General features: G+C 46.7%; 6 protein-coding genes, 1 long non-coding RNA gene and 1 other non-coding gene across 18 annotated transcripts in view; 6 read left to right on the forward strand and 2 right to left on the reverse strand.

Annotated features, from left to right (window-relative positions):
• The first annotated feature begins 9,227 nt into the window (after positions 1-9,227).
• Ftsj1 (FtsJ RNA 2'-O-methyltransferase 1) lies at positions 9,228-19,840 on the forward strand. Of its 3 annotated transcripts, none has more exons than XM_052743860.1 (13): positions 9,228-9,630; positions 10,827-10,982; positions 11,107-11,176; positions 11,265-11,355; positions 12,897-12,975; positions 14,598-14,650; positions 14,745-14,798; positions 14,888-14,990; positions 15,097-15,180; positions 15,743-15,846; positions 15,932-16,129; positions 16,304-16,345; positions 19,142-19,840. In XM_052743860.1, exons 2-12 carry the CDS (start codon positions 10,862-10,864, stop codon positions 16,334-16,336), a joined length of 990 nt encoding a protein of 329 aa, XP_052599820.1. In that variant the 5' UTR covers positions 9,228-9,630; positions 10,827-10,861; the 3' UTR covers positions 16,337-16,345; positions 19,142-19,840. The 3 variants fall into 3 exon arrangements, with proteins under 3 accessions (XP_052599820.1, XP_052599761.1, XP_052599896.1); XM_052743801.1 differs by having other exon boundaries at positions 9,231-9,509; XM_052743936.1 differs by having other exon boundaries at positions 9,235-9,509; positions 15,749-15,846.
• Positions 19,841-44,967: 25,127 nt separating this feature from the next.
• On the forward strand, positions 44,968-57,451 carry Porcn (porcupine O-acyltransferase). 5 transcript variants are annotated; one of them, XM_052744014.1, is made up of 15 exons: positions 44,971-45,124; positions 45,762-45,930; positions 47,181-47,373; positions 47,763-47,806; positions 48,056-48,237; positions 48,317-48,447; positions 48,563-48,580; positions 49,938-49,952; positions 50,043-50,168; positions 50,327-50,427; positions 51,772-51,848; positions 51,959-52,022; positions 52,119-52,204; positions 53,216-53,326; positions 57,025-57,451. In XM_052744014.1, exons 2-15 carry the CDS (start codon positions 45,795-45,797, stop codon positions 57,124-57,126), a joined length of 1,386 nt encoding a protein of 461 aa, XP_052599974.1. In that variant the 5' UTR covers positions 44,971-45,124; positions 45,762-45,794; the 3' UTR covers positions 57,127-57,451. The 5 variants fall into 5 exon arrangements, 4 of the variants coding, with proteins under 4 accessions (XP_052600120.1, XP_052600039.1, XP_052599974.1 ...); XR_008219746.1 differs by lacking the exon at positions 57,025-57,451 and having other exon boundaries at positions 44,968-45,124; positions 52,119-53,088; positions 53,216-53,327; XM_052744160.1 differs by lacking the exon at positions 53,216-53,326 and having other exon boundaries at positions 44,968-45,124.
• Positions 57,452-58,395: 944 nt separating this feature from the next.
• Ebp (EBP cholestenol delta-isomerase) lies at positions 58,396-65,849 on the forward strand. Of its 2 annotated transcripts, none has more exons than XM_052744402.1 (5): positions 58,396-58,514; positions 60,953-61,312; positions 63,778-63,814; positions 63,936-64,066; positions 65,057-65,849. In XM_052744402.1, exons 2-5 carry the CDS (start codon positions 61,012-61,014, stop codon positions 65,278-65,280), a joined length of 693 nt encoding a protein of 230 aa, XP_052600362.1. In that variant the 5' UTR covers positions 58,396-58,514; positions 60,953-61,011; the 3' UTR covers positions 65,281-65,849. The 2 variants fall into 2 exon arrangements, with proteins under 2 accessions (XP_052600362.1, XP_052600443.1); XM_052744483.1 differs by having other exon boundaries at positions 58,407-58,514; positions 60,990-61,312.
• Positions 65,850-76,255: 10,406 nt separating this feature from the next.
• Tbc1d25 (TBC1 domain family member 25) lies at positions 76,256-102,091 on the forward strand. The gene is given in 7 exon segments (XM_052744605.1): positions 76,256-76,612; positions 78,034-78,143; positions 79,665-79,819; positions 99,075-99,202; positions 100,068-100,256; positions 100,506-101,021; positions 101,023-102,091. Coding segments are annotated over 7 exon segments (2,067 nt in total). The 5' UTR covers positions 76,256-76,489; the 3' UTR covers positions 101,869-102,091.
• Trnaa-agc (transfer RNA alanine (anticodon AGC)) lies at positions 85,720-85,792 on the reverse strand. The gene has a single exon. It is a non-coding gene; the product is annotated as a tRNA-Ala (tRNA).
• Positions 102,092-103,396: 1,305 nt separating the features above from the next.
• LOC128114772 (uncharacterized) lies at positions 103,397-112,808 on the reverse strand. Its single transcript, XR_008219906.1, has 2 exons — positions 112,703-112,808; positions 103,397-107,836 (listed from the first exon to the last, which is right to left on the reverse strand). It is a non-coding gene; the product is annotated as an uncharacterized LOC128114772 (long non-coding RNA).
• On the forward strand, positions 112,720-116,112 carry Rbm3 (RNA binding motif protein 3). 4 transcript variants are annotated; one of them, XM_052744721.1, is made up of 7 exons: positions 112,720-112,842; positions 113,419-113,536; positions 113,734-113,840; positions 114,479-114,584; positions 114,681-114,774; positions 115,098-115,183; positions 115,524-116,112. In XM_052744721.1, exons 2-6 carry the CDS (start codon positions 113,434-113,436, stop codon positions 115,156-115,158), a joined length of 471 nt encoding a protein of 156 aa, XP_052600681.1. In that variant the 5' UTR covers positions 112,720-112,842; positions 113,419-113,433; the 3' UTR covers positions 115,159-115,183; positions 115,524-116,112. The 4 variants fall into 4 exon arrangements, with proteins under 4 accessions (XP_052600681.1, XP_052600755.1, XP_052600822.1 ...); XM_052744795.1 differs by having other exon boundaries at positions 115,098-115,179; XM_052744862.1 differs by having other exon boundaries at positions 115,101-115,183.
• Positions 116,113-130,971: 14,859 nt separating this feature from the next.
• The window catches only part of Wdr13 (WD repeat domain 13), a 9,868-nt gene continuing 3,248 nt past the window's right edge, over positions 130,972-137,591 (forward strand). The window contains exons 1-7 of the mRNA XM_052745113.1: positions 130,972-131,292; positions 131,969-132,209; positions 133,413-133,522; positions 133,642-133,772; positions 134,337-134,644; positions 135,576-135,756; positions 135,850-135,991. Coding sequence (XP_052601073.1) covers positions 131,252-131,292; positions 131,969-132,209; positions 133,413-133,522; positions 133,642-133,772; positions 134,337-134,644; positions 135,576-135,756; positions 135,850-135,991 — 1,154 coding nt within the window. The 5' untranslated portion in view covers positions 130,972-131,251. The remainder of the gene's footprint in view (positions 131,293-131,968; positions 132,210-133,412; positions 133,523-133,641; positions 133,773-134,336; positions 134,645-135,575; positions 135,757-135,849; positions 135,992-137,591) is intronic.

Raw genomic sequence — 137,591 nt, forward strand, 5'->3', positions numbered from 1 at the left:
TGGCTGGTTGGTTTGGTGTTTCTGCTGTTTTGTTTTGCTTGGGGGAAAGGGAAGAAGTGCTGATTTTAATTGAGTTTCACGTCTTTGAACCCTAGGTGGAGACAAGGGGGGAGTACCCCATTTGGACCCATGCCAAGGAAAACGAAAGGGTGTGTGTGTGTGTGTGTGTGTGTGTGTGTGTGTGTGTGTGTGTGTGTTGGGGTGCACTGAATGGATAGACTGAATGATTGAAGGAGTGGAGCCACATCCAGAGACAGGGACAGGCAGAAAGAGGGAACAGACTCAGACAGCAGAGGAGAAGACAAAAAGAGAGAGTCTCAGACCTAAAGGAAGACAAGAGACACAGCACCAGGACAGAAAGGTCATGGATCAGAAAGACAGCTAGGGTAGGCACAGGGGACGAGAGAGTGGCAAACAATGGGAAGGACAGTAATGGAAGAAAATACCATAGAGGCAAACTCAGGCAGGCCGGTGGAAATGGGTTCATGCTGCAACCAGGTGGAATGCCAAAGGCAATCAGAGCCAGTCACAGGACATATGTACAGCTAAATGCGTCCCGAACAGGTGTGGCTCAGACACATCACCCCAAAGAGACAAAGGGACAGAGGTAATAGTGGATGGGTAAGCCTTAGGACAGAAGCACAGTTAGATACAGCCAGGTCACTAAAGGCCGATCTAAGGCATCCTAGCCTGAAAAGGACCCTAGACACTTGGTCCCCCAGACGGAGGTATGGAGAGCATTTGTAATTGAGTGAAGAGTATGGACAGTATCAGCAGATTGGGTGTGTCTCAGAGTCTTGGAGCCCAGCCTAGGCATTGGGTGGGGCCTGTCCATACCCTAATTGAAGAGTCTCACACAGTCTATCTCACTGTCATAGATGGAGGTCTATCTGTTCTCGTACATCCAAAGATGTGACAGGCATGTCTGTCCCAGGCAAGGCATGAGTTCCTTACAGGGAGTCAGGCATGGAATCCTAGCTTAACTAGACTAGGCTGCTTGAAGCCCAGGTGGATGAGAAGCCTCTATGTGGAACCTGGTCTGCCTGCCTACCCCCTACAGGGAGCATAGAATTCCCGGAAAGGCCAGAAGCTGGCTGCGCCTTCAAAGGTAGCCTAGATGCCCCCACCCCCACCTACTTCCCCACAATAGAAAAGACTCTTGCACACTCAGGGATCACAGCTACACATCAGGCTCCTTCCTAGCTCCATCCAGGGACTCAGGGATGCACACAAAGACTCAAAATCACCCACAAATTCAGGCTGAGAGACAGGAACACGCTATGGACTCATGGAGTACCTAGGCTTAACGGGACAGCCAGAAACCCACAGCCGTGCTGAATAATATCGGTTCTACAAGTGTCCCCCACAGAATCAGAGCCTCACACAGCACATAAACTGGCAGCAGATTGATTTAGAGACAAAGTTGCCCATGCACTCACAGGCACACCAAAAGAACCAACCGATTGATCCCACGCAGACTCACAGCTGCTCAGCGTGCAAAGATGGGCACACAGATGAGTGCACAGAGCACAGTGCATTCCTACATCTTTTCTACACTTGAGGTCAGATGGTGCCAGAGGCCAGTTTCCTCATCCCAGCCTCAAAACGCTACCTCTGTGTCCGAGGGCTCTCGAGTGTGCCCTTGTGGCCACATGTAGCCACACACAGCTCTGATCAGAGAGAAGCAGGCAGTCACAAGCAAACAAGATGGTACAGAGAAACCCAGGGCTATGCACACCCACCTATCTGCATTGAAGCACATGGCCACACATAGCCCAAGCACAAACACAAGGATTCAGAAATCAAACATCCAGAGAAACCGTACAAAGGCATATAAATAAGAGCTGCAGGAATGCAGAACGTATGCTTATGATGTTGCAAAGGGGAAATCAGAAAATATACCTAAATGTGCAAGAGGAAGAAATAAGTATAAATGCAATAGCTCCAAGAAACACCCATACTATACACACGTGTAGCCACTCACCAAAGAAAGGCATAACCACAGCCACAGCAGACACATGGAGAAAATACACGTGAGAAATGCACCCACAAGTCTTACAAAGACCACACATAAACACCTAAGCCACACACACCTCCATACAGATGAACGGCACAAGCAGACGGTACTGCACATTGGTTGCCAGAAAAGAAACACGTTCAATTGGGGAGGTGGTGTAGAAGGAAGACACAACCAGGCCACTAAACAGGAAGGCACATATGCAGCTTGTATCCTTGTGGTCATGGCTGAAAACATGACCAGACACATAAGATACACCCATGATATTCACCCACACACACACCTTACACATCACACATGGTTCATTGAGGGGGGGGGGGCGCACTCCAGAAGCTGTCTCCTTCCCTTTTATTCAGGCCTACTCAGATTTCTCTCTCCTCTGATACCCTCCCCCACCTAGACTCATTACACATCTGTACTTCAGGCTGGCCAGGGAAAAAGACACCTGTCAGCAGAAGCCTTGGCCCATGTGACTAAGTGGGGGAGAGGCAAGTATTTACACTTCAAGAAAAACCTAAAGTCTCTTGTCGAAAGAATTAATGTACTCTGGGAAAAAAAAAATAGACACCCTCACCCACCCATGCACCTATCCATTTCTCAGCCACAGCCTACTGCTGATCACTCAGCTCCCTTGCCAGAACCTTCTTCAGTATTGCCCACCACAGAGCTACCAGGCACACAGCAGAGTCAAAAAATTCCAAACATCAAGTGCAATATTTTATTATTATTATTATTATTATTACTATTATTATTATTTATCTATCAAAGGAGCCGGGATGGGACAATGAACCGTCAGCTAGCCTGTCAGCTCCATTTTTAGCCTCTCGAAGTTTCAAAGCACTGTACACATCAGATGTGCAACATATATTGGCAGCAAGCATAGCGAAGGGCGAGTGGGATCTGGCTGTGTAGGACAATCTGTTATAGGAGGAACAGATGTTCTTAAATATGCCTGCAGCCTTGAGGTTGTGCCAGAGAGTAGAACACTTTGTTAGTTCGTCAGAGTGGGACTCCTACTCAAGGTCGTTGAAGGATTGGCTGCTTCAGTAAAGCAGGGCTTTGTGTGACTCTTGGCATTCCTATTTCGACAACTAAAAGTCATTTTGGTAAGCAGGGTATGGCGACCCATGCCTGGTCACCGTGGAGGCTGAGACAAGAAGATCTTGAGTCACGGACATCTTGTGCTATATGATGAGACTGTCTCAAAAATAAATTAGAGTGAGAGAAAGATTATCAGTTCTTCAAGAAGAGCCCCGATTTTCATTAAAAATAGCTAAGAATCCAGGGGCAGGACAACAGAGCAGAGCAACTCTTTAGAAAAGCTTTCTCTGCTCAGCCACTCCTTAGCTCTGTGGTCATGAGAAATTCCTGAATTTTGTCTTGCCTCAGCTTCCTCAAGAGCAAGATAATGACTAATTTAGGAAGTTGTAGGGGAGATAAATTTCTAAAGTAAAACTTATAACAATGCTTAGTCCATCTTACTTGCTTGACTATATATTTTTGAAATGAATGGATGGTCTGTAAAGCAACCCACACACACACACACACACACTCTTCTGCATTTAGGGTTTTAATCTGTCCTTTCATGCAGGCACCCCACTGGGGAACTCTTTTCAGTCCTTTCCTGTCCCTCAAAGTTGTCCATGCACCCCCTGCTTGCCCACCCCACCCCTGCCCTCAGCACAGTGATTGAAGCTGGTCTAGGCCCAGGCTTCCTCTTCCCCCTCATACTCTTCAAATGCCCTCTCTGGGAAAGAGTTGGTCTGGCAGCTGCGCCCCTCCTTGACCTCTTCAGGAGGTGGTGGGGAGGACCCCTTTACACTCAGTGGGGTGCTGGGTGGGAGCCGCTGGCTCCGGGAAGAGCCTGGGTGGAACTGGCTTGCCTGGCAGGGATGAGGATATTCTAAAGAGACACTTGTGTCCCTTCCCTGGGCTATTAGGCGATTGAAACAATGCCCCCCAAGAAATTGGAATTTCCCCAGGAATCTCATGCTGGGTAAAGAAAAAGGCTGAAATCTGGGGCCAGCCAGGGGGAAACGTTGTCTCGAGGAAAGAGGTTTTCTAACTTGTCAAGCTACCTTGCTGGAGAGCCTGGAGCAGAAACCCGACGGTCTGACGCAGCCGCAGAAGCACACCTTGATTGGGACTGCAGAGCTACCCGTAGCTCTGACCTATGTCAGGTCACCTAAGCTAGACTGGGTGGAAGATTGCCACTGATCTCTTTGTTCTTCTTTCCAAAGTGCCCATGTTGACCAAATCTCCTTTTCCTGCTTTTCACTGTCAATTTGTCTCCTTCGTTGACTTATGGAGCCAGGTGGCCCAGTCTGTCTTGCTAGGTGACACTAGTAACCCCAGTAGCGTGAGGAATTCAGAGCCAGGCTACTGCCCCCAAAACCCTGAGCCCTGCTGGAGGAAGCACGTTTCTTTGCTAAAAATTAAACATCCTCTTTGTGACCCACAAGAAAACAGGACATAGGAAGGCATCCAACAGGATGAACATGGCCCCCGATGCCTGGCACCCCCTCCTCGCTCGTGGAGCAGTGGCCTGCTGGAACCCTTCCTTCCTCACACTTGTTTACTGTAGCATGGGAGCCAGCTTCCCATCACACCACCAGACTCTCTTGAGCTCCACTGAGGACACTGTGGCTTTACCTTTTCATTTAATGTAACATTTGTTTCTTTCGTGGTGATAGGGCTCCGCTGAGAACCTCGGTCCTAGACCCTCACACACACGGGCAAGGGCTCGACCACTGAGCTGCATCTCCAGCTGTCCCTCCGTCCTTGCCTCTCAGGTACCTTGCGTGGTTGTTGCTACACAACAGGGCCCCATCACAGCCCTATCCAGGGAACTCAAAAAAAAAATCTCCTTCAGGAATCTGTCTCTTCATAGGACCTCTCAAGAATCAGAGTCTGGGACGCAAAAACCACTAGCCACACAAGTGAGATGACCCAAGATCGATCTCCAAAACTCATGTCAAAAGCTGCATGCAGTGCTGTTCATCTGGTATCCCCACATAGTGCAACAGGAGAATAGCCCAGAAGTTAGCACGCCAGCTTCCTGGGCTACAGAGAACGGCAGCAAGAGGACCTACCTCGACAACGTGAAAGGCAGGAACAAATTCCCGAAAGATGTCCTCTGACCTCCAGACAAGCACCATAGAAATGTGTGCATGTACACACACACACACACACACACACACACTTTTTTTTCTGAGACAGGACTTTTCTTTGTAGCCTTGCCTGGCCTGGAAAGCACTCTGTAGACCAGGCTGGCCTCAAACCTCAAATTCACAGAGATCCTCTTGCCTCTGCCTCCTGAGTGCAGAGATTAAAGGTGTGCACCACCAAGCCCTGCCTTAAAAAAAAATATTAATCCAGAAAGCCAGGCTGGGGATGCAGCTCAAAGGTAGGCTGTTTACCTTATTTGCATAAGACCCCACCTGGGTGGGGGAACGAAAACAGAACATACTGAGAAGAAAATGAAGGAATAAAGCCACAAGAGGATAGTTTCAATAAACAGCTGTGAGCAGGCCCTGTTTTAGGCAGTGGGAGGCAGCAGAGAACATCACTAAAGGAACCTCCCTCCACCTGATGAACCTCGCATTCAAAGGCACAAAGAGTCCATCTTTCAGTTCTCTGAATACTCTCCAAACTCCTTCCCACTCCGCTTTCTGCATCTGTTGCTCCCTCTTCCTGCAATGCACTTCCTCCAGATATTCCCAGAGTGTGCCCTTCTGCGGGTCTTAGCTCGGGAGTCACCTTCTCAGAGAAGCCTTACCCAGCAGCTGACTGTTTATCTAAAATAATGACGCTGCTCTGTACCACGGTACAAACTACAGTCCAAGCTCCTCTTAAGGCTGAGGCAGAAAAATGGACTGAACCCACCAGGTGCAGGGCACCAGCTCAAGATCTCATCTAGAAAGGAAGAAAAGGCGCAGGGTGGTGGTGGCACACTCCTTTAATCCCAGCACTTGGGAGGCAGAGCCAGGCAGATCTCTGTGAGTTTGAGGCCAGCCTGGGCTACCGAGTGAGTTCCAGGACAGGCGCCAAAACTACACAAAGAAACCCTGTCTCGAAAAAGAAAGGAAGGAAAGGCAATGTAATCCTTTCTTCACTGCCTGTTCTTTTCATCCTCCTGAATCACCCACCACCTGACAAAGCATCATACATTTGCTGGGTATCAAATGTTACACTTGTTATCTCAACACTTGGGAGACTAAGGCGGGAGGACAGAGCCTCAAGGACAGCCTGGGCTGTATAGCAAGACCCTATCTCAAAAATAAAATAAAACAGTTTGTATCTATTTGTTTAGTAGCATATCTGTATTTAATGCAGTTACTTTACTAAATGTACAGAAACAGTACCATACAAATAGTATTATCAAATACATTGTGTATGTGTAGAATAATACCTAGGTTTTATACACAATACAAAATATATAAAATATTTACTATTATATATTTTTATTTACATGTGACCTATTTTTACTGTTTAACACTATGTAATTTAAAATTACACATCACTGTACTTTTTTTTTTTTTTTTTTGGTTTTTCGAGACAGGGTTTCTTTGTGTAGCTTTGCTCCTGTCCTGGAACTTGCTTGGTAGCCCAGGCTGGCCTCAAACTCACAGAGATCTGCCTGGCTCTGCCTCCCAAGTGCTGGGATTAAGGCGTGCACCACCACCACCCGGCTTCATCACTGTATTTTTATACACTCTTATACATGTATGTTAAATTACGTATGTTTAGACACTTCCCATAATATGTATCCTTTCCTTGCCTCAGTCTCCTCTTTGTAAGTTAAGGATAATTAGGTCCTGTGTTGTAAGAATTAAATTGAATGGGGGGGGGGAATTTAGTAGCATATCTGTATTCAGGAGGCTGAAGAGATGGCTCAGCTATTAAGAACACTTTTTGGTCTTCCAGAGGACCCTGGTTTGATTCTCTGCACCCACAAAGCAGCTCACAGTCATCAGAAACTCCAGTCCCAGGGGATCCAATGCCCTCTTCTGACCTCAGAAGTAACCAAGCATGCAAGTGATTCACATACATCCATGCAGGCAAAACATGCACACACATAAAATAAATCTAAAAATAACATTTTAAGAATTCAGCAGTACACTGGAAACAACTTTATAGGTTTTCACAAGTGAGCTAGTTCAATTTTCAGGGATTTTGTAAACTGATTGCTAAATAGCTATTGTTAAAAAGAAAACAATGGGGCTGGACAGATAGCTCCATGGTTAAGAACATTTGTTGCTCTTGCAGAAGAGCGGGTTCAGTTCCCTGCACCCACATGATGGCTCACAATCATCCATAACTCTACTTCCAGGATCTGACACCTGACTTCCTTGGGCAGCAGGCATGAGTGTTTTCTTCACATACATGCAGACAAAACACTTATACACACAAAATGAAAATAAATTAATCTTTAAAAAACCAAAATACTGATTAACCTCAGCATTCAGGGGGCAGAGGCAGGTGGATCTCTGTGAATTTGAGGCCAGCCTGGTCTACGTAGTGAGTTCCAGGACAGCCAGGACTACATAATGAGACCTTGTCTTAAGGAAATAAAATAGGAAATACTGAACAGTGTGTGAGGGGTGGGGGAGCAGCTCAAACTTCCGCATTTGGAAGATGGGGAGTGGTTCAGGAGTCGGAGGCCAGCTTGACCTACACTGAAACCAAGGCGAGAGACAGAAAGAGACAGGGAGAGACAGAAAAGAAAATATAATACTGCGAACTTAACAATGAAGTGGATTGGATTTTTAAAGGTAATAGAGCCAGGCGGTGGTGGCGCACGCCTTTAATCCCAACACTCGGGAGGTAGAACCAGGCGGATCTCTGTGAGTTCGAGGCCAGCCTGGGCTACAGAGTGAGTTCCAGGAAAGGCTCCAAAGCTACACAGAGAAACCCTGTCTCGAAAAACCAAAATAATAATAATAATAATAATAATAATAATAATAATAATAATAATAAATAAAGGTAATAGATATTTAAAACTTATCACTTCTTAATTATCTTACTGTATTTCGTTCATTTTCTATGCTTTTGAAGCCATTTCTCCCATTATACGGTCCAGTTAATACATAATGTGTTCAGACTACACATGGGTGACTTAAAATCTGACCAGATGATGGATAATACATAAACCATGGAAACTAACAACTGCTACAAACAGACCCAACTCCCTACCCTGCCAAAAGCCCGTTAACCATTTACCAGCACATCACTGACAGCACTTAGTGCCTAATACACGGAAAATGCTGTTTATCTTTTGCACTAGGTCATGACATATGAGCAAACACACACTAATATATGCACATACACATATGCTTTACACTTTTTTTTTTTTTTTTTGGTTTTTCGAGACAGGGTTTCTCTGTGTAGCTTTGCACCTTTCCTGGAACTCGCTTTGGAGACCAGGCTGGCCTCGAACTCATAGAGATCCACCTGCTTCTGCCTCCCGAGTGCTGGGATTAAAGGTGTGTGCCACCACCGCCTGACATGCTTTAAACTTTTATTCATACTTACTTATTAATTGATTTCTCTATTTGGGGAGGGGGCACGTGTCACAGTGTGCATGTAGGGGTGGGAGTGCGGTGAATCGAACTCAGGTGGTCAGATTTGGCAGCAAGAGCCTTTACCCAGTGTGCTGTGTCACACATTCATAGATAGGCTTTTTAGTAGTGCGTGGGGGTTAAAATGTTCCCCAAAAAACTGGAAAGTATATAATTAGGAAAGGATGTACATACATCTTTCTAACTCTCCAATTAACACTGTGAATCTTTTTTTTTTTAAGAAAAAAATTTTTTTTTCAAACACCGTGAATCTTCATCGGTGATTATCTCCATTTTTCAGATGGGGAACCTAAAGTTCTCAGATGGCAAAATTGAAAGCACTGCAATCAACCAGTACAAGTAGGATTCAAAATTGCACGCGGTAGCTTCTCCTTTAGCGTACTTTCGCAACAAGCTTTCCTGCGCCGCCTAGTGACGCGCCACCACCTTGCGTAATTTCCCTTCCCGCCAGACTTAAAGAGAATAGGCGTGGTCATGTCGCTGAATTCTGGGAAATGTAGTACATAGGCTCGATGACCACCAGGATATAAAAAGAGGCGGCTAAGTAAGTTATCTTGGCCTCGTTTATCTTGCTTTTTTGTGCGAGTGCGTGGAGCGGGGTGGGGGGTTCCCAGCCAAGGTCTCTCTATATAGGCCAGATAAACCGAGAACTCGCAATCTTGCTGCCTCGCCTTCCTGAGGGCGGCAATACGACCTTGGCCTTGAAACAAAGAACAAAGAGCGGGTTCAGTTGCCTTGCAACATTATTGGCTAATCAATGTCAGTTGCATTCTGGGAATAGAAGTTCCTATGGCCCGGATATGTCGACAAATGATGACGAGACTAACGTCATACGTTCTGCTCTGGTCTGGACCTCCGTGGAGCTTAACTGTTTCACAATGCAAAGTTTGCCACGTTGCGACAACCTCTAGGTATGTGCAACAGGCCTTCGGGTCAACTCCGAACACCAACTGAAGTCCTACCTTTTCTCACCGGTTTGCACAATCTTCTTGAAGCTGGTGATCCAGCCTCCCACCCTATCCAAGAGCTAAAGTAGGTCCTGGGGCACCGAGGACAAACTAGGACCAAGACTGTAGGCATGCTTACCCTGTTGGGATGGAGGGGGTTCATTCTCGATGTTGCAACTGCATAGTTCAGTCAAGCCCTGGGAAGTTTACCTAGAGCAGGAAACTAGAATGCTGGGTGAACTCAAGGGGGTGCAACATGTAGCTACACAACTGATCTACTAACCACTGGACCACCTTGAGGGATATCTGGTGATCCTGATAGGGTGATGATCAATGAGGTCATGAAGATTGACTTGGGGCTGTTAATAGAAGTTGAGTCTTTAAGGTATTAGACGTGCAGTGCTGTGTCCACCAGAAAATTAATGAAGGCTGATGATATTTTAGTTGAGTTGTTCATGGAGGCCGATAGAGTGCACTCACTGGTTAACTAATGAAGGAATCCCTAATGAGAGTGTGACTCCTGAGAGTTCTGGATAGTCAGCAGTCTACATAATAATAACTGATGGTGAGGTTATGGAGAGAATAACAGAGATGGGTAGGCAGAGTAATAAAGGGCCTCGTGGGGGGAGTAAAGAAAGAAAAAACAGAAGCTGTGTGAGCATGCAGGGTAATGTGTGTATTGATGAAAAGGATACTGAGGGCCACTAACTAGTGTGATCTTTGAGAGGTTGGTTGGAGAGCTGAGTTAATGGAGCTAATAAATGCGAATGATAGAGACCTAACAGGTCATGATTCTGTAGGCATTACTGGAGATTAAGGTGGTGGTAATTAATGGCTGGAGGCCTGATCTTTTAAGGGATTGATGGACTGCAGAGTGGAGAGAGAGATTAGGCTGTGGGAGGTGGAATAAGGTTGTGTCAAGGTATTAGGTGTGAAAAGCATGGGATTAATGGGGGGAAGTAGGGTTCTGTGAATCTAGAGCTACTGGAAATATCTAGATGCTCGGGTGTTAATAGAGATGAAATGAGCAGAGAAAATAGTTGAGAGAAAGAGAGAGAGGTTACTTGTGTAGCGTGTCAGTAGGAGGTGGGCAGGGTCAGTAGTAGGTCATTAACTGTGGAGTCTGTGGTACCCACAGTGATGGGAGCCTGTCAGGGCTTCAGTCTCCGTGTGTTGAATGAACTGTCAGGTGGGTCACATGAACTCAATTAAGTGGACTTTGTTTTCTCTGCCCTGTGCAGGTAGGCGTTATCCTATTACCTACCCTGTTTACTCCTACAGGACAGCGTCAGCTCACTGCCTACCAGCAGAGTGAGATGGGACGGACGTCAAAGGATAAACGGGATGTCTACTACCGCCTGGCCAAGGAGAATGGCTGGCGGGCCCGGAGTGCCTTCAAGCTACTTCAACTGGATGAGGAATTCCAACTCTTCCAAGGTGCCTAACTTGGTGGCCAAGTGACCTGGGAGTGAAGAGAAGGCCGCTTTTCTGCAGAGCTCACTTTCTCAGGTGAGAAAGGTCTATGCAGCTGACAAAATATGTCTTCACTGTGTATGCGCAGGTGTGAAACGAGCAGTTGACCTGTGTGCAGCCCCAGGCAGCTGGAGCCAGGTGCTGAGCCAGAAGGTTAGGTGAGTGGAGGTCTGGGAGGGTAAAGCGGTGGGAAGCAGGAGGGGCTGGGGGTAAAGAGTGTGCTGACATGGACCGTGCTGTCCACAGGGGCCAGAGTTCCGGTCAGGTGGTGGCTGTGGACTTGCAGGCTATGGCTCCGCTCGCAGGCGTGATACAGATACAGGGGGACATCACTCAGGTGAGCACATGACAGAGTATCGGGGTTATCCTGGGAGAAGGCTCTACTTGGGGGCTATGGAAACTGGAAGAGAAGCAAGGCAATGCAAACAGTGGAAGTAATATGTAATCCTCGGATGTAGAAGGCTGAGGCTGAGGGGTAATAAATACAAAGCTAGCCTGAGTTCTATAATGAGACTGTAGCTCAGAATGAAAAAGAGAGAGGACTGCAAGGTGGCTTCAGTAGGTAAGGATGCTTGCCGACAAACCAGATGACCAAGTTCAATCCTGAAAGTTGTCCTCTGACCTCCGTGTGCACACAGTTGCACATGGATCTAAACTTTACACACACAATAAATGAATAAATAAATGCAGTTTTTAAAATATTTTAGGGGCTGAAGAGATGGATGGTTCAGCAGTCAAGAGCACTGGTTGCTCTTGCAAAGGACCCAGGTTCAATTCCCAGCACCCACACAATGGCTCACAACTGTCTGTAACTCCAGTCCCAGAGATTGTCATGCCATCTTCTGGCCTGCCCGGCACCAGACATACATGTGGGGCACAAACATACATACAGGCAAAACACCTATATACATTTTTAAAAAAGAAAAAGGAGCCAGGAGGTGGTGGTGCACACCTTTAATCCCAGCACTCGGGAGGCAGAGACAGGTGGATCTCTGTAAGTTCGAGGCCAGCCTGGTCTACAGAGTGAGTTCCAGGAAAGGCGCAAAGCTACACAGAGAAACCCTGTCTCGAAAAACCAAAAAAAAGAAAAAGAAAAAAAGAAAAGAAAAAGGAAGGGAGAGGAAAATAAAAATATTTTTAATGAGTTGATTAGTTTTTTTTATTATTTGTCGTGTGTATATATGTGGGTGCTTGTGTGCTATGGTGTGCATATAGAGGTCAGAGGACAGCTTGGAGGAGTCAGTTCTGCCCTTCCGTTATGTGAGTTCTAGGGATGGAACTCTGGGTCACCACACCTGGCAGCAAGGACCTTTACCTGCTAAGCCATTTCACCAGTCCCTTAAAATTATTTTAAATAAAAAAGAAAGAGGAGCCAGGCAGTGGTGGCACACGCCTTTAATCCCAGCACTCAGGAGGCAGAGCCAGGCAGATCTCTGTGAGTTCGAGGCCAGTCTGGTCTACAGAGCCAGATCCAGGAAAGGCGCAAAACTACACAGAGAAACCCTGTCTCGAAAAACAAAAACAAAAACAAAAAAAAGAAGAAAGAAGAAAGGAAAGGAAAAGAAAGAGGAGGGAGATTGGAGATGTAGCTTAGCACTAGAACACTTGTATAACATGAGCAAAGCATACTGGGTTCTATCCCTGTATGAGAGACAAACTGAGAAAGACAGATTAACAGCAGACAGCTAGTAGATCGTATTGCAGAGACACCAAAAGATGGTGAGGATGGGTCACTAGAGATGGAACCTGGTCTTGGGCAGGCAAAGCCTAAGAACATGGCCATCTCAGAGTCTTTGAGGCTAGGGCTGTGGGCAGGTGGGATTTGAGGGTGAGGGCAGCAGAGGGGCACCAAGGCCACTCATCCCCCTTTCTCTATAGCTTTCCACTGCCAAGGAGATCATCAAGCACTTTGAGGGCTGCCCTGCCGACCTAGTAGTGTGCGACGGGGCTCCTGATGGTAAACGGGGTGTGGGGTGACCTCTGTCTCCTGGCTTGGTTTTTTTCTCCCTCTCCCCCTCTGCTTTCACCATTTCCTCCTTTCTGTCAGTGTCTCCCTACCTCTGCTCCCTGCTCTCATTCTCCAGCTTTCTTCTCACTGCCTTTCAAGTTTTTTTTTTTTTTTAACTATTTCATGGTGATGGAAATGGAGGGACTCTCATGTATGCTAGACAAGTGTTCTGCCCGCCTCGAAGGCATACCTCCTGCCCTCCAGCTTTGTGCTTTTTGTCCACCCTTCTGCCTTTTCGTAGGACTGCCTGTCCCATCCTGTGTTCTTTGTTTTCAGCCAGCTGTCTATTCAAATCATTTTCTAAGCACGTGTTGTGTTGGGAAAGTGCACATAAATAAATTCCACTGACCTCTGGCCTTGTGAAGTCAATGTTTTGGTGGGAATACATAGAAAAGAGCCAGTTGAGCTGGGGCCTCAGTGCCTCTAATTCCAGCTCTTAGGAGACTGAGGCAGGAAGATCACTAGAGTTCAAGGTCAGCCTGGACTAGAGAGGCCCTGTCTCAAAAACTAAAAGTAGGGGGGTGGGGGGCTGGCTTAGTGGTTAAGAATTCGAGCTGCTCTTCCAGGGACCCCATCCATGCCTAGTGCCTCACAACTTCCTGTAACTTCAGCTCCAGGGGGTCTGACACCCTCTCCTGGCCTCCATGGGCACACACATGTGACAGACACAAACACAGACACACATCCACATCCACATAAATTTTAAAAAGTTAAGTTTTAGAAATATATGAAACTAATAGCAATTTATAATTTTTAATATCCAGATAATTAGATAAACTAAAAATGGTCATAGGTACTGTAGGGAAGTCACTGAAACAGGCCAAGGAAGTAAAAACTACCTGTTGGGATTTTAAATAAAGTAGACAAGAAAGGCTCCATTGACAGCCAGGAGAGTTGATAGGGCACGTGCTGATGGGCCGTCAGTTACGGTCTTGCTCTTCATACTGAGAACCTGGAGCAAACCCTGAGGGTTGTGGACCAAGAAAGCCTGCCTGGCTGGGATGATGATTGTACGTACCCCTCAGGCCACTTAAGCAGTGTGAGGGGCAGAGGTGAAAGCAGGGACACCAGGAGGCGCTGGACACTGCAGTACTGCGAAGGAGTGAAGGATTCCAGTGACGGGCGAGGAGAGTCACATTTGGAAAATAGAGCTGGCTGGATTTGCTAACGTCTGGCATGTGAGAGTGATGGGGGCCAGAGCTGGTCACAGGGACTAAGGTTTTTGACACGAACAACTGGAAGGATCAGAGGAGCTGGTAGAGGAGGAAGAGTAGTAGAAAATTGGCTTTGGACTTGTTGAGCCTGTGAGGCCAATCTAAATAAAGCTCAAAGGAGCCATCTGGGCTGGAGGTCGAAATGCTAGTACTGCTTGTGGGACAAGTAGTTTCCAGAATTGGAATGACTTCCCAGGTGCCAGGGGTCAGAGTTCAAATCCAGTTGGAAGGCAGTACTCTGTTTTCAGAACCTTCGCAATAAGAAGGCCTGAAAGAAATGTCTGTAGTTTTCTAATCTCTGGTACAAGAAGATATATCAAATCAGAAGGTCCCCGAACGCTGTTCCTCTCTCTACAGTCACTGGCCTCCATGATGTCGATGAGTACATGCAGGCCCAGCTTCTGCTAGCTGTGAGTAAACCTGGTGGCCGCCCCTGCTCCCCTTTAGCCCTCTCTTGGCTGCCTCTGCCTCAGCCTCCACTGTACCCCTCTGTCCTTCCCACAGGCTCTCAACATTGCTACGCATGTCTTGAAGCTAGGGGGCTGCTTTGTAGCCAAGGTGAGCCTTGGGGGACCTGGGGAGTGTTGAGAAAGGTTCCTGAGAGGGGAGCACCTTTACCTCTCCATCTTGCCTCCCATACCCGACAGATATTCCGAGGCCGGGATGTAACTCTTCTCTACAGCCAGCTTCGTGTCTTCTTCTCCAGTGTGCTGTGTGCCAAGCCCAAGAGCAGCCGGAACTCCAGCATTGGTCAGTGGCCTGCAGGCCTGCCTCATAGGCAAGGGGGTGACTGGCATGTGTTCACGGAAGGTTGAGGTGACAGAGAGTCACCTCTCACTTCAGATTCTCCCCACAGAGGCCTTTGCTGTTTGTCGGGGTTATGACCCTCCTGAGGGCTTCATTCCAGACCTGACCAGACCCCTGCTGGACCACTCGTACGGTGAGAGCCAGAGCTGGTGGCCCCATGCCTGAGGAAACTGCACTACCCACATGCACCTAATATCTCTTGAGGGCCCTCAGCCTCCCACCCTGATGGCAGTTCTACCCGCTTAGGGATATTTTGTACTAAAGGGAGCTTCAGTTCAGATAGTCCTCCAGTGGTAGCTCTTGGTCCTGGTGGAAATTCTGTTGCAGCAAACTCCTAAGCATTCACCCAGGGAAGATCCTACCTGTCTATCTTAGGAAAACTCTCAGTCACTGCCCTCAGGTGGAAACCTCGCCTGTGTTAAACATGTTCCCTGTCCAGATCCGTAGCCTTGCCCCTGATGGGCAAAGGCAGATCCCATTTGAGTGAGACAAGGTCCTGATAGGATGTGCTGGTAAAATGCTGGGTGGGCATAGTACAGTGAAAAGCCAGACCAAGGGCTCAGACAAGCCCCTATGAAGGTGATCTACACTAGAGGGCTAGTTGATGATGGACCAGTGGGGGGGGGCGCTGAATGCTCCTGTAGCCTGTGTCATAACTGGCCTTGCCCTGAGTCTTCACTCTGCCTCTTCTTAAGACTTAGATTTCAACCAGCTGGATGGTCCCACCCGTATTATTGTGCCCTTTGTGACCTGTGGGGACCTCAGCGCCTACGATTCGGATCGCAGTTACCCTCTGGATGTGAGTGTCCAATCATCAGGACATGGGTCAGGGAGACTGTCTCGGATTCTCATCTCATCATCTCCCTGCCTCTTGTGTCCCACAGCTAGAAGATGGCTCCGAGTACAAATATACTCCGCCCACACAGCCCCCCATCTCACCCCCATACCAGGAGGCCTGCAAGTTGAAGAAGAATGGACAGCTGGCCAAGGAGGTCCTCCCCCAAGACTGCTCCATCAACAGAATAGACAAGTTGCCCCAGCCTCTGACTGTTCCTCATTGTCTTACTCTGCTAGCCCCCAAGGTATGGATATTCACTTCTGAGCCTGCCATGACCCCTTCCCAATATGCATGTTTCTGTCCTGCCTCACATGGTTCTTTCCTGCCTTGCAACAACTGTAAGAATCAGTAGGTCAGCCCACTGGCAAATGGGAAAATGTAACCAAATAACTGAGTCCCTTTTCTTTTTCTTCGGCAGGTGGAAGACAATGAAATGAATTGTTCATCTTAACACGTTAAGGTAAATTTGCCTTTTTTTTTTCCCTGAAGTTCAAATAAAGGGCACCTTTAAGAAAAAGCTGGCCGAGCGGTGGTGGCGCACGCCTTTAATCCCAGCACTCGGGAGGCAGAGCCAGGCGGATCTTTGTGAGTTCGAGGCCAGCCTGGACTACCAAGTGAGTTCCAGGAAAGGCGCAAAGCTACACAGAGAAACCCTGTCTTGAAAAACCAAAAAAAAAAAAAAAAAAAAGAAAAAGCTGAATGGGGACTGCAAGCTGGCTCAGTAGTTAAGAGTAAGAGTAGGCACTGCTCTTGCAGAAGATCTGAGTTTCATTCCCAGCACCCATGTCTGGCAGCTCACAACTGCCTGTGACTCCACCTCCATGGCACTGGACATATCTCGCCTCCCTGGGCACCTACATTCACAAGCACATACCCAGGACACACATACACAATTAAAAATAATAAAAATATTTGGGCATGGTGGCACTCACCTTTAGTCCCAGCACTTTGAGGGGTGGACAGGAAGTAGGCAGGTCTCTACAAGTTTGAGGCTAGCCTGGTCTGAACAGTTCGAGGCCAGCCAAGGATACATAATGAGACCTTATCTTTAAAAATCCTTCAGTGGGTTGGAGATGGAGCAAAGGTTCAATCTCAAAAAAACAGGCAGGCCAGGCAGTGGTGGCGCACGCCTTTAGTCCCAGCACTTGGGAGGCAGAGCCAGGCGAATCTCTGTGAGTTCGAGGCCAGCCTGGTCTATAGAGAAAACCTGTCTCAAAAAAAATAAAAGGCCTAGGAGTGCAAGACAAGGATCAGAATGTCCTCAGATACATAGCAGGTTTGAAACCAGCTTGAGCTACATGAAAACCTGTCTCAAAAGATGGAAGACCTCAGTAAATTTTTACTTTAAAGAAAATTTTGTTTTCCCGAGACAGGGTTTCTCTGTGTAGTTTTGGAGCTGGTTCTGGAACTCACTCTGTAGCCCAGGCTGGCCTTGAACTCACAGAGATCTGCCTGGCTCTGCCTCCTGAGTGCTGGGATTAAAGGCGTGCGCCACCACCGCCACCTGGCTTGTTTGTTTGTTTGTTTTCTCTAATTTTTTTAAATTGAAACACAGGGATTAGAGAGATTACTCAGTGGTTAGGAGCACTTGTTGTCCATTCAGAGGACCAGGGTTTAGTACCCAGCACCCATATGGCAGCTAACAACCATCTGTAACTCCAGTTCCAGGGGATCTGATAGCCTCCATGTTTCTTCTGGCCTCCATATTTACCAAACATGCACGTAAGCCATTTACATACATGCAGGCAGGCAAAACAGTCATACACATAAAATGAAAATAAATCTCCTTTAAAAAAAAAATTGAGCCGGGCGGTGGTGGCGCACGCCTTTAATCCCAGCACTCGGGAGGCAGAGCCAGGCGGATCTCTGAGTTTGAGGCCAGTCTGGGCTACCAAGTGAGTTCCAGGAAAGGCGCAAAGCTACACAGAGAAACCCTGTCTCGAAAAACCAAAAAAAATAAATAAATAAAATAAAAAAAATTGAGACAGGCCAGGCATGGTGACATAGGCCTTTAATCCCAGCACACGAAAGGGAGTCCAATCTAGGCTACATAGTGAGACCCTGTCTTAATAAAAACACAAAAACACAAAACACCAAACCAGGCAGTGGTGGTGCACACATTTAATCTCAGCACTCGGGAGGCAGAGGCAGATGTATCTCTGTGAGTTTGATGTCAGCCTGGGCTACAGAGCGAGTTCCAGGACAGCCAGGGCTACACAGAGAAACCCTGTCTCAAACAAAACAAAACAACAATAACAAAAATGGAAACAGTGCTGGGGTACGGGTCAGTGATAGGGATTGCCTGGCATATATGAGACCCTGGGTTGCTGGCTTTAAAGATGTGCACTACCATACTCGGCCCCAATTACATGTCTAAGAAATTAGTACTAGGGCTGGAGATGGCTCAGAGGTTAAGAGCACTGGCTCCTCTTCCAGAGGTCCTGAGTTCATTAACCCAGCAACCACATGGTAGCTCACAACCTTCTGTAATGAGATCTGGTGCCCTCTTCTGGCCAGCAGGGATACATGCTGTATACATAATAAATAAATAACTCTTTAAAAAAAAAAAAAAAGAGCCGGGCGGTGGTGGCGCACGCCTTTAACCCCAGCACTCGGGAAGCAGAGTCAGGTGGATATCTGTGAGTTCGAGGCCAGCCTGGACTACCAAAAGAGTTCCAGGAAAGGCGCAAAGCTACACAGAGAAACCCTGTCTCAAAAAAAGGAAAAAAAAAAAAAAGAAAAGAAAAAGAAAACTAGTTCTAGGGCTGGTGAGATGGCTAAGCCTGAGAAGCAGAGTTAAACCCTCGTAACCCACAGGATAGAAGGAAAGAATTGACTCTCACACATTGTTACCTCCATGGTGTGCTTCCACACACATATACACACAATAGTAAATGCAAATTTTTATTTTTATTTTTATTTTTTTATTTTTTTTATTTTTTTTTTTGGCTTTTGAGACAAGGTTTCTCTGTAGCTTTGGAGCCTGTCCTGGAACTCGCTCTGTAGACCAGGCTGTCCTGGAACTCACAGAGATCCGCCTGCCTCTGCCTCCCGAGTGCTGGGATTAAAGGGGTGTGCCACCACCATGTCCAGTCCCCCCAAAAAATATTTTTTAGAGAAATTAGTTCTCGACCGTTTGTAGCAGCCCTGTTAACTCATAGACTGTTCACAGTGGGCAGCTTCATAGCAGTCGGAATGAAATAGCACTTTGTAGTTAATCCTGACAGACTTTTTTATGCATTGTCCTTTATGTTAGGATTTGCAGTAAAACTCAAAGTAATACAACTCAGAAGCTGCTGCCTGTCAGAAAAACCAGAAGCTGGCTTGAGGAGTTTGCTAGAGTGGGGACCTGCAACAACTCCATGACGACAAAGAACCCGAGGAAGTCTGCGGAGCTGCAGTAGGAATTTCTGGAGACTGAGCACACGCCTCTTCTTTCAGCCTCTCCTGGGGTGTCCTGAATAGGTTCAGGATTTCCTCCCCCCGAAAAGCGGGGGTTCTTACCATGGATAACCATCAGGGACCTCCACCAACTTGATGGAGGAAAATGTTACACCTTCTTCACTCTAACTGAAGTTCAGCTTTATTTATTCCCAGTCAGTGAACATTGGCAACCAATCAACAGTAAAAGCCCTACCTATGCAAGTCCCTTACTTTTTATGATACAGTTCATAGGCATCTGAAATACTGCTCGTATTTCTCGCTGCTTTGGATAATAGCAGATTTTATAAATCAGTCCTATAATTAAACATCCCATCTATTACTGCATCCCAATTTTTCCTGATTGGTTGGTCAGGTATTTTTAAGACAGTATCTTCCTATATAGCCTAGACTGCCCTCAAACTCAAGATCCTCCTGCATCTGTCCCCTGAGTGCTGAGATTACAGGCCTGTGCCACCAAACCTGGCTGCTGTATCCCAGTTTTATTTCAATTAAATAGACGGTGATAACTGTATTTCAGTGTAATTGGCTTTCATCATTATTCATATGCATTTGTAGACATATGCAGATGTGCTTTTGAACACTTCTTGTGATGGGCTGAGGATGTAGCTCAGTGATAGAGTGTGGGCCTCGTATGCACGAGGCCCTGGATTCTGTCTCCACTACCACACACACAAAAAGAAATTCTGGCCGGGCGGCGGTGGTGGCGCACGCCTTTAATCCCAGCACTCGGGAGGCAGAGCCAGGCGGATCTCTGTGAGTTCGAGGCCAGCCTGGGCTACCAAGTGAGTCCCAGGAAAGGCGCAAAGCTGCACAGAGAAACCCTGTCTCGAAAAACCAAAAAAAAAAAAAAAAAAAAAAGAAATTCTGTTAGCTGGGTGACATGCTACCACCACCTGTAGTCCTACCTACTCAGGTCCCCAAAATACGAACATTCAAGCCCAGAAGTTCAAGGTCAACCTGGGCAAGATAGCTAGGCCACATTTCAAAAAGATACCTATAATCCCAGAATGTGGAAGACTGAGGGGGTTGTGAGTTCGAGGCCAGCTTGGGATGCATAGTGAGACCCTGGTTCAAAAAAACAAAGACAAAAAAATCTATGAAAGAGTCCAGAGGTATAAGCAAGTTTCCAAAGGATTTCTCAAACAATTTTTGTTGTTTTGTTTTTTGAAAAACGGTCTCATGCAGACGGTAGTGGTGCATGCCTTTAATTCCAGCCCTTGGGAGGCAGAAGCAGGCGGATCTCTGAGTTCGAGGCCAGCCTGGTCTACAGAGCGAGTTCCAGGACAGCCAAGGCTACACAGAGAAACCCTGTAGCCAAGGCTGACCTCAAACTTGCTGTATACCCAAGGATGACCTTGAAATACTGATCCTCCTGACTACCTCCTAAGTACTGGCCTTAAAGGCATGTTTCACCATGCCTAATTTTACTGGAACAAGTTTCAGGTTGAGAGTCTTTCCTTTGCCCTTAGCTAACATGTACAAGTCCTTGAATTGTATCCCACAAGAGGGTATGGGAGGGAGACCTGTTTTCTAAAGAAGTGTCCGAAAGTCTTCCTTGACTGCGGTCCTGAATTTCTACAGCCCAACAGGCAGGAGCTGACGTGAGCTCCCTAAGCTGTGTGGTACCATCTTCAGTGGTTCAGTCCTGTGTCTTTCCAAGCCCACGGCCATTGGTGCAGCTGCACTTTAGTCTGACCGCAGGAATAGCCGCCACACCTCTCTGTGTGATTCCAGGAATGCCTGCACCCCACTCTGTCTAGAGGTGTTCACTCCACAGTGATTTAATCCACGATGAGTCTTCTCATTCAAATCACTGTGACCACAGGAATGTCCACAACCCAAGCTCTCAGACTCCAGGAATGCATGGCAGGAGTGTCCACACAAAAGGCGGTGGATCGCAGGTGCTTCCACACCCATTACAGCGTAAACTCAGCAGCGCCCAGAAAAGAGAGCTAGCTGAGAGACATCACCAGTGAGTACCCCTGTGCCAGGCTGTGAATCTTAGGAGGGCCATGGCTGGAGCAAGTCATCCAGACAAAGGGGAAAGCCTGTGCTTGGCCCATTTCCTGAGCAGCAGGAAAAGAAGAGGAACAGAGCTGGAATAGGGTCAGCCAGAGGATCAGTAAGTAGTGGAACATGACATCAGAGAGGGCCCATAGGAGCAAGAAACACCTGAATAGAGTCAAATAGCACCAAAAATAGCCCAAGAATGGAGGCTGGAGAGCTGGCTCAGATGTTAAGAGCATTCATTGCTGACCTGGGTTCAGTTTCCAACACCCACAAGGTGGCCGAAAACCATCCATAACTCCAGTTTCAGAGGATTTGATGTTCTCTTCTGATCGCCACAGGTACCAGGCACTGCATATGGTATACAGAAAGAAAAACCACACAGATGTGTAAAATAAAATAAATCTTTAAAGAAAAGAGTTGGCGTCAGGCGGTGGTGGCGCACACCTTTAATCCCAGGACTCGGGGAGGCAGAGCCAGGTGGATTTTTGTGAGTTCGAGGCCAGCCTGGTTTACAGAGCGAGATCCAGGACAGGCTCCAAAGCTACACAGAGAAACCCTGTCTCAAAAAAAACCAAGCAAACAAAAAAAAGAAGAGTTGACAAATGGGATTATGTAAAGTTAAAAGGCTTCTGCATCAGCAGAATGAACAGATGTTCTGCATTGAGTAGAAGACGATTTTTGCCCGCTATACTTCAGATAAAGAGTTAATATCTAAAATATATAAAGAACTGCAAAAATTAAGTACCAGAAAACCTTGCCAATCAATAAATAGGCCAAATGATCCAAACAGGTAATTCTCAAAAAAATGAAAAGGAAATACAAATGGCTGATTTTTTTGTTGTTGTTTTTTGAGGCAGGGTTGCTCTGTGTAGCCTCGTTGTCCTGGAACTCACTTTGTAGACCAAACTAGCCTTGAACTCATAGAGATCCCCCTGCCTCTGCCTCCCGAGTGCTGGGACTAAAGGCTGGTTTGCTGCCATTAACTGGCCTCAGATGGCCAACAATTTGGTTTTTTTGGTTTCTTTTTTATTTATTTTTATTTTACATGCATTGGTGTTTTGCTTGCATGTATGTCTGTGTGAGGATTCTGGATCCCCTGGAACTGGAGTTACAGACAGTTGTGAGCTGCCATGTGGGTGCTGAGAATTGAACTTTTGGAAGTCTTTTGGGAGAGCGGTCAGTGCTCTTAACCACTGAGTCATCTCTCCAGCCCCTTGTTTTTGTTTTTTAAGACAGGGTTTCTCTGTGTAACAGCCCTGGCTGTCCTGAAAAATCTCTGTAGACCAGGTTGGCCTTGATACTGCCAAGTGCTGAGAATAAAGGTGTGTACCACCACACCCAGCTGCCATAAATACTTTTTAAAGTATTCAACATCCTTAGTCATCAGAGAAATGCAAATTAAACTCCTTTGAGGGCTGACAGGATGGATCTATAGGTAATGGCTGCCAACACTAACTAACACCCCGAGTGCAATACCCAGGGCCCACCTGGAAGAGAGAGAGAACCAACTCCTGCAATCCGTCTTCTAACCTATACACGCACTGCATTGTAGCATAAGCACCCCCACACACATACAAAAAATAAATAAATGTAAACTCTGAAGGACTAGGAACGTGGCTCCTTTGGGCAGGTTTCCCTAGCATGCACAAAGCCCTGGGTTCAACTCCTCAGGTCTGCTTAAACCAGCCATTGTGGCACACGGCTGTAACCCCAGCACGGAGTGGGTAGCAGTTCAAGATCATCTTTTTTTGTGTTTTTTTTTTTTTCAAGACAGGGTTTCTCTGTATAGCTTTGTGCCTTTTCCTGGAACTGGCTTTGGAGACCAGGCTGGCCTCGAACTCACAGAGATCCGCCTGGCTCTGCCTCCCGAGTACTGGGATTAAAGGCGTGTGCCACCGCCGACCGGCTCAAGAACATCTTTAGCTACAATGTGAGTTAGAGGCCAGCCCAGGCTACATGGGACCTTGTCTCAAAAAATCCAGATAAACTACTTTGAGATTCCATCTCACCCCAGCCAAAATCTCACCATCAAGAAAACAAATGCTAATGAGGAAGTGTGGAAAGAAGAACCTTTATTATTGCTAGGAGTGTAAACTGAAGTAGTCGCTATGGAAATCAGCAGAGGCTTCTCAAACACCTAAAAATAGAACTGCTGTATGATCTAGCACTCCTGAGCTTATTCCCAAGGGACTTTACAATCCTACTACAGAGATACCACAGATACCCCCTTTACTGTTCCAGGATAGTATATTGCATTGGATTGCCGATTTTGTTTGTTTTGTTTTTCGAGACAGGGCCTCACTATGAAGCCCTGGCTGTCCTGGAACTCACTTGGTAGCCCAGGCTGGCCTTGAACTCACAGAGATCCGCCTGCCTCTGCCTCCTGAGTGCTGGGATTAAAGGTGTGCGCCGCCGCCGCCGCCGCCGCCGCCGCCGCCGCCGCCGCCGCCGCCGCCGCCGCCGCCGCCACCACCACCCAACATACATCCTATTTGTTGCTGCTATATTCACAATGTCGAGGAAATGAAATCAGCCTAGAAGCTCAACACGTGGATAAGGAAAATTTGGTATATTTACACATTAGAATTTTATTCAGCTGTAAAGAGGAATGAAATTTGCAAGAAATATGGCACTGGAAAACATTAAGCCAGCCTATCTCAGACAAATACCACACGTTGACATTTATATATGAATCCTAGCTTTCATCGTTAAGTGTGTGTTTCTATGTTAGAGTAAATGCGGACAAAGGCCATAAAAGTGGAAAGGTGTCCATAAGACAGGGGATAAAAAGCTTTAAAGGCAGAGGGGGGGTGATAGAACACAGGAGATAGAAAAGTAGAAAGGGGGACTACTTGGGGTAAAAGGGTACAGTGAAAAGGAGGGGCAACAAGATGCAAGAGGGGCTGGAACTCTGGTAATCAACCCAAACTAAACATGTATGAAAATACCACAAGCAAACCTGTTACTTTGTAAGCTAATTTTCAAAGGTGGTGGGGTGGCCAAAGAGAGGACTTGGACTTTTTCTCTGACACAGAGCCACTCAGGGCAGGGCTATGTGCACAGGGTGGGCATGGATCGTTTAGGTCGGAACAGGATTCCTCTGGCTGCTGTGGTAGTGGTTACCCAACTTTTTTTTTTTTTTTTTTTTGGATGAAAACTCAGAACTGGTCTAGTTGCAGTAGCACACATCTGTGGTTCTAGCCAGTCAGGAGGCCACAGCGGAATGATGACATCAGTACATGTTACATAGTGAGAGCCTGTCTGAAAAAAATAAGCACAAAATCATGAACACAAAAACACCAAGAGGTCTGGGGATGTTGCTCAGTTGATAGAATGTTGTCGAACATGCATGAAGCCTAGATTCAATCTCCAGCATGGCATGAACTCAGCATAGTGGCACACACCTCTGGAATCTCAGCACTTGGAAGTGCAAGCAGAAGTCTATGGGCAGCCTGGACTGTAAGTGACACTATCTTTAATGTATATGACATTCACTGTATATAAATTCCTTAAAATTAGAACATTTTTTATTTACATAAAATAAAGAATCCTTGGATGGGGCTGGAGAGATGGCTCAGAGGTTAAGAGCACTGGCTGCTCTTCCAGAGGTCCTGAGTTCAATTCCCAGCACCAACATGGTGGCTCACAACCATCTGTAATGAAATCTGGAACCCTCTTCTGTGTACATAATAAATCTTTAAAAAAAAGAATCCTTGGATGTTTCAGAGGTTGTTTAGTAATTAAAAGCACTTGCTGATGCTCTTCCAGAGGACCTGAGTTCAGTTCCCAGCACTTACCTTGAGCTGCTCAAACCTTCCTGTAACTCCAGTTCCAGGAAATCAAACCCTTTTTTTTTTTTTTTTTTTTTTTGGTTTTTCGAGACAGGGTTTCTCTGTGTAGCTTTGCGCCTTTCCTGGAACTCACTTGGTAGTCCAGGCTGGCCTCGAACTCACGGAGATCCGCCTGGCTCTGCCTCCCGAGTGCTGGGATTAAAGGCGTGCGCCACCACCGCCCGGCTTTTTTTTTTTTTTTTTTAAATGAATTTTTAGCCAGGTGGTGGTGACACACACCTTTAATCCCAGCACTCGGGAGGCAGAGGCAGGCGGATCTCTGTGAGTTCGAGGCCAGCCTGGTCTACATTGCGAGATCCAGGACAGGCGCCAAAGCTACACAGAGAAACCCTGTCTCAAAAAAAAAAAATTTTTTTTAAACGTATATGCCTGTGTGCCCATCACATATATACAAGTGCACTCAAGAGACAAGAATTGGGAGGACATCTGGTATCCGGAACTAGAACTAGAGAACTGTAGTTATAGATGGTCTCGAGCTGCCTTATGTGGATACTGGAATCCAAACCCAGGTCCTCTGCAAGAGCAGTAAGTACTTTTTGTTGTTGTTGTTTTTCGAGACAGGGTTTCTCTGTGTAGTTTGGTGCCTGTCCTGGATCTCGCTCTGTAGCCCAGGCTGGCCCAGGCTGTCCTTCAACTCAGAGATCCACCTGGGAGTGCTGGGATTAAAGACGTGCGCCACCACCGCCCAGCAGCATAACTATTTCTAGGCTAGCCAGAGTTACACAGTGATACCCTTTCTCAGCATAAAATTGATCTTTAAGAAAAGAATTCCTGAGTGATGAGTCATTTGGAGTCATTAGGAGTCGTTTCTTGCTATGTTCATTTAACACAATAATAGTAGTAGGTTTTTCCCTGCGGCCCGTGAGCTATCTATCACAGGTTCCTAGCCAATTTAGTAGCCATTATGAGGCCCATCTCCTGGACTGGGCCTTAAATCCAATAAAAAAAGGTGGCTAATTAGTCCCCCAAAATTCATGTCATCACTGCACCATTGGGCATATCTTATTATAGCATATAGTATAGCTCACAGAGTTTGTAACCAGGTGATACTGATGGTTTCTTTTCTCTACTAGTAGGTGCGTGTAGCATCTTCTGGCACTGTGAACTCTAGCCAGTAGGGGTGATGCTTCCAGTCGAGTACCAGCTCCATTTCTCCATGTTCTATACCATAAGTGGTATCTTCAGCAATCAGGCCTTACATCTACTTGTGGAGGGTAACAAATAGCATTGACAATAACCTAGAGTGTTTCAAGTAAGATCCCTTTGGCCAATGACCCATGAGGTAGCCCATTCCTGGCACTGGAGGTTTTACTTGGTGTTATAAGATATCTGGTTGGAGCCGGGTGGTGGTGGCGCACACCTTTAATCCCAGCACTCGGGAGGCAGAGCCAGGAGGATCTCTGTGAGTTCGAGGCCAGCCTGGACTACCAAGTGAGTTCCAGGAAAGGCGCAAAGCTACACAGAGAAACCCTGTCTCGAAAAACCAAAAAAAAAAAAAAAGATATCTGGTTGGGCCAGGCAGTGGTGGTGCACGCTTTTAATCCCAGCACTCGGGAGGCAGAGCCAGGCGGATCTCTGTGAGTTCGAGACCAGCCTGGGCTACCAAGTGAGTCCCAGGAAAGGCACAAAGTTACACAGAGAAACCCTGTCTCGAAAAAACAAAACAAAAAAAACAAAAAAACAAAAAAAAGATATCTGGTTGGGATAGTGTTTCCCCGTTATATGGTGACTCCATTTAGATTCCTTTGGTATATGTATATATTTTAGGAAGCTTCTACAGACACCTTACCTGAAACCAACCAACCCTGTGACTGCCTTCATTTTGGACTTTAATCTTCTAGAACTATGAAGAAAAGAAATGCATACTGTCTTAATCAATCTTGTATTGCTGTGAAGAGAAACCATGACCATGGAAATTCTTTTTTTATCTATTTAGTTTTTATTATTTATTTATGTATATGAGTGTTTTATCTGCACATACAACTTTATGCCAGAAGAGGGCACCAGATCCCACTAGAGATGGTTGTGAGCCATCATTTGGTTGCTGGGAGTTGAACTCAGGACCTCTGGTAGAGCAAGGCAGTGCTCTTAGCTACTGAGCCATCTCTCCAGCCCGGAAATTCTTATAAAAGAAAGCATTTAATTAGTTCTTGTTTACAGTTTCAGAGCTTTAGTTCATTATCATCATGTTGGGGAGCATGGTGGGCCATAGGCAGACATGGTGCTGGAGAAGTAGCTGAGAGTTCTACATCCGGATCTACAGGCAGCAGGGGAAAAAAGTGGCAATGGGCCTGGCTTGGGCTTTTGAAATCTCAAAGTCTACCTCCAGTGACATACTTCCTCTGACAAGGCCACACCTCCTCATTCTTCTCAAATAAAGCCAGAAGCATGTGGCTGAAGTGGCCAAGTTCTTCTGCTTGCTGGGGCTGGAAACTGGTCCCCTTGTTCAAATACATTTTCACCAGTTTTCTGTTTTCAATGGTTTCCTTCACTGCTTAAACTTTTTTTTTTTTTTTTTTTTTTTTTTTTGGTTTTTCGAGATAGAGTTTCTCTGTGTGGCTTTGCGTCTTTCCTGGATCTCACTCTGTAACCCAGGCTGGCCTGGAACTCACAGAGATCTGCCTGCTTCTGCCTCCTGAGTGTTGGAATTAAAGGCATGCACCACCACCACCCGACTTGCTTAAACTTTTTAATTCCTTCCTACAAGTTGGATGGGGTCTTTTCCTGGGGTCACCAATCCTATTATTCTATTTAGCACCAGGCCTTTCTTTAAACTTTTTATCTCGTACTGGGCTTAGCTCCATTCCACTTCCTGGTGCTCCTTTTCTCCTCCATCTGTACATTTTGTATTTTTCCTTGCTCAGCTTGCTCTTTTTTGTTATAGATTTGCATAAGCATAGGCACTAATAACCAAGCAACATAGTCAATCCTATGCTGTCTTGGAATCTCCTCTGCTAAATCTATTAATCCATAACTCTTCAATTTAGCCCCAGGCAGATTTTATGAACAAGAGCAGAAAGCAGTCATGTTCTTTGTCAAAATATCAAAAGAACAGTCTCAAGATCACTTACTAATATCCTTCTCTGAAACCTCTTGGACTAGGCCATCACAGTTCAAATCACCCTCAGCACCACTGTCTTCCATGCTCCTACTAGAATGGCCCATTAAGCCCCACCCAAAGCATTCAACTGCTTTCCTTAATCATAGCCCCCAAGTCCACATTTCTCCAAACGAAAGTATGGTCAGGCCTATCACAGCAATAAATACCCTGCTCCCTGGGACCAACTTCTTCCTTAGTCAGTGTTCTGTTGCTGTGAACAGACACCGTGACCATGGCAACTCTTATAAAAGAAAGCATTCAAGTGGGGCTTGCTTACACTTCAGAGGTTTAGTCCATCGACATCATGGCACAGAGCATGTAGGCAGACATCATGGTACTGGAGATCCCATCCAACAGAAAGAGATCTACTTCCAGATCCCAGGCAGCAGAAAGAGATCTACTTCCAGATCCCAGGCAGCAGAAAGAGATGAGAGTAGCACAGGCCCTGGCTTGGGGTTTTGAAACCTCAAAGCCCACCCCCAGTGCCGCTCTGTATGGGCCACGCACTCAAACACGTGAGTCTCCGGGGCCATTCCTCCTCACACCACCACAGCTGCTAAGCACACTGCCTGCTAGCCGCCTGTGCTGCCTGAGAGTTCACGTCTGTATGTGTCCATGTTCTGGCCAAGTGCTTAGAGCTGGGTGCGAATTCATGAGTCCATTGACCAAGGCTGGGGTATCCAGCATATGTGTGGACATCCCTTTGGGTGCCTATGTATGTGCAAGTGTGAGTGAACAGGTGCACACACAAGCTTGGCCCTGGATGTCCAGGCATATGTATCTCTGGGAATTTGCATAAAGGCATGGGCACGACAGAGAGACACAGAGACAGAGACAGAGAGTGTCTCTGCAGGGATTTCCATTGTCCTAAGACTGAGTGCATGTGTACTCCAAGTGCCCATAAATACGTATGTGTACACAAATGAATTTGCCCATAGGCCTGTGGTCAGGTGTTTGTACACATATACCTCATGTGAATGCATGCATATATGGAAGTGATCAGGTATGTATATGAACCTAGCCCTTAGTATCTGTACACATTTATCTCTGGATACCCATACATGCGTGTGTGTGTGTGTGTGTGTGTGTGTGTGTGTGTGTGTGTGTGTGTGTGTGTGTGTTTGTGTGTGTGTGTGTGCAAACTAGGTATACATAGGTATACCCACAGACGAGGCCTATATATCTACATATGTAACTCTAGGGACTCATGTTTGTATGTGTGTATGTGTCAGGTGTACTAGGTCTGGACATGAACATCATACACATGCCCGTAGGCTCTCTACATGTGTCCAGCTGTACCTATGGGCTCTTGGCTCTTGGTGTCTACAGAAATGTACCCCTGGAAACCAAGACCACATGGGAAGACAGTTGTGAAATTTTACTTCCGACTGTACTTAGCTGAGGATTGTCAGGGAAACCAAGGAATGCCCCTCCCCTGAGAATCTAGGTTTTGACAGAGCCACAGGAGTAAAATTGGAAAGCATTTTGTTTGTCTCCAACCTTATCATTTGGAATGAGGATAGAGCCTGAGAAACACGTTCTTCCTTCAGCCACTTCCCCTGGTGTTAAGCAATTCTGAGAGCTCTGTGGTAACCCTGAGACAAATGTCCTTAGGTGAGACAGCTTGTATGAGGCGGAGGTGCCCGGAAGCCAGCCTTTCGGAGTATGGAGAAGACAATGGTGCAGGATGCATACGAGAAACTTCCTGGAGGGGAGAATGAAAGGATGCTGCAGCAAATGGGTCACAGCAATAGGGAGAAGCTGGGCACGCAGAGCTGGGGTCTGGAGACCAACGCGAAGTCGGACGGTACTCAGACAGCTCAGATCTGGGGAAAGCAGTTTGTCCAGGAGACTGTGCCAGGCTGGCTTATCACTTGTGGTAACCCAACTGCCCAAGCCTAGAAGGGGCCCAGAGACAAGGAGGCTTTGAGGGGGTGGGTGGAAGGCAGCCCCCTTTTTCTTAAAGAACTATCAGGATTCCACAAGCCCCGGTGCCTACTGTATGTTGCCTGCTTGTTCTGACCCTCGGTGTTCTAAATTGCCAAATGGTCAGCCTGTCTGCTCCCAAGCTTTCAAGCGTTTAGCCTGAAAGAATGGTCCATGGGCAGTACACAGGCCAAGTGGCTGCTCCCCAAACCCAGCCTCACTCCTGCTCTCCTGCCATTCCATGACCTATCCCCAAGGACATGGCTTGGAAGTAGACTGGGGTAGTCATAGCCTCCCCTGTCCCCACCAGCCCATAATGGGAGAAGCCAAGCCTGATGGGACTGTTACCCGGGGTTAAAAGAGGAACATCCATTGCTAGTCCTGCACCACACTGACCCACTTGGCCACAGTAGGGAAGACACAGGCCTCCTCCTAGCCCTGGCTGCTGCCCTGAAGTTTCCCAAACTGGCTCAGAGAGAGAACAGGTTCAGAGAGAGCAAAGGGATCTCCCCATCTAATCTTGACATCTCATCCCTCCCCCACCCCACCCCCACATCTGCTTACCGAAAGCCCTCAGGTGCAGTGTTAAGACTCCCAGGGCTTCGACCTCAACCCTAAGGAAACAGCTTGCCTCCAGAGCCTTGAAAGGATGGATAATACTGAGTATGGAGTGTCAGGAAGCAGTGGATCATGATACACAGCTATGCAAGATGTGCCCTAACAAAAGACGCCTGGCCAGGGAAGAAAGGCAGGCATACAGGAGCTCCTCTAGCATCCCTGCGTCCCCGCTTTGCTTTGTGGCCATAAGAAGAATGGGTATTCTACTAAGTTTCCAAGGCACTACACGAACAAGTGAGGCCCTTCTGCATCCAGGTCTTTAGAAGCTTTTTTTTTTTTTTTTTTTTTTTTTTTTTTTTTACATTTATCTATCTATTTATTTGTTTGTTTGCTTGTTTTAGGGAAGGGGCACCTGGAGATCAAAGGACCACTTGCAGGAGTCAGGTCCCTCCGTGTACTACGTAAGTTCAAAGGATCACACTCAGGTCAAAAGGCTTAGCAGCAAGCACCTTTACCCGCTGAGTCATCTCCAAGTCCAGCATCCAGATCTTTGAAGACAGATGAAGTCTGGAGATAAGGCAGAAGTGGACATAGCCTAAGGGACGGGCAGGCTTCAGCCTGGAGGTAGCTCTGAAATGGAAAAACTGCACAGCCATTGTCTAGTACAGTATTAAAAACTGGAAAAAGCTTTTCAATGGACAAAAATCTTTCCCGGGGGGGCCTTTTAAAAATAATATTTTGAGCCGGGCGGTGGTGGCGCACACCTTTAGTCCCAGCACTCAGGAAGTAGAGCCAGGAGGATCTCTGTGAGTTCGAGGCCAGCCTGGTCTACAGAGCGAGATCCAGGAGAGGCACCAAAACTACACAGAGAAACCCTATCTCGAAAGACAATAATAATAATAATAATAATAATAATAATAATAATAATATTTTATTGAGAATTTCCTATAATGTGTTTTGAGCCTATTCCTTTACCCAGCTTCTCCCAGATCCACCCCTACCTCCCACCCACCCAATTTTGTGTTCTCTCTCTTGTTTTAACCTGTTAAGCCCAATTTATGTTGCCCAAATACTCTTGAGCGTGTAGGTCAACCCCGGTGCCTTTTCAAGGGACTCCTCTGTAGGATCTAGCTGACCCTTAACACTTATCAAATTCTTTTTGAGATTGGGTGTCACTCTATGGTCTGGGCTGGCCGTGTCTTGCCCCATCTTCCCACATGTGCAAGACCACTGTGGACTTAAAGCTGGTTCTTTTTCACCCCCAAGACTAGCAAGTGTTTTACCCCCAAATCCCCAGCCAAGGCTTATCTGATTCTACAGGTGGATTGTGCCTTTATCTTTGATACAGAGTTAGAGGTCCACCCTGCCGTGCTAATGGGAGCCACTTATAAAAATGCAAATCCACAAAAGTAGAGATGCACAGGATAGGTACCTATAGGGTGGCCAGGACATCACCTCTAGGACCTTGATTTCCACATTTCTATAGTAGGCTCTTTGGAGCTGTGAGCTGCTGAGGACCTTTGTAGCCATCTTTTCAGAGAAGAACAGTGGGTCTCAAAGGACCAAGATTCTAACAGCTAGAGGCTGAGGCTCCCTTAGCCCAGGCCCTACTCTTGAAAACCAAGTCCACCAGACAAATAGGTAAGACATTCATTCATTAAAACATCCCCAGCAGGAAAGTGGCCCAGCAAATTGAGCAACAGAAACTATTCCTGAGTCTTGCCTGCCAATCTTGTGGGAGACTGAGAATGGACTCGGTGGCTAAGGAATCTTAGTCATAACCCCTGTCTATGGCATTAACATGCCCTGACGTTAGAGGCTCAATCTGGGAAATGGAGCGGCACCCTTACCTGGCCTGACTGGGCAGGAAGGCAGATGTAGTCTTTGGGAATGTGTGGGTGGCAAGTGGCAGGAACCCAAGGCAAAGCAGCTTAAGGCAAAGGGGAATTACAAGATAATGGGAGAGGCCTGAGCCAAGTGAGCTCTAAACGTGAGCAGCTAGGCCAAAAACTCGACCTGCTCCAGCAAAGGGGATCTGCTTTGTCTGTGACTCCTTGGCCCTCAGCAGGCTCTCCCCAAGGGTGACCTCAGCAACTTACACGCAGGCAGTGAGGAGCCTCAGGCCATGGGCAAGCTTGACTCCTTTTGTTCCAGCTTTAGGCCAAGTGGCCTGGCTTGGATCAGTCATCTATTTCCAAGTTTCGTCTTCAGCCCTTTGTGTTGATGGGAAATGGGGATAGGAAGAAAGGGGCCCATGGTGTTTAATGGGAGGGAGCAACGCTGATTTGAGTTGGCAAACGGAATGTATGCCTGCCGCAATATGCCACCAGTGAATCCTTCAGGAACCCCACGAGCATTCCTGGGGCCTCTCTACTACACCAGTCAGAAGTCCTCAGTCTTATGCCACAAGTTGCCTTGTCTCTCTTTGCCACCAGAAATTCTATCAGCCATGACAGATGACAATAAATCTGTATTAGAATGGCAAGGATTCTGAAAATCAGAAACCACATTTGTGGTAGAGACTGTCTACAAAAAGAAGGAAGTTGGTCTTCTAGCAGAATGTAGGGCAATGCAAAAAGGATGGGGACAGGGGATCTCTTGGGGAACTTCCAATTACTCAGAAGACCTAGCTGGAGTCTCCAAGGCAGCAGAAGAGAAAAAAGCAGCCTCCTTACTAGTTCATGTCTCCATGCAGAACAGATGGCCCTCCCTTCCTCTGAGGAATCCATCTGTCCCTCTGTGAGCCTGGCAGCTTGATCCTGCTCTGAAGCTCTTGTGCTGTGTAGGTTTCTATTGCTATGGCAAACATCATGAGCAAAAGCAACCTGAGGAGAAAAGGGTTTGTTTCAGCTTACAGTTTACATCACTGAGAGGAAGGAAGCCAGGGCAGGGACTCCAGGCACTGAGCTGAAGCAGAGGCCAAGGAAGAACAATGCTTACTGGCTTGCTCAGTTCGCATTTTTCTAAAACCCAGGACCACCTGCCCAGATATGGCACCACCCACAGTGGGTTGGGCTCTCCACCTCGATCATCAACCGAGAATATGCCCCCACAGCCAGGTATAGTGGTATAGTGCTGCACATCTTTAATCCCAGCACTCAGGAGGCAGGGCAGGCAAACCTGTGAGTTCGAGCCAGCCTGGTCTTTAGAGTGAGTTCCAGGACAGCCAGGGCTACACGGATAAACCCTGTCTCAAAAGAACAAAAACGAAGGGAGGGAAGGAAGGAAGGAAGGAAGGAAGGAAGGAAGGAAGGAAGGAAGGAAGGAAGGAAGGAAGAAAAGGAAAAATGAGTCAGGTGTGGTGGCACATACCTTTAATCCCAGCACTAGGGCGGCAGAGGCCAGCCTGGTCTACAAAGTGAGTTCCAGGACAGCCAGGTCTACACAGAGAAACCCTGTCTCAGAAGGAGGAGGAGTGGAGGAGGAGGAGGAGGAGGAGCAGGAGGAACGAGGTGGGGGGGGGGGGGGAGAACAGGAGGAGCAGGAAATGTCCCACAAACTTGCATACAGGCTATCTGATGGAGGCATTTTCTTAATTGCAATTCCCTCTTCCCAGATAACCCTGTCTGTGTTGACAAGAAAAAAACCTAAACAACATTTAGAGCACTTCTTCCAGCTGGGGCTCTAAGGACTTCCTTGAGGGAAGCAGTTTCAGAATTCCCCTGAATGCAGCTAGCTTAGTTTTATAGGGTGGGTGTGGTGGCGCATGTCTTTAATCCTAGCACTCTGGAGGTCCAGGCAGGCGGATCACAGTGAGTTCAAGGCAAGCCACGGTTACATAGTGAAACCCCATCTTTAGGTGTGTGTGGGGAGGGGGGTGGACAGGACTGAGTGGTTTAGATTTCATTCTTGTCTTGTCCACCCCCACCCCGTACCCACATCAGGCATCTCACAACCACCTTAACTAACTCCAACACCAAAAAGATCTGACACCTCTGACCTCCGTGTGCACCAGCGCTCAATATGTACACACACACACACACACACACACACACACACACACACACACACACAATTCTCAAAAATTTTAGAAACTAAACAACAGCAAAAACAACCTAGAACCAGCAACATGTCTCAGCGAGTAAGAGCACTGGCCAGTAACAAGCTGAGTTTGATCCCCAGAACTCACAAGCTGGGAGAAAACTGACTCCTGCAAGTTGTCCTCCGACCTCCCCATGTGTGCTGTGGCACACTTGTGCTCACACACAAATCAAGTGTGGTGGTAAATGTCTGATCCCAGCCCTTGGGTGGTTGGTGTACAAACTGACTGCTCCAAGGTAAGGCTGAGGGAAAAGGTTTTATTATAGATATGAAGAAGATACAGCCAGAGGTATCTGGAAGAGTTCCGAGTAGGGAGAGAAAGTAGCAGACTGAACATGGCCAGCGGACTAGAACACGTCATGAGGGGTGGGGGGGAGAGCAAGATAGGAAGACAAAGAGCTTGTGAGCAAAGGAGACCAAGAAAGAAGGGAGAGAGAGAGAGAGAGAGAGAGAGAGAGAGAGAGAGAGAGAGAGAGAGAGAGAGAGAGAGAGAGAGAGAAATAACAGCGCTATAAAAAGAATGGGAAGCTGGGGCGCGGGCAGCTTCCGAGCTAGGAACTTGTGAAACTGAGGGAGCCTGGAGGCTAGCACGCCCTTTGGTATGCTAATAGGCACTACAGGTAGTCCTTTGTCCCTTCTACCAGTGATAAAGGAAACAGCTCCTTTGGTAGAAGGGAGAGGAGTTTCATTTGAACCTGACAATTGGAAGCCGAGAAGCAGAAAGATCGCCAGTTTAAGTTCATTCATTACCTGCTACACAGTACGTTGGAGGCCAACCTAGATTCCATGAAACTTTGTTTCCAATAACACCAAAAATCACCATCTTAGACCTGGGTCAGGGGCACCGGGCACTGTTGGCTCCACAGAAAGTGAGAACTGGAATGGCCATATCTTCTAGAAATTACCCTGACAGGAGACAAGGCTCATTACAGAGGTCCCACTGGCTCAGACACAGGGCAGCAGCATGCAGATGGAGTGAAATAGAAAGCCAAAAGGCAATGGGATGATGACAGGGAGAAAAGAGGCCTCTACCCCAAAGCCACCGAGTCCTGCTGCAGTTCATCCCCACGGGTGCTCACCAGGCAGAAAGAGGCCAGATGGAGGGAGTCCCGTAGTCAACACTGGCCTGGGAAAAAAGCCCAGTGGAGGCACTGGGACTCAAGCTGAGACAGAGATAGGGTACTGCTTGAGGAGATGGTCAGGCCGAAGGAGAAGAAAGCCTATACGGAATAGAAGGGGATCTGTCCATGGTGAGGATGTTCAGAAACGGGAAGTGAGGAAAGCCTTCTCTATCTCAGAGGTATGATGGAGCTGGGTCGCGGCAGAAAAGGTGTGAGCTCCCGGTGAGAAGGGAAGAGAGGGCCTTCCACGGCCAAAGACTGGGAGGGGTCAGAAGGAAATCAAGGCAAGGGAATGAGGTCTGTTCCGCGCCTGGTGACACTTAACGACAGAACAGATAGGTGCCGAAGATAAGGATCCTTTGATCTAAGACTTCACTGCCTGCCTGGCTCGGCTTGAGGCTTCCCTGTGTCCTTATCTCTCAGTTCCACTTAGGGGTCTCACTGTCATACTGAACAGAGAAACTGGCCAGGCTGGGGATGAAGCCAGGGAGGTCTGTGACCCATTCTTGGCCAGGATAGACTTGGGGACAGGACCCATGTCTGTTGGACATACCTCCCCCCTGGGTGAGTATCTGTAGTTTCTAGACCCCACACAGCTACTACTTCACAGTGGGACCTGAATAAGTCATTTAAGAGCTGGTGATGCACACCTGCAATCCCACCCCTCAGAATGCTTAGGTAGGAACAATATGAGTTCAAGAACAACCTGGTATACAATGTGAGCTACCTAGACCTCAGTTTTTCCACCCGATTCATAGCATTCTTCCTTTAAAAATGTTTATTACATTATTTAGTTATCTCCCCCAACACGCGTGCACCTCTGTGCGTGTGGGTGTGTTTGTGTACTGCTAGGAATGGAATTGGAATCCAGGGCCTAACACACACCAAGCAAGTGCTTGACCACTTAGATACATACCCAGCTCTAGCGGGGGTGGGGGGGTGGGGGGGGGTTACTTTCTTGGTTTGCTTGTTTGGTAAGTTTGTTTCTTTCTTTTTTAAATAACATTTATTTTTACTTTATTTGAATTGGTGTTTTGCCTACATATATGTCTGTGTGAAGGTGTCAGATCTTAGAGTTACAGACAGTTGTCAGCTGCCTTGTGTGTTGTTCAAATCTTAGATGATCTTTTAATAAAAAACCCAGATCCAGATATCAGGGTGAAAGCTGAAAGATCACAGAAGCAGAACAGCCAGCCACTAGTTCTTACCTCTAGGAAATCCTCAGCCTAAAGAGAGTGAGTTCTTGTCTCCTCATGCCTTACATACCTTTCTCTGTCCAGACATCACTTCCTGAGAGTAAAGGCATGTGTGCTTCCCAGTACTAGGATTAAAGGTGTGTGCCAGCACTGCCTGGCTCTGTTTCCAGTGTGGCCTTGAACTCACAGAAATCCAGATGCATCTCTGCCTCCAGAGTGATAGGATTAAGGGTGTGTGCCACCACTGCCTGACCTCTGTGTCTAATCTAGTGGTTGGCTCTATCCTCTGATCCTCAGGCAAGTTTATTAGGGTACACAATATATCACCACACTTGTATGTTTTGGGAATTGAACCTGGGTCCTCTGGAAGAGCAGCCAGTGCTCTTAACCACTGAATCATCTCTCTAGCCCCCCCGTAGGTTGGTTTCTTAAGTGCTGGGATTACAGATGTTTGCCACCACACCTGACTAATTCTTGAGATAAGGTCTTCCTGTGTTTCCCAGGCTCTGGTTCTGGTTCTGAGCTCAAGAGATACCCCTTATCTGAACATGGTGATACATGACTGTCATCTCAGCACTTGGGAGGCTGAGGCAGGTTGATCACTGTTGAGTTTGATATCAGCCTATATTACAAGACCGTGTGTGTGTGTGTGTGTGTGTGTGTGTGTGTGTGTGAGAGAGAGAGAGAGAGAGAGAGAGAGAGAGAGAGAGAGAGAGAGAGAGAGAGAGAGAGAGACTGACTCCTGAGTACCTGGCACCATGACTAGTCCAGGTGAGCACGTTTAAAGATTTGCTCTGGCTGGATGCCTCATAAGTCATGTCAAGGAGATGGAGTACAGCGGAGGTTAAAGCTGTAATCGGTAGTAAGAACGCTTATTAGCCAGGGTCGGGGGACTGAGCATATAGCTTAGTGGTAGAGCATTTGTCAAGCATACACAAGGCCCCGTGTTCCATCCCCAGCACTGCAGGAGAAATGAAACAAAGCTCATAAGCAGGATTAGGGGGTATTCAGTCATTTATTCTATTTGGACAACATTCATTTATCTGAACTGCAGTTGGCTTTAGAGATTAAGCATTTGTTTCTCTGCAGGATCCCAGATTTCCCAAGGCTTCCCTTGGACTACGGACAAATTGTGACAAAAAACAAGATCTGTCTGTAATCTTGTCTGAGAGCAGATGGGCAAGTGGTAATCCAGCTAGATCCTCAGTTCCTAAGCAGGCTTCCAGTCACGCATGTCTATCTACAGATGGCCACTTGGATTGTTCACCATATCAGAACTTAAGGTGCTGCCTCTGTGGGTGGCTGGTGTGGGAGGGTGTAGCCACCAGCCAAGTCTTCAACAAGGTGATAATCACTCTGTAAAAACAAGCCTTTGTGAAATTAAATCTCTCAATCTTAAAACCAACATGGACTATTAGATGGCAACAAGAAAGACTGGTTTCAAGCTGGTGAGATGGTTCAGCAGGTAAATGCACTTACCATGCAATGCCTGGCGACCTGACTTTAATCCCTGAAATGCACATAAAGACGGAAGGAGAGAACTGACTCCACAAAGTTATCCTGACCTCCACACATGTGTCATGGCATCCGTGCCTACCCATCATGCATACACATACAAAATTAAATAATAATAATAATATTAATAATAATAATAAACTTGTTTCTGTTGGACATGGTGGCAAACACCTGTACCATCAACTTAATCAGGCAGAGGCAGAAAGATCTCAACCTTAATGCCTGGCTGGACTCCATAGAAAGACATTGTGTCAAGAAACCAGGGCTAGGGATGTGGCTCGAGGTTAGAGTGCTTGCCAGGCATTTTCAAGGCTCTGGGTTTAATTTGCAACAATAACAACAACAACAACAACAAAAGCCAAGTGCAAAATGCATGCAGTAGTATGCACCTGTGCTCATCTACTTGGAAGACTGAAGCAGGAGAACTGAAGGGTTCAGAGCCAGCTTAAATAGCATAGATGCTTTCTCCCAGAAACACAAATAAATAAATCAATGAACAAACAAACAAATGTGATTTGCTGGGGGTGGTGGCAAAAGCCGATAATCCCAGCACTAGAGAGGCACAGACAAGTGGATCATGGTGACTTTGAGGTTAGCCTGATCTACAGAGCTAACAGAGCAAGTTTCACGCCAGCCAGGGCTACATAGTGAGACTACATCAAAAAATTTTTAAAAAGAAAGAAAAAAAAAACCACAACCAACTGGATAAGCAAATAAAGAGAGAGAGGATAGGATTCCATGGCACACATCTGTATTCTCAATACTGAGGAGGCAGAGGCAGGAGGATCACTACACTTTCCAGGCCAGTCAGGGCTACACAGCAAGGCACTATCTTTAAAAAAAATTAAACAGAAAGAAAATGATGTGTGTAGGAGCTAGGTCCAGTAATCCTAGTACTTGAAGGGGGAGACAGGAGTCTCAGGAGAGCAAAGTCATCTTTGGATACATAGAAACTTTGAGGCCAGCCTCAACTATATGAGACATTGTCTCAAAAAACCCAAGGAGCGCCAGGAGGTGGTGGCGCATGCCTTTAATCCCAGCACTCAGGAGGCAGAGGCAGGTGGATCTCTGTGAGTTCAAGGCCAGCCTGGTCTACAGAGTGAGATCCAGGACAGCTAGGGCTAGACAGAGAAACCCTGTCTCAAGGGAGCAGGAGGAAGAGACAGATAATACTTGGTTTTTGGTCTAATTTTGCCATTTGAAACCATCTGAATGTCTCACATACTTTACAAGTAAACAAAATAACCAGAGTTGAAGGATGAAGGGAAGTTGTTATTAGTGAGAATATAAAATGGTGCAACAGCTGTGGAAAACATTATGGAGCTTCCTGAAAAACTGAAACTAGAACTGCTGTATGATCCAGCAATCCCGCTACCACACATTTCCAATGGTACTCGTAAAGTATTTTCAAAGTCATCTTCAGAGCAACAGTTTTCACGATGTCCATAAAGTAGAAACAACCCAAATGCCCTTTGATGAATGGATGGGTAAAGCAGACGTGGTGGAGGTCTATGACGGCATGCAGTCCAGCTTTGAAAAGGAAAGATGACTCTAGAGACATTACAGTAAGTGAAATAAACCAGTCCCCAAAGTACAAATATCTCGATTCCATGAGGTGCTTAGAAGAGTCAAAATCTTCGACAGAAAGTACAATGTAGGGGAGTGGAGGTGGCTGCAGAGACGGCTCAGTCCCTTGAGCAGTTGCTCTTGCAGAGGACCTGGGTTCAGTTCCCAGCCCCCAAATGATGGCTAATAACCAGCTGTAACTCCAGTTCCAGAGGATCTGATACCCTTCTCTGGCCCCTGAGGTTTTTTTTTTTGTTGTTTTGTTTTGTTTTGTTTTGGGTTTTGTTGTTGTTTTTCCAGATAGGGTTTCTCTGTGTAGCCCTGGCCAACCTGGAACTAGCTCTCTAGACCATGCTGGCCTTGAACTCAGAGATCTGAGTACTCATATTAAAGGCAGCAGCCACCACCACCACCACCACCCGGCTTTTTTTTTTTCTTTTCAAAACAGTGTTTCTCTGTGTAGCCCTGGCCATCCTGGAACTCACTCTGTAGACCAGATTGGCCTCAAACTCAGAGATCTGCCTGCCTCTGTCCCCAGAGTGCTGTGATTAAAGGCATGGGGCCACTACACCCTGGAACTTTTTTTCTTTTCTTTTTTTTTTTGTTTTTTTTGTTTGTTTGTTTGTTTTTTGAGACAGGGTTTCTCTGTGTAGTTTTGGTGCCTGTCCTAGATCTCGCTTGCTCTGTAGACCAGGCTGTCCTTGAACTCACAGAAATCCACCTGGCTCTGCCTCCCAAGTGCTGGAATTAAAGGCATGTGCCACCACCGCCCGGCAACTTTTTTCTTTGAATCTAAAACAAACAAACAAACAAAAAATACTAAGCTGCACAATAGCAGCATATGTTTGTGGCCACAGATACTTGGGAAGCCAAGGAAGAAAGATAGCCTGAGCCTGGGAATTTGGGGCCAACCTAGCAAGATCTTATCTCTAAGAAGAAAAAATTACTAGTTTTGACCTGTCAATTAAAATAAGATTTATGAGTGCTATACAGAAAGACCGTAAAAATCCCAGCTATTCCATGTAAAAGAAAGCCAGTGTTAGTCAGGCAGTGGTGGTACATGTCTTTAATCCCAGCACTTGAGAGGCAGAGGCAGGCAGATCTGTGAACTCTGGCCTGGTCTACAAAGCGACTTTCAGGCCAGACAGGACTACATCGAGAAACCCTGTCTGGGGGGGTGGGGGAGAAAGAAACAAAGCAAGCAAGCCATCATTTGTTCACCATCAGATTAGTAATCACCTCAGGCAAAAATCACCAATAGATACTAAATTCGAGTGTCTATTCTGGGATTGAGAAACAATTACACAATCTCCCGTATCTCTGATGGTTGGATAACTCCAACGCAAGATAAGGAAACCCTGTCTAACAACAACAACAACAAAAACCCTCTCCCAGTAAAGGTACTAGGGGACATGGAAAAGCACGTACGCCGTAGAGAAATCTGGACACCTTAATCAACTGACCAAACCAAACACCAAGAACTTTGAGACTAACCAGTATCTTGTGTCTCCTGATAACTGAGCACATAATATCACCTTCGTGGAAGTCTTGCCCAAAGACATAATCCAAATCTAATCACATCAGATAAATCTACCACAAAGGGCTTTCTTCCCACGGACTGGCCGGCATTCTTCATGAACATCCAAGCAAACAGAAACGAAACAAATAGGAAAAGCCATCAAGATCATGGATTGTGAAAGTTAAGAAAAGACTGAAGCATGTCTCCTTTAAAAATGAGCCCAAAGCCAGGATAAAACTCATAGTACGACACAGATCACAACCTAGGCTTTCCTTTTTCTTATTCAAGCACTCGAGTGGTGCAGGAAAGATGACCGTAAATTCAAGTTCATCTTCAGCTCCATACTGCGTCCAGGCTGGGATCCATGAGACCCAGTTTTTAAAAAAAGATGGGGGGGGGGCAGCCGGGCATGGTGGCGCACTCCTTTAATCCCAGCACTCAGGAGGCAAGCCTCGGAGGCAGGCAGATCTCTGTGAGTTCGAGGCCAGCCTGGTCTACAGAGTGAGTTCCAGGATAGCCAGTGCTACACAGAGAAACCCTGTCTTGAGAAAAAACGACAAAAAGGAGGCAAGGCTGCTGGCAAAATGACTCAGAGGATAAAGGCACTAGTTGCCAAGCCTGATGATCTGAGTTCAATCCCTAGGACCCACATGGTGGAAGGCGAGAACCGACCAACTCCTGCAAGTTGAGTGGCTTCTGACCTCCATACATTTGGCGTGGCATGTGTGCACCCACCTTCCCCTAAACAAAAGGTAATGCAATTTCTAATAAATGAAATGAAAAGGGAGGTTGGAGAGATATGCCAGTAGTTAAGAGTGGCCGCTCTTCCAGAGGACCTGGATTCAGTTTCCAGCACCCAGACAGCAGCTCACAGTTGACTATAACTCTAGCCGCAGAGGATCCAAAGCACTCTTCTGACCTGGCCTACGTGGGCATCAGGCACACATGTGATACACCTGCATGGAGGTAAAACACCCATACACATAAAAAAGTAAATGAATAAAATAAAATAAAATGGAGATGGTCGCAATGGGGCACGTCTTTAATCCCAGGCAGAGGCAGGCAGACCTCTGGGAATTCAAGGCCACCCTGTTCTACACAGCCAGAACAGCAGGGTTACATAGTGAGACCCTGCCTCAAAACAAATAAATACCTGAATAAAAGGGGCCAGGTGTGGTAGCACTCACCCTTAGCTCCAGAATTCAGGAGGCAGGGACAGATGAATCCCTGTGAATTCAATGCTAGCCTGGTCTACAGAAGTGAGTTCCAAACTAGCCAGGGCTCGTGAGACTCCTCACCCCCACTCCCCAAAAAGGCATCCAGTCCATCTAGTACATCATCTAGCGAATCTAGTTCAAATGTACAGACTTGCCAGTACAGGCTGCTATGCTCCATCCCTAGCACTGAAGGAAGAAAACACCACATGTTCTAGATGTGAAATAGTTCACTGGTGTACTGTTTTTTCGTTTCTCCAAAAAGCAAAGAGATCAAGTTGTCTATATATATCTTCTGCTATGAATGACCTGTTTGTATTCACTGTCCATTGTCTGGTATGTACTCTCCTTTTCTTATTGATTTGTACATGTTCGTTATATGGCCCAAAATAAAGATATTAGTTCTTTCTTTTTTGGTACCGGCTCTCACTATGTAGCCCTGAAAATCCTGGAACTCAGTGTGTAGACCAGGCTGACCTGAAACTCAACATGTGAATCAGGCTGGCCTCATACTCACAGAGATCCACCTGCCTCTGCCTTCCTAGTGCTGAGATGGCATGTGCCCCCACACCAGTTGTATTCAACTAGTTTTAGATATATTTTATGTATGAATACACACCACGAGAGTACCTGGGAGTTACAGACAGTTTGAGTCACCCGAATGGGTGCTGGGAATCCACCCTAGGTCCTCTGGAAGAGCAACAAATACTCCTAACCACTGAGACATCCAGCCCTGTATTATACCTTCGAGGAAATGACTTAATATTTGTGCATCTGGTTGGTGTAAGTATTCATTTATATGTACAGATACACATACCCACAGTGTTAAATACTTTGCACTTGTAAACATGACTATTAATTTATTCCATTTAAATTACTGTTAAAAAGCTCAGCGGCTGAGCATTTACCTAGAGAAAGCACAGGGCCCTAGGTTGCATCCTCAGACTGCAGGGACAGAGACAGGCAAAGAGTTTCTCCAAGCCAAGAACTGCTAATCCCGCCCTTTTGTTTAACAGAAAGGGACACCGCCCAGAGTGAATGGGCACAACTTCCTTAACTCCATACAGCCAGGCATTAATCTTATTAGAACCTGTTTTCCTTAGGTCCTGGGGTCAGGATGAGGTCAAGATTGACCTGGGCATGCTTCTCTGTTCACATTCACATTTGGAGCTAAGCCCCTTAATGCCCTATAAGTGCGCCTTAGGAAAAAAATGGGCTCTTCTTGGGGAGTTTGAGGTTTCATTAGCCGAGGAATAGAATTGAATGCCCACAACTGCAGCGTAGTTTCCGTAGAGAACCGTGCTGCACAAGCCCTTTGTGCTGGTACAGAGAGCAATACAGATCTTTGTCAAGGTCAATTTTTTAAACGTTCGTTCTTAGCCTTCGTCTAGTTTAAGTGAACACTTAATATCAGCCGAGGTCACCTTCTTTGCAGGGTCTAGACTGGTGGGGAATTAAGCAGGCTAATCGGTTAATGATAAACCAAATGCCCACAGCTAGCCCTTAGGGGGTCGATAAGGCATCTAGTGAGTGCTCCGAGGTGACACAGTCATTACCTACAAAAGCTCCTGGCTGGTCCCTGAGGCTAAGGAAGACTGGGAATTCTTTCAGATCCCTTAAGAGAGAGGAAAAAAGGAACCTCGGCCTAATTTTTCAACTGTAACTAGGGTCACACTAGTATTTAGACTAGAGGAACTGCAGGGGTGAGCTTTTTGGCCGAGAAAGGGCTAGCCTCTTCCCTTGCCTTATCTTTTCCATCTTGGTTCTCAAGGATTACAGAATAGTCATTAGGAAGCGTTTTCTTGGAAATTGAGAAATTCTTGCGTCTGGAACGTCTTGAACGTTCCAGAGCTGAAATGGCCATTGGCCTGAAAAGGGCACCCGCGAACCCTCCGTGCGCCGACGTGCTCCAGCGCCCCGCGCCCCTCAACCCTGGGGCTCCTCCTCGCGATGCTCTGGCTCACTCCTCCCGGTCCCCGCCCCGCTCCCGCTCTCCGATTGGAGGAACTCAGCCGCTGGCCCGCCCCGGGATTTAAAGGGCCCGCTCCGCTGCGCCGCCCTGGGAGCCACTGCTGGTCCCGGCCTTGCGGCCTGCGGGGGAGGCTGCCCGGAGGAGGTGGCGACGGTGGCAGCATTGCGCGTCCCCGGCCCCCAGGACCACGGCTTCCTTTCTGCCAGGTAGGTCTCCAGTAGTGTGCGCGCGCGGCTCCCATGTTCCCATCCTTAAGCTGGCCTCCGGGGCGCGGATCTGTACCTCCTGTCCTGGGACCTCGTCCGCATCACCTATAGGACTACCCCCTGCTATGTCCCCTGCAACACTTGCACTTTCCTGCAGTCCCTCGACCAGGTCAGGGCTTTGTTGGCGGCTTTTCGCTGAGTGGGGTGAGATGAAGCTCACGGAGGATACATCCATACAAGGAGAGATGCACACGGCCCCTAAGTGTCACAGACTCCCCCCTTTCTGCTCTCCACACTGAGTGACTACCTTGGAAACCAAGGAGCCCACGTCTTCTGACCCATTTGATATATAGGTCTAGAATTCATACCATTCTATCATCAATGGACCGGACTGTTCACAGCGTTCAAGATACACAGGTCCTTCATCCCCTGCGGGTCACAGTGCATCCCCAACACCCACTGATAGCACAGTTGGGGGCTCAGCCTGATGTACCTGATTCACACCCTCCCCCAAGCCTTCCAATATCACGCTGGGGGTTTGGCAGCCCCAAGCTGAAGTCCTGAGTGCTCAACTCCAAACCTGGATTGTGAGCAGCCCCACGGACATCTTACTCCTTCTGTGTCCTCCCTTTGGCAGATCCATCTGTCCATCCATTTGTGTGGGTCCACAATGGCCACCTTCAGCCGCCAGGAATTTTTCCAGCAGCTACTGCAGGGCTGTCTCCTGCCTACTGTCCAACAGGGCCTTGACCAGATCTGGCTGCTCCTTACCATCTGCTTCGCCTGCCGCCTCCTTTGGAGGCTGGGTAAGTGCCTGCCACGCTGTTCCACCACATCAGATTTTATCTTATCTGCCACATTCATGGATACTAAGCTATATCTTACCCTGCCACATCCTAACATGGCACATTCTGCCATGCCAAACCAGACCCCCACAGGTCCGGCCCCACCACATCCCATTACGCTAAGTGCCATTCCACCACAACACATCCTTTATGTACAGCCACCTCAAGCCACACTGTGCCAAGCCACATCCTGTGAAACCAAAACATGACCTTCAGCATTCCTCACGCTGGGATTGTGGGAGCCTCAACTGTCTATATTCTAAGGTTATCAATCAGATGTTGGAATGCTGATGTTACAAGTATCAGATCCCAAAGTATCATAGTTACAAGGTTTGAAGAGCTTGCCAAGTTGAAATTTTCACATGCTGGGCTTCCAAAATGTTGACACTATGAATTTCTATAATCAGGACATGATGAAATTTCTGGGTTCTTACATGCTATAGTTTCCACAATCATAGCAAGTCAATATCCAAATGAGAAAGTTCCAAATCCCCGGGATTCCTCTAGGGTACAGAGATTTCTGAAAACCACAGGTTCTCCTCATTGTTTTTCCTTTTCATCTTAAGTGGCTGTTTTCCTTTTTTTCCAGTTTTATTATTTGGGTACATATCAAAGCTACTGACAAGTTGAAAGAATAGTAACACACACACACACACACACACACACACACACACACACACACACATCAATCAGCAGGTTCTCCAGAGTTCATATTTTGCTACAACAGCTTGCTCTATCTTCCTACCTGTCCACCCAGCTGTCATCTTCCTGAATCATTTCAGTGACCTGATGGTAGCATGACATTTCACCCCAAGTCCTTCAGTATATGGTCCCTGAGAACAAAAACACACCCCGGCCCCCCGGCCCCTCCCCCCCCCCCCCCCCCCCCCCCCCCCCCGCCCCAGCTGTAGCTTCAACCATCATCCCCGCCCCTGCAAAATTTCAATCTGGATGCAATACTGTCCAACATAAATTGAGTTTCTCTTTCAGGGTCTCTGAAATGTCCTTAGTAGATGTTCCTTTTTAAATCCAGACCTTGCCTTACTTGCTAGCTCTCCAGTACTTGCTAGCTCTCCAGTACCATTCTAGGTCTTTGCCCAGGCTGGGTCCTATTGCCCGAGTCCTCCTTCCTTTCCTGCCAGCCCACCAACCTCTGGCGTCTTGTTTTCCCCCCCCCCCCGTCTCTGTTTCTCTCTCCCTCTCACCCTAAGGGTTACCGTCTTACCTGAAGCATGCAAGCACCGTGGCAGGTGGCTTCTTCAGCCTCTACCACTTCTTCCAGCTGCACATGGTTTGGGTCGTGCTGCTGAGTCTCCTGTGCTACCTCGTGCTGTTCCTCTGCCGACACTCCTGCCACCGAGGCGTCTTCCTCTCCATCACCATCCTCATCTACCTGCTCATGGGGTATGGGTGTGCATCCGCATCCTCACCCTCACCCGGAAGGCAGGCGGGTCCCCCAAGGTCTTGATGAAGTGGTCTAAGATAGGATGGCATGGGATTCTAAGGAGAAAGAGAGGCGGCAGGGAGCATCAATCTACAGAGAGATACCAAAGGGAGAGAGTGACGAGTGGTCCTGAAGAAGGAGAGCTGAACACTTGTCCTTTCATGCGGCTGTACAGGACGGGTTGATCAGGGGCTTCCCCTGGAGGAGGGAGGCCTGGGGATTTTTTTCCTTAGTGTGTGATATGGGTCAGGAAGGCAGAACCCCTTCATTCAATACCTTGATGCCCCCTCTGTAGTGTCCAAAGCCCGAGGAGGCATAGGGCCAAGACCATCACCTTTTTTTCCCTCAGTGAGATGCACATGGTGGACACCGTGACATGGCACAAGATGCGAGGTGGGTAGCTCTGCTCCCCTTCCCCTCCTCGTCTCCTCAGAGTCCCCGCCCTGATTCTTTCCTCCCTGACTTTCCCCTTCATAAAGCACATGCAGCGCAGGTCTCCCTCCCCCCTGGCATCTGTGTCTCTGTATCTCTTTCTACGTCTCATTGTGTCTCCCTTTCCTGTCAACTCACACCTGGTACACCTTATCTTTCATTGTGACATGCTTTCTTGTCCATACACTTGACCATGGGCCCCATACATAGGGGCCCAGATGATCGTGGCCATGAAGGCGGTGTCTCTGGGCTTCGACCTGGACCGGGGCGAGGTGGGTGCAGTGCCCTCACCTGTGGAGTTCATGGGCTACCTCTACTTTGTGGGCACCATCGTCTTTGGGCCCTGGATATCCTTCCACAGCTACCTACAGGCTGTCCAAGGCCGCCCACTGGTGAGCTCCTGGGTGACCAGGTGGGCAGGGACTGTGGGAGCCGTCATGGGGCAGTGTTCATGGATCCTTGATCCCACAGAGCCGCCGATGGCTGAAGAAGGTGGCCCGGAGCCTGGCGCTGGCCCTGCTGTGCCTTGTACTGTCCACTTGTGTGGGCCCCTACCTCTTCCCTTACTTCATCCCCCTCGACGGTGATCGACTCCTTCGCAAGTGAGCACAGCCTTCAAGGCCCCTGTGTAGCAGTGAGGAGGTTGGGGAGGAGCCTGGGGTCTTCCCAATTCTGAGCCTGTCTCTTAATGCTTCTGTCTGTCTTCTGTTACTACAGCAAGAAACGCAAAGCCAGGTAAATGAGGGCAGATGCTGAGGGCAAGTGGGATGACCAGGGCTGGGCCAGAGCCTTGGACCATTTGGTGCCAGACATCTGAATCTGACTGACCATCTACCCCATTACTGCACAGAGACCAAGTGTCTGTCTGTGGATGTCTGTGTGACCAAGATTGGCTCAGTGACTCCGTGTATGGCTGACACTCCAACACTCCTGTGTCTGGATGTCCTTCTGTTGTACCAATAGAAACAAGTTATGTGACTGTAATGGAAAGTGGCAAGTGTGTATTATCTGTATTAGTCACAGACTCTGAACTGTCTGTGACTCCAGATAACAGAGTTGACTTGTTTGCCTGTGGCCACTGACTCCATGAGTGTGGAACTGAGAATCCTGACTGGCCGGCCGGCTGTGCATTGTCAGTGGTGGGCTTGTGTGGCTGTCACTGGCTAGGGGAAACCTGGGTCGGTGATTCTGGCTTATCTGTAACTCTGGTCTGCCTGTCCCGTATGCAGCGTGCATGCTTGCCATTGACCCTACCAGCTTGTCTGCCCTCTCAGACTGCTTGGTGCCATCTGCCTAAAGGATTATGACAAGCTGTGAGCCTGTTTCGCCAGGACGCTATCTGGCTGCTTGCTAGCCTTTTGATTGTGTGACTCGCTACCCTTACTCAGTGGCTCCTGGTTATGTCTGATCCTGAATGAGACTCCAAAGAGTGGCCGGGCGTGGTGGCGCACACCTTTAGTCCCAGCACTCGGGAGGCAGAGGCTGGCGGATCTCTGTGAGTTCGAGGCCAGCCTGGGCTACACAGCAAGATCCAGGACAGGCTCCAAAACTACACGGAGAAACCCTGTCTTGAAGAAAAAAAAAAAAAAAGAGAGAGAGAGAGAGAGTGAGAAAGTCTCAAAAAAGTGAAGTCACTTGACCAGTGTCCCTGAGTTTAACAGCCGAACACAAAGCCCAGGCCTAACTGAAGTACCTATGTGTTTTGAAATGCAGGACACTATTCTGCGTTTGACATTGTCTGTGAAATTGACAGTGTATGTGTGCATAGCGGGCGTTGAACTGTCTCTGTGTCTCACTAAGGTTTTATTTTATTGTCTTATAAGGTGACTAAATCTGGTTAGAGAGCGGAGAGGCTGAGAACATTTTTGCCTGGCTGTGTGGCCATTTTAGTGTTCAGGGCCATGTCATGCATTCATTTGAGCCACGTGAAATCAATCAATCACCTGACCATGTATGTGTGTGACCATCAGAGTCTGCCTCTTTTGCTACCATGTTTCTGTCTTATCTATGAAGAACTCAGGCCAACTTCCAGGGCCTCTCTGACTCTCTTTTCTCTCTTCTCTGCTGCATTCCTGACCCCTGGGGGCCCTAGGGGCACCATGGTAAGGTGAGTCCACAAAGCCGGGAAGCTGAAACATCGAGGGGGGGGTGTCGTGTCGGGACCTGGATGTAATCCCTCTCTTCCTGGCCCTCACAGGTGGCTACGAGCCTACGAGAGTGCTGTCTCCTTCCACTTCAGCAACTATTTTGTGGGCTTTCTGTCTGAGGCCACAGCCACATTGGCCGGGGCTGGCTTCACGGAGGAGAAGGACCACCTGGAATGGTGGGGAGGGCTTTGGGGCCCCTTCTCCCACAGGGTGCTGCCTGGCGGAAGTGTAGGGTGGTGGGAGGTGCTCCTGGGAAGGGACCAGTCAAGACAAAAGCATAGCAACCAGATAGCTTGACATACCAACTGTAATAGAACGTCTGTTTTGCCCACAGGGACCTGACAGTCTCTAGACCATTGAATGTGGAGCTGCCCCGGTCCATGGTGGAAGTTGTCACAAGCTGGAACCTGCCCATGTCTTATTGGTTAAATAACTGTGAGTCACCAAGTCACCACTCCAGGAAAGTTGGTAGCCCAGACCCTTTCATACATTTGTACAGCAAACATTTACTGAGCAACTACTGTGTGATGGGCACTGAAGATACAGCAGGGGCTGTTAGTGTACCCCAGTTTGTAGACGGCTTTGCCTAGCATTCATGAAGCCCAAGGTTTTGATCTCCAGCACCACATAAAAACTGGGTGTGTGGTACCTGCCTGTAATCCCAGGAGGCTGGAGGATTGGAAGTTCAAGGTCATCCTCAGCTACATAGAGCTGTTTTAGGTCAACCTTGGGTACATGAGATCCTGTCTCAAAAACAAGGTATATTAGGAACAACACACACACACAAAGACACTTGCTAATCTGGTAAAGCTGGCAGTTTGGAGGGTGGATAATTAGGAAAAAATATGCAGTAAGTCAAGTAGTGTTAAATGCCTGAGTAAATAGTAATAATGATGTTGAAACAGGAAGGAATAGGGAGTGGTCTGGAAATTTTAAGTAATTTATCCAGGGCAGGTTTCACTGACACTTTAGCAAAGATCTAAGGAAAGTGAAGGAGCAAGGACTGCAGATATGTGGGGGAGGAGGAATGTGACAGATGGAGGGAACAGCAGGTGCAAAGGCCCTGGGGTGGGAGTTGCCTGGTGTGTATGAGAAACAGCAAGAAAGTTGCTGGAGGAATGGAAATATGACTCCACGGCAGGACATGTGCAAGCCTCTGAGCTGCATCCCCAGAACTGGAAGAACAAAGGTCATTGGGCAGTCTCAGAGTGAGCAAGGTGGGGTAGTGGTAGGACATGCGATCAGAGAGATCTTCAAGAGGCTCCTGGACCGTTGAGAAGCCTTTGGCTTTTTCTCTGAGAGACAGTCTCTCTGGGCAGGGCTGGGATCAGAGGAGAGTCATTTGGGTTGTAGCTGGATCCCTTGGGCTAGATGAAGGAAAGTGGGGGGAAGGAGGATGATAGCAGTGAGGGGCCACTGTAGCCGCTCAGATCAGCAACAGTGGTGGCAACAGAGCACATGGGGAGAGGTGGGATTCTGGCATATTCTGAAGAAAGAACTGATGGGATTTGCTAAGAGTGTGGGTGTGTTGGGAAGGTAGAATTTTCCCCTAAGGCCCTGCAGGGATGGAGGGTTGGCACTGACTAGCCTTGGAAGCCTGGCTGACGCAGGATGGAAAGAAGACTGGCAGTTACTTTTCAGACTTGTGACAGTTGAGGACATCAGAAAGACTTTATCCCGGGGGCCCCAACAGATTATGGTTATCATCGTACCTGTCACTCCCTGGTAGGGCTGGTGGAAGTTCCTGGCAATCTGGACCTGTATCTCTCTTACCTGCAGATGTTTTCAAGAATGCTCTCCGCCTGGGGACCTTCTCAGCCGTGCTGGTCACCTATGCTGCCAGTGCCCTCCTGCATGTGAGCAAGACAGACCTGGATTGAGGGAAGCTGCGGGGGTGGGGGTGGGGTGGGGGGTGGTAATCAGAGCCTCCTTTTCACTCTCACTGTCCCCTTCCACGGGTCTCCAGGGCTTCAGTTTCCATCTGGCTGCTGTACTGCTGTCCCTGGCATTTATCACATATGTGGAACACGGTGAGTGCAGAGCCCCGTACAGGACAGGCGGACGGTCCATGGGAGGCTAATGTTCCCGAAGGCTAACCTCGCTGCCTACCATTCCACCTTGTCCAGTCCTCCGAAAGCGCCTGGCTCAAATCCTCAGTGCCTGCATCTTGTCGAAGCGATGCCTGCCAGACTGTTCACATCGGCATCGCTTGGTGAGAGTTCATCATGGGTAACCTTGTCCTCAACACTGCCCTTCCAAAATGTCACTTCTGTCTCCATCTTGTATCTGTCTCCGGGTGCCCAGCCTCCTCTTCTGGTGCCTGAGCCATCCCTAAAACCTCGCCTCTATTCACTGGCATCTGTTTCTCTAACAGGCATTTATTGAGCACCTGCTGTATACACACCTGGCATTCGTTCCCCCACTGAACATTTATTGAGCACCTGCTGGTTCTAGGTGCTGGAGACAAAGTGGTGAACAAAGCAGGCCAAAGTCCTGGCCCCGTGGGACAAAGATTTTAAGTGGGGAGACAGTAAAGTCAGTTAAGGCTAATACTAGTTTGTCAGGTTGTGAGTAGCGCTTAGCACAAGGGAAAGGGGATGGGAATTATGGCGGTGGTGGTTTCCCTTTTTATCGGGAAGATCAGGAAAGCCTCCATGGGTGAGGCAACTTGTGAGTTCTTTAAGTAAAGGAGGTAAGGGAGGGGAGCATCTCAGGAAAAGGGGATACTCAGTGTAAAGTCCCATGCCAACATGGGAATCTTGGAGCAACCGTGAGGAGGCCAGTGTGGCTTGAGCAGAGAGTGCTGGGGAGAGGGAAAGACGGGCCCTCTAGGTCAGGGCGGCATTTGTTTCGGTTTTGTTGTTGTTTTCATTCTGTTTGCCATAAGAAATGCAGACAACCTCATATTTGTCTCCCACCCGGCAACGATGCTCATCACCATAACCCCTGGCTCAAAGCCCCATCATTCTTGCTCCTCTGCCTGAACGCTCGCATCTCCCCCAACCTGGACGCCCTCGTGGTTACCAACACTCTCGTCCTTGGATACCTCTGAGCTCCCATAAGAGGCTCCTTGAACCATCTCTTTCCTATCTCGGGGTACCCTGGGCATCCTCATTCCCGGGACCCATAGTGCCTCGTGTCCCCCCTGGGCTTCCCTGCACAGGTGGTGGTGGGGGACAGTGGGCAGGTCCAGCTGCCAAATATATTCATCTGTCCCCCACAGGGCCTGGGGGTACGAGCCTTAAACTTGCTCTTTGGGGCCCTGGCTATCTTCCACCTGGCCTACCTGGGCTCCCTGTTTGATGTCGATGTGGACGACACCACAGAGGAGCAGGTGAGGCGGGGCCCTGGGCCGGGAGGTGGGCCAGGGATGGTAGTTGGGACAACACTGAAGACCAAGGCCAAGTGTTTTAGCTTGTACAAATGCCTTGCTCCATCTTTCCCATTGTCCCTCAAATTTAGTCACACTGCTGCCTCTTTTCTTTGAGTAAACTGCAATATTTACTTATTTACCCTCTAAAATTCATTCTTTTGAGATAGAATACAAAATCCAGGCTTTTCTCTTTTTTTTTTTTTTTTTTAACTGTTAGGAACTGAACCCAGGTCCTCCCTCATGTTATATACACCTCCTAGCCCCAAGTTTTATTTTTGTTTGTAGCTTTGTTTGCAACATGGTTTTGTGTATTTTAGGCTGGCCTCAAACTCACTGTTTACCTCCTAAGGGCTGGGATTACAGGCATGCACCACCACACCCTGTTTTATGGGCTGCTAGAGATCAAACTAAGGGCTTGATGCAAGACGTGTAAGCACTCTACTATGTTACACAACCCAGCCCCAGGGGTGTGCATGCTTCTGTGTGTGTGTGTGTGTGTGTGTGTGTGTGTGTGTGTGTGTGTGTGTGTGTGTGTGTGTGTGTGTTGTGTGCGTTGTGTGTATGTGAGAGATAGAGACAGAGGGGGAGCAGTTGGTGGAGAGAGAGACTCATGTAGCCCAGGAGAGACAGAGACAGAGACACTCATGTAGCCCAGGCTAGCCTCAAGTTCATTATTAGCCAAAGACAACTTTGAACTTCGAATCATCCTGCACCACCTCCTGTGTGCTAGATTATACATATGTACGCACCTTCAGGCCCAGTTTATGCTGGGGATGGAGTCCAGGGCTTCCTGCATGCTATCAATTGAGCTACAGCCCTAGCACTGGATTCTGCTTTAAAACTCATATTCCTTGGAATGATGATGCACACCTACAGGTGCCAGCTACTTGGGACGCTGAGGCAGGAATATCATGTGAGTCCAGGAATGTTGCCACCTGGACAACATAATTGAGACCCTACTTTAAAAAAATTCACCTTAAAATGTCTATACTTTTTTTTGGAGCCAGGGTCTCTACATAGCTCTGGCTGTCCTGGAACTCCCTATATAGATCAGGCTGGCATTGAACTCACAGAGATCCACCTGCCTCTGCCTCCTGAGTGCTGGAATTAAAGGTATGTGCCACCACACCCAGCTCTATGCTGTTTTTATTTGTGTCAAGTATACAAATTCCAGGTATATTCATTTTACAATTGAGAACAATTTGAAATTTAATTCATATGGTTTTTGAAGAATCTAAATTTTGCTTTTCCTTTAGTTAAGTTTTACCTTTTCTCACTTTTTTTCTTTCTTTTGAGATAGGATGTCTCTGTTCCCAAGACTAGTTTCAAACTCCACATCCTGTCTTAGCCTCTCTAGTAGTTAGATTTTTAAATTCTTTTGTTGTTGTTTTCAAAACAGGGTTTCTCTGTGTAACCCTGGCTGTCCTAGAACTTGCTCTGTAGACCAAGCTAGCCTTGAACTATTTTTTAAATTACTTTTTTAATATTTATTTAATTATGTATTTTATGTGTATGGGTATTTTGTCTGCATGTATCTATACCAGAAGAAAGCATCAGATCCCATGGGACTGCAGTTACAGAAGACTGAGCTACCATTTGAGTGCTGGAAGAGCAGCCAGTGTTCCTAACTGCCGAGCCATCTCTCCAGCCCATATTTTTAAGTTCTTAACTGAAAATAAATTTTCATGTTTTTTTCCTAATTAAAAACATTTTAAAATTTTCATTCAAATTGAGTGTAGAAAATCTTGGGTTTGCAGCCTGGTATGGTGGTGCACACCTTTAGTTCCAGCACTCAGGAGGCAGACACTGTGAGTTCAAGGCCAGCCTGGTCTCGATCTCATAGTGAGTTCCAGGCCAGCCAGGGTTACACAGAGAAACCTTGTCTTAAAAAAAAAAGCCAGGCAGTGGTGGTACACGCCTTGAATCCCAGCACTCAGGAGGCAGAGCCAGGCAGATCTCTGTGCGTTCGAGGCTAGCCTGGTCTACAGAGCGAGATCCAGGACAGGAACCAAAACTACACGGAGAAACCTTGTCTCAAAAAACCAAAGGGGGGAAAAAACCAATCTGGGTCTATTTGGTTCTGTTTTGTTTTGTTGTTTCATTCCTGGATTCTGTATTCGTCCAGGCTGGCTTGAAACTTGTTTCTCAAATCTCAGCCTTCCTAAGTGCCAAGATTACATGTGTCACTAGGCAGTGGTGGCACATGCCTTTAATCCCAACACTTGGGAGGTAGAGGCTGGGGGATCTCTGAGTTTGAGGCCAGCCTGGTTGATCTACAGAGTGAGTTCCAGGAGGACAGCCAGGGCTACACAGAGAAACTCTGTCTCGAAAAGAAATAGATTACATATATCAGCCATCATGCCCACTTTGGTTTCTTTTTAGATAAAAAAGATCCTCCTGTCTCCAGTCTCCCAAATACATGAGATTACAAGGCATGCACCACCATGCCAGGCTTTCTTTAAGGTTTCTTAAAACATTTTAGGGACATGTGTGGTGATACATGCTTTTAGTCCCAGCACTCAGGAAGCAGAGGCAGGTGAATTTCTATGAGTCTGAGGCCAGCCTGGTCTACAGAGTGAGTTCAAGGCCAGCCAGGGCTATGTAGAGAGACCCCCCTCCCCATCTCAAAAAAATAAAACCCAACTAAACAAAAAATACTTTAGGGCCAGGACTGTAGAGCCCTCAGTTGGTAGAGCCCTTGTGTACAATGCTTGGAATGTGATCCTTGGCACTCAAAAACAAACAAAAAAGTAAGCATTGTGGATATTCACTGCAAAATGCACAAGCAATCATTTCAATTCATTTTTTAACTATCTTGCTCAATGCATATCAAACATACACACAATTTATTTTAAGTTCTTTCCTCCAGGTTTTTCCCCCAGAGACAGGGCTTCTCAGTATAACAGTCCTGGCTGTCCTGGAACTCACTCTGTAGACCAGGCTGACCTTGAATTCAGAGATCAGCTTGCCTCTGCTTCCTGAGTGCTGGGATCAAAGGCGTGTGCACCGCCCCTGACTTCCCCTAGATTTTAAGTACACAGTGTCTTCATTCTTTTTTTTTCCATTGCAAGAGTTTGACATGGTTTATTTTGTCCCTTATTGGTACACACTCAGGTTTCCAATGGTTTCATATTGCAAACGACTTAGATGACAAGTATAACCCACCACATCCAGCACATTATCTTGTTTTTAAAATGACTTTTTTTTGTTGTTTTTCGAGACAGGGTTTCTCTGTGTAGCTTTGCGTCTTTCCTGGGACTCACTTGGTAGCCCAGGCTGGCCTCGAACTCACAGAGATCCGCCTGGCTCTGCCTCCCGAGTGCTGGGATTAAAGGCGTGCGCCACCACCGCCCGGCTAAAATGACTTTTTGTTGCCGCAGGAAATCAAAACCCAGGGCCTCCTGCATGTAAACACACACCTTCCCATCAAGCTATACACTCAGCCCCTTAAAATGACTTTTAAATAATAATAATAATAATAATAATAATAATAATAATAATAATAATACTCTATCTGGTTAACCTTCATAAGTACTTCGACCCTTCTGGTCACTTAGGGATACAAGGAAGTACCAAACATCCCTGGGCAAAGGATGGGTTTCTCTGAGAGAATCTGTCCTCCTTGAATTTCAGAACCATGACCTCTTTCTCTCCTACAGGGCTACGGCATGGCATATACTGTCCACAAGTGGTCAGAGCTCAGCTGGGCCAGTCACTGGGTCACTTTTGGATGCTGGATCTTCTACCGTCTCATAGGCTGAGGCATATGACCCTCATAATCCCCTTCAAGACCCCTCCTTAGGGTACCATTCCTGACGGGTGATGAGGGAAGACCCTTTCTCAAGTCCTTGACCCCTCTCCATTCTTGAGCCCCAACACCCCTACACACAACACACATCAAACACAGCCTTTCCATGCCTGTCAATCCCCACCCCACCACCAGGCGGGAAGGGGGTGGTCCTCGTTGGGGCCTAGGAGTGGTGGATACTTGGGGAAACAGAGAGGAGCAGATCTAGGGCCTCCCCGCCTGCCTTCTCCCTTTTTATATGCAGTTTGTTATTGTCAAATAAAAGTAGAAATACACAATAGACTCGTTCTTCACTGACCAGAGGGAAAGAGGAGGAAGCACAGAAGGTACACTACTGATAAGGATTTGGAAACTGAAAGTTAGGAAGTGGGAGCAGATTGGCAACTGTTTGCGGTGAATTGTTCATGATCAGCTAATGAGCCCAGGATGGCAGGGTCCTGGTCCTGTTTATGTGGATCAGGAACAGATGAAGGGGGGGGGGGGTAATAAGTGATAGAGAATTGAGGGGTCCCTATTCTGATTGGTTGCTCGGATTAGGACAGAGAGGGGGGAGGGCAAGACATATGAAAGGTTGATGCCTATTGGTCCTTAGAACTAAGGGTTGTAGGTTATAATTAAACTGAGTCTGAGATGGGTCTGTTTTCTGACTGAATACTGGCGAGGTGTGGTTGCTCACTGGTTTAGCGTCATACTTCTGTTTGGCTCTTAAGAACTGGCACGTTTGAGAGTCTCCACACCAAATTGGCCAGCAGGAGTGAGGGTTCTGAATAGTTTCGGTTTGAACTAGGGACTGGTGAGGATGGCCACTGCTGTTAGGGAGTTCTGAGCTCAGGCGGGCGCTACGTTTGTGCGGTATGCGACCTACCTGTCATATTTTCTTTGCATTCGGACCGAGGATGGGCCTGGGAACTGATTGGTTGCCTAGAAAAGTAAGAGACAGAGGGCTACGCAACGCCGATTCATTAGCATATGTTGAGGATTTACCATTTCATTATCCTCACCTCCTGCGATTGATAAGGGGGCGGGGAAATTGAAGCCCAGAATAGCGTAGATTTCCTACTGGCAGAAAACGCCCACCGACCTTGGAGGGTCCGGGTCTCCACCCAACTCCTGACTCAGTCTCAGCCAACAGGGAAGATAGTACCGCGCGAGGACAAGGCCTGAGACATACGGAGGATTCCTATTGGCAGAAACCACCTTCTCCACTTCACTATTGGTCCGCTCCATTAGGCGGGGAAGCCGCGAGGGCTGAGCGGAACTGGGGCTGTTTGGGAGCCCTCAGGTCTGCTTGGAAAGTCGCGAGCCTGTGCTAAGAAGTAGCCCTGCGATCGCGCCGCCTAGGTGAGTGCCCTCCGCCAGCCAGCTTACCCCAGTCCCCACACATGCCCAGGCCCTCCCAGCCACCTGCATGCGAGCCCTGTCCTATCCCGCGCCTGCGCGGGCCCTGGGCCCTAAAGCGGTTGTCCAGACGACTGAAGACTCGCCCTCTCGTTAGGCAGCTGCAGTGGAAGGTTCTGGTTGTGATTGGTGATCTCTGGGCTCGGTTTCCCTTTCTCCTAGTTAGCGCCGCCCGGGAGACAGTGCCTTTGCTACTCCTTCAGGCTTGTTGGCGGCATGGTATATTAATTTCCTGAAGTTGGCTTTTGGAACTTGGTGCTTGGAGCTGTAGCTCTGATGGGTCACCTCTGTAGCCCCCCAACTGCATTTCCTGGACCCCGATGGTAGGAGTAGCTTCCAATTGAATGATCCCATCCACTGTCTCCCGCAGTGGACCCAGGCTGTCTATGTTCCAGTGTCTTTACACCAAACTGAGCCCCAAGTGCTGGGACCTGGCTTGGTGACAGTGACTCTCCCACCAGACTGTGACCAATGCAGGCCGTGGCCAGGACTGATCCCTGTGTGTCCTTCACTAGCTTGTGACCCCTGAGGGCTGAGATCAAGGCTTTTGGTTCTTGTCACCTCCACCAGACTGTGACCAATGAGGACTGGGAACAGGACTTGTACGTGTGTGTCCTTTACCACATTGTGACCCCCTGAGGGCTGAGTCTGTCACTAGTAACAGGAAATACAACTCTATGTAGCTGGCAGTGCATCCTGATGTTTCCCACGTGGAGCCTAGGGGCCTCTGTGTAGGTTCATTGGAGGCCTGGAAACCTGCCGTGTAAGAAAATGTTAGAATATATCACAGTGAAGCAAAATTAGCGAGTTTATTAAAGCGGAAAACTGCACTTGAAGAGTGTGTTAGGAGAGGAATGCACCTAGGTGCCCAGCAGAAGCTATATATCTAATTTGGGGCTCTCGGGAAGCTACTTAATCTCTAAGTTTGTTTATTTGTTTAAATACAGGATCTTGCTATGCAGTTCTGGCTACCCTGGGACTTTCTATGTAGACCAGGCTAGCCAGGAACTGGGGGCAATCCTTCAGTGTCAGCCTCCAGAATGTTGAGATTTCAGGCATGTGCTAACACATTGTTGTACGTAACTTTGAATATTAGGGAAAGTATGTGCTTGTGAACTTACTTTTTTTTTTTTAAGATTTATTTATTATGTATACAGTATTCTGTTTGAGTGTATCCCTGCAGGCCAGAAGAGGGCGCCAGATCTCATTACAGATGGTTGTGAGCCACCATGTGGTTGCTGGGAATTGAACTCAGGACCTCTGGACAGTGCTCTTAACCTCTGAGCCATCTCTCCAGCCCGTGAACTTACTTTTTTAATCCACTGTCTTTGAAGACCAGATTTCAGTATAGTATACAGACTTGCAGGTGAAGAAGGTACAGGAAATTGATCAAAGAAATGCTCAAACACATTTGACAAGGACATTGGACTTAAGTCCATTAGCCTGTTTTGACAGTTTTGGTTTTGCTGTTTCCCAGAAACAGGATATAGTTCTTTTACAGGTGGACTGGTTAAGTATGTCAAAATCCCTGGCATCATTACCAAGACAGTGAGGAGGACCTTTGCCCTGCTCAGGCCCACTTTATTTCCTAACTAGCTCTTCGGTCTCACCAGTCTCAAGCCAGGCCCATTTCTTATTGCTATGCCTCCCAGAGGCATGGGACAAGTCTTTATTATTTATGCAGATTCATGTTTTAGTTATATTCTTTTTGTCATTTTTTTGTTTTTGTTTTTCGAGACAGGGTTTCTCTGTGTAGTTTTGGTGCCTGTCCTGGATCTCACTCTATGGACCAGGCTGGCCTCGAACTCACAGAGATTAAAGGCGTGCGCCACCACCGCCCGACCGTTATATTCTTTCTTTTAAGATTAATTTTATTTTATATGTATGAGTATTTTGCCTGCATGCATGTATGCACCCACAGAAGACAGAAGAAGGTGTTGGATCCCCTGGAACTGGAGTTACAGATGGTTGTGAGCCACCATGTGGGTGCTGGGAATTGAACCCAGGTCCCCTATAAGAACAGCAAATGCTCTAAACTCCTGAGCCATCTCTCCAGTCCCAGTTATATTCTTCAAATGGTTCAAAATTAGGGTTTTTTCTTTTTCTTTTTTTTTCCCTCTCCTTCCCCACCCACAGGGTATCGCTGTGTAGCCCTGACTGACCTGGAATTCACTATGTAGGCCAGGCTAGCTTCAAACTCACAGAGATCCACCTGCCTTCAAGCGCTGGGACTAAATGCCTGTGACACCAGGTCCAGCGTGTTTGGTCTGCTTTTAATCCAGTCTTACAGTAATTCTGTCAAATAATAGATCCAGTTCTTTTACATTTCTTGTTGCAAAGTATTTGGATTTGGTTTGATTATGTGCTTTCTGTTTGTCCAGGTTTTTCTGTTCCTTTTTTCTCCCTGTTTATCTCCAGGCAGAGAGCAGCCCATAGAAACATGACCACCAATATGGGCCCCTTACACCCATACTGGCCCAGGCACCTGAGGCTGGACAACTTCGTGCCTAATGACCTCCCGACCTGGTATATCCTGGTTGGCCTGTTCTCCGTCTCTGGAGTCCTAATTGTGAGCACATGGCTGTTGTCCCATCGAGTGTCCGTTGTCCCCCTCGGGACTTGGCGTCGACTGGCCCTGTGCTGGTTTGCTGTGTGTGCGTTCATTCACCTTGTGATTGAGGGCTGGTTCTCTTTCTACCATGACATCCTTCTTGAAGACCAAGCCATCTTATCCCAGCTCTGTGAGTCCTGACTTCCTGTACTGTGGGAGGGAATTTTCCGAGTGGAGATGGGCTTTGATAGTTACCACCCCGCCCCAATGCGTGCTTGCTTGCTGTCTTTCTTTTTTTTCTCCCTTCCTTCCTTCTTTCCTTCCTTCCTTCCTTCCTTCCTTCCTTCCTTCCTTCCTTCCTTCCTTTTTAAATTCTGTTAACTTCTTTTTAAAGCCTAAGCAGTTGTTATCTGTGCTGGGATTCTTTTTTTAATTTTTAAGATTTATTAATTTTGGGCTGGAGAGATGGCTCAGTGGTTAAGAGCACTGACTGTTCTTCCAGAGGACCTGAGTTCAATTCCCAGCACCCACATCAGGCATTTCACAAATGCCTGTAACTAGCTTCAGGGGATCTGACACCTCTCTGGCTTCCAAGCACCTGTACACATGTGATACACACATGCACAAGTACACACACACCCCTAAATAAAAATAAATTAAAAAAATAAAATAATTTTTATTTTATGTGTATGAGTGTTCTGCCTACGTGTGTGTATGTGTGTTTCTGTGTGTGTGTGTGTGTGTGTGTGTGTGTGTATGTGTGTGTGTGTTTCTGTGTGTGTGTGTGTGTGCTGTGTACATGCCCATGGAGGCAGGGAAAAGGCACTAGATCCCCTGAAACTGGAAATGGGGATGGCTGGGATTCTTTTAAATCCTTTTTTCTATTAATAATTTTAAATTTAATTTAATGTGCATGGGTGTTTTACCTACCAGTATGTCTGTATACTACATGTATGCAGTACCTGCAAAGGTCAAAAGAGGGAATTGGGACCCCCCAGGACTTGAGTTAAAGAGGATTGTGAGCCACCATGTGAGCGCCCTGTCTTCTAGAAGAGCAGTCAGAGCTCTTAGTGCTGAACCATCTCTCCAGCCCAAAGTTCACATGACATTCAGAGGCTTTTCATTTTGAGTCTTATGTAGACCTGGCTGGCTTGGAACTTGCTATGTAGATCAGGCTGGCCTTGAACTCACATAGATCAGCTACTTCTGCTTCCCAAGTGCTTGCATTAAAGGGTATGATACCATGCCCCACCCAGTTGGGGACACTTGTAAGCCTCCATGGAGACACTGAACCCAGGTCCTCTGCAAGAGCAGCAAGTGCTTCACTTTCTACTGAGTCATCTCTCCACCCCCTCAACTTACTTGTTTGGTTTGTTTATTTATTTATTTATTTATTTATTTATTTATTTATTATTTAATTTTTATGTTCATTGGTATTTTCCCTTCATGCATGTCTGTGTGAGAGTGTCAGGTCCCCTAGAACTGGAGTTACAGACAGCTGTGAGTTGTCTTGTGGGTGCAGGGATTTGAACCTGGGTCCTCTGGAAGAGCAGTCAGTGCTCTTAACCGCTGAGCCTTCTCTCCAGCCCCTACTTGTTTGTTTTGTGACAGATCTCACTGAATAGCTTTGGCTGGCTTGGAATTCTCTATGTAGACCAGGCTGGTCTTGAACCCACAGAAATTCTCCTGTCTCTGCCTCCCAAGTGCTGAGATTAAAGGTCTTTGCCACCAAACCCAGCCTGTTAACTTTTTGATTGCACATATATTCACGAGTCAATATCAAACCATTTAAAGAAATATACAGTGAAAATCTACCTTCTGTCTACCATGTTTCTCCAAAACTCCAATAATTATTTCAGGAGCAAGGGGTAGCTCTATTGTAGAGCGTGTGTGTAGCATGGACAAGACCCTGAGTTCCATCCCTAACACCAAAAAAGTTATATTTCTTTTCAGAGTTTATTTGTGTATAAGCTATACACATAAGCCTCAGTTTACTTGACTGTGAAAGGGGATAATAGTAAATACCACACTTATATAAGGCACTTAGAACTGTGGCAAGCAGTAAGTGCTCTCTAGTGATTCATGTTTATTCTTTTTTGGGGGGCATGTGTTGAGATAGGGTTTCTCTGTGTAGCAGCTCTAGTTGTCTTGGAACTCACTCTGTAGACCAGGCTGGCCTCGAACTCACAGAGATCTGCCTGCTTCTGCTTCCGTAGTGTTGGGATTAAAGGTGTGCGCCACCACCGCCTGGCAGCCATCTTCTGTTTTTTCCAGACGATATCTCATGCAGTCTGTGCTGGCGTCTAAATATTTGTAGTTAAAGGATGAACTTGAATTTCTCTTCCTCCTGCCTCTGTCTCTCAAGTGCTGAGATTACAAGCATGCGCCATCACCCCTGACTCTCACACTATCATCTATGCCTCCTTTTATACCATATGTCTTGAGTGCCATGCACTAATAGCACCATTATTGTGTATCAGTCTTTACACATGGTCTTTAAACACACAAACCTTAGAATCGAAACTGCTACCTCCATTGTACAGTTGAATAAACTGAGGCATAGGGATATTGTAAAGTTTGTTGTCATACAGTGATTATCACTAATATGAGTTCCTTTTCCTGACTTGATTCTTCATGTATCTTTGTTTCCCTCAGGGAAAGAGTATTCCAAGGGAGACAGCCGATATATCCTGTAAGTATTTTGCCTCTGTCAGTGGAAATCTGTATTGGTTTGGGGCCGTGGTGAGTTGGGGCACTAACAAGTTGTTCTGTGGGCAGAGCACAATGATGCCAGTGTCCATCTTCTCTTGCAGTAATGATGGCTTCATCGTCTCTATGGAGGCTATCACAGCTTTTCTCTGGGGACCACTCAGCCTGTGGGTAGTGATTGCCTTTCTCCGCCAGCAACCCTTCCGATTTGTCCTACAGCTTGTGGTCTCTGTGGGTAAGGAGAAAACCTATACCGGCACTACAAGGGTTAATGGGGGAATCTGTAGATACAGGCACATCCCTGTGGGTGAGATCTCATAAGTATCCATTCAGGGGTGAGACATTCTGAATTATAAACTCCTTGGTATTCTGAAACATCCAAATCTCTTTCTGAGCCTGCCTCTCCAGCAGGAATGTACATTTCTCTTCTTTCTCCATCAGTCTCCTATGAAGGTTACTTGATATAGTCCATGTTGCCCAAAGTCCCTGGGTCCTCCAGGATCAGAACCTAAAGTGTTAGCTTTTTTTTTTTCATTTGCATATATGAGCTCTCTTTAGTCCTGAAATCCCAAGTTGTCATGAATTCTAGGATTTATTTATTTATTTATTATTTATTTTTTGTTTTTTTTTTTTGAGACAGGGTTTCTCTGTGTAGTTTTGGTGTCTGTCCTGGATCTCGCGCTGTAGACCGGGCTGGCCTCGAACTCAGATCCACCTGGCTCTGCCTCCCGGGTGCTGGAATTAAAGGCGTGAGCCACCACTGCCTGGCAAATTCTAGGATTTTAAACTGCCTTCAATTCTAGATCTTTGAGGTCTCCTGAGTTGAATTCTCTATGCTCCTACTGAGTGTGGAGGTACATGCTTGTAATTCTAGCATTCAGAAGGCTGAGGCAAGAGGATTGTGAGTTTGAGGTCAACCTAGGCTACATACCAAGACTTCCTCTCTCTCTCTCTCTCTCTCTCTCTCTCTCTCTCTCTCTCTCTCTCTCTCTCTCTCACACACACACACACACACACACACACACACACACACACACACACAGGGAGGAAGGGCAGGGTGAAGGGAAGAAAGGAAAAAAAATTCCCCGAACTCTGATTTCTGCAATTTGTACTTTTGTTATCTCAGATTTCCAGCTTAGGTTTCAGAATTTGGGTTGAGCTGGGAGAGAGTCTGACTTAGCTTCATTATCCTCACAAGGGTTTTTTCTTCTCTTGCCTCCCACAGGCCAGATATACGGGGATGTGCTGTACTTCCTGACAGAGCAGCGGGATGGATTCCAGCATGGGGAGCTAGGCCACCCCCTTTATTTCTGGTTTTACTTTGTTACCATGAATGGCATATGGCTGGTGGTACCTGGAGTCCTTGTGCTTGATTCCATAAAGCATCTCACTCATGCCCAGAGCATGTTGGACAGCAAGGCCATGAAAAGTAAGAGCAAGCATAACTAAAGAGCAGTAGAGTGGGCCGGAACAGCGCTGACGAGGTGCTCTGCCCGCCTCCCAGAAGACTCGAGGCCTCCTCGCAGGTTGAAGGGTCACAACTGCCTGATGTGTCCCACTCAGGCTGATGAGTGGGCACAAAAAGGGCCATAGTCAGGAAAGGTAGGGAATGGGTGGAGCTACTGCATCGGGGGAAAGATGTGAGAGAGGGTTGGGGGGTGGGGTCCATGATGGTGGCAATTTTCAAAACTGGGAAATAAAATACCTTTAATTATAATACTGAGAGATATTTAATTCCTAATCCTAGTAATGTCATGTTACTAACCCCGCAGACCTCTCCCATCACTTGATCATCCCATGTCTGGCCTTATAAACCCTTAACGCTTACTCCAAAGACTCCCATGATTCACCCTATAGAACCTAGAACCCACTACACAGACCTGCCTTCAAGATCACCCTGTCACTTATCCCATAAATCCTGCCAGTAACCCCGTAGTTCTCTTATGTTAGCTTGGGCTGCCATAACAAAATGATATGGATTGAGCAGTAAACAGCAGAATGGAATTCTCGGTACTGGAGCTGGTCAAAGTGTCGGAAGGTTTGGCTTGTTTTTGTTTTTGTTTTTTTTTTTTTTCTTTTTAGTTTTTTGTGTCACTTTTGCTTTTTTTTTTTTTTTAAAGATTTATTTATTTATTATGTATACAGCATATGTGACTGCAGGCCAGAAGAGGGCACCAGATCTCATTACAGGTGGTTGTGAGCCACCATGTGGTTGCTGGGAATTGAACTCAGGACCTCTGGAAGAGCAGTCAGTGCTCTTAACCTCTGAGCCATCTCTCCAGCCCCTTGTTTTTGTTTTTGTTTTTGTTTTCTGAAGCCTCTTTCCTAGCACTGAATTCTGTGTTCTCACATTTCCCCGTGTGCTCAGCTTCTGCTGTATGTACTCTTAGGACACCATTCAGATTGGATTAGGTCCCATTGTACCAGTCTCATAGCCTCATGTTTAACTTCATCACATCTTTTTTTTTTTTTTTTTGGTTTTGGTTTTGGTTTGGTTTGGTTTTTTCGAGACAGGGTTTCTCTGTGTAGTTTTGTTGCCTGTCCTGGATCTCACTCTGTAGACCAGGCTGGCTTCAAACTTACAGAGATCCGCCTGGCTCTGCCTCCCTAGTGCTGGGATTAAAGGCGTGCGCCACCACCACTCATCACATCTTTTAAAGACTCTGTCTCCAAACTGGCCACCTTCTAAGGTTCTTAGAGTAACGATTTGAGTATATGAACTTGAAGAGGACACAGTTCAGTCCATAACATTCCCTCCCTCTGGGCTCCCTAAATCACATCCTTCTTGCATGCAGACTTTCTTTATTCCCATCCCTCATTCTCAAATCCTTCACTCATTCTGGAATTAACTTTTCCTGGAGTGAAGTTAGAGTGCTGGAGATCAAAGAGAATCCAGGGTCTTAAATGCAGCTCTATCCCTGAGACACTCATCACTCATGAATTAACTTTGTTTTGGTTGGATGGTTGGTTTTTTGTTTGTTCGTTTGTTTGTTTGTTTTTTGAGACAGGGTTTCTCTGTGTAACAGCCCTGGCTGGTCTGGAACTCATACTATACCAGGCTGGCCTCGAACTCAGGGAGATCTGCTTGTCTCTGACTCCCAAGTGCTGGGATTAAAGGTGTGCACTGCTGCCACCACCTGGTGAACTTTGTGGGTTTTTTTTTTTTTATTTTTTGGTTTTTGTTTTGTTTTTTTGAGTCATGGTCGCCTTCTATAACCTAAGCTAGCCTGGAACTCCCTATGTAGTTCAGGCAGGCAGCCTTTCAAATGCTAGCTAGTATTGTGGGTTTGTGCCACCAAGTCGAGCTTCTTTGATTGATTGATTGATTGATTGAGTGATTGAGTGATTGATTTGGTGACAAGGAATTACTGTGTATTCTAGGCTAGTCTTACCATGAAGCCCAGGCTGAAGTTGAACTAGTGATCCTCCTGGCCCCTCTGGCTCAACCTCTCCAGTGGTAAGAGTACAGGCATGTGCTATCATGCCCAGCTCCTTGCATGGATTTTTTTTTTTAATTCACATTTATCTTATTGAGTTTGGCTGTTTTCTGTGCACCGTCTGTGTAGCACCTGTGGAGGCCAGAAGGAGCATCAGCTCTCCTGGGACTGGAGTTAGAGATGTTTGTGAGCCACCATATAGAAGAGTAGCCAGTGCTCTTGACCCCTGAGCCAACTCTCCCCTGGCATGGATTTTTAATCCTAAGTCTCAACTAAATCGAAGGATAAGACTTGAGGTATGACTTATCCTTAGGCAAGAACTCCTTACTTTGCTGTGAACCTGTAAAATCAGTTTTCTGTTTACAAAATGCAGTGGCAAAGTTGGGAAGAGGTGCACGCCTTTAATCCTAGCACTTGAGAGGCAGAGGCCAACCTGGTCTACATAGAGAATTCCAAAACAGCCAGAGCTACATAGTGAGACCCTGCCTTGAAAAAAAAAAATGCAGTGCCAGGGACAGATAGATCCCATTCCACAATGGAGAACTTGAAAAGAGAAATGGGATCACAGAATCCAAGTAAGTGAAAATCCCATTTCAGTGTTAAATCCCCTTGGCTTGATGCTATCTCTTCAGGTAGGGGTCCTGCCTCTGAACCTGCTGGGGCCAAAGTGTTACTCTTGACCCTGGGTGGCAGCTTGTCCCACTGAAACCAAGGAATGGCCTGCCTTTCATAACTAAGAGGCAGACAGTTCTACTACTCCAATCACTCTGCTTTCACAACCTGAAAACCCTATTGTCCTGTGCTATAGAACTCGAGTGGGATGACGTGCCTTTATTTTGCCCTGTCCTTGTCCCCCTCAGTCTCAGCTGGCAGTGTCTGCTGGTGTTACCATCCCTCTACTCCTGGATTCCGATAAGATGGCTGGTCAGATCAGTGAAGCATAGCCAGCAGTGATTTTTATAGAGTGTCTAGCCATCGCTCCATGCCCATGATGTTTCCTCTGTAACACTTGGCTTGGTTTTTGCAATATGAGATAGGCTGAAAATGTTCTAAGTCTCCTTGTTCCTTTCTTCCAAATACTTCTTTTTTGTTTGTGTTTCTCTGCATAGTCCTGGCTGTCCTGGAACTTACTCTGTAGATCAGGCTGGCCTTGAACTCAGAGATTTCTTTGTGCTGCCTCCTAAGTGCTGGGACTAAAGGCATGTTCCACCACTGCCTAGCTCAAGCACTTATTTTTTTTGGGGGGGGGGTTGTTTTTGTTTTTGTTTTTCGAGACAGGGTTTCTCTGTGTAGTTTTGGAGCCTGTCCTGGATCTCGCTCTGTAGCCCAGGCTGGCCTCGAACTCACAGAGATCCGCCTGGCTCTGCCTCCCGAGTGCTGGGATTAAAGGCGTGTGCCACTACCTCCGGGCCCACTTGTTTTTCAATTGCTCTGTTCCTGATCATGTTTTTCTGTTAAGCAGCAAGGAGAAATCAGGTTACAACACCTGTTCACTTTTCTTTCTTTCTTTTTTTTTCTTCTTTCTTTTTGTTTGCTTGTTTTCTTTTGTTTTTCAGATAAGTTCTCATGCTGTAGTCCAGGCTGGCCTGGAACTAATTATGTAGCCAGAATTGCTTAAAGCTCATGGCAATCCTCCTGCTTCCACCTCTTGAATGGTGGGATTACAGATATGAGCCACCCGTCACCCAGTAATCTTCAGTGCATTTCTTAGAAATCTCAACTGAAAATCCAAGTTTACTGCTCCTGAGTTCTACCTTTAGTAGAATAAACTCAGTCCAGTTTCCATTTCCATGTGAGATCTCAACAGAAGCATCTAGAATGTCCATATTTTTTGTAATAGTGAAAGGATAGGAAAAAGATATATTAAATGTGGTCACTTGGAGAAGAGAAGGAAATAAAAGGACCTGGGGATCCCAATTCTGTCTTTGGGGTGTTCTAGGTTTAAATGGAGGGGAAATGGTGCAGGGATCAGGAGTTATGCAGAACTAGGCAGTCCTGGGTGAGGGATAGTCCGGTTTGTCGTTATCTCCCTCCCAGTTCTGTATGGTGGTCTAGAGAAGTCAGTTGTTGACAATTTAGGGAAGCCACCTGGTTTTGTGAGCTGATTAGTGCTGCTCCAGGGTATGGCCTGCTCCAGGGTACGGCCTTGCCATCATGGATAACTGCCCCCCCCACCCCACCCCCGTGGGTATAGTCTGCTCAGCAGACTTGCCTATTGCTCAGGGGGTAGTTTAAGTCCCACATTATATGGATGTTTTTTGATCCATCCCTGTTGAGTACAGGCTGTGCCTTGCTCTACAGCACTTCATGCTTTGTGAAACACTAGCTTTTCAGGCTGTCTTGCTTTGGGAGACTCCATTTCAGAAGCAGCATTTAATAGCATTTTGAGTGTAATCCCAGAAGCAGGATGACTCTGCACCTTGGTGGACACATAAATAATACCATCTGTCCAGTGCCACCTACAGGACACAGACTGATGTTACTTATTTCTGAAAGAAAGCCCCTCTAAATTTACCCAAGTAAACCGGACCATATGAGCACATTAGTATACTTAAAATTGTATCAGGAAAACCAGGACCAAACAATTATCAAACACTCCAGATCAAAGAAGGGATGTGGCACCCTCACCTGGACCACATAAGGAGGAAGACATTGAGATGCTGATGCCCTCCACCCCCCCCCACCCCCCCACCCCCCACCACCACCACCCCCCCCCCCCCCCCCCCCCCCCCCCCCCGCCAACCTGTCAGCTGACCCCCTAGGGTGCGTGTCAAGGGACTGACAGGCAGAGAAATCGCGACTGTCCCAGGAGTTTCAGCTTGACTCGGGCACCACTGTTGATGTGACCTGCTCTAGTTGCCATCACTTACTTGTCCGCCTGTCTGCCCACCTGGAATCTGTTCTGTACTTTGCTTGTATGGACGTCACAGTCTTTCATCCTGTCAGGACAGGACAACTCAACCCTGAGGCCCAACTGAATTCTGATTCTGTGGCTTGACTCTACAGTAGGTCGGTCCTCCAGCAGACCGCCATTAGGGTGGGTTACCTAGTGCCTGAAGAAACTTGCCTTGCATTTCTGTCAGCCTCTTGAATGTCCATATTTTTACTGTCTTTTTTCTTTTTAGATTAGTTTAATTTTATTATTTTATGTGTATGGGCATTTTGCTTGCATGAATGTCTGTGCACCAATATTCGTGTAGGGCCCACTGAGGACAGAAGAGGGCATTGGATGCCCTGGAACTAGAGTTAGAGACAGTTGTGAGCTGTTGTGTGGGTGCTGGGAATTGAACCTGGATCGCCTGAAAGAGCAGCCAGTGCTCTTAACCGCTGAGCCATCTCTCCACCCCCAACCAATAGTCTCTTAAGGCAGTTAGTTATCTTAGTCTGCCTGGGCTGCTATAACAAAATACTCTGTAAACTGGGTGTCTTATAAACAACAGAAACTTCTTTAGCACAGTTCTAGAAGCTAGTCCTAACAGACTGATCATCTAGTGAGGGCCACTTTTCACTTTTCCACTGTGTCCTTACATAGTTGAAGGTTTAGAACTCTGTTCCCCCCTCCCCCTCCCCCTCCCCCTCCCCCTCCCCCTCCCCCTCCCCCAGACAGGGTTTCTCTTTTTAAAAGTTCTGGCTGGCCTCAAACTATCTCTGTAGACCAGGCTGGCCTCGAACTCACAGAGATCCACCTGCCTCTGCCTCCCGAGTGCTGGGATTAAAGGCGTGCGCCACCACCGCCCAGTTGCTCTGGTCTCTTATTTGGCCCCTAAATCCTATATCCACCTCCTAATATTGTCAGACTGAAGATTAGGTTTCAATATAGTAATGGGGTGACACAATGTTGAGATTATAAAAATCAAGGCTTTTTAAAGCTTGTACCTTAAAACTCTTCCTCCACCCATTACCCAGTTACAAAACTACCTCATCTTTAGATGTTACTTACAGTAGCATCCATCCTACTCAATGTCAAGTGTGTATTAACAATATGCCATAGATCAAGAGACTGTGGGGAGGACCTGAGCTTGTTTCCCAGCACCCACTTGGGGCAGCTCACAGTTGCCTGTAACTCCAGCTCCAGGGAGGTCTCATGTCGCTGCACTCATGTACACACATAATTAAAAATAAATAAGTATTTTTAAAAAAAGAAAAAAAAGAGACTGTGGGATGGGGGTGTAGACAGTTGTTCATATAACTGAGACTGACCTTGAACTCCTGATCTCTTGCCTCTATTTCTTAAGTACTGGGGTCACAAGTGTTGTGTCTGGCTTCCATATGGTTAAGACAACAGGAATTTCCTGAGTCTGGTGGGGTAAGTTGATAGGCCAAGGCAAGAGAATCTCAAGTTCAAGACTAGTCTTGGTAACTTGGTGAGACCCTGTCTGAAAAAGTCAAAAGAGAGCCAGGCATGTCCTACCACTCAGGAGGCAGAGGCAAGCAGATCTTTGGGTTTTGAGACCAGCCTGATCTACATGGTGAGTTCCAGAACAGCCACGGCTTTATGGAAGGACCCTGTCTCCCCAAACCAAAACAAAACAAAACAAAAACAAACAAACAAAAAAAAAACCAAGAGGGCTGGGAACACAAATCCATGGTAGATTACAAATCCACGGTAGATTAGATTACTTAGCTAGCTTGTGCAAGGTCCTCTGTTTTTTCCGCAGTACAACAAGCAAACAAAAGCCCTATCTTCTCAGCTCTGGAGGCTGAAAGTTCACGGTTATTTTGTCCGATTGTTGTGAGGCTGCTCTCCTCGGCTTGCAGGTGACTATGACTCACTGTAACTTCATAGGGTCTCGCCTCTTTGTAAACCATGACCATGTCCTAATTGCTTCTTATCAGGACACCAGCCAGGTTTTCTTTAGAGCTCAACCTACCGGCCTCATTTTAACTTAATCATCTCTTTAAAGGCCCTACCTTCAAATATAGCCACAATATAAGTTATAAGAATGAGAACTTCAACATGATTTTTTTTTGGGCCTGCGTTACCCTGATTACTCATCCTATATATCCCCCAGTACTACTACATAGAGCCAAAGAAACACCCAATACTCACTGTAAAAATCCCCACCACAGGGCCGGGCGGTGGTGGCGCACGCCTTTAATCCCAGCACTCGGGAGGCAGAGCCAGGCGGAACTCTGTGAGTTCGAGGCCAGCCTGGACTACCAAGTGAGTTCCAGGAAAGGCGCAAAGCTACACAGAGAAACCCTGTCTCGAAAAACCAAAAAAAAAAAAAAAAAATCCCCACCACAAAGTGTAAAGATCCCCAATCTCTAGCTCTACAGACATCACTCACTCATAGACCTCATCACATCCCCATGGGCCCCATCACTAACTACATAATTCATATCACTCCACAGACTCCCCACCATTCACCTCACAGACCTTTCCCTGAATCATTGAGCTCCCTGGCCCCTAATAACTCATTCCACAGACTCACTCATCATGAACCCGACAAGACTCTCATTCCATAGGGCTTTCCATTCACCCCACAGATACCTTATCATAATTCACTCAGCCGCACCATTATTCCCCAAGCCCTAATCTCTCACAACATAATACCCCACCACTCACCTCACAGGCCAGCACAACAGTGTCTGCAGATCCCTGTTACTCTAACAGCCCATGTCACCTGACAGCACCTCATCAGTCACCTACAGATCCCTGATCACTCACTCTAAAAACCAACTACAGCCCCCTACAGACTCATTCATTATTTGCCCCCTAGGCTCCATCATTAACCCTGTCCCTTACCTCTTAATGCCTTACCATTATTCACTGCAAAGACTCTCCACCAATGCACTTGCCCATCACTGCCCCACAAGTCCTCATCACTTGGCTTTCGGTCTCTTGATCACATCTTACACACGCACGCCTCTTGTGTTCTTGACCCCACAGACGCTTGTTATGCCCTGTCTGCGTAAAGCCGGACTTCAGGCTTTCACTGTACAGTTGGGGAAACGTCTTTCTGAGTAAGTGCATTTCAAGAGGAAGCAGGTATGGCAGCAACAAGAACCCCACCAGCAGTCAAGAAATGTCTGGCCAGGCAAACGTTAAGCCCAAAGTCCTGCACAATCTCACTTCAGTTCTTCCAGTTCATATGCTGCTGCTACTCAGTCCCTTGCACTATTTAAAGACATGCTGACTTGGCTCTGCTGCCCACCCTAGGCACAGCCTCAATTTCTGACCACTGTACTACCTACTCTTTGTGGTACTTTGCCTTCTGACCTTGAACTTGTTTCTCCACAGCCTTTAATACTAACACTCACTTCTCACTGGTGAGTGATACGTAAATTACTATTAGTAACATCTACCTCATTGAGTTTTGAATACAGGTCAAATGAATTGATATATGAAGTCTGTCTAGCATACGTACTTTGTAGTTGTTGACTAGAAGGATGAATAAACAAATGAAAGGGAAGATTCTCCCCACAACAGTAACAAGGGCCTCCTGTTTTATCTCCTTGTTTCCAGTATCTTTCTGACTAAGCCCTCTGCACACTGGAGACATCTTACCCTGTCAGAAGGGTGCCCCAATACTGGCCTTCAGTGCTAATGGGTTGGTCATTCCACTCTAACATAACTGACATGAGAGGCAGACTGTCAAATTCTTTCCCAGCAGAAAAATCCAGTAGTCATCTGGGCATGGTGGCGCACGCCTTTAATCCCAGCACTCGGGAGGCAGAGGCAGGCGAATCTCTGTGAGTTCAAGGCCAGCCTGGTCTACAGAGGGAGTTCCAGGACTGCCAGGGCTACACAGAGAAACCTTGTCTTAAAAAACCAGAGAGTCCCAGCACTCGGGAGGCAGAGGCAGGCAGATCTCTGTGAGTTCGAGGCCAACCTGGTCTACAGAGCGAGATCCAGGAAAGGCGCAAAGCTACACAGAGAAACCCTGTCTCGAAAAACCAAAAAAAAAAAAAAAAAAAAAAAAAAACCAGAGAGAGAGAAAAGGAGAGAGAGGGGGAGAGAGAGAGAAGAAAAATCCAGTAGTACATGTAGAGCAGGAGAGACATACTAATAACCCTAGCTGGCTTCCGAAGAAAAGTCCCTGTTATTTATAGCGTCTGAAAAGTGGGTTATATTTTGAATGTATAATACCAAGGCAACACATTATTTTAAAGTATACCAAATTGAAATTGCAAACTTGTCTAGAGAAGTTAACCGAGAATATAAATCAGAATCAGTGATACAGTGATGGCTAGCATGCGCAAAGCCCTAAGTCTGATTTCTAGCAACCCATGAAGCCAGGCATGGTAACACAACCTGTAATCCTAACATGCAGGATCAGAAGCTCAAGGTTTTCTCCAGCTACAGGGCAAGTTCAAGGCCAGCCTGGGCTACATGAGACTAGCTCAAAAAAAGAAAAATTAAGGCCCCATGAGACGACTCCATGGGTAAAAGTGCTTGCTGCCAGGCCTAATGACCTGAGTTTGATCCACATTATCGACACGGTGGAAGGAGAGAACTGGCTCCTGAAAGTTGGTCTCTGACTATCTCATGCATGCTGTGGCACATGCACACACACAATAATACAATTGTTTAACTTTTCTACTGCACACAGGGCTACACACCTTTAATCTCAGCACTCAGGAGGTAAGAGACAGGTATCCAGGCCAGTTTGGTCTACATGGAGAGTCTCAGGATAGCCAGGGCTACACAGTGAGAACCTATCTCATTTTTTTTCTCAAAAGAGCCTAAAATGCCAGGAGGTGATGGCACATGCCTTTAATCCCAACACTCGGGAGTCAGGGACTGGTGGATCTCTGAGTTCCAGGCCAGCCTGGTCTAGTGAGTTCCAGGACTGCCAGGACTACTCAGATAAACCCTGTCTCGAAAAACCAAGGAAGAAAAGTGCCTAAGATGTGTTTAACCATCTAACCCATATTTAATAGATACATATTTTATTGTGATTGCAGTGCTGTGAGTCTCCTGTATGCTAGACATATGCTCTACCAATGAGGGTAAACCCCAGACAGACAGAGTTTATAACAGGGCTAATCTCAACAAGTTGTAAGGATTAAATCAAATAAAGACAATGTAGGACCAGCAATTTCAGGATGAAGTCTGAAGGATCAGGACAGCCTGGGCTACATTAAAATGTCTCAAAAATGAAATAAAACCTAGAAAAAAACTTTTGGAGAAAAGTAGGACCTCCAGAAAGCATAATATGTTTACTTTTGGTAAATTACTTAATGAAGTATAGAAAGAGTTCAGAGTGTGTAAAACTCTTTATGTACAATTCCTTGAGTTTTTGTTTTGTTTTCAAGACAGTATTTCTGTGTGTAGTCCTGGCTGGCCTTGACCTCAGATTTGCCTGCCTCTGCCTCCCGTGTGCTTGTATTAAAGGCATGCCAGTTCCTTGAATTTAAGTGTAAATTATTTATTAAGAGATTCTGGGCCAGGTGGTGGTGGTGCATGCCTTTAATCCCAGCACTCAGGAGGCAGAAGCAGGCGGATTTCTGTGAGTTCAAGACCAGCCTGGTCTACAGAACTAGTTCCAGGACAGCTAGGGCTACACAGAGAAACCCTATATCGAAAAACAAACCCCCTCCCCCCCAAAAAAAAGAGAAAGAGAGAGATTTTGGAAGGTGGGCACGGGGAAGGCGGTTCACATCTGTAAGCCCTTGGAAATCTGAGGTTAAAACAAAACACCCTGAAGTTCGAATTAACCAGGTAAAATTAGTGAGATTCTGTAAAAACAAACAGAAAAACTAAATACAAAAATCTTTGAAGAATTTTTTTTTTTGCCCCTTCAGGGGATTCATTTGAAGGGAAGTATTTGAAACCGATGACATCATCTGTCACCCGAGGCACGTGGCAATTCCGACCGGGTCCTAGAACGTTGATGTCACCACGCTGTGGCTTCCTCCCCGCCCTCTTCTCTTTCTTGAACCCGTCGTCAGTTTAACACGCCGGTTCATGAATCCGGAAGTAGACTGCCAAAACAACCGTGCCACGGGACCAGGACAGGCGGGACCTAAGCGGGCACTCGCACATAGGCAATAAAAAGCAAAATCCACGTCTCTGGGGGGCGGGGTTCCTGGCACGAGCACTCTAGGCGCATGCTCAGAGGCGACCTCCAGGCCAGGTGGGAGGGGCAGGGTCGCAGGGTACCCTGTGCGCCTGCGCAAGGTGGGGCCGCGGGCGCCCGCACTGTGTAGAGTGTTCGTTAGGGTAGGGGGCAACTGTCCGCTGTCACCAGGACAGCGAGGACAGTAGCGGCGGGATGGCAACAACCTCCCCGGCCTCGGACATGGCAGGCTCTGCAGCGCCCCCACCCGTTGGGGGTGCCCAGGCGGCAGCGGCGGCTGAGGAGGAGGAGCGAGAGGTGGTACGGGTCCGAGTCAAGGTGAGGCTGGCGGCTGGTCGGCCAGCCTGCCCAGGCACCCAATGGACGAAAAGATGGTGGCTGTCATAGGATAGAGGGCAGGACCTGAAATTTGGGGCGTTACTTGGAGACGGGGCCGAGGTTTGAGAGCAGAATGATGGGAGAATGAAGACATGGGTCCTGGGGACATATCCTTGGGTGTATAACGAAATAGAGGGGAAGGGGGCTGATGGAGTGGAGGGATGGAGCCTGCGGGTAGAGAGGTAGGTTGTAGGGTTAGAGGAGGGGCCTCTGGAGTCCAGAGGAATGAGGGAGGTGCTGTTGCTGTCAGAAGGGGGAGTCCTAAAGTCAGTCAACATTTGGGAGAGTGAATGTCCCCACCCCTGAGCCCACGTGCTTGTGGGAGGGGGGACAAAAACAGTGATATGATATGTTTTGGACACCAGGGAGTATCATGAGAAAATAATAGGAAAGGTTAGGATCTTTACCCAAAGTCGTATGGGAAAATCCCCCAATGAGGATTGAAGTCACAGAGACCGGAATAAAGAGTCAGCTATGTGCATTTAAAGTGGGAGAAGAGTGTTCTAGGTAGAAGGAACAGCAAGAGTAAAGGCTGGGAGGTGGAGAGGAACTTGGTATGTTCCTGTAGGTTCCCATAATGTTGGAGAAGGAAGACTGAGGATAAAAGTGGTAGGACAATCGGAGAGAGAAGGACAGGTGGACAGCCTGTGATGCATAGTCTGAGGAAGGAACTTGTTGCAATAATTCGAGCAAGCTCAGACTGGAGTGGTGGCATTGACAGTGATGAAAAGGTCAACGGATCACTTCAGTGTAATAGCACTCTAAGGCAAAGATTTAGTGAGTGAGCCAGATGAAGTGGGAAGGATGTTCAGACCAAGGGTGATCAGCAGACACAAACGTTTGGAGGAAGGATGTAGTCAAGGTAACTCCCAACAGTTTGGTACTACTAGAACATAAAGCTCAAAAGAAATCTGAGTGGAGAGAGGGCTAGCTTGGGACCCTCGGTTGGCTGTTGAGAAGATTTAAGCATTGGAGTGTTCCAGGTAGATTTGCTTGATTGATTGCAGTATGGGGGGCCGATTTTATTGTCAGACTGGACGTGGTGATTCTGGCAACCATATTTAAGGGAATCTAGAAAGATTGGACATCTGGACTATTGCAGTAGCCTTCATTCCTGCTTGTCTGTTTTGCAGAGCAGACATACGGACTCTGTAAAGTTCTAAGGACATCTATTCTTTCTTTGCCCAGAAGCTGCCTGTGCCTTCCCCTCACAGAGAACAAAAGCCAAGAGCATCCCATCTAAATCTTGGTCCCTGCCACCTCTTTGACCCTGCTTTCTACTGCTCTGTACCTCACCCACTCTTCCGAATGGGAATGGTGATGTGGCCCCTCATGGCCTACCCCTTGTCTTCTTTCTCCAGAAATGTGAGAGCTTCTTGTCACCTGAGTTCCGCTCTTTTGCTGTGGATCCTCAGATCACCTCACTGGACGTGTTGCAGCACATCCTCATCCGAGCCTTTGACTTGAATGGGTGAGTGGGAGGATGAGGCAGGCCATTCATCTCAACAGCATCTGCCTGGCATTTGTGCTTTGGTTTTGTTGTTCATTTGTTTTTCTTCAAATAATTCCACAGTGAATATATGTATCTTGCTTGGAGTATTTGGGAAATGTCATAAGATAAACTAGCAGAAGTACTTGGGGCTACAGGGTGTATGTTTTTCAAACTTTCAACAAATGTTTCCACAATGGCTCTCCAGACAAGTTTTACCAATACAGCCTCAGCAGCAGCAGCATAGCAAATGTTTTGCTGGATGTGGTGGTCCACACCCTTAGTCCTAGCACTCTAGAGGCAAAGACAGGCAGATCTCTGACAGTTCAAGGCCAGCCTACTCTACATGGTGAGTTCCAAGACAACTAGGGATACACAAACCTTCTTTCAAAAAAACTGAGTACTCTGGAGACTGAGACAGGAGGTGCAAGGCCACCCTAGGCTACATAATGAAACTGTCTCAAAAAGAAGAAAGAAAATAATAAAATCGTTAGGTCCTCACAAACAGTGCTTTCTATAAGACAGTGCAGAATGTGTCAATGTGATAGCTGAGACTTGATACCTCTTGGGGGCAGATGTTAGGGTTGTCTTGTGGTGGTAGGTTATTCTGGAGGAATAGATGACTCTGGTAACATTTTTTTAAAATTTAGTTCATGTATATATTTTATGGGCATTGGTGTAAAGGTGTCAGATCCCCTGGAACTGGAGTTACAGACAGCTGTGAGCTGCCATGTGGGTGCTGGGAATTGAACCTGGGTCCTCTGGGAAGAGCAGCCAATGCTCTTAACCACTATGACATCTCTCCAGCCTTGTGGTAACAAATTTAAATAGTATGAAATTAATCGGGATGTGGTAGCCCATACCTCTAATTCCAGCACTCAGGAGGCAGAGTCAGGCAGATCTCTGTGAGTTTGAGGCCAGCCTGATCTACAAATCAAGTTCCAGGACAGGCAGGGCTGTTATACAGAGAAACCCTGTTTAGAAAAAAACAAAAACAAAAACAAGACAAAAGTATGAAGTTGATGGATATTTAGGAAGATCCTTGGTTTACAGTGATCATCACACAAAATACTTCTTTCTTTCTATAGTTGCACAAGTGAAGAATAAATTCTTAGTTGCTATTGTACATTTGTGCATTAACATTCTGTTGTGAAAAATAGCAAACATACAGACTGCTCTTTTTTTTAATGTAGTAAGAAGGCTGCTTTCTTCCCACTTCTGTCCCTCAACTACACTGTTACCATCCCCAGAGGGACCAACATTTTACCAGTTTTCAGTGTGCCCTCCAGATATCAGCAGGTGTGTATCTGTTTCTGTGTTTGTGTAACTAAGTGGATATTCATGACCTAACCTCAGGCTACCCATAATCCTTAGCATAGTCCCCAGCAAATAGAAGGAAGTTGTTTTCAGTACCTTTCACATTACCTTCCTTGTTTTGTAAACTGTTCCTGAAGCGGCTGGGGAACTGGGGATCCCAAGAGCTCCCTCATATCCTTTGTCCAGGAAGAAGAACTTTGGCATCAGCTACCTGGCGCGAGACCGGCTAGGACAGGAAGTTTTCCTCTCCCTCCTTTCTGATTGGGACCTCAGCACGGCTTTCGCCACTGCCTCCAAACCTTACCTGCAGTTGCGTGTAGACATTCGGCCCTCAGAGGACAGTGAGTACCCAGTGCCTGAGGGCTACTGCTTTGAGATCCAGTTTCCCCATAGATAATAATGCAGCCCCTTACAGGACACTCCTGGTAAGCCACAGGGACTCGGTTTTTTTAAAACTTGTATCTGAAGATCTGGGTTCAATCATCAGTAATGCCCCCAAAAGTTTTTTTTATCATAATGGTAGTTATATATTTTAAACTCAAGTTCAAGGCTAGCCTTAGCTACAGAAGCAACCCTGTTTCAAAGCAAAACTACAAAATAATTCAAGTTTGGGGTTTTGAATTTTCAGATTAGGAATATTTAACCTATATTATCACATCGGCAATTAATTTGAAAACATAGCAGTATAGTAATGTTTTCAGGGCTGTTGAAGGAAAATATCCGTGCTCTTGGGGAACCCCATTTAAGTATGAAGGGGTGAAATTCATGGTGTTTCCAAATAATTTTATGAGAACATGTTCGCATGCAGAAGGAGTAAGATAAAGCAAATATGACAGAAAAGGGTTCTGGATGATGGCTGCAGACACAGGGTGTTCAGTCTTTTACAATGCTGGACCTGAAAGCCAGGCCTTGCTCACTCACATGAGGCAAACTCTGTGTCCTGGAGCTACACATCAGCTCCAGTGCATTCTGGTAGTGTTTTGGTGGTGGTAGTGGGTTTTTTTGTCTGTTTTTGGTTTTGTTTTTTTACATGTAGGATGCTTTGCCTGCATGTGTGTCTGTGCACTACATGCATGATTGGTACCCGAGGAGGACGCAAGAGGGCATAGGGTACCCTGAACTGAAGTTACTGGTGGTTGTGAGTCACCTTCCGCGTGCTGGGAATCAAACCCTGGTGCTCTCTCCAGCGCCACCCAGTGAATTCTGTTTTTCACGTTATGAGTTTGAATGTGGCTTTGGTTTTGGCATTTTTTTGAAGCAGTTGTGGAACATAGCCCTGGTTGGCATCAAACTTACAGTGATCCTCCTGTCTATGTTTCCTAAGTGCTGCAATAGACAGGAGCCACCTATATTGTTGGTTTGGTTTGTTTTGTTACTACGAATCGGCTGCAAGGCCATATGTTTGCTAGGCAAGTGTTATACCACTGAACTGCACTTTACCCCTTTTTATTTTAAGATAGGTCTCACTAAGTTTCCTAGGCTGACCTAAAACGTAATAGTTTTTTCCCCTCAGCCTTATGAATAACTGGGAATACAAGTGCGTGCTACCACACCCAGCAGCACTCCACACTCAGCAAGTTTTTTTTTTTGGCGGGGGGCGAGTTTCAAGACAGGGTTTCTCTGTGTAGCTTTGGAGCCTGTCCTGGAACTCACTCTGTAGCCCAGGCTAGCCTCGAACTCCCAGAGATCCACCTGCCTCTGCCTCCCGAGTGCTGGGATTAAAGGCGTGCTTTGGTCTGTGTGTCTCTGTGTGTGTATGCATGTGCACACTTGCACATGTATGCCGTGATACATATATGGAGGTTAGAGAACAACTTGTAGTCAGTCAGTTCTCCCCTGTCATGTGAATCCTGGGGATCACACTCAGGTCATCAGGCTTAGCAGCAAGTATCTTTACCCACTGCACCATCTTGCCAACTCGGCAAGTTTTTTGTTTTATTTTGTAATAAAATATTATGGAGTCATATAGTTCTCAGCCTTAGAGAGCTCTTTGGATGACTGAGGCATTTTATTGACATCATGGTCATCATAAATAGCTAAATGAAATACCTGGGCCATTTAATGAATATAGTTAATTGTCAAGATAATCTACAGAGCTGAGATGATGCACACCTTTAATCCCAGCACTCCTGAGGCAGAGACAGGCAGATCTCTGTGAGTTCGAAGCCAGCCTGGTCTCTTACAGAAGAGGGATTATTATTTTTCCAGAAAATAGATGAAGAAACAGGCCTAGAGAAGTCTAAGATTTGTCCATGTTACATAGATCACAGTAGAAGAGCAAAATTTGAACTCAGGCAGTTTGATGATGTGGCTCCAGGGTCTTTTCAGAACAGTTTGCCTCTGTGATGTTTTAGGCTTGTTTAGACTGGCAGGGGTCAGGCCTGATGGCTCATGCCTTTAATCCCAGCACTCGGGAGGCAGAGGCAGGCAGATCTTTGTGAGTTTGAGGCCAGCCTGATCTACAGAGTGAGTTCCAGGACAGCTGCCAAAACTGCACAGAGAAACCCTATCTCGAAAAACCAAAAAAAAAAAAAAATGCTTGACAGCCTTAAAAAGAGAAGGAGGGAGAGAAGAATAAAGAGAGAAAAGCAGAGGAAATCGAGGAAGAGGAAGAAAGAATTGAGAGAAAAGTCAGACAGTAGGGTAGAGAAAAAGGCAGTCCTTTAAGTCATTTCCCAGGCCTCAGTTCCCTCACCTCTAAAGTGGAAACAGTAGTAGTATTTCAACAAATAAAGTCTTCCTGATGAAGTAAGCACAAGGAAAAGCCAACTGCGTAAGAACTGAGAAGGTGCCAATAGAGCATAGAGTCATTGTCCCTCTCTCTTTGACAGAAGCAGTTTGAAAGGCTTCTTTTTCTGTGTCTATGTGTTCATGTGTGGGAATGCGGGGCGCATTGAGTTTCTCCATTACCATCCACCTTCTTTTTGAAACGGATTTCTCACCGAATACGGAGATCACCAGTGGGCTAGATTGGCTGGTCAGCAAGCCCATGGATCCTCCTGCCCTACTCCCCAGGAGCTGGGATTATAGGCACACACCACTGTGCCTCTCATTTTATGTGGGCTCTAGGGATTACCAGGGATCTGTACTCAGGGCCTCATGATTATGTGGCAGTCACTTTACCAACTGAGTCATCTCCCTAACCCAAGAGTTATCTTTAGCCGGGCAGTGGTGGCGCACGCCTTTAATCCCAGCACTCAGGAGGCAGAGGCAGGTGGATCTCTGTGAGTTCGAGGCCAGCCTGGTCTACAAAGTGAATTCCAGGACAGCCAGGGATGTTACACAGAGAAACTCTGTTAATCCCACTGATTAAGAATAAGCCCACTGTCACAGTTTAAAACCAAATTTGAAGCAAGCTTTAATTAAATACTGGCCGGGTGGATGGGCTCTGGCCAGGTCAGTACCCAGGTTCCTGGGAAAATGGCCCAGCATCACAGTTTGCAGTGGCTTAAGAAGGAAACCCTTAACTTATTGCATTTCCTATCAGGTCCAATCACGGGCAAGTGTACATCCTGATGTATTTGCTGCCTGTGAACCTCCCGCCCACATGTGATCAAGCACAGCCAGTGCAGATAAGTCAAACAGACTTGTTTAGGGGAGTGAAAAACATGTGCCTTGTTATCTCCCATAAACAACAGCCTCCAGCATTTCAGGAGCTGTCTGTCCTTGGGCAAGGGGCTTGCAGATCAGAGGCATTTTTGTTTCATGGATCTCTTAGGCATAGTGATTAAAACTTAAAATGTAACTTTGGCTCTCACAACCCTGTCTCAAAAAGCCAAACAAAAAATTATTTTTTCAAGCTGGATGGTGGTGGCGCACGCCTTTAATCCCAGCACTTGAGTGGTAGAGGCAGGTGGATCTCCTGGTTCTAAGCCAGCCTGGTCTACAGAGCAAGTTCCAGGACAATAAGGACTACACAGAGAAACTGTCTCGGAGGGAAAAAAAAGTTTTCCATGGGCTAGAGAGATGGCTCAGCAGTTAAGCGTACTGGCTATCCTTCCACAGAACCTGGGTTCAGTTCTCAGGACTCACATGGCAGTTCAGAAGGCTGTAACTCCAGTCCCAGGGGATCCTGACATTATCTTCTGGTCTCCAAGGGTACTGCATGCATGTGGTGCACAGACATACATGCAGATAAGCCACTCATAAAATAATTTTTAAAAAATTAACTCTTGCCAGGCGGTGGTGGCGCGCACCTTTAGTCCCAGCACTCAGGAGGCAGAGCCAGGCGGATCTCTGTGAGTTCAAGGCCAGCCTGGTCTACAGAGTGAGTTCCAGGACAGGCACCAAAGCTACACAGAGAAACCCTGTCTTGAAAAACCAAAAATAAATAAATAAATAAATAAATAAATAAATAAATAAATAAATAACTCTTGGGCTGGAGAGACAGTGAAGGGGTTAATAGTTCTTGCTACTCTTGCAGATTCCCAGCACCCATATGGAGGCTAACTATAACTCCAGTTTCAGGGAATCATATCCCCTCTTCTGCATGCAAGCAAAGCATCCATCCACATAAAAAAATAGTAAAATAAGTGTTCGGGAATGAACTCTCCAGCTATTGCTGAATCACTTCTTTTCTTCCCTCATTGTTTCCAATATTAGTTGCCAGGTTCCTGTGTGTGCAGGGTCTGTTTCTGGATTCTTGAGTTTCCTACTCTGATCTCTTTATTTACAAACATTTCTAAAAGGACTAGCAAGCAAAGTTTATTGGGAAAGAAGCAGCTCCCTGAAGCCACGAGAGGAATAAAAAAATGAGTTGCCTTAAATTTGCATTATGTTTTGTTTGTGTGTTTATATGTATGTGTGCTCACAAACATGCCACAGAGTACATGTGGGAGTCAGGACAACTTCCAGAAGTCAGTTCTCTCCTCTCATTGTGAGTCTCGGGGGTTGAATTTAGGTAATCAACCTGCTGAGCCATCTTCCGTGAACGAGCACACACATGCCCGCCATGGCGTTCATGGTACATAGAGGACAACTTGTGGGACTCTGTCCTTCTACCATGTGGGTTCTGGGGATCGAAACAGGTCCCCAGACTTGGTGACAAGCACCTTTGCCTGTTGACCCATCTCACTGGCTGTATGTTGGACTTTGTGTGTGTGTGTTTCTTTTTGTTTCTTCGAGACAGGTTCTCACTGTGTAGCTCAGGCTGGCCCTAAACTAAGATCTTCCTGCCTCAGCTTCCAAGTGCTAAGGTTACAGGTATAGACCACCACATTCAGGTTATGATAGATTTACTGTTTTCTTTCGTAAAAATGTTATTTCTGGGTTTTTTTTTCAGTGCTGGGAATGGAACCCAGGGCCTTGCACATGGTAGACAAGCACTGTTCCACTGAGGTATCTTCCCAGCCCTAAAAATTTTTCATGAAGATCTTATAAATGTACTCTTCTTGTATGTGTTCATGTGTGTATTTGTGTAGATACGTGCATGCTCGTGTGCATGTGTTTGGAGGCCAGAGGTCAATGTTGCTTCTTTTCCTCAATTACTTCCCCACCTTACTTTTTCAGACAGGGTCTCTTAATAAACCTGGTGCTCACTGATAGGCTAGGAGGCAGGCCAGCAAGCCCTGTGGATACTTCTGGTTTTGTTTGTCCAGTGTTGTGATTACCTAGCTCTGTTTGCATGTGTGTGTGTGTGTGTGTGTGTGTGTGTGTGTGTGTGTGTGTGTGTGTGTACCATGACACACACGGGAAAGTCAGAGGACGGTTTTTTTTTTTTAAGATTTATTTTATTTATTATGTATACAGTGTTCTGCCTGCATGTGTCTTTGCAGGCCAGAAGAGGGCACCAGATCTAATTGCGGGTGGTTGTGAGCCACCATGTGGTTGCTGGGAATTGAACTCAGGACCTCTGGAAGAGCAGTCAGTGCTCTTAACCTCTGAGCCATCTCTCCAGCCCCAGAGGACGGTTTTTTTAAGAAAAGGTCTCTCCTTCCACTTCATTGAGGCAGGGTCCCTTTTTCTCTTGCTGTACTGCATACCCCAGGCTAGCTGGCCCATGACCTTCCAGGCAGTTCTCCTTTTTTGTACCATCCATCTAGTCCTAGGAGTGCTGGGATTACAGATGTGTACCACAACATCTGGCTTTTTGAGGCTAAAACTCAGGTTATCAGACTGTACTGAGCCATCTCCCTAGCCTAGCCCTGGCTTATGCCAGTGGCAGAGATCCAAACTCGTCCAACCCTTCACCGATTAATTGAGCCATCTTCCCAGCCCCTGTTCTTTCTTTCTTTTTTTTTTTTTTGGAGCTGAGGATCGAACCCAGGGCCTTGTGCTTGCTAGGCAAGCGCTCTACCACTGAGCTAAATCCCCAACCCGCAGCCCCTGTTCTTATTAAAAGAATTAACTTGTCATGCCATTAGAATGCTGAGGAGAGGACTAGGTGCAGTAGCACATGCTCTAGTTCAAGCTCGGGGGGAGGCGGAGGTAGGAGGATCTCTGTGAGCTGGAAGCCAGCCTTGGTCTACATACCAGTTTATTTTGTTGTTGTTGTTTTGAGACAAGGTTTCTCTGTGTAGCTTTGGTGCCTTTCCTGGCACTCACTCTGTAGCCCAGGCTGGTCTCAAACTCACAGAGATCCTCCTGCCTCTCTGCCTTCTGAGTGCTGGGATTAAAGGTATGAACCACCACTGCTGACCACTGTCTACATACTAGTTTTACACCAGCTGTAGCGATATAATGAGACTTTGTTTCAAAAAAAAAAATCCTGTAGGCATGGTGGGGCATGCCTTTAATCCCAACACTAGGGAGGCAGACATATTTCTGTGCGTCGAGGTCCACCTAGTGAGATCCAGGACAGGCAGTATTAGGTAGAGAGACCCTGGATCAAAAAAAAAATCTTGATGGGAATTTTATTGGAGTTATATTTGGGAGTGGGGGGTTGTTGAAACAGGGTCTCTCTATGTAGCCCAGGCTGGCCTGAAACTCAGAGATCTGCTTTCCTGCCTCTGCCTTCCAAGTGCTAGGATCAAAAGCCTTGGAGTTACAACTTTTTAAAGAAACAATTTCAGGGCTAGAGAAATGGTTTAGTGATTAAGAGAGTGTACTTCTTTAGCCGAGGACTCCAGTTCGGTTCCCAGCACCCATGTCGGGTGGTTCACAACTGCCTGTAACCCCAGCTTCATTGAGATCTGAAGCCTCTGGCCTCAGCTGGCACTGGCCTCCACACACAGACACTCAATTAAAAAATTTAAAGCCGGGCAGTGGTGGCTCACGCCTTCAATCCCAGCACTCGGGAGGCAGAGGCAGGCAGATCTCTGTGAGTTGGAGGCCAGCCTGGTCTACAGAGTGAGATCCAGGACAGGCACCAAAGTTACACAGAGAAACCCTGTCTTGAAAAACCAAAAAAAAAAAAAAAATTTTTTTTTAAATTTTAAAAGAGAAATGAATGGGATGCAGCAAAGAAACCCAAATAAATACTCTGTGGATGAGAAGGGAAAGTTTTTCTTCCAAACTGCCAAGGCTGTCTCGGAAAGCAGAGAGAAGCAACTGTGGTAGGGTGGAGGGTTCTCCTGGGTTAGCTGTGACCCGTACCTGTGAATAAGGGAGCCTGGGAGCTGGGGTATGGGCTTGGGAGTAGGGACTGAGGGGGCCTAGAGGCTTCACATGCTAATAGGCACCACAGTCATATGTTAATGGAGGAGCTTGAATGATTGCCTTTTAGGCTGTAGGAGCTATCTTCAAGCCCCTGAGGGAATACTGACTTTGTCTAAATGCCTGACCTTGGGAAAAGGAATTTCTTGGAGAACCTGACAAGAAACTGTTTAGTAAACACATTCACCTTATTCCACCCCAGCCCACCCCCCCCCCCAGCTGAGGACCGAACCCAGGGCCTTGCGCTTGCTAGGCAAGTGCTCTACCACTAAGCCAAATCCCCAACCCCCACATTCACCTTATTAAAAATAAAAATGAGGCTCAGAAGGCTTAAGGTTTGCGAGATCAGACCTTCCTGGGCCATAGATGAGTTCAAGGCCAGCCTGAGCAAGTAAAAAGTGGGGGTGGGGGTGTTGGGTTTAGGATGTAGTTTAATGGTTGAGCATTTGCCCAGCATTTGCTAGCCCCTGAATTCAATGCCTAGTACTAAAATAATAATAAAAAGTGAACATGAAGGCCATTGATATAGCTTAGTGGTAGAGTAGCCTAGCATGTTTGAGACCCTGGGTTTGATTCTCATTATCAGTATCACATAAATGAAAATGTTTTTTAAAAATGCTAGAGTCAGCTGGGCAGTGGTGACATGCGCCTTTAATCCCAGCACTTGGGAGGCCAAGGCAGGTAGGTGGGTCTCTGTGAGTTCCAGGACAGCCCAGGATACACAGAGAAACCCTGTTGGGGGGGACACAAAAATTCATGGGGAACAAAAATTTCTAGCTAGCCAAGGCCACAGAAAATTATTTGGTTCTGTGACCCGGAGAAGGGACCTTGAACATCCTTTTATAGAGAAGGACCAGTGCAGGAGGTACAGGATTTTGAGCCTCTGGGAAGTATGGCACCTGGAGTTGGGGTTTATGACCTAGGGAAAGAACAGTTCCCAGGAGAGTGCAGGTCTTTAGATTTATGACCCCTTGAGGAGTGCATTCCAAGGGCTGGTGTTTACAACCTCTGATTACAGGGTGTTATTTCAAGATGTTTACATAGTCGGAGATTCCTTTAAATTTCTTTCTCCTTACCTGGGAGAAGGCAGGGCAAAGGGTCAAAGCGGCTCCCAGTCCTAATACATTCAGAGATATGTGTCTAGGTTATAAGCGTACAATTGTTCATATTTCTGGGCTCTTCACTTACAAACATGTACAAATTTATTCATATGTAGGAACATGACAGTATATTCGCATTTATATCCAACTGGTTTATGCTCTACATGTTATACTATTAATACTGTCCATGGGCTGGAGAGATGGCTCAGAGGATAAGAGCACTGACTGCTCTTCCAGAGGTCCTGAGTTCAATTCCCAGCCACCACATGGTGGTTCACAACCGTCTGTAATGAGATCTGGTGCCCTCTTCTGATCATACATGCTGTATACAAAATAAATAAATAAATCTTTAAAAACAACAAAAAAAATACTGTCCAGTATATGGACCGTGTAGTATAAATGTTAGTGTCATTCTTGAGATTGTTTTTCTTTTCTTTCTTATTTTTTTTCTGTGTATGGATTTTTGCCTGCGTGTATATATGTGCACCATGTTCATGTTCAGTGCCCAGGGAGGACAGCAGAGAGCATTGGATCCTTTGGGACTGGAGTTATAGATGGCTTTGAGCTGCCATGTGGGTGCCGGGAGTTGAACTCAGGTCCTCTGGGAGCATAGCTAGTGCTCAGAACAGCTGAGCCATCTCTCCAGCCCCCTGATCATTTTCATGGCTCTGAAAGTACCAAGCATGTTGTGAGCATGTGGGAGGCCGAGTCTCTCTCAGAAGCCCATTTTGGTCACCTCTACGTCATGGTAGATTATCAAGCTAAGACCCTGAACTAGTTTGGACATTTGTGATAGCAATTTTCTCTGCATTATAATTACAGGGCTTCTTTGTGTAACAGTCCTGGCTGTCCTAGAACTCACTCTGTAGACCAGGCTGGCCTCAAACTCAGAGATCTGCCAGCCTCTGATTAAAGGTGTGTGTCACCACTGCCCGGCAAATAATATTTTTTTAAAAGAAAGAAAAAGGGTGGGCTGGAAAGATGGCTCAGCAGTTAAGAACTCATACTGAAACTCGTACTGATCTTTTGAAGGATCTGAGTTGGGTTCCCAGCACCCCCAATCCAGCAGCTCACAACTACCTGTAACTCCAGCTCCAAAGGCTTGATACTCTCTTCTGGCCTCCTTGGCTGTGTGCACACGTACAAACACACATATATACACACACAAACACACACGTAAATAAAAATAATGAAATAAATTTTTAAAAACAAAAAGTAAAAAAGAGGTTGAGGATATAATGTCCCGTAGTAGAGGACTTGCTTAGTATATTGATGCTCTAGGTTCAAGCTATAGGAGGGCCAAAGAAACAATAAAAATATCAGTAATAATAATTCAGTCAATTATGCCAACATCATTTGTTTAAAAAACCACTCAGGACTTGAGAGATGGCTCAGTAGCTAAGAGCACTTGCTGCTGTTTCACAACAGTCTATATAATTCCAGTTCCAAGGGATCCAATGCTCTCTTCTGACCTCCACAGGCACCAGGCAAGCAAGCAGTTCACAGACCTACATGCAGGCTAAACAGTCATACACATAAAATACATTTTAAGATGAATTAAGAAAAAACAATACGAGCCGGGTGGTGTTGGCGCACGCCTTTAATCCCAGCACTTGGGAGGCAGATCTCTGTAAGTTCAAGGCCAGCCTGGTCTACAGAGAGATCCAGGGCAGACACCAAAACTACACTGAGAAACCCTGTCTGAAAAAAACAAAAAAAAAGAAAAAGAAAAACCAATACTGATTTGAGGTGCCACTCATTTTACAGATTGGGTTCCCATAGATACTTAAATTTAGTTCTGGACTTCCTCTTGCCTTCTGACTGGCTCCATTTGTGCTACATTTAACACCATGCATGTGTGTTTTAATTTTTTTATGTGTATGGGATGGGGGTTTTGCCTGTGTATGTATATCTGTGTACCATGTACATGCCTGGTGTTCTTGGAGGCCAGAAAAGGGCATCTAATCCCCTAGAACTGGAGTTACAGATGATTGTGAGCCACCATGTGGTCACTGGGAATAGAACCTAGGACCTCTGGAAGAAGAAGCAAGTGGTCTTAACCACTGAGCCATCCCTTCAGCCAAATATATATATATTTGAGATGGGGTCTCACTGTGTAGCCGTGGCTGGCCTCAGACTCGGAGGTTCGCCAGCTTCTTCCTCCCAAGTGCTGGAATTTAAGGCATGCACTACCACACAGGGCTAACACTATTATTTTTAATAGCAATGATTTTTGGTCAGTTTTAATAAAAAAAAAGCCTTTGCCATGTTCCTGCTGTTCTTTTTCTTAGCTATTCTTAAACATGAATTTGTTTTTGTAAATCTTAAATTTCACCCAGTTTCGGGGGGAAAACATTAGAATTCTGGTTGGTATTTCCCTGGATGTATATATTAGTTTAAGGTTTGGCAAGTTTGACAACTTTATGATGAAGAAAGTAGTATGTATCATATATATTATGTAATATGGCAAATAGGATCTGGGCCAGAAGCCCATAATGAAATGCTTGGATTTGTCTGGAGGAAATGTGTGCACGTTCACTCAGAGTTGGTTATGTAAAAGCTATTTATAGCCTCATGTTGGTCCATGTCAGGTTTTGCCACTAGATGGGTTTGTGCTTGCAGAAATCCTATGCTATTTCTAAACATGTTTTCAATTTTCCTATTGTTTGTCAGTGTATAATAGAATACTTCTCTTTTCCTGTTAACTGCTTTTGGCCTTCAACAGCTCATATGTTCCCCTCTCCCTCCCTGCCCCCTCTTTTGGTCTCATATGGCCTAAGCTGGCTCCGGATCTCTGGTCCTCCTTTCTCTACCTACCAAGTACCAGGATTATAGGTATGTGCCACACACCAGGCTGAGTGGTGCTCTTTGTGACATTCATGTTGTTGCTGTGGCTGTCATTTATGTTGGTCAGGTATACCTTAAAATTTCTTTAATTTTATTTATTTCTTTTTTTTCGGAGCTGAGGACCGAACCCAAGCACTCTACCACTGAACTAAATCCCCAACCCCCACGTTTCTCTAATTTTCAACACCACCACCGCCTATCCTCTCGATTTTTGAGGCAGGTTCTCGCTATCTATCCTGTGTCAGCTTTGGATTCATTATGTAGCCCATGCTGGCCTCAAACTTGGGATAATCTTCCTAACTTCATCCTGCCAAGTACTGGGATCACAAGCATGAGCCACTACACCCAGCTTCATTTTTATATGAATTTATTTATTTATTTGTTTTACATCCCGGCTGCAGTTTTCCCTCCCTCCTCTCCTCTCAGTCCCTCCCCTCTGACCCCCTTCTGTTCCCACCCTCACCCCCCCACCCCCCCACCCCCCACTCCCCGCCCCCCATCTACTACTCCTGTGTTTCTGTTTAGGAAAAAACAAGTCTCCCATGAGTATCAACAAAACATGGCATATCAAGTTACAGTGAGACTAAGCACCTCCCCATGTATTAAGGTAGGCAAGGTGACCCAGTATGAGGAGTAGGGTCCCAAAAGCCTGTGAAAGAGTCAGAGACAGCCCCTGTTCCTGTTAGGAGTCCCACAAGAAGACAAAGCTATACAGCTGTCACTTATATAGAGAGAGCTTAGGTTGGTCCCGCGCAGGCTCCCTGGTTGTCAGTTCGGTCTCTGTGAGCCCAGGTTAGTTGATTCTGTGAGTTTTCTTGTGGTGTCCTTGACTCCTTTGGTTCCTACAATCCTTTCTCCCTCTTCTGCAGGATTCCCTGAACCCTGCCTAATGTTAGGCTGTGGGTCTGCATCTCTTTCCATCAGTTGCTGGATGAAGCCTCTCTGATGACAATTGGGCTAGGCACTAATCTGGTCACAGGAGATGGCCAGTTCAGGCTGTATCCACTATTGCTAGGAGTCTTAGCTGGGGTCATCCTTGTAGATTCATGGGAGATTCCCTTGCACCAGGTTCCTACCTGACCCCAAAATGACCCCCTCCTTCCTAGTAGTCTCTTTTCAGTACTCTCCCCCTCCATCAGCCTTACCTGATTGCTCCTGTTCCCATCCCCACCCGCCCTAAGTCCACTCATGAAATCTCTTCTATCTCCCCTTCCCAGGGAGATCTGGGTGTCCCCCCATGAACCCTTCTTGTTACCTAGTCTCTCTGGGTCTATGGATTATAGCATAGTTATCCTTTATTTTACAGCTAATACCCACTTATGAGTAAGTACATACCATGTTTGTCTTTCTGGGTCTGGGTTACCTCACTCAGGATGATTTTTTTCTAGTTCCATCCATTTGCCTGCAAATTTCCTGATGTCATTGTTTTTAACAGCTGAGTAATACTCCATTGTATAAATTACCACACTTTCTTTATCCATTTCTTGGTTGAGGGACATCTAGGTTGTTTCCAGGTTCTGGCTATTATGAATAATGCTGCTATGAACATAGTTGAGCAAGTGTCCTTGTGGTATGATTGAGCATCCAGTGGGTATATGCCCGAGAGTGGTGTAGCTCCGTCTTGAGGTAGATGATTCCCAGCTTTCTGAGAAACCATAACACTGATTTCCAAAGTGGCTTTACAAGTTTGACTCCCACCAGCAATGGAGGAGTGTTCCCCTTGCTCCACATCATTGCCAGCATGAGCTGTCACTTGTGTTTTTGATCTTAGCCATTCTGACAGTAGTAAGATAGAATCTCAGGGTCATTTTGATTTGCATTTCCCTGATGGCTAAGGATGTTGAACATCTTAAGTGTTTCTGGGACATTTGAGATTCTTCTGTTGAGAATTCTCTGTTTAGCTCTGTAGCCCATTTTTAAAATTGGATTATTTGGTATTTTGATGTCTAGTTTCTTGAGTTCTTTATATATTTTGGAGATCAGTCCTCTGTTAGATGTGGGGTTGGTGAAAATCTTTTCCCATTCTGTAGGCTGATGTTTTGTCCTATTGACCGTGTCCTTTGCTTTACAGAAACTTTTCAATTTCATGAGATCCCATTTATTAATTGTCAATTTTAGTGCATGTGCTATTGGTGTTCTGTTCAGGAAGTTGTCTCCTGTGCCAGTGTGTTTGAGATTATTTCCGACTTCCTCTTCTATCAGGTTCAGTGCATCTGGATTATGTTGAGGTCTTTGTTCCACTTGGACTTGAGTTTTGTACCCAGCTTAGTTTTAAGCCTTTTATTTTAAAATAGATATTTATTATTTTATAAGTCAGGTGGTGGTGGCACACATCTTTAATTCCAGCAGTCAGAAGGCAGAAGCAGACAGATCTATGTGAGTTCTAGGCCAGCCTGATCTACTGAATGAGTTCTAGGACTGCGAGGGCTACACAGAGAAACCCTGTCTGAAAAAACAAACAAAAAAAACCCTCGAAATATTTATTATCTTATGTGACTGTATATATGCTTGAGTGTATGTATGTGTACCATCTGCATGCAGGTACCTGGGATAGCTGGAAAATGGCCCTGGAACTGGAATTACAGGTGGTTATGAGCCACCCAGTGTGAATGCTGAGCCCAGGTCTTCTGCAAGAGCACCATGTTCTATTACCCACTGAGCTGTCTCTCCAGTACCTTCAGCCTTCTTGGTTGGGTTTACCTATAACTTTGTTTAAGGGTTGAACCCAGGACTTTGTGTATGTACTCTTCTTCTGAGCCACCTGTCCACAATTCTTTTTTCTAACAGTTATTTTTCTGTTACTGTGATAAGATACCATAACTAAGGCAACTTAAAAAGGAAAGTATTGGGAGGCTGGAGAGATGGGTTAAGAGCACTGACTGCTCTCTGGAGGACCTGGGTTCGATTCCCAGTACCCACATGGCGGCTTACAACTGTCTGTAACTCCAGTTCCAGGGGATCTGACACCCTCACACAGACAGACATGCAGGCAAAGCACCAATGAACATAAAAAATAAAAAGGAATCATCAAAAAAAATTTTTTAAAAAGGAAGGTGGTCTCAAAAAACAAACAAACAAACAAACAAAAAAGGAAAGTTTTAGGTACTTACAGTTTCAGAGAATTAGAACCCATGACTATCATGGTGGCAGGCAGGATTGGTGATGAAGCAGTAGCTGAGAACTCACATCTTGGTTTTGTTTTGTTTGTTTGTTTGTTTTTGAGACGGGCTCTTTATGTAGCCTTGGCTGGCCTAGACTTCACTCTATAGACCAGACTGGCCCTGGACTCACAGAGATGCACCTGCCTCTGCCTCCCAAGTGCTGGGATTAAAGGCATACACCATTATACCCAGCTTAATTTATGCATTTTAAAGATTTGTTTTAATTTTACGTGTATGTGTGCCTGCTTGTATGTATGTGAACCATGTGCATGCCTGGTGTCCAAGGAAGCCAGAAGAGGGTGTTGGATTCCCTAGAACTGAACTTTCAGGCAGGTGTAAGCCACCCCTTGGAAGCAGAGAACTGAATCCCAGGTCCTCTACAAGAACAGCAAGTTCTCTTGACCACCGAGCTATCTTTCCAGCCCCAATGTTTATGCATTTTTAGATACTAGACAGTGAACTTCTTTTTGTTGTTTTGAAACAGGGTTTTACCATATATCTTAGGCTGGCTGGCCTTTAATTTACTGTGTAGCCCAGGCTAACCTCAAACTCAGAGCAGTCACCCTGTTTCAGTCTCCTGAGTGTTGTGAGTACAGATATGTGCCACTGTGCATAGTGGTTGCTAAACTTTGATTTTGTTGTTGTTGTTGTTGTTTCATTTTTCAAGACAGGGTTTCTCTGTGTACTTTTGGTGCCTGTCCTGGATGTCACCACCGCCTGGCTCTCTCTTCTTTTTCTTTCTTTCTTTTTTTTTTTTTTTTTTTTTGGTATTTGCATATCAGGTCTCCCAAGCTTGGCCTCCAAGTCTTTTTTACGTTTTTTACTGAAATCATTTAACTTTACCTCTATATCGTAGAGTAGTTTTTTAATTTGGAAAGTAGTACAACCTTCATCTCACCTGGAAAATGCTTTAATGTTTTAGCAAGACCACAGTGGCAGCTGTTGGGGGTGGCCCACAAAAGGAGCAGGCACTGGTTAGGAATCTATAGTCTGAGGTATCTGGGGTAGCAGCTCAGACAGGGTCACAAGGCGGATGAACAGTGAGTCAGTGTTGAAGTGTGTTTTACACGTATAAACCACAGGGCTTGGCAATGATTTGGACTTGGGGACTGAGGGAATGGGAGCTGGCAGGGGTGGGTCAAGGGTTCTGGCAGGTGAACAGATGAAGCAAAAGGGAAAAGCTATGCTAGGGGTGGATCTCCACCTCTCCTTCGTGACCCCTTATTTTGGGGTACCCTCAAAGAGATTCACGCAGAGGCAGTGGCATCTAGATGTGATCTTGCTTTCCCTTCAGCTCTGTGGAAAAAAGGGCTATGAGTCATGGCCAAGCTGCTTAGGGACGCTATTGACCTGCAAATGGCAGTGACTTGCTACAGAATTAAGTTCCAGGTCAGCCTGGGTTACAGTGAGACCCTGTCTCAAAAAAAAAAAATCTGAAACCTAAAGTAAGGCTGCAGGTGTCGGTGCCTGGTGGAGTGCCCTTCACACACATGGGGCCTTAGGCTCCATCTCTAGAGAACAAGCACACACACAGATGATTGATGGCGGCTGCAGAGACGGTGCAGCAGGTAAAAGTGTCTGCTGGCCCAGCCACTAAAGGCCCGCCAGCCTGACAACCCAAGTTCACTTTCCAGACCCACATGGAACAGAGTGAGAAAACTGACCCCCACAGGTTGTCCTCTAACCTCCACACATGGACTGAGGCACCCAAGAAGGAAACGCAACTTTTTCTTGTTGTTTTGGGAGACAGGGTTTCTCCGGGAAGCCCTGACTGTCCTGGAACTCGCTCTGTAGACCAGGTTGGCCTCGAACTCATGGAGATCCACCTGCCTCTGCCTCCCGAGTGCTGGGATTAAAGGTGCATAGCACCACATCTAGCAATAAATGTAACTTTTAAATTAAAAAAAAATGAGACTGGGGCTGGTGAGACAGCTCAGAGGTTAAGAGCATTCACTGGCTGTTCTTCCAGAGGTTCCAAGTTCAATTCCCAGCAACCACATGGTGGCTTATACCCATCTATAATGAGATCTGGCGCCCTCTTGTGGCATGCAGGCATGCTTGCAGACAGAAGCACTGTATATATATATATAATAAATAAATAAATCTTTAAAAAATGAGGCTAGCCAGGAGGTGGTGGTGCACACCTTTAATCCCAGCATTCACTTGGGAGACAGAGGCAGGCAGATCTCTGTGAGTTCTAGGACAGCAGGACACTGTTTCACAGAGAAACCCTGTCTCGAAAAATCAAAAAAAAAAAAAATGAGGCTAGAGAGATGGCTAACTGGTTAAGAGCAACATATTGTTCTTCCAGAGGTCCCAAGTTTGGTTCCCAGCACCTTTTGTCAGATGGCTCACAACTGCTGATAATTCCATCTCCAGGGAATAGGAGACCTTCTCCTAAATTCCAGGGGTATCTCCACTTCACATGCACATACCCTAACACATGCACACATATATACACATATAATTCAAAAGAAAATAAACCCTTTAATAAAAAGAGTGCAAGCCAGGCAGTGGTGGCACACGCCTTTAATCCCAGTACTCTGGAGGCAGAGCCAGGTGGATCTCTGTGAGTTGGAAGCCAGCCTGGTCTACAGAGCGAGATCCAAGATCCAGGACAGGCACCAAAACTACACAGAGAAACCCTGTCTCAAAAAACAAAACAAAAACAAAAACCATAAAAAAAGAGTGCTTGCTGTTATTTCAGAGGATCTGAGTTCGGTTCCCAGCACCCACATATGGTGGCTCACCACCTCCAGCCCCAGGAGAATCAAGGTTTCTGACTCTGCAGGCATCTACACTCATGTGCATATACCTCTATAAAGACACATCCTCATACACATAATTAAAAGTAAAAGAAAATCTTGCTGGGCTGCAGCCATGGCTCAGCAGTTAAGAGCACTGGCTGCTCTTCCAGAGGACCCAGGTTCAATTCCCAGCACCCACATGGCAGCTTACAACTGTCTATAACTCTAGTTCCAAGAGATGTGATGTCCTCTCTGGCCTCCCTGGGTACCAGGTATGTATATGGTGCACAGGCAAAAACCTATCCACATACAAAAATTCTCTTTAATTTTAAATTTAAAAAAGGGTTCTTGAACTTATTGCTGCTGCAGCCACATCATATTTGAAGAGAGATGAGGAAGAGCTCTTAACAGAAGGGGGCGAGGATAATGGAATACATGTGCCATGAAAACAGGAGAGCCGCAAGAGGGGACAAGGTGGATAGGGATGGCGACGGCGAGGGTGATTAAGAACAAAGTAGGTTTCTGTGTGTTTATGGAAATGCCATCATGAAGCCCATCACTTTGTATGCTAACTTAGAAAGTTTCGTTTCAAAAAGAAAGGGAAACCATAGTGAACAAAACTAAACCGAAAGGATGCAAGGGGGCCCTAAGATAGAGAAGGAGGAAATTTCTGCGGATGTTTTGTGAGCTGAGAGCGGCTAAGGTCAAGCCTAGAAGATTTCCTTTGTCTAACGTGCACAACATAGCTCTCCACTAACCCTTTTTCTCAGGTATGTCTGGGCGCTGGGGTAAGCTAGGTGAGGCGATGATCCTAGGAATAGGAATCTACCTACCATCCCTAGCTGTAGAATCTTGGTCACTAACTAGTTGTTGCCGACCTCTTTGGTCATTCTCTGTAGAGTGGAAATGCTAATAGCACCTTTCATCCCTTGGGTGGGGAGAACTATCAGGAATGTGAGATGAGGAGTGTAGGCTCTCCGACTTCGGGCCTGGACTTCACATTTGACTTCTTTCATTCACTAGGTATGGGGCCTTGTCCAAATATCTATAGACCCATTTCCTCATCAAAAAGAGTGATAAATCCAAGGGAGGTGGCACACACCTATAGTCCTTTAATTCCAGGTATTTGGGACGCTGAGGCATAAGTTAGTTCAAGGCCAACCTGGTCTAGAATAAGTTCAGGGCTAGCCTGGGTAACTTAGAGACACTGTTTCAAAACAAGTTTTTTAAAAGGCCTCCTGATGTTGCTCAGCAGTGGAGCCCTTGCATAGAACATGCAATGTCCTGGTTTTGATTCCCCAGGATTGTCCCCTCCACACACACACACACAAAATATATTTTAAAAAGAATACTAGCTAGTACTTCATAGAACTGAGTATAAGGAACTGATTTATCTTCTTTTTATTGGGTGGATAAGGGGTATGTGCATGTCACAGTGTGTGTATGAAGGTCAGAGGACAAGCCCACCGTGTGGGTTCCAGAGATTGAACTCTGCTTGTCAGGCTTGCTGGCAAGTGCCTTTCCTCACTGAGCCCTCTCATTGGCCCTCAAGTTTGTTTGTTTGTTTGTTTATATTTGTTTGTTTGTTTGTTTGTTTGTTTGTTTGTTTTGAGACAGGGTCTTACTATGTAGCTCTGGCTATCCTGGATCTCGCTCTGTAGACCAGGCTGTCCTTGAACTCACAGAGATCCGCCTGGCTCTGCCTCCCGAGTGCTGGGATTAAAGGCGTGCGCCACCAGGCCCTCAAGTGTTTTTTTAAAATGAGATAGTCTCATATAGCCCAGGCACTGGTCTTGAACTCTCCCTCTTCCTACCTCAGCCTCCAGAGTAACTGAGATTACAGGCCTGCACTGCCAGGCTCAATGGACATTATTATTTCTTAAGGTTAATCTCTTCCTTCAGTGCCTTGCAATAAATACTATTTAAATCATTAAAATAGTAAAGGCTTCCCTGCCATTTTGTGAAACATCTCCCACATAAGAACTATTCATGGCTGATTTTTTTTTTTTTACATTATTGGGATGATACAGAGAACAGGGAATAGACCTCGTTTCTGCCCTGCGGGTAGCTGGGCTTTAGAAAAGGAACCCAGCCCCGTGACCTGGGTTCACATCCCTGTTCTTACAGTGCTTCACTCTGTGTGCTCAGGCCCACTGCTGGAAGACTGGGATATAATTAGCCCCAAAGATGTCATTGGATCCGATGTGCTACTGGCTGAGAAGCGTTCCTCACTGACGACAGCTGCCTTGCCTTTTACACAATCCATCCTCTCTCAGGTGATTTCAGGAGACTGGGGGGCTCCAGCTGTGCTTGGAGGGAAGGGCCTATCTAGCACTCCCCTTCCAGAGCTTGCCGATTGGCCTCCGCCCTGTCCTGCACAGGGCTCTGCCGCAGCAGCAGCTGTCCTGCACAGGGCTCTGCCGCAGCAGCAGCTGTCCTGCACAGGGCTCTGCCGCAGCTGCTGTCCTGCACAGGGATCTGCAGCAGCAGCTGTCCTGCACAGGGCTCTGCCGCAGCAGCTGTCCTGCACAGGGCTCTGCCGCAGCAGCTGTCCTGCACAGGGCTCTGCCGCAGCAGCTGTCCTGCACAGGGCTCTGCAGCAGCAGCTGTCCTGCACAGGGCTCTGCAGCAGCTGCTGTCCTGCACAGGGCTCTGCCGCAGCTGCTGTCCTGCACAGGGCTCTGCCGCAGCTGCTGTCCTGCACAGGGCTCTGCCGCAGCAGCAGCTGTCCTGCACAGGGCTCTGCCGCAGCAGCAGCTGTCCTGCACAGGGCTCTGCCGCAGCTGCTGTCCTGCACAGGGCTCTGCCGCAGCAGCTGCTGTCCTGCACAGGGCTCTGCCGCAGCAGCTGCTGTCCTGCACAGGGCTCTGCCGCAGCAGCTGCTGTCCTGCACAGGGCTCTGCCGCAGCAGCAGCTGTCCTGCACAGGGCTCTGCCGCAGCAGCAGCTGTCCTGCACAGGGCTCTGCCGCAGCAGCAGCTGTCCTGCACAGGGCTCTGCCGCAGCAGCTGCTGTCCTGCACAGGGCTCTGCCGCAGCAGCTGCTGTCCTGCACAGGGCTCTGCCGCAGCAGCAGCTGCTGCTTTTTTTGTTCTGTTTTGGTTTTGACCTGTAGCTTCTTGTCCTCCTTCCTTCCTTCCCAGGTGGGCCGTACGTTGTCTAAGGTCCAGCAGGTGCTGAGTTGGTCGTATGGAGAAGATATCAAGCCTTTCAAACCACCTCTGAGTGATGCTGAGTTTCACACATACCTGAATCATGAAGGCCAGCTCTCCCGTCCTGAGGAGTTGCGATTGCGGATCTATCATGGTGGTGTGGAGCCTTCACTTCGAAAAGTGAGCCCCTCAGTCACTCACTGTACCCATCACTCTGTGGTCACTGGTAGCACATGAGATGATACATTCAGTGAACACACTGTCATAGGTAGGGTAGAGAGATTCCAAGGAAGGAGGTTCTGTTTTAGGTAGTTCAGTGGCACGAAGCTGACTATCACAAGGAGGACAGAGGCCACAAGAGACAGGGTGGGGGGTGACTAATTGCCATGGGTATAAAGCTCAGCCTCATTTCCTATTGTCTCTGGCCAGGTGGTATGGCGGTACCTCCTGAATGTGTACCCAGATGGGCTGACAGGCCGTGAGCGGATGGACTACATGAAACGGAAGAGTCGAGAATACGAGCAGCTCAAAAGCGAGTGGGCCCAGCGAGTGAACCCTGAGGACCTGGAATTCATCCGCAGCACAGTCCTCAAGGATGTGCTTCGTACAGACCGAGCCCATCCCTACTACGCGGGGCCTGAGGATGGCCCACACCTACGGGCCCTACATGACCTGCTCACTACCTATGCCGTTACTCATCCACAGGTATCATACTGTCAGGGCATGAGTGACCTGGCGTCGCCCATCCTTGCTGTCATGGACCATGAGGGCCATGCCTTTGTGTGTTTTTGTGGCATCATGAAGCGCCTGGCTGCCAACTTCCATCCTGATGGTCGTGCCATGGCCACCAAGTTTGCCCACCTCAAGCTGCTGTTGAGACATGCTGACCCAGACTTCTACCAGTATCTGCAAGAAGCAGGCGCTGATGACCTCTTTTTCTGTTACCCGCTGGCTGCTGCTGGAGCTTAAGCGCGAGTTTGCCTTTGATGATGCTCTCCGAATGCTAGAGGTCACCTGGAGCTCCCTGCCCCCTGACCCTCCTGAACATGAAGTGGAGCTTGTTGGACCTCCCAGCCAAGTGGCAGACACTGGCTTTGGTAGCCACAGGGGACGGCCAGTCCGTCAGAGGCACATGCTAAGGCCTGCTGGTGGAGGAGGCGGTGCTTTTGAAGACGCTGTTGTCCACCTGGCTACATCCAGCCAGGGACCTAGTGGTGGGGGACGTCTCCTGAGACAAGCCAGCCTGGATGGTCTCCAGCAACTCAGGGATAACATGGGCCCCAGGAAGGACTTTCTAGTCCAACTAGCCCATCCAGCTACCCTCATTAGCTCTAAATCCCGCTCTGAGCCCTTGCTGAACTCCGCAGACCCACTCCTCTCCTCCTCCTCTCGGCCTGATTCCCCATCTTCTTCATCTCCTCCATCTACCCAGGAGGCTTCTCCTTCTGGTGACATAGCTGTAGGATCCCCCTTGATGCAAGATATTGGTTCTCCCAGAGATCCAGGGAAGTCCCTACCACCCCCACCTCCAATGGGCCTTCCCCCACCCCAGGAGTTTGGCCGAGGGAACCCATTCATGCTCTTCCTCTGCCTGGCTATCCTGCTGGAACACCGTGACCACATCATGCGCAATGGGCTGGATTACAATGAGCTAGCCATGCATTTTGACCGCCTGGTGCGGAAACACCATCTAGGGCGTGTCTTGCGCAGGGCCAAGGCTCTCTTTGCTGATTATCTGCAGTCGGAAGTGTGGGACTCTGAGGAGGGGGCTGAGGCCACAGCTCCATCTTGATTGTAACCCTTCCAGCTTTCCAACCCCAGTTCTACTCCATTCTTTACATTGAGGGCCTACACACGAGACATTGTTCCCTGCCTGCCATCCCTAGACATGTTGGAGCCTGGGACCCTCTCTCCCTGGGTTTGAGTGTGTGTGACTCACTGTTGGCACTGGCCACAGAGGCATGGCCTCTTTTCTGGTTTGGTTTTGTTTCTAAACTATTCTTTGCACACACAAAGGTCACTGTGGCATGTGTATTTCTTTACTTCCTGGATGTTGTAGAAGTTACTATGGGCTCTTTAGTGGATGGGGACTGAAATAACTCAGTTGGTTTAGGGTGGCGCCTGCTTTCTCTACAAGCCACAAGGAGAGTAGTTGTTGAAAACCAGTATTGGTGAACCCGGCCCAGGGACTGCTCTAGAAAAGGCTAAATCTGTTTGTTTGGTTGCTTGGTTGGTCTTGGGGTATATCTGTCTACCTGGAATATAAAGGTCTATTTGATAGCTGTGGATGTTATTTCAGGACAGGCACAAAAAGATGAGGAAGAGAGTGTTTCTAGCTCAAAAAAAGGCAAGATTTGTGCCAGATGTGGCGCACGCCTCTAATCCCAGCACTCAGAAGGCAGAGGCAAGAGAATCTCTGAGTTCGAGGCCAGCCTGATCTACAGAGTGAGTTCCAGGACAGCCAGGGCTGTTATACAGAGAAACTCTGTCTCAAAAAAAGAAAGAAGTGGTGACGCACACCTTCAATTCCAGCACTCGGGAGGCAGAGCCAGGTGGATCTCTGTGAGTTTGAGGCCAGCCTGGACTACCAAGTGAGTTCCAGGAAAGGCGCAAAGCTACACAGAGAAACCCTGTCTCGAAAAACCAAAAAAAAAAGAAAGAAAAAGAAAAGAGCCTTTAATCCCAGCACTAGGGAGGCAGAGGCAGGCGGATCTCTGTAAGTTCGAGGCCAGCCTGCTCTACAGAGCGAGATCCAGGACAGGCACCAAAATTACACAGAGAAACCCTGTCTAGGGGGGAAAAAAGAGAAAGAAAAGAAAGAGGCAAGATTTACTACAAAAACTGGGAGTTTATGGCCTAAAGAGAGAAACATTTAGGCCACTCATCATTTCTAGGATCTAGACTCTTTGTGGACCTTCCAGTGCATGATGCTGGCAGCCTTGAGCAGGGGTCTAAGGTTTCTTGCTTTCCACATGCTTTGGAACCAGCTTGTAGAACTATGCCATGCCATGCTTAGAGCCCTAAGCTAGGTTTCCAGCTGATGGACGCCTGTCTTAACTATTTCAGCATATTGCCACTAATATGGATAAGAAAAATCAAGCACTGATAAAACTTGAACCCTAAAAGAATTTGCCTAAGTATTTGCAAGATAATGATAAAAATGAGGTCCTTGGGGCTGAGTGACGGCTCAGTGGTTAACAATATTCATTACTCTTACAGAGGACCTGCATTTAGTTCCCAGCACCAACATGGTGGCTCAGAACCATCCGTAACCCCAGTTCCAGAGGATCTAACTCCCTTCTGACCTCTGGGGCCAGTAAGCATGCACATGGCATACATATATGCATGCAAGAAAAACACTCATTCATATAAAATAAAACTAAAAAAAAAATCAGGTCCTTGATCAGGCTGCAGTGGTATGCACATAATTCCCAGCTACTTGGGAGAATAAAGGAGAATCACAAGTTCAAGTCTAGCCTGGGCTACAGAGGGAAAAATCTGTCTCTAAAAAAGGCAATCCCTCTTCCCTACTTACCTAATCAGAATGTGGAGGAGCTTTCTCACAAGGAAACTGTCCTGTGCTAAGGATATGATAGATAGTAGATGAGCTAACTGGGGTCCCCGAGTCATGACCGAGCTGTGCAAGGTCTGACTAGAAGTTATGCTGCCAGAGATGATGGGACATCAAGGAAAAAATCATCTTATCTGTCCCCCCCCCCCCCACATTACCATGTAAAGCTGAGAGTGACCCTTAAATGGTTCTTATCACCCCCCAATGTTGGTGGAGAAGGATTAGTCACTTGAAGAGCAGGACACAGCTATCTTTTTGTGTCCAGGGTATTCAAACACTGTGGATCTACCAAGTGCACACTGTGAATAAGGGGCTTGGACTCCGTAGAAGCCATACATAAGAGTGTAAGGGCTTTCTGGAGACTTTATGTATTCCTTTCGTCAGTAACTAGCTGACACCCTATGGGGTATGTTCTATGATTAATGAATTCTGATTTTATTATTTAAAGCTGTCCTGGAACTTGCTTATGTAGACTGGCTGGCCTCAAACTCAGAGATCTGCCTGCCTCTGCCTCCTGAGTGCTGGGATTAAAGTTAGGTGCCACCATGATTGGCTTTCATGTTAATTTGATGTGTATGGTTGTTTTGCCTACATGTATGCCTATGCACCACTATGTGCAAGAAGCTTGCAGAGGCCAGAAAATGGTATCAGATCCCCTGGAACTGGAGTTACAGATAGTTGTGAGCTCCCATTGGGGTGCTGGGAACCAAACCTGGGTCTTCTTAAAACAATGAGCCATCTCTCCAGCTCCAAGTACTGATATTTAAGGGGTCATACAAGTCAGTATTCCCTTTAGAATTCCAATGAATCCATTCTGCTTGGGCTCTGAAAGGCAGAAACCTTTACTTTTTCTCTAGGATACTTGGACCTTCTGGTCCATTCCAAGATGGCAAGAGATATAAGCTGCTGAAACCACAGGGAGAAACTCCAGAGGAAAACACAGGCTCCAGGGCTGACAAGAGGGCTCAGTGGGGAAAGGTGCTTGCCACCAAGCCTGAGAAGCTGAATTTGAGCCCTAGGCCCCACATGGTAGAAAGAGAGAACTAACTCCTGTAAATTGTCCTCTGACCTCCACATGTATTCGCCACCCCCTCCCTGATACACAAAATGAATAGTGTAATAACAAATAGTTTTTTTAGAGCCAGGCAGTCGTGGCGCATACTCAGGAGGCAGAGGCAGAGGCAGGTGGATCTCTGAGTTTGAGGCTACCTTAGTCTACAGAGCGAGTTCCAGGACAGCCAGGATTATACAGAGAAACCTTGTCTCAGAAAACCAAAAATGTGTGTGTGTGTATTATATATACTTGTGTATATATTTATATATGTATATAAATGTATAAAATATATAAATACATATACATATATTCACTCCATAGACCAGGCTGGCCTCAAACTCACAGAGATCTGCCTGCCTCCTGAGTGTTGGGATTAAAGGCGTGTGCTGCCACAATTTAGTTTTATATATATATATTTTTTTTTCTAAAGAAAACATGGGTTCCAGAAATTATAGCACAGCTCTGAGACCCATGAGGGCATAGAAAGCCATCTTTTTTTTCTTTTTAATATTAGCCTTTTTCTTTTATTCAGCTTAAAAAATGTATTTGCTTTTAATGCATTGGTGTTTTCCCTGCATGCATGTCTATGTGAGGGCGTTGGATCCTCTGGAACTAGAGTTACAGACAGTTGTGAGCTGCCATATGGGTGCTGGGAATTGAACCTAGGTCCTCTGGGAAGAGCAGCCTGTGCTCTTAACCACTGAGCCCTCTCTAGCTCCATAGGAACTGGTATGTTTTGAGAGACAGGTAGCCGGAGGCAGCAAATACAGTCTAGACTAGAGGAAAATGCAGGTTATTATGGCTCTATCCTTTTCTCCACATTGCTTTGGAAGTTTTTGCCTGCTCTCTTACTGAGGAAATCATCCAGACCCAAGTACAGGTGTCTAGATGGCTAGTGTGAAGGCAGCAGCTATCCTAGGGGAAGAAACGGGCAGCCAGTGGCCATCAGACTCCCAGGTGCCAGGACTGCTGGATACTCTGAGGGAGACCACTTCCTTCCCCGCTCCCCTCTGGGACAGGGTTTCTCTGTGTGTAGCCCTGGCTGGCCTCGAACTCAGAGATCTATCTGCCTGCCTCTGCCTTCCAAGTGCTGGGATGAAGAGGTGTGCGCCACCACTGCCCAGCCGAGACTATCTCCTTTTAAAGTGATTTTTCCTCTGAGGGTTTGATGACTCCTTACTAGAACATTTGCAGGTGTTAGGAAAGCAAGTGGGAGTGATAACTACTTCTGTGGTGCTAGGGGCCATACAGTCTGGCTCATCCCTTACACTTCTCTTCACCCCTCAAAGTTCAGGTAAGTGAACAGGTGGAGTTTGGTCTCTGCTTTCCTCACTGCATTTGGCCAGCTAAAGCAGCAAGTAACTTCAGTTCAGTATGAGTTCCAAACTTAGAAGCCCCAAACAACAAGGATTTATTTATTTGCCTTGCCGTTTCCAAGGGTCAGGAATCTGGAAGTCACTTACCTGGTGGTTTTGTCCCAGAGTTCTTCTGAGGTTTCAGTTGACTTGTCAACCAGGACGCCTGACTTAGCTAATGGCTTCACTTGCATCATAGGGCTATTGGCAAATGGTTTCAGTTCTTAGTACCTGAGCCTTTTGGTGAGGTTCCTCCTAACGTGGGACTCACGAAAGCCGATGAGATCGTGACTAAGATGCACGTTACAGGGTACAATGCCTGTTCAACTCGGAGAAACAAAAGAATGCGCAGACACACACGCCCACACTGAGTCTTCACCTCATCATGTAGCAGGCAAGCTGCTGGGATTACAGGTCTGGACCACCACACCCAGCATTTCGCAGTGCTCGGGATGGAACACACAATTTTATGGATGATATGTAAACATTCTCCCAACTGAGTTCACTCCCAGCCCTCCAAATATATATTGTAAGTACAGAAAATGAAATGTTAGGACTAAGTCCTGATATAATAATAGTTAACCAAAAATATTTAAAACAGATTCTCAGAGCTGGAGAGAGAGTTTAATGGCTTAAAACACCGGCTGCTCTTCCAGAAGACCTGGGTTCAATTCCCAGCACCCACATGGTAGCTTACAACCATCTGTAACTGTAGTCCCAGGGAATCTGACCCCCTCTTCTGGCCTCCTGGGACACTAGGCATACACTTTATACACAGACATACACACAGGCAAAACACCCAAATACTTAAATTTAAAAAAGAAACAGACCCTAACTGCAATTTTTTAAAGTCCAAGCGAGGCATGGTGGCATACACTTGGAATCCTAGCACTTAGCAACACAATCAGATCCTGTCTACAAAATCGGTGGGGGTGGGTCCGGGTGAGATAGTTCAGTGGATAAAGGCACTTGCTGCCAAGCCTGAGGACCAGAGTTCTATCCCCAGGACCCACATGGTAGGAGCGAACGTACTTCCTGAAAGTTGTCCTCTGATCTCAACATGTGAGCTCTCTCTGTTTCTCCCCCGCCCCCATTACACACACAAGATTACAAAAGATAGAAAAGATTCATACAGATGGATAAGGAAGATATGTCTACCACAAATACATTTTAAGCTTGGGATAGATAGATCTATAGATATTGGTATAATACATGTATCATTTCTATCTTAATTTGCTTTCTATTGCTATTGATAAAGACCATGGCCAAAAGCAACTTGGGGAGGAAAGGGTGTATTTCACCTTATAGCGTACATCATGAAGGAAAATCAAAGCAGGAACTTGGAGGCAAGAACTGAAGTAGACTTCCGTGGAGGAATGCTGCTATATTAGTCAGGGTTCTCTGGAGTGATAGAACTTACAGAATGACTAAATATATATAGGAAGGGGATTAGAATGACTTCCAGGCTGCAGTCCAGCTCCTCCAACAATGGCTGACTGTGAACAGGAAGTTCAAGAATCCAGAAGTTGCTCAGTCCACCAGGCTGGACATCTCAGCTGGTCTTCATTCAGTATATGCTGGAATCCTGAGGAAGCAGGTTCTAATGCTAGTAAAGGAATGGACTTGCCAGCAGGGAGAAGGCAGACAGGCAAAGAGCAAAAACTTCCTTCTTCCATGTCCTTAGATCGGCTTCTAGAAAATATTAGAGGTGTGTCTTCCCACCTCAAGACTAAAAGCATGTTTCTTCCAGCCTCAAGATCTAGATTAGAAGTGGATCTTCCTGAGGAAAAAAAGAAGAAGGAAGTGTATCTTTCTACTTCAAATTAAGCAAAAATTCCCCTACTGGTGTGCCCTCCATTTTTGGAGTTTAGTTAATTCCAGATGTGGTCAAGTTGTCAACCAAGAATAGCCATCACAGCTGTTTACTGGCTTGCTCTCTGTGACTTGTTCAGCCTGCTGATACAACCTAGAACCATCTGCCTAGGGATGGCACTGCCCACAGTGGGCTGGGCCCTCTTACATCAATCATTTTTCAAGAAAATGCCCCATAGGCTTGCCTACAGGCCAAGCTAATGGAAGCATTTTCTCATATGGGGGTTCCCTCTGCCCAGATGACTTTAACTTGTGTCAAGTTGACAAAAAACAAAAATAACAACAAAAGCCCAACACAATATCTATGTAACCTTCTACTTAAATGGGAAAAGTGCCTTTCATATTAGCAGTTGAGAACTTAGATACTGTTAGGGCACAAAGGGCCTCGGTAAACCCAAGAGCATAAATATTAAAGGCTGTAGGCTTAGCTAAGTGTTACAGTATTTGCCTAGAATATACAAGGCCCTGGTTAGAGCCTCAACACTCCAAAAAAGGGGAGTGTGTGTGTGTGTGTGTGTGTGTGTGTGTATTCTCTGATCATATGTAATAAAACTAGCAATAACAGAAAGCTAGAAAAAAATCACTCCCAGTTTTGAGACACTAATCCTTAGATGAAAGACAAAATAAATATTTAAAATAATAAAGTATTACATGCAAAATTTGTGGAACAAAAATTTGATTAAAAGAAGAAAATATATAGCTTTAAACACATTCATCAAGAAAGAAAGGAGGGCCTGGCTGGAGAGATTGTTCATTGGTTAAGAGCACTGGCTGCTCTTCCAAAGTTCAATTCCCAGCACCCACATGATGGTTCAAGCTTCTGTAACTCCAGTTCTAGGGAATCCAATGCCCTCTTCCAGCCTCTACAGACACCAGATGCATATGATGCACAGATATACATGCAAACATAAAAATAAATTAATAAATTTGTAACTGAATTTTTTTTTTTTTTTTTTTTTTTTTTTGGTTTTTCGAGACAGGGTTTCTCTGTGTAGCTTTGCGCCTTTCCTGGAACTCACTTGGTAGCCCAGGCTGGCCTCGAACTCACAGAGATCCGCCTGGCTCTGCCTCCCGAGTGCTGGGATTAAAGGCGTGCGCCACCACCGCCCGGCCCGTAATTGAATTTTTTAAAGAAAGGAGCCAGCCATGGAGCCTGCACGGGACTGGACTAGGCCCTCTACATAGAGAGACAGTTGTGTAGCTTGATCAGCTTAAGAGGCTCCCTGGCAGTAGGATGAGAATCCATCCCTGGTGCATGAGCTGGCTTTCTGGAGCCCACTACCTATGGTGGGATACCTCGCTAAGTCTTGAGGCAGGGGGAGGGGCTTGGACCTGCCTCTATTAAGTGTACCTCCCCATGGGAGGCCTTACCTTTATGTAGGAGGGAATGGGAGGTGGGTTGGGAGGGGGAGGCTGGAGGGGTGGGAGGAGGGGGATCTGTGATTGGTATGTAAAATAAATAAAAATGTTTTCTTAATTAAAAAAAAAAAGAAAGGAGCCTGGCATGGCACCTCCCACCTGTAGTCCCAGCTCTCATGAAGCTACGGTAGGAGGAGAGTTGTGACTTAAAGGACAACTTGAGCTCGATAGTGAAGGACAGCCCAGCCACTGTTACAGAGCGATACATGAGGGGGAAGAGAGGAAGCAAACAGATAATCTAAGCATTCAACTCAAGAAGTCAGGCGAAGCTTGGTGGCTTAGGCCTGGAATTCAGCACTTGGAAGGCAGGGGGATTACCATGAGTTTGAGACTGTCCTGGGCTACATGAGACCCTGTCTTAAAGAAAAGAACAACCAACCAAAAGCTGGGTATGGTGGCACATGTCTTTACTCTTAGCACTTAGGAGGTAGGGGCAGGCAGATCTCTGTAAGTCTGAGGCCAGCCTGGTCTATATAGCAAACTCCTGGCCAGACAGGGTTACATAGTAAGGCCCTGCCTCAAAATAAAATCCACAGTGATCTCTAGTGTCACTCCAGAGGCTGAAGCAGGAGGTTGACTTGAGCCCAGGAATTTAAGGCCCCCTTAGGAAACTTAGCAAGATCCCATTTTCAAATATAAATAAAATTGGTCATGCACATCTGTAGTACTAGGCAGGAGAACCGAGAGTGTAAAGCTATCCAGGGCTATGTAGTGAGTTCCAGGCCAACCTAGAATACATAAAGAGACCCTGTCTTTAAATAAAAGAAACATTTATTTCATCTTCTTTGCTGGGAAGATTCTGGTGATGTATTAGTTATCAATTGACACCAAATTACCACAAAGCTGACTGACTACATCGGGCATGATGCTGAATGTAGTCTTTGTGATGCTCAACAGGCAAGGGAACTAGGCCCCAGTTCACAAGTTGAGCTACACAGTGAGACCCTGTCTCAAGACAAAACAAAGAAATCAACATCTCCATGGTTTTGGAAGGTCAGGATTCTGGGAGTGGCTTAGTGAGATGGTTCTGCTTCATATGCTCATAGGGTTACTGCCAGTCAGTTACCTGGAGGTGTGGATCCACTTCTAAGATAGCTGTTGGCAGGAGACCTCAGATCCATGCCACTTTAGCCCCTCTATAGGACTACTCTCGACAAACCAACAAACATTTCACAGAATGCTCAATCTTCACGAGAAAACAGAAAACTGAACTGCCTTTTTATGAGCCTGGCTTGAAAATGACACAGTAGCACTTCTGCCTCGATTATTTTGTATATTACAACTGATCCACTAAGTCCAGTCCATACTCAAGGGGCAAAGGAACTAGGCTCCAATTCTTTCATTAGGCATTTTTCTTGGAAGGGTGTGTGTGGCTGATTAGGTAGCCTAGGCTGGCCTTGAATGAAAGATCCTACTGCCTCAGCCTCCCCAAGTGCTAGGATTACTGGTTGAAGTCATCACACCCAACTAACTTGCCAAATCTTAATGGGAGCAGCATCAGTGTGCACATACCTTAAAACCACAGGTAACATCATGATGTGATTCCCCGAATCTTTACATAAAATGCAATTCCAAAAAACATCCATTTTTAAAAAATAATTTATTTAACTTTATTTTATATACATTGGTGTGAAGGTGTCAGATTCTCCCAGAACTGGAGTTACAAACCGTTGTGAGCTGCTATATGGGTGCTGGGAATTGAACTCAGGACCCCTGGAAGAGCAGCCAGTGCTCTTAACCACTGAGCCATCTCTCCAGTCCCCAAACATCCAATTTTTGTTTGCTGTTCCAATACTGGGCTGTACCATGTAGCTAAAGTTAGCCTGGAACCTGTTAAAAGCCTCAACTTTACAACTCTGCTTCAGTTTCCTGGTAGATGATGGTGAGACATCTGGCCCAAAGGCACAGTAAAACCAGACACAGCTCTCCCCTCTGCTGGGATATAAGTCAAGGGACTTGCACATACTAGGAAAGCACTCTAAAAGCAAAGCTATAGAGCTAACAGAATAAGTTGTAGAAGAGTATCTCTGGGACTTGCGGGGGGGGGGGGGGGGGAGGATTTCTTTAAAAATACAGACAAGATGGTGTGACCCCAGCACTGGAGAGGCTGAAGCAAGAAGTTTATGAATTTCAGGCTATCCTGAGCACAGTGAGGTATAGATCATAGAGTGAGAAATGATTAAATAAAAAATAAGTGTATTTAACTAACGATACTACTTACAATTTTTTTTTTTTTTTTGGTTTTTCGAGACAGGGTTTTTCTGTGTAGCTTTGCGCCTTTCCTGGAACTCGCTTTGGAGACCAGGCTGGCCTCGAACTCACAGAGATCCGCCTGGCTCTGCCTCCCGAGTGCTGGGATTAAAGGCGTGCGCCACCACCGCCCGGCACTTACAAATTTAATAACACTAAAATCCCTGAAAAATCACTGAGAAATATGGGACCATCGATGAATAGCATCTGAAGCTTAACAAATCTAGTGTTGGGGTTGGTGGTGGAATAGGGGACAGGCCTTTACAAAGTTGAACAAATTCATTCTATGAGTGAAAAAATGTTTGCCCTGAAGGCAAACAAGTTGTTATTAGACACTGAAGGCTGGGAAAGACCAAATTGTCAGGCTGTAGACTCAAACACTGCTTGCTTTGGATTTCACTATGTATTGCAAAAGTCAATCCTTTGGATCAAGAGCTATTATCCTGATTAGAGAGCAGAATTCACTCTGCGGTTGGCTTTGCATCCTTTGACGATAAGGTACCTGTTTTGCTGAAGAAAGCATATCAGGCTTAAAGAGACTGTCAGATAAGAATGAGAGCTGACGTCAGAACTGAGAAGGAGACACCAAGAGAAAGGGTCCCATAACTCGGCTAGGTGTTGGGCAGAGATGATAAAGGGGTACGGGCTAAGCACTCAAAAAATGTGGGGTCTGACATCAAGAACTCTGAAGGTGATGACTTTAGGGACATGGAGGGATAAAACATTGGGGCCTTACGGGATATGAGGTTAAAGGACTAGAAAGTAATTAAGATTGATTGCTGAGGATGGTAGTCCATTGGCACTGATCTACTGTCAGTCAGGACTTCCTATCGAAGGGGAAAAATGATGTCAAAAGCAGTGAAAATGACGTCAGGGAGGAAAAGGCTGTATGAATCAAACCATCTGTAGATGGAAAGGGGGGTGCAATCTCTAAGCCAGTAGCGAGATGCTTACAGTAGGATGCACTGAACTCATAAAGTTCGCCTCTGTTCCCGGAAGCAGCAAGGCAAATTGCTTCCTCCGCCTTCCTCTCCCACCACCCAACCCCCGCTGGCCTTAACCAATGAGCACCAACCCCCGCTGGCCTTAACCAATGAGCACGCACGCCGGGGCGCGCTGGGGGACGTTCCGTGACGTATCCGCTACGCACGCTTTATCAGGCGTCTTCCCGCGCGGCAGCCTCTCTGTTCTCCCGGTTCCGTAGAGCTCGCTGTGTCTCCAGCCTTCTGACTTTTCCTTTTCCAGGTAAGCAGCGTTTGTCTGGCGCGGGGGTCGTCCCTCGCCCACTCCCTTGCCCGCCAGGGGCGGGAGACGAGAGTAGGAAGAGTGGCGGCCGCTGACACGTAGGCTTGAGCTTCTCCGGGGAGGGCGAGGCCCCGGCTCGAAGGCAAATCTCCCAATTGTGAGACTGGCGGGCTGCATCCGAATGGGAGGAATGCCGGAAGGGACGGGCTGGGTCGGGAGCGGCAGTGACCACGCGACAACCTATACCGGCTGTCTCTTCCCACGTGACTGCCGCCATCTTGTTCTGCGGGGAAAGAGGAAATGCAACGCTGCTCTGGGCCTGCGCGACCGCACAAAATGACGGGTGTGGTGGCGTGGGAGGGTGTGGGCATGCGCGGTAGCGCTCGTCAAATGGCGGACGGGCTCGCTCTGGCTTGCTGGTTCCCGCCTTTTCGGTTTGAGTTTCTTGCCCTTTGATTTATTTCTCTGAACCCACTTTCTGGGTTCCCTGTAACTCTCAGTCTTCAGGTGTTTGACATCTCGCCACTTGCCCCACATTTGCTATTTTCCCCAATATTCCACATGCTCGCCCTATAGGATTTGCATTCTGCCATGTCTTCTGAAGAAGGAAAGCTCTTCGTGGGAGGGCTCAACTTCAACACCGATGAGCAGGCACTCGAAGACCACTTCAGCAGCTTTGGGCCTATCTCTGAGGGTGAGCTATGGACCAGCCCACGGGTTGAGGGTTTTTGGATAAAAGCTAGTTTAGTCTGGGACTGATAACCAGAAATTCTCCTTACCTTCCTACATTTCTAAGATACAGTTAGGCTACAGGATTTGGGGTGGGAGGTGTCCATTCTCTTTTCCACTTAAATGTTAGGGTGCTAACGTTTACGTTTCTGTCCCTCCCAGTGGTTGTTGTCAAGGACCGGGAGACTCAAAGATCCCGGGGTTTTGGCTTCATCACCTTCACCAACCCAGAGCATGCCTCAGATGCCATGAGAGCCATGAATGGAGAGGTGAGGTCTCCTGCCTCCAGAGGAGCCTTCTCCCTGTTTGCCGCTTTCTTCGTTCTTTCTGTTTTCCCTCTATGTCTGCCAGGGGCAGCGTGGCCACAAAGCCCCGCAGTGTCCACTCACAGGAGCATGACTGCCTTCTGTTCTAGGGGGTGGAGGGCAGCGGCAGACAGAGCCGGGCTGCCTGGGAGGCGACGACTGGTCCTGCATGAGGCCGAGAAGCCACCTGTGGATGGTTGACCTGCTCTGGGCTTAGGTAGTAGAGTCTGCAGACCTGTGGGCCTGGCCCGGAGAGGACCTCGTGAGTCTTCTGGGATGGACTCTGAAGCCTCAAACCAAGAGAGGTGTCTAGCCCTAATAGTCGGGCAGCTTAGAGGAGTGGGGAGGAGAACTCAGCCTGAGTTCAGTCAAGATGTAAGTAGTAGCAGGGGAGCACGGTGGATTCAGGTCATTTGTGGGATTCTATAGCTCCTGGTGAAGCTATTCTGGTCAGAGGAGCTTGTTCTGGAACATGGCACCCAGAATTTGGTGCCCAGCAGGAATTTCTGGGCTCTTGTCCACTTGCCTGTGCCCATTCTTCTTCGTCACTGCTCTGACTGACAGACAACCCTTCCTTGTGTCTGTCTCCTTCCCACACCTAGTCCCTGGATGGGCGCCAGATCCGTGTGGACCATGCAGGCAAGTCTGCTCGGGGAAGCAGAGGGGGTGCCTTTGGGGCCCATGGGCGTGGTCGCAGCTACTCTAGAGGTAAGTGCAGTGTGATTTGATTATGAGATGAGGCAGAGAGCTATTTGTTAGAAGCCTATGTCTGAACAACTGCTATTTTTAAATACTTCTCTGTAGGTGGTGGAGACCAGGGCTATGGAGGCGGAAGATATGACAGTCGACCTGGAGGATATGGATATGGGTATGGACGGTCTAGAGACTACAGTGGCAGGTGGGATACCTCTGGTATTGGTGGGTGTTCTTAATAAGTCAGTAGCCTAATATTTATTATCTAACTTATGCTAAGGATGGTAATTTTTACATAGTGTTCATATACTTCATGTGTTCTGCTTATACGTTTTTTTTTAAAGTTTTGTATTGTGTGGCTTGGATATATCATAGATAAATTGCCCAGCACGTGCCAAGCTGTGGGTTTAATCTCCATCACCACAAAAAAGTAGTAAAGTTTATATTGTAAATCCACGTATATAGTTTTTAATGTTACTGTCTGCCATGTAGAATACATTCCTGTAAAACAATTCCGCTTTTTCCCAGAAGCCAGGGTGGTTATGACCGCTACTCAGGAGGAAATTACAGAGACAATTATGACAACTGAAATGGGGCATGCACACATAATGTAGGTGAGACCTAAATATTGGCACTGAGTCAAACTGTTCATCAGACCAACCTGGCCTGGCCCTTTTGCTTTTCTTCTGGCCACACTACCCTTTATCTCTGCTGCATTGGTATCCTGCCCAGCCAATCTATGGGCACCATTTGACTACTCTTGCTGTTAGGTGCATGCCAGAACTAGTTGTGGGGGCAGGTGGTTGGGGGGTGTCCAAAAAGCAATCTTCTGCTCTAGAGCATGGTAGAAATAAAGAGGTGGTGTGCGGCATCTTTATCAACTCTGGGAGGTGAGCATGTTATCAGCCTGTTTCTTCCTGACATCAAAATTCTACCCCTTCTTACTATTCTCAGATACACAAGGAATAACACTTCTGATCCAGGATCGTCCTTCCAAATTGCTGTATTTATAAAGATTTTTGGAGCTGCGCTGAAACATCTGTTTTAGTACATCAAGTTCTATTTTTGAATTGAGCTCCCAAGGTAGTTTGTTAAAGACCTTTTAGAAAGCTCCATGTGTTCTTTAAACGTTTTTTTTTCCCTTTTAAAGACAAATTTTAAGACATTGGTTATGGTACCGATATTTTTTCTTTTGTCAGTTTTTGTTTAGGTTCAGGATTGTTTCTGGCCAAAAAAAGTGGCCAGGCTAATGTTTTTAAAATTAATGTGTATTTAGGGACATTTGAAAAAACTTGTATACAATGTTTATCATGGCCAGAAAGTGATTTCTGAATGTACCTATGAGCAATCTGAATCAAGATCATGGTTACCTAGAGATGTTTTTTATTCAAGATCACTGTCCTGATTATATAGAAGAGCTTCTTGAAAATGTTTGTGAATGTCATTTTTTTAATACTGGAAGAAAAGATATTCTGTTGTGTCTGATGTGTTTAGGATGTCCTTTATGGAGCTAATTAAAAGATGAAACCTGAACACAAATCAATACTGATAATGCTTTTTCCTTGTTCAACCCAGTTTACTCTATAGAAAGAACTACAGGCAAGTCAGGAGGATGGAAACTTGCAAATGTAGTGGGGTGGGCAGGAACTGCCAGAGGGTTGAGCCTTGAAGTTGAAATTAGGAAGGTTTAGATTGCTTTGGGGGTGGGTGGTGAGACAAGCTTGAACACAATTCCCTTAGGGCTAGAATTGGGTTTTCTGAAGTAATTTCTTGGTCCTTTTCACAACTATTATTTCCTTTTCTGAGCACAAGGTGGATACCCTACTTGTATGATTGTCCTGAGAGCATGAACACCTTAATCTCATGACATGGGATGCACAGAATAGTGCATTCTCCTTTCCTTAAATGATGGGGGTTGTGGGGGTAGAGATGTACTGAATGACTTTATGTCAGGCCTAAGGGAAATGTGGTTGGAAAATGGGGATTAAAGAAAGTTCAGACTGGATTCAGAGTTCTGATTTCACATGTGGGCTTTACTTCTCCCTGTTCTTTGACCTTTGGTGAGTCGTTTGACTTCTGCTTCTCATAACATAGTGTTCCACATCTGGGGAGGAAAGTCAAATGACTAAGTATATAAGGCCACTGAGTAGAATCACGGAGGTTGTCTTGAGTGAGAAGCCAGTTGTGGCCCTTTTGGAGGGGGGGCGGAGTCTGTAGCTGTGCAGTTCCATGTCGAACTTTTAGTGAAGGTTCTAGGGGATGGCTTTGAGTCCTGTGGGCATTAGTCCTCCATTAGTTCCAGTTAGAATGGAAAAATAAGTTCTGTCCATGGTTTTCACCTGGCTAATGCTTGGCCAAATATACCAACAGGTTGCAGACTGCAGAACATGACTTCATCCTTGGGGCATGGAGGTGTCTCAGGTCTCCCCCAGCTAACAGGGACAGGCCCCAAGGTTCCTCCTTTCTCCCACCCAAATGGTCATGAATTTGCTTTGGCAGGTGGACGAAGACTCAGGAACTTCCCAGAATTCTGCCTCACCCACTGAGCCAGGCCCAGATTATGGGGCATTGTGGCTAACCCCACCAGGTGGGTACTTGGTCTGAGGAAGCATTCTATGCTGGGCCTTTGGGGAAGTAAGGTGGTGGGAGCTGGCAGAACCACTTCCTGCCTTGAAGGTGGGGGATGGGGAGGAAATATACTGTCACCTGAGGTAGTATTTCATAATCAACCATAGAATGACTGCAACTGGATGATTTTTCCCTCAGGGAAGGTGTGTGTCTAGATATGTTACATATATTGTATATAGAGATACACATATAGCTAAATACATAATCAACAAGAACCATAAAATAGTCTCTGATTTCTGTAACAGTTGCTCCACTTTCCAGATAACTGAAGCTGTATTGTAATAATGTAGCTGTGGAAAGTCTGTCTCTGTTTATTTATTGTGAGGCAAAGGACCCAGAAGACCCACTGCAGAACTTTGGTCCCACAGACCTTGGTAGAACTCAAATTTGAGGTTCAAAACCCCTCAAATTGCCAGTGTAAGGGATTGGACCTAGAGCCAAAATAGCAGATGCCATAGTCAAAGCATCTTGTTGCTAGAATTACAGGAGTGTAATGCCATTCTGGGAACTGAACCAGGGCTTCATGCATGCTAGGCTAGCAGCATTTTAGCAGCTGAGCTATCTCCAGCCTCCAAAAATATTTTTAGGCCCTGCTTCCTCAGTTTCAGCATTTAAAATGGAAACTACTTATCTCAGTAGGTTGGGTTTTCAATGGAAAATGTCTAAAATGGACCAAATCCCTGAGTAATGCTACCACACCCCTTGGCCACATTCTGCATTGAAGGCATGTAGAATGTGTACTATGGTATTTTTCCAGAGGTATTGGATGAAAGTAATTTCTGTGCTTAAGGCATGTGAAAACATTTAGTGGACAATTGGCAGATATCCTGGTTTTGCCCACTTAGCAGAATGAAGCCTCCTAGTCCCTTCTCAGCTGCCATCCTCCCCTTCTTCAGCTCAGGCTCTATCCCTTATTTTCAATTCCTGATTCACAAAGATGTAAAATTTACTATTTCAGGGGTTAGACCTGACAAGGGTTTTAGAACCATTACCCAATTAGCATGATTACGGTAAGGCTCTTACTGTGGGTTTTTGAGGAACTGCCCTAGATCCTGTAGATTAGAAGGTGGGACTTGTAAGTAATTTACCTTGTTAAATCGTGGCATTCCAAATAAATCTTTCTTAATGTGCTGGTGTTTTTTATTTGGGGAATGGTTTTGCTGGGTATTGAATCCAGGGCAAGCAAGGTCTTGGTATGTGCGAAGCCCATCATTTTACTGATCTTGTACTACAAATAGAAAACCATCATAATTTGTTATTTTAACAGTAAAAATTAGCACTCCTATGAGAAACCATTTGGTAAAAGAAGAGTACAACATTAATGTGCATTGGAATTGAAAATTTGTGAGCTGTAGTTGCTTTGGTTTAGACTGATACCTTTTTGGAATTTCTTGCAATGGTTCCAGCTCTCCTGAAACTATAAACCAGGCTGACCTCGAACTCAACAGAGATCCACCTGCCTCTGCCTCCCTAGTGCTGGGATTAAAGGTGTGTGCCACCACTGCCCAGCCTATGTTTGTTTCTTAGGAGTTGAAAACACTGGGAAGGGAGTAGAGGACACTTTAGAAAATGAGCAGACATAGAAAAGAACTTGGCCGGGTGATTGGTGGTGCACACCTTTAATCCCAGCACTCGGGAGGCAAAGGCAGGTGGATCTCTGAGTTTCGAGGCCAGCCTTTCCTGGAAGGAAAGGCACCAAAACTACATGGAGAAACCCTGTCTTGAAAAACCAAAAAAGAAAAGCAATTTGAGCTGGGCGCAGTGGCAAGCACCTTTAATCCCAACACTCCTCTGAGATCTGAGGCCTTGTGTATACAGAGAAGCACTTGATTTGATTGACAGCTATATAAAGTATTACATTAACACTGCCTCAAACCTGCTTTAGTTACACAGTATTGGCAATTGATTCTCCTTCACTTGGTATAGCCAGGGCTTCATAGCAGCTAGGCAAACACTCCACCAGTTTAATACCCAAAGCTTGTTTTTTTATTTTTTAAGATGGAACTTTTGTAGCCCACGATGGCCTCATTTTGCTTCTACTTCCCAGGTGCTAGGATTGATTGCAGGCACATTTCCTTTTCAGAAGCGTGAATCCCTATTGTTCCTGTAGACATTTTAACTTACTGCCAGAATGGTGTACATTTAAGGCGTAGGACATCGTTTGGTAAGCACAGTTATTATCTTTGGTTTTTTGAGACATGGTTTCTCTGTAACAGCCCAGGCTGGCCTTAAACTCAGAGATCTGCCTGCCTCTGCTGGGATTAAAAGTGTGCACTGCTGTCACCCACCCTAGATAATACAAACTTGTTGAGACTACCATTGTACATGCTGTCCGTTCGTTGAGCATCATGCTATGCAGTTCGTGATTGCCTAAAAACCCTAATAACTACAATAAGAGGCTCTACTGGAAATGATTGACTAAAGTTGTATGATAAACTGTATAAGAAGTATGTGTTTCTCCTATTCCTTTTGCTGTATCCTGTGGATTTTGTATTTGTCTAAGTTTTAAATTTCTTTTTGTTTTCTTTGACCCACTGGTGATTTAAAAGTAATGTCTTCGGGCTTCTACTGCTATGATACAACATCATGGCCATAGATAACTTGGAGAAAAGGTTTATTTTGCTTATGCAGTCCATTAAAGGAAGTCTGGGCAAGAATCTAGAGGCAGGAACTGGTGACAGTAGAAGAGTTCTTACTCAATTGCTCTTCGTGGCTTACTCAGCATGCTTTCTTAGAGGATTCAGGACCACAAGCCTAGGGTGGTACTGCCCAGAGTGTGGAGTAGGAAGAGCTCAAGAGCTCCTATCACTAGCTGAAGAGTTGATGGCCATTTTTAAGGGCGGTTCCTGGTCTGTAGACCATGGGCACTGTAGCACGTTCCTAATCTAGTAAGCAGGAGCAAGCCCATCTCCAAACTCAAGGCCAGCCTGTTCTACGGAGTTCAAGGACGGGGAAGATAGTGCTACACAGAGAAACTGTCTCAAGAAAAAAAAACAACAAAACCATTGTATTTTTTGTAGGAAGAACTCTCAAGCTTGTGGTGTAATTTCTTGATGTGGGAGGCCCAGGCCCATGCTGGAGTTGTCTGGCTTGAGCTAGTGCAGGGAACCACAGCTGCTGTGAGTTGATGAGTGTAGCAGGCCTAGAATGTCTAGAAGCAGGGGTTGGGGATTTAGCTCAGTGGGTTCAGTCCTCAGCTCTGGAAAAAAAAAATGTCTAGAAGGTACTAAGTCCAGGCCTAACAGAGTTTTGGCTCTTAAAATCTTTTCACCCACCAGGTGGTGGTGGCACACACCTTTAATCCCAGCACTCGGGAGGCAGAGGCAGGTGGATCTCTGAGTTCAAGGCCAGCCTGGTCTACAGAGTGAGTTCAGGACAGACTCCAAAGCTACACAGAGAAACCCTGTCTCAAAAAAAAAAAATCTTTCCACCCACTCTTTGGAGAGGGCCCCTTAGCCTTGAAGAATGTGATAATGTCCTCCAGTTTCTGTGTTAGCCGTCATTCTCTGCCTATGAAAATGTTAATGAGGGCTGCATTAATCTGAGTAATTGGGGGAGCAGATAAATACAGTGTCTATTTAGCAAAATATCTTGGCCCTTGGGATCTGCAAGCTCTGCACAAAAGGCTCCTGGCCATATTTACTGGCCAAATCCTGCATTACCACTTATGAAGTGGGTCTTAAATCCAGTCAAATCAAGTTAACCCCATAACAATGCCACTAATGTACCTGTGGGCATTTTTCATCAGCATTCCAGGCTTGTAGTTCACAGCTGGGTAAGATGTGATGACTTGGTTTTGGTTTGTGGGGTTTTGTTTTGTTTTTTTGGCAGGGTTTCTCTGTGTAGCTTAGGAGCCTTTCTTGAAACTCTGTACCCAGGCTGGCCTCAAACTCACGGAGGTCCGCCTGTACTGGGTGGGATTCAAGGCTTGCGCCACCAACTCCCAGCTTTTTTCCTTTTTTTTCCTTACCCAGCAACCTGCATAGGGCTTTCTAGTACTGTGAGACCGAGCCAGCAGGGAGGGAGCTTTTGATCAGCACCAGCTAGATTGCTCTGTCCTGGTGTCTTTAGCAGTAGGCCTTATCAAGAACAGTGGCAATGACTTGCATTGTTGGGAGAGGTTCTCTGTTACACCCCTGTGAGTTCTTTTTCTTTTTTCTTTCTTTTTTGGTTTTTTGAGACAGGGTTTCTCTGTGTAGCTTTGCGCCTTTCCTGGAACTCGCTTTGTAGACCAGGCTGGCCTCGAACTCACAGAGATCCGCCTGCCTCTGCCTCCAGAGAGTGGGGATTAAAGGGGTGCGCCACCACTGCCCGGCCACACCCCTGTGATTTCTTGATGCGATTGAAATTTGTTGACATGAAGTTTATTTTTTGTGTATGTGTGTCCTGTGGCATACATGTATATGAAGGTTGGAGGGAAACTTGCAGGAGTAGGCGCCCGGGCCTCAGGAACTGAACCCAGGTCATCAACCTTGGCAGCAAGTTCCTTTGCCTGCCAGGCCATCTCATTAGCCCTTAACTAATTTTTTTTCTGTGTGTATGGGCATGGGCCACCCATGCCAAAATACACATGTGGAGGTCAGAGGAATTTAGGAATTAGTTCTTTTCCTTGCACCACGTGGGTCCATAGGATCAAACTTAGGTAGTAAGAAATGCCTTTGCCCAGGGAGCTCACCGGCCCTTTACACCTCAAGAAAAACTTTCCCTTGTGATTTGTTTCTATGTTGGGGTTTGAAAACAGGGTCTTATTCATCCTAGGCAAATGGTATGTAGCTGACCTGTACTCTCTGGCTCTAGAAGCCTTCCTATGTTAGAGCAGCAAATTCAGTCTCACTTTCAAACTTTGTAACTGAAATCCATGATGAGTATTTTCTTGGTTATTCAGTACACCCATTTTATATATATATATATATATATATATATATATATATATAAATTTGGAGATTTCCATAAGGTACACACTTTGGGGGTTGAAGCAGGAAAATCCTGTATTCTAAAACAGTCTGGGCCAACCTAAGTTAAAAGCAAGAAGCTACTTTAAAAATATATGAAACGTATTAGGGGAGTTGTTCATTTATCCACCACCCTGGAATGTGATGGATAACTCATTTCGGCCATTCTTTCTCATGTTTGTCCTCCAGTCTGTGTTTACTGTGCAAACACAGCATCTGAGTTTGGGTCACATAAGCAAGCCAGAGCAGGGCACACCTCTAATCCTAGCACTGGGGAGGTGGAGACAGAATCCTGCTTTCTGCAAGCACCCAAATTCAGTGAGAGCACTTGTCTCAAGTACAGGAGTTGTGTGGTCAACCATAGAATATATACATATGAGTACATATGACTGTAGGTTTGGGAAGGGGAAAATGATGTATGTTAGTTTCAAAAAAAAATTTTTTTTAAGATTTATTTATTATGTATACAGAAGAGGGCGTCAGATCTCATTACAGATGGTTGTGAGCCACCATGTGGTTGCTGGGACTTGAACTCAGGACCTCTGGAGGAGCAGTCAGTGCTCTTAACCTCTGAGCCATCTCTCCAGCCCCTCAAAAAAATTTTTTAAAGATAAGGGTGTGATTGAGGAAACTAGACATCTGGCCTCTGTACACAAACAATTATGCATATGTTCACATACACAGAAGCTCCATAGCCCGGCTTCTCATCTGGTTACTTCAGGCAAAGGAAGTCCTTCGTACCTTCCAGCCCAGCATGGTAGCCTTTAATCCTAGCACTCTGGGCAAAGGCAGGGGGTTTTCTGAGTTGTCTACAGAGCAAGTAGGATTAACACAGAGAAACTTGGCGGGGGGGGGGGGGGGGGGGGGGGGCAGCGATGATGACGCACTACATAATGTAACATTTAGGAGTGGGAGCCTAAAGGATGGGACAGGAGGCCAGGATAGATGAAGTAAGAACACTTAAGTGACGAGTGTGAAGAAGAGGTTCCTAGGACACGGATTTGTCGCAAAATTGGGGACTTCAGGCTGGGGACTTAATATTGGAGATATACAGAGGGAGAAGAGAAATAAAGCATGATTGTCAACACTATTAGCTGACTACCAGAGGTTGGCGATTTCTGCAGTCCAGAATAAGGAACTGTCTGTTTTGACACCTGTCTGTCTCAATACCAATTGTTTTCTGCATCTGTGGCTATGGGTAGGAAACCCCTGCAGGGTTCAGTTTTCTCATCTTCAGATTCAAACACAGCTGAGTGTCACGATGCATATCTGTAGTTTCAGCTACTAGAGAGACTAAGGCAGAAGGACCGTTTGAGCCAGGTGTTTGGGACCAGCCTGGGCTATGTAGCAAGATTCTGTCTCAAAACAAAATGGGGAGGGAACTGGAGACATGATTCAGGAGTTAAAAGCACTTGTTACTCTGGCAAAGGACCTGGGTTCGGTTCCTAGTGCCCCCTATTTTCAGGAGATTTTCACACCCACTTCTGAACTCCGGGGGCACCAGTCTTGCATATGGTGCAGATACATGCAAGCAAAACACCATACACAAGTCTACAAAATAATTTTAATGGGTTTAAATGTCATGCTTGTCTTCTTAAGGCTGTGACAGTCGCATAAGGTAAATGTAATGAGGGCTCAAGCTGGCCAGGCGGTTCTGTTGTGCTCCTTTAATTCCCAGCCAGTCAGGGCTACAGAGAATCCCAGTCTTGGGCTGTGAGGACAACTGGGTGGGCCTATCCTAGGAAATCAAAGACTGACACTTGGGGTGAGCTCAGCATGAGTTGCAGGTCTATAACAGAATTTAAGAAACTGCAACAGGAAATTTTCAGTAAGTCTGAGGCCAACCTGATAAACACATCAAGTTCCAGGCCAGCTAAGGTTACATACTGGGACTCTCTTAAAAAATTAAAAAAAAAAAAAAAGAAACCACACAGGTGTAGCAGGGGAGAAAAGTCAGAAGCTGTACCCACTTCAGCTATAATGGCTGACAGCTAACCCAGGGCACCAGAATTGAGGCTTTAATCGCTGGCTCCTGAGCTCAGGACGTTTTTCATTTTTTTTTATTAAATTTTCTACTCGTTCTACATACCACCCGCAGATCTCACCTCCTCCCACCCCTAGCCCGCCCTCCCAAGCCACCACCCATCCCCACATCCTCCAACTCAAAGTCTCCCATGGGGAATGAGCAGAGCCTGGCACACAGAGCCAAGGCAGGTCCAAGCCCCTCCCCGCCGCACCAAGGCTGCACAAGGTGCCACACTGCAGGCACCAGCTCCCCAAAGACTGCCCATGCACCAGGGACAGATCACGATCCCCACCCTCCCCCACTCCCCCTCCCCCATGCAGGACATCTTTAGCTGACATGTTCACCCCTAACTCAACACTAACCAGTCTGATTAGTGATTTCCGCAATTGTTTGTATTTGACAGCTGGAACAACAGCTTGGTGAGAGCAGGGACCATTTTGGCTGGGTTGCTGCTGTTTTTCTAGGGCCTGGCACCCAAGGAGGATGAGAAATACTTTTGCAGAAAGCTGGCTCTCTGTTCCAGGAGACCATGAGGCTTTCCTAACTGTGAAGGAGCCTTGTTTCTGAATCAGGCCCTTTCTGACTTTTTACTATGAAGACTCAGGTTTGTGAAAACTTTGGTTTTAGAGACAGGTAGTTTGCCCATCAGGAAATGGTGAATACTCCCCGCCCCCAGTTTCTCTGTGCAGTCTTGGCTGTCCTGAAATTCACTCTCTAGACCTAGCTGGCATCAAACTCAGAGCCACCTGCCTCTGTCTCCTGAGCTCTGGGACTAAATGTGTGCGCCATTACCACCCAGCAGAAAGTGGTGGAGTTTAACTTGAGACTTTGCGCCTCAATCCTCACTTGCCCCATTTGGAGGAAAAATGTGAATCAGAATTATCTAGCTGGGCTGTGGTGGCGCACACCTTTAATCCCAGCATTCGGGAGGCAGAAGCAGGGGAATCTTGAGTTTGAGGCTAGCCTAGTCTACAGAGCAAGTTCCAGAACAGCCAGGGGCTACACAGAAACCCTATCTCAAAACAAAGAATTCAATATCTCCTTCTAATTGCACCTCAGCTCTATGGCTCCTCCCATTTCAGTACCTTGCCATGGTTCTTAGTAGACCTCAAGCCACCTAGACTCTCCTTCAAATAATGTTCCACTCTGTCCCCTGAAGTTAGATTTCAGCAGCTGATAGTCATGAGAAGTACACAGCCACCACCACCACCACCCCATGTAGTCCTGTGCTTTTCTTTGCATTTTTAGGCTTTGCAGGTCAGATAGGCAGGAAACACAAGGGGAAGATGAATCTGGAAGATAAATGACCTCTTGCACCAGCCGAGTTGCTATTGTTGTGAGCGTCATCTTCAGAGTCGTGGCTTACCTGTCTTCAATCTTCTTTTCTTGGGCTGTGACCTTAACTCATCCGACAGTAAAACTACCCTGGATCCTGTTAAAGTCAATGGGGCATGAAAGCCCCAGTGGGCTGGAGCTTTTCTAGGTCACCATTGTAACTGGTCACTCAACCTCCAGGAGCTGCTTCTCATGACTTGATACACACAAGACTGAGACTCTCCCTCCCTGGCCATTAAAGCAGAGTTAAATCGGCCTTTCTCAGCTACCAGCTAACTGCCTGATCATCAGCTTGTTCAAACTAGTATATAATATCATGAGAGCAAGTAAATGATTTCAAAATTGAAAAGATGCTGGGTGGTTAAGAGCACTGACTGCTCTTCCAGAGGACCCGGGTTCAATTCCCAGCATCCACATGGCAGTTCAAAACTGTCTGCAACTCCAGTTCCAGGAAATCTAACACCTTCACACAGACAATGCACCTAAAGTAAAGTTTTTTTTAAAAAATTATTTAAAAAAAAAAAAAGGAAAAGCTGGGTGTCATGGAGCACAGCTTTAATCCCAGCACTCGGGAAGCAGAGGCAGATGGATCTCTATGGAGGCCAGCCTGGTCTACAATGAGTTCCAGGACAGCAAGGGCTACATAATAGACCCTGTCTAAAAATAAATAAAAAATAGAAATTGAAAAGAAATTTTCCTGTTTGTGTGTGTGCCTGCAGAAGCCAGAAGAGGGCATCAGATCCCCCGGAGCTGGAGTCCAGGTAGTTAATGAGCTGCCTGACATCATCTTACGAGCTGATATTGGGTCCTCGGGAAAAGCAGCAAACCCCTCTGAGTTTTAAATAAATGTTGAGCCACCTCTCTAACCCCTAAAAATTCAAAGTTGCCGAGTAAGTGCAAGAGGTACCTGTAGTTCTAATTAATATGACCTCTGCACCTGAAATACCTTGACAGATGGGTCCACTAAGTTTTATTAAAAACGACAGTAAATGAGAACGTAGGTCATGAAGCTGAAAGGGGACCATGAGAGGGGGCAAAAAGTTGTTAAAGAAGGAAAGGGAGTTGCTGGGCAAGGAAAGGTACAGGAGTTGGGGAGATGCCAAAATGGGGGGAGGTCAAGAGAAATTATATTTTAATTTTTGTGTGTGAATGCCATGTGTGTGCAGGTGCCCATGGAGACCAGAAGTGGGCAGTGGATCCTTTGGAACTGGAGTTACAGGCAATTCTGAGCCACATAATGTGGGTGCTGGGATCTGAACTCAGGTCCTCTACAACAGCAATGGTGCTCCTAACCACTGAACCATCTTCTCAGCCCCCAAGAAAAGATATATTTGGAAGTACTATAATAAAACTTAAATATTGTATGCTCATTTTTTTTTGAGACAGGGTTTCTCTGTGTAGCTTTGTGGTCTTTCCTGGAACTCACTCTGTAGCCCAGGCTGGCCTCGAACTCACAGAGATCCTCCTGCCTCTGCCTCCCGAGTGCTGGGATTAAAGGAGTGCACCACCACCGCCCAGCCTTATATGCTCATTTTTTTTTTTTTTTTTTTTTTTTTTTGGTTTTTCGAGACAGGGTTTCTCTGTGTAGCTTTGCGCCTCTCCTGGAACTCACTTGGTAGCCCAGGCTGGCCTCGAACTCACAGAGATCCACCTGGCTCTGCCTCCCGAGTGCTGGGATTAAAGGCGTGCGCCACCACCGCCCGGCCTATATGCTCATTTTTAAAAATAAAAATTTAGTATCTATTCTAGGTGCTAGCCAAAGCTTTATATGTATTAACTAGTCTAACCCGTACCTGTGAGACAGGTTTTTTTCACATGGAGAGACTGAGTCACAAACAGGTTCTATGACTTGCCTGAGATCAGCAGAGCCTCTCCTAGTGGCCAAATTATACTGTCTTTTCAAAAATTTTACTGCTTCTTGAAACAATAGCAAATATTCGCGAAAAAGCTAACACAAACCCTTTGTATTGATGACTGATTCACACTGAGTCCTGTTATTAGATTGTGGTATCTAATCTGGATCTTCCTGAGAGAGACTCTCAAAAAGAGAAGGGTCAACAAGGTGGCTCAGTGGGGAAAAGCCCTTGCTGCCAAAGCTGAGGATATGAGCTTGATCCCTGGAACTCAGAACTGACACCTGTGTGTCATCCAGTGACCTCCACACATGCACTGTGGTATGGGTGTCCCCTCCCAAGTAAATAAATGGAGTACAATTTTAAGACACATTGACCACAGCATTCTTGGTGATAAATAAAAAAAGGACATAAAAATATAGTCTGGATCACAGATGAGGGGCAGTTAGACAGAATGTCACCCTCTAATTCTCTGGAGCTTTATATTTTCTCTCTAAACTAGGGATGGTAACAGGATTCACCACATTCCTATTAAGATTTAATTGGCTGGATGTGGTGATGAATAATGTAATCTTGCCTACTCAGAAGTATTACAATATCCAGGCCAGCCTGAGAAATTTAGCAAGACTAAGTTAAAAAAAAAAAAAGATCTGGGGCTTGGTGGCACATGTCTTTAATCCCAGCAGTGGGGAAGTTTAAAAAAAAAAGAGGATCAGAAGTTCAAGGCTACATTTCCAGTTGAAGGCCAGACTGGACTACTCTTCGGTTGGTTGGTTGGTTAATTTTTTTTTATTTATTTATTTATTTTTATTTTTTTATTTTTTGCAACAGAGTTTCTCAATGTAGCCATTATTTTCCTGAAACTCGCTCTGTAGACCAGGCTGGCCTCAGACTTACAGAGATCCATCTGCCTCTGCCTCCCGAGTGCTGTGACTAAAGGTGCGCAATACCACTGCCCAGCTCAGCCTGGACTACTTTGTCTCAAAAAACTAATAAAGGAGTGGAAGCCAGTTGTGATGACCCAATACTTGGGAAGTGGAGACAGAACGATCAGTTCAAGGTTATCCTCATCTATGTAATGAGTTGGAGGCCAGCCTGGGTTACATGAGACCTTGTCTTTAAAACGAAAGGTACTTGCTTAGCATGTCTGAAGCCCTGGATCCTATCTCCTGTACCATATAAGCAAGCTACTTTAAACGTGTCCAACACTTTGTCCGATGAATATTTACAGTCTTGTTAAAGCTATATTTCTTGCCGGGCGGTGGTGGCGCACGCCTTTAATCCCAGCACTCGGGAGGCAGAGGCAGGCGGATCTCTGTGAGTTCGAGGCCAGCCTGGGCTATCAAGTGAGTTCCAGGAAAAGGCGCAAAGCTACACAGAGAAACCCTGTCTCGAAAAACCAAAAAAAAAAAAAAAAAAAAAGCTATATTTCTTTGTGCCAAGAAATACAGCTCATTCTTTAGCAATTGTTAGAGGATATTTTACAACAGTGATCCAGTGACAAAGGAGAAACCATCAACAGGATTCACCTATTTTTATTCCTCCAGTCAGTCAACCTAAAAACATTACTTAGTTGTTTGGTTTTTTTGTCAGCTTGACCCAAGTTAGAATCATTTGGAAAGAGGGAACCTCAACTGAGAAAATGCTCCCATCCCATTGGCCTGTAGGGATGTCTGTAGGGCATTTTCTTGATTAGTGATTGATGTGGGTGGTGCCACCTGTGGGCAAGTGGGCATGGGTTGTATAAAGAAGCAGGCTACAGCAAGCCATGGGCAGCAAGCCAGTATGCAGTGTTCCTCCATGATCACTGAGTCAGTTCCTGCCGTGATTTTTAGCCCTGACTTCCCTTAGTGATGGATTGTGACCTGGGGATTCTAAGGTGAAATAAACCTTTTTCTCCCCCAAATTGCTTTTGGTTGGTGTTTTATCACAGCCATAGAAAGCCAAATTAAGGGGGCTAGAGAGATGGCTCCGTGGTTAAGAGCACCAACTGCTCTTCCAGAGGCCTGGGGTTCAATTCCCAGCACCCACGTGGCAGCTAACAACTGTCTGTAACTCCAAGATCTGATATCCTCACATAGACATACATGCAGGCAAAACACCAATGTACATGAAATAAGAATATATTTTTGAGCCGGGCGGTGGTGGCGCACGCCTTTAACCCCAGCACTTGGGAGGCAGAGCCAGGCGGATCTCTGTGAGTTCGAGGCCAGCCTGGGCTACCAAGTGAGTTCCAGTACAGGCGCAAAGCTACACAGAGAAACCCTGTCTCGAAAAACCAAAAAAAATTAAAAAAAAAAAAAGATATTTTTGAAAAAGCCAAATTAATGACAGTTGATTATATTTACTGTAAAAGTCAGTTTTGAAAATTGGGTCAGCTGATGTTAAGGTACAGTAGGAAACTATATTACACCTTGAGTTTCTTTTCCTGCTTGCTTTTAAGAGAGCTTTTATTTGTTGGGGGTTGTATGCCACAGCACACCTGTGGATGTCAGAAGACAACTAGGGGCTGGGTTCTCTCCTTCCGCCTTTACAGGGATCTAGAGATTTAAAAACAAAGTCTTATGCAACAAATTACCCAGTGAACCATCTCCACCCTTCTTGCTTGCTTTTTGAGATAGGCTCTCACTATGTAGCCCAGGGTGGCCTAGAATTGACTAGACCAGGCTGGATTCAAATTCATGATCCTCCTGTCACCCCCCCCCCCCCCCCCCCCCCCCCGCCCGACTTTGACTTTGCTCCCTTTATAGGATTACCATTAGGCTAGACTTACATCTTGAATTTCAGCCTTGTAAATTCTGTTTATCTTTATGACTCTGAGATGAATATCTGAGATGCAGATTCTAGTTTAAAGTGAATAGCAGACAATTGGGATAGATTCCTTGGGTCAAACCCCCAAAGCTCTTTTTCCTAATTGCATCTTGTTATTTAAAACACTCAAGTCTCAATCAAGTTTACTAGGGGCAACCATCCAAGTCCAGTTACTCCCAGTGAACAGACACATGGATTCTCATTACATAGGTGTCTAGAGATTCATCACTGCTCTAAGAGCTAGAGAATGTTTTAGGAGTCAGTCCCTGCGTGTATGGCCAGTCTCTGTATATACTTTATTCAAGTTTTGCCTGGGGCCAAATTCGTGCTGCTGAGAAGAGTCTAAACCACTTTCACAAGAAAGTCATTATTTCTCATTTTTAGCAAGTAGTTGACATTCACTCTGTCCCTCTAACCCCAGTACTTTATCCCTTTGTATACAAAAGGTGTCAAGGGGAAAATGAATAGAACTCAAGGGGTGGAGCCTCTGTCCTTGTACGGGAAACTACAATCCTTTAATGCGCCTGCGAGGCTCCCACGCCCTGGGAAAGGTTCCTATCGATTTGCTCTGTGCTCCGCAGTTCTTTCTGGTTGCAGGCAGCCATCTTGCCTGGAGCTTGAGACAGGGAGGAGAGAAGGAACCGGTGACACCGGGCTCAGGGCCGCCCCGGGGGCCTCAAGAACCAGGGGCAGCCCCGGAGGTGGTCCTGGGTCCTGGGCTATGCTCTAGGACTAGAAAAGGGAAGACAGAGGGCTTGATGGGTGGGGAATGTCAAACAAGACTGGTTGGGTGGGGGAGGGGCGTTGCTAAGGCAACTGGGGAGGGCGGGGTCATGTCTGAATTGCTGCTGTGAGTCACCGGAGTGCTGCCCAGGAAAGGCAGGGCTGGAGTGATGACCATGCTAGCGACCCAGTGGGATTTCGCGACATCACCTGTGTGGAGGGACTTCGTGTCTATGGCAACTGTCACCTGGTGGAAGGGGCGGAACTAGATTTCCTCTGTCTGGGACGCCGGCATTCCAAGCCCTTGTCCTGCAGCCTCCCGCAGGCAGACACGCCATAGAAGGAAGCCAGGGAATGGCCGCGGTGTGGCAGCAAGTCTTAGCAGTGGACGCGAGGTGAGGCGTGGGGTTGAAGCCCATGGGAGCGGAACTTACTGTGGTGCATGAGCAATGGCGATAAGTGAGGCTGGGCGGAGAACTTGGCTGGTGCGGCTGCGTGAGCATGCGCAGTTAGCTTGGTGTGGGATATTCCCGCGGTGAAGTGGCCCGGCTAGAGAAGGGTCTAAAGAGCATGCTGGGAAAATGCGGTTAGATATGGACATGCGCAAAGAGACTGTCTTCGGGTGGGAAGTGGAAGTCTGGCTGGTGACTTCCTATCTAGCTCCTTATTGCCTGTCCTCTTCCCCAACTTTTCTTGATACCACTACCCTACTATTACTACCCAATTGCTACCCCATACTAACCTTTATCACTACTTGACCCTAACCTCCATTGCCATACATTGCCAATCTGACGTTTGTCGTCATGCTAGACTGATAATATAGATGGCCTAGACTGACCCCAACAGAGCTGCAGATTGACAATATTGTCTCCAGACTTACCTTTTCATCATACCTGTTATTAATGCAGAATTACTCCCATCACAGTACCAGGAAGAATCCCCTTTACCACTGTTAATCACTCTTACTATCCCAATCACTGCCAAACACCTCATGGCACTACCCTATGCCTCGAGCTGATTTATTCCCTCTGTCCTGTGCCTGCTGCCTGCCCTGCCTCCTGGACCCCACAGGTACAACGCCTACCGCACACCAACGTTTCCACAGTTTCGGACCCAGTATATCCGCCGGCGCAGCCAGCTGCTGCGGGAGAATGCCAAGGCTGGCCACCCCCCAGCCTTGCGTCGGCAGTACCTGAGGCTACGGGGCCAGCTATTGGGTCAGCGCTACGGGCCACTCTCTGAGCCAGGCAGTGCTCGTGCCTATAGCAACAGCATTGTCCGCAGCAGCCGCACTACCCTTGACCGAATGGAGGTGAGCTCCTGGCTGTACCACCTGCCATGTATCTCCCCTACCTCCATAGTCATCATGGCCTTTTGTCAAACACGGGTGATGCACAAAAGTACTGTTCTAGTGTCAGTAGAGGACTAAAAGGTAATATAGCAGCCGGGAGGCGGTGGCACCCCTTTAATCCCAGCACTCGGGAGGCAGAGGCAGGCAGATCTCTGTGAGTTCGAGGCCAGCCTGGGCTACAGAGCGAGTTCCAGGACAGGCTCGAAAGCTACACAGAGAAACCCTGTCTCAAAAAACAAAAACAAACAGAAAAGGTAATATAGCAACTAAGTCAATAAACATGATAAACAGGCAGTGAATTAGATAAACACAGAGCAAGTCAGATTAATGAGTTGATATTACCATGGTGTAGTAGAGAATGCTACAATAGGAATATAAAATGAACCTAGGAGACAAGAAGGAGTGAGAGATTGGTGCAGGGATGCAGTTCAGTGATAGAGTACTTGCCTGGTATGCGTGAGGCTGATGGTTCGATTCCCAACACAGCAAAGAAGAATGAAAAGGCACTACTTTTTTTGGGGGGGGGGTGGTGTTCGAGACAGGGTTTCTGCGTGTAGTTTTGGTGCCTGTCCTGGATCTTGCTTTGGAGACCAGGCTGGCCTCGAACTCACAGAGATCCGCCTGGCTCTGCCTCCCGAGTGCTGGGATTAAAGGCGTGCGCCACTGCCGCCTGGCTAAAAAGGCACTCACTACTTTGAGCTAACGGAGGAAGCTATGTTTAATAGGGAAGACTTCTCTGAGGAGGTAAAAATGAAACCTGGCTGAAGTGAGAGGCTGATTTGAGTGGTTTTCAGGGGTGGGGGGATAGTTATTCTTGGTGAGGCAACCGTGTTTGTACTGAGGATATGTGGAGCAGGGCAAGGGCAGAAACAGGCACTAGTGAAGAAACTACTGAAGAGGGCAAGTGAGCAGTGACGTGGTGGCAGGTGCCACGTGTGGTGAGAAGGGATCAGGTCTGGTCCGAGTTTGAAGTCTCCAGACTTCAGTGGTTCTCAAAGACTCATTTCTTTTTCTTTTGAGATAGGATCTCACCATGTAGCCCAGGCTGGCCTCAAATTCACTATGTAGCCAAGGCAGGCCTTGAGCTCAGTGATCTTCCTACCTCAGTTTCCCAAGTGCTGGAATTAGAGGCATGCACCGTCCCTGACCCTCTCTTGTTTGCAGGACTTTGAAGATGATCCTCGAACCCTGGGGGCCCGAGGGCACCGCCGTTCTGTCAGCCGAGGCTCCTACCAGCTACAGGCACAAATGAACCGAGCAGTCTATGAGGACAGGTACATACCAGAGGCAGGCAGTGGGTGGAGGTTCCCCAGGAGGAGAGAGGCCCTGGGATATGGCAGTCTGAACACCCACACCTACCTCCTATCGCCCCCTACTTCCTGTTGGGGCTCAGGCCTCCTGGCAGTGTGGTACCCACATCGGTGGCAGAGGCAAGTCGTGCCATGGCCGGGGACACATCGCTGAGTGAAAACTATGCCTTTGCAGGCATGTACCATGTTTTTGACCAGCACGTGGATGAGGCAGGTAAGATAATGGGTGGTGGGACCTATCACCAATCATTTGTTCAAACAACTATCCAAGGCATCATTTTTCCAGAATGCAAGGTCTCTGGCACCACACCTCAGAAGGAGAAATTACCACTCGTAAAACTGTTAGCAAATGCAAAAGCCCTCTGCAAAGTGGTCTGCAAAGTTTTTGTTACTTTAGGTACTGTAAAGAGCCGCAGAAACTCAAGAGAGCCCTTTTTAGCAGGCTATCTGAGTTCATGAGTCACTTGGAAGAGTTCAAAGCCTTTGCTGATAACTTCCTTGCAGAGGGTATAGTGGGCCACACTGTGTGGAGGGTTTGGCAGACTCCTGAGAGCTTGATTATTGTAAAGTACGCAGTAGTACAGTGCCAGCTTATTTTGCCTTGCAGAAGACCTTTGCTGTCCTCAGAGTGCCTGCTAGATTTAGAGAGCACGTTGGCAGTGGGTCTTGTAAGGTTTACAGCTGCCTTTGTCAGCCAAGGAAAGCCCGTTGTTGAGGTGACCATTCCTTTGCTCAGTGAATGTGTTGACTCCCACAAGTGACTATTTGGCATTTGCAGTCCCAAGGGTACACTTCGCCAATGACGACCGGCACCGCCTGGCCTGCTGCTCACTGGACGGCAGCATCTCCCTGTGCCAGCTGGTGCCTGCCCCACCCACTGTGCTCCATGTGCTACGTGGCCACACGCGTGGCGTCTCCGACTTCGCCTGGTCCCTCTCCAATGACATCCTCGTGTCCACCTCCCTCGATGCCACCATGCGCATCTGGGCCTCCGAGGACGGCCGCTGCATCCGTGAGATCCCTGACCCTGATGGCGCTGAACTGCTGTGCTGCACCTTCCAGCCTGTCAACAACAACCTCACTGTGGTCAGGCTCCAGGGCACCTGCTCACCCAGGGCGGGCAGGCTGGGTCTGGAGGGTTGTCATGGGGCACCAGAGTATAAAGTTTAATACCTGCAAGTCCTATCACAGCAGTCCTGTGGGCAGACTCAAAGAGAAACAGACCAACAAAAAGCACATTTCAGCCTGGTGGTGGCGCACGCCTTTAATCCCAGCACTCTGGAGGCAGAGGCAGGCGGATCTCTGTGAGTTCGAGGCCAGCCTGGTCTACAGAGCAAGATCCAGGACAGGCACCAAAGCTACACAGAGAAACCCTGTCTCGAAAAAACAAAAAACAAAAAAGCACAGTTCATGGTCTGAGAAGGCCTTGCTGTGGTAGACTTCGGGGCTGGGCTAGGCAGGGGGGTCATGGCCCTGGGCTTCCTCCAGTCCCATCACAGTCTTACAGTTTTCTGTCTCCAGAGGCTGCTGCTAGGGAGCAGGATGATGAGGCTGAAAGCTCTTCTAGTCTATCAGTGGCAGCCCTACTGTGGTCAGATTCTGGGACAGACTGGTGGGCAGAGGGCAGAGGAAGGACATGGAAAGCCCGGCGTGACCTGGGGGTAGAGAGTTGAAATGTAGGGGAACAACAGGCCATGAGTGAGCTAGTCCTTGGGGCCCTGTCTCATTTCAGTGCTAGCAGCTCTTGGGCTTCAAGAGGGGGCAGACCAGGGTGCAAGGGAAAGATGTAAGGGTATTTTAAGCTCAAGTTTTCAGACTGGCCGAGGGGCAGCATTTTGGCTCTGAGACTGCCTTTGTCTCATGAGCAACTGGCCTATTGCAGGCATATTGAGAGGATAGCTGGGGAGTAGGAATTATGCCTGGGTCACCTTCCAGGGTACCTGCCACAGTCCTACCGTGTTAAACTCAAGGATGGACTAGATGAGTCGGAATGAGAGTGTATGTATTCCACCCACAGGTGGGGAATGCCAAGCACAATGTGCATGTCATGAACATCTCCACAGGCAAGAAAGTGAAGGGCGGCTCCAGCAAGCTGACAGGCCGTGTCCTCGCCCTGTCTTTCGATGCCCCTGGCCGGCTTCTCTGGGCAGGTGATGACCGTGGCAGTATCTTCTCCTTTCTCTTTGACATGGCCACAGGTAGGCAGGCCACAGACCTCTGGTTAGGTGCCCTCTTCTTTTGATTCTCCCAGGACTCAGTCCTTGTCCTCCCCTTTGTCTCCACTGATTCAGGGAAGCTGACCAAAGCCAAGCGACTGGTCGTGCATGAGGGCAGCCCTGTAACCAGCATCTCCGCCCGCTCCTGGGTCAGCCGTGAAGCACGGGACCCCTCCCTGCTCATCAACGCCTGCCTCAACAAACTGCTGCTCTACAGGTGGGTTCCTCCCCTATCGGGGCCATCGGGGACAGCAGAGTGGAACAAGACCTGTCTCCATCACATTCATTTCACCAAGGACAGGGGTCTGACCTCACAGTATGATGAGGGTAGGGTTGGGGATGTAGCTTAGTGGCAGAGTGCTTGTCTAGCAAGTGTAAAGCCCTGGGTTCCATCCCCAGAAACACACACACACACACACACACACTAACTACATAGTATGGTGATACATGGCCTATAGTGTACACAGTGTACAGTATGACAATAGCAATAGCAACATAAATAATAATAGCATTAATGAGCCTCTACATGAGCATTGCTATGGCCAGGCCCTGTTCAAAGCACATCATACATACCACCTTCTTTAATCCCCACAACAGCCTGGAAAGTAGATACTGTTATTGTCTCAGATGGTATAGTTAAGCAAACTAAGGCAAAATACATAAAGAGCTGAGAAAGTAGCTCAGTGGTAGAGAGAGCACTTGCCCAGCATATATGAGGCTGTGGATTCCACTCCCAATACTATGACTAAAGGAAAAATATCAGCACGTGTTTCCCTTTGTTTTGATTTTTTTCACATTTATTTATTTATTTGTGTGTGTGTATGTGTGTACGCGCACATGCATGCCAGTGTGAGTGTTCACATATCATGGAACTATATGGAGGTCCGAGGACAGCTTGTAGAAGTTTATTCTGTCCTTCCATGCAGGTCCCAGGACTTGAACTCAAGTTGTTGGGCCTGGCAGCAAGTGTCTTTACCTACTTGAGTCATCTCTCCAGCTCCCTTTCTTTTTCCTTATTTGGTGCTGGGAATTGAACCCAGAGCCTTGTACATGCTAATAACACTCTACCACTGAGATTCACCCATAGCCTATATTATTTTGTTCTTTTGATTTGAGGACAAAATTCATTCTTCCCACCCATCTCTGTCATGTTTCAGTTCTCTAGCTAGGGTGCAAAACCTAATGACCAGAATCACTTCAAAAAAACTATGCTTTTTAAAGCTGGACATAAGCTCATGCCCTGCCGGGCGGTGGTGGTGCACGCCTTTAATCCCAGCACTCGGGAGGCAGAGGCAGGCGGATCTCTGTGAGTTCGAGGCCAGCCTGGTCTACAGAGCGAGATCCAGGACAGCCAGAGCTGTTACACAGAGAAACCCTGTCTCGGGGGTAGGAGGGAGTGCATGTCCTAAATCACAGCACTTGGGAAATAGGGGCAGGTTGAGCTCTATGAGTTCAAGGCTAGACTGATCTACATAGCAAGTTCCAGGCCAGCCAGAACTACACAGTAAGATCCTATCTTTAGGCGGGAGAGATGGCTCAGAGGTTAAGAGCACTGACTGCTCTTCCAGAGGTCCTGAGTTCAATTCCCAGCACCCACATGGTGGCTCACAGACCATCTGTAATGAGATCTGGCGCCCTCTTCTATGTACATAATAAATAAATAAATCTTTAAAAAAAAAAAAAAAGATCCTATCTTTAAAAAAAAAAAACTTACTTGTTGCTCTTACAGATGAGTGAGGTTCAGTTCCCAGCACCCACATGGCAGCTCACAACTCTCTGTAATTCCAGTCCAAGGGATCCAACACCCTCTTCTGGCC

The sequence above is a fragment of the Peromyscus californicus genome, unplaced genomic scaffold, assembly GCF_007827085.1.
Source record: "Peromyscus californicus insignis strain IS unplaced genomic scaffold, ASM782708v3 Scaffold_10__1_contigs__length_136768540, whole genome shotgun sequence".
Taxonomy (NCBI): domain Eukaryota; kingdom Metazoa; phylum Chordata; class Mammalia; order Rodentia; family Cricetidae; genus Peromyscus; species Peromyscus californicus.

Coding starts and splice junctions, on each gene's coding strand:
- Rbm3 (XM_052744721.1), top strand. CDS start 113,434: ATGTCTTCTGAAGAAGGAAAGCTCTTCGTGGGAGGGCTCAACTTCAAC. Junction 113,537..113,733: donor CTTTGGGCCTATCTCTGAGG/GTGAGCTATGGA, acceptor TGTCCCTCCCAG/TGGTTGTTGTCAAGGACCGG. Junction 113,841..114,478: donor TGAGAGCCATGAATGGAGAG/GTGAGGTCTCCT, acceptor TCCCACACCTAG/TCCCTGGATGGGCGCCAGAT.
- Ftsj1 (XM_052743860.1), top strand. CDS start 10,862: ATGGGACGGACGTCAAAGGATAAACGGGATGTCTACTACCGCCTGGCC. Junction 10,983..11,106: donor GGAATTCCAACTCTTCCAAG/GTGCCTAACTTG, acceptor GTGTATGCGCAG/GTGTGAAACGAGCAGTTGAC. Junction 14,799..14,887: donor GGGGCTGCTTTGTAGCCAAG/GTGAGCCTTGGG, acceptor CATACCCGACAG/ATATTCCGAGGCCGGGATGT.
- Ebp (XM_052744402.1), top strand. CDS start 61,012: ATGACCACCAATATGGGCCCCTTACACCCATACTGGCCCAGGCACCTG. Junction 61,313..63,777: donor AGCCATCTTATCCCAGCTCT/GTGAGTCCTGAC, acceptor TGTTTCCCTCAG/GGAAAGAGTATTCCAAGGGA. Junction 63,815..63,935: donor GGAGACAGCCGATATATCCT/GTAAGTATTTTG, acceptor CTTCTCTTGCAG/TAATGATGGCTTCATCGTCT.
- Porcn (XM_052744014.1), top strand. CDS start 45,795: ATGGCCACCTTCAGCCGCCAGGAATTTTTCCAGCAGCTACTGCAGGGC. Junction 50,169..50,326: donor GAGAAGGACCACCTGGAATG/GTGGGGAGGGCT, acceptor TTTTGCCCACAG/GGACCTGACAGTCTCTAGAC. Junction 53,327..57,024: donor ACGACACCACAGAGGAGCAG/GTGAGGCGGGGC, acceptor TCTCTCCTACAG/GGCTACGGCATGGCATATAC.